Raw genomic sequence first — 113,628 nt, forward strand, 5'->3', positions numbered from 1 at the left:
AGCCTGGCCTTAAACTCAGCAATGTGCCTGTCTCAGCCTCCTGAATGCTGGGATTACAATATGAACCATCACACATGGTTTGTTAATAAAATTTAAAATTTAGAATCATGTTGCATTTGTAGAAAAGTCACACAAATAGACAGCAGCTTCATGCCCCACGTCCAGTCTCCCTATTGTTCATACCTGATGTTAATATGGCAGGTATAACCGCAAAAGTGAGTTCAGTCATTATTAATTGAAATCCATAGCTGGCTGGGATCTCCTTAGAATGCAGTCTCCTGTCTAAGATACTGCACATGTTTGTATTTCTGGAATAGTTTATGATTGACTTTTTAAATTAGAACCATCTGGCCATTGCCAGAAGCTTCATAATAATATAAAGAATATGATATTCATTATTACTTTAACATGAATATATGTAAAATGATTATTGTTTTGAAAGCACATAATACGTATTGTTCACTCCCTATGATGCAGATGTTAGTATTTAGGCAACACAGCAACAGGCGCTAACTGTGCCCGTCAGTGGTAATTAATACTAGGACTAACTAAGCAAATGATATATTTGAAAACCCTCAACGTTTTCCAAATGCACCCTTTATTTTGTAACAGCATTTCTGCTTCTGTTCTGGGTTTCCTTTGTACGTATTCTCCTATTCTCATGGAAGGCCTGGAAGCTGAGTGGCAGAAAGCTAAACTGTGGGAGGTCCATGGAGAATATTTTAAGGAGCATGCTGGCCACCTGTGGGGAACACGGATCAATAATTCAGACTGCTTCTGAGGAGGACCACTTGGGGAAACTAGAACACAGTATTTAGGGTTTTTTTTTTCTTTAAAAGGAACTTTAAAGGTGTTTATAGAAACAGTACCTCGTGGACACACTTTCGTATACTATTGCAAATGTTCTCAGAGCTATGTTCCTGCCCAAAAGCCAACCTGACTTCAGACCCTGTTGGTCTTGAAGGCACCGTGGTTCCTTCGGTCCTGCTGATAGAACCCTGAGCCTTCAGTTGTTGGCCCCCGGGAAAAGGACTCACCACTCCCAACCCCGTGGCAAGAGTAACCTTCTTCTCTTGGGCAAGGAGGCTTTTCTGGAAACTTCTAGACCTTAGATGCAGATTGAGACTGTCTTTGGGGGGGGGGGGCTCACCCCTCCCTCTGCTGCCTATAATTGTGGAAACCCGCTTAGAATTGTAGGGAACTAGGCAAGAAGAGCACCAGCAAGCCGGAGTGGCAGGGGAAAGTGGAAGAGTATGGTAGAGTAGCTCAGTCAGCCAAGCCTAGGTCTGCTCTACCTTAGGCCTCCACGCTACGGGAAGTAATGACCCGTGTTATTTTAAGTAGCTCATTATTGATTGCCAGAGTTTTCTGTTCTTCACAGCAGAAGGCAACCTAAATTACATGCCTTGTTATGCAAGATTAGGTTCAGCCCTTTGGCTTCCAGGGGGGCTGCTCCACTGGCACCCGTGTGAGCTTAAATGTTGGTCTTCCCAAGGCTCCAGGTGTGGTTCTCAGAGTCACCTGAACGCTGAAGTCACTTGACAGCGTTAAGAACGCCATCCTGGTCTTCACCCTGTACTTCTGACACAGCTGACCTAATGTGGCTCTGCAGCATAAGTTTTTTTTTGTTTGTATGTTTGTTTGTTTGAAAAGCAACTAGGCAATTTAAACCTGAGACCCATTGATCTCTAAGCCCCAAAGGACACAGAAGGTACATTTGGGGACACTGCTGTGATGTCTTGCTGTCAATTAGTAATTGAGGAAGCCTAAGAACAGCAGGATGGTGTGTACCCAGGATCCGTTCAGCTTGTCAAGGTTTTTCTGTAAGTGTTGAGGTCTCAACCGTGGAGGCTTGATTTGAGAGTAGCTGTTGGTTTGGATGAACCTCAGCTGTCTCATAGAAAGCCGTCTTTCCCAGTTACTGGGTGTCCTGACTTTTTACTGGAGTGTTTGCATTCCCGCCTAAAGGAAAGGGGATGTTCTAAAAGATTCCCCTGGGTTTGTCACCCCAGGAGTCCCAGCAATACATCCTACTGCTGCCCTCAGAACTAGGAGACTAAGCCCCTTGCAGAGCTGCTGAAGGAGGGAAGCCATTGCCAGTGCTGGAGCGACGCTCAAACCTCTGAAGGGCATCAAATGGAGGAAAGCAGCACCCAAGGGGGAGACATTCAGCTGCCTTGCCACAAGGTGATGGGTTATGGCAGCTTCTGCAGGCTTAATACGGTGCCATGCAAGCAGCCAAAGTGTGGGCAGTGGATGGAAGCTGAGCCACCTACTAGGGCCGGCCAAGATCAGAGGGATCAGTGCATCTTTGGGTGACTATAAAGTCTTGGGGGACTGCTCATTGGTCTCCAGGAAGCCGTGATGAAGAGGCCTAAATAAAATGGAAACTCCAATGTTTCCCTCATTCACTCGCTCTCTTTGGAGTTTAGATGTTTAGATGTCAGATGCTAGAAAGATCCTTCTGTTAGAGGGCAAAATTAAAGGCCCTTAGAATTGTCTAGAAACCTTGATCAGTCATTAAAGACACTTAAGTGGGAGGCTGCAGGATGGCTCAGTGGTTATGAGCATTGATTGCTCTTCCAGAAGACGGGCACCCATTTGGTGTCCCACCACTGTCTGTAACTCCAGCCCCAGAGGATCCGCTCCCTGTCCTGACATTCTCCAGCACAGTACACAGACACACCCACAGGCAAAGCATTCATACACAGAGACTTAAATGTCAGAGAACTTAGGAGTTCACATTAGGACTGGAAACTGGAGGCTCAAGTTTCTGGCTCTTATCCAGAGACAAGAGCTTTCCTGTCCCTCTAGGGAAAAAATGGGAACCAACTAGGGACTGTGTCCATCAGACCAAAGTCAAGTGGCTTAACACCATCTTCACGGTTAGAGTCTCATAATTTTGATATTAGGCCAGGGATGGGTAGGTGCTATCTAGAGCTACTTTGTGTAGCATCTGCTGGGACACTTGACTTTCAAGCTGACTAGGGGTCAGGGTCTTGATTCTTTTCCATGATAAAAATGGCTGCTTAGGCTCTGTCACAGCATGGCGAGTAGATTCTGAGGACAGAAAGAGAACTTTATGTGTGCTTTATAGCCGGGGCCTGGGAGAGGCCCGTAATTGAGGCTTTATAGCCCAGGCCCGGGAGAAGCATGCAATTGAGGCTTGTACATCACTTTATAGCGCAGGCCCAGGAGAGGCACCCAATCGAGGCTTGTGCATCACTTTATAGCCGAGGCCCGGGAGAAGCACCCAATCGAGGCTTGTGCATCACTTTATAGCCGAGGCCCGGGAGAAGCACACACATTGAGGCTTGTATATCACTTTATAGCCCAGGCCCGGGAGAGGCACCCAATCGAGGCTTGTGCATCACTTTATAGCCCAGACCCAGGAGAGGCACACACATCGAGGCTTGTCCATCACTTGTGCATCACTTTATAGCCCAGGCCTGGAAGAGGCACACACACTGAGGCTTGTATATCACTTTATAGCCCAGGCCCGGGAGAGGCACGCAATCGAGGTTTGTGCATCACTTTATAGCCCAGACCCGGGAGAGGCACACACATTGAAGCTTGTGCATCACTTTATAGCCGAGGCCCGGGAGAGGCACACACACTGAGGCTTGTATATCACTTTATAGCCCAGGCCCGGGAGAGGCACGCAATCGAGGTTTGTGCATCACTTTATAGCCCAGACCCGGGAGAGGCACACACATTGAAGCTTGTACATCACTTTCACTGTCTTCATATCAGGCCCAGACCACGTGCAGAGAGGTAGAAAAACCTGGCCTTTCGTGGAGAACATGCACTCTCTTCACTGTACCACATGGATCATGGGAGAAGTTAAAAGTAGAAGATGTGAGTGGCTCTCCTGGGCCTCAGCTATCAAACACAGAGAAACCCAGTCCTAAGAAAACAAAACAAAACAAAAGAGTAGAATATCATAATAGATGGCCACTTCAAGGCTGTTAACAAGACGGTCTCTGTCCTTTCAAGGGGGAAGGAGAAATGAACTTGCGGAGTTTGTTCCTGGTAATCCATTTCATTACCATCACTACCACAGGTCATTGTTCACCTGCTCCTACTGAGTCTGCACAGCCAGAACGACAGCAAAAGTGCATACATAGGTTTGCGTATATACGCCTACATATGTGCAAATAGAAAAGCAGATTAAAAGATTGACGTGACAATTTTAACCTGGAGAGCAGGTCTTTTGTTACATCTGAAATGGTCTAACGGAACTTAAATTAATACAAACTCATGCAAACACGCTGTTGACACGCATCATTTTGTGGGTACAAGCTTGAGTCACCCTCTTATGGTGATTAGCTTCTTATCATGTATGTCTCTTGGGTCACTAGTGGCTTAACCCCCTCAGGGAAAGATGGAAAGGAGAAAGGCTCCATCTCCTTCCTGGGAGGAGGATGTACATGCGTGATCCTATTTCTCAGACTCCCTTGGCCCAGGGTGAAGCCTCTGGTCCAGAAGACCAAAGAAAGAGTGCATAGAATTCTTGAACAGCAGATGTGTAGGCACATGATGATCTTTTTAAAGGCAGTCAAGAGCAACACTACCAACCACAGTGGCCCCAGAAACCTACGAAGACAGATGTGTTTCTTAGTCACTATCCTCCTTAATTTCTTGTTCCTGTTTCTCTTCAAGCCTGGTAGATTTTGTTTTCCCAAACCCTTCTAACAATTGCTCAAGGATAAGCAAGGTTGAGCTCCATTGGTTGAAGCACAGATGGATAAGAGTGATTGTCCAGAGTGGACGGTAGTGAGCAGTCACAGCACATGCAGGACAGGGAACTGTGTGTGTGTGTGTCCGCACACACATACACACACACACACACACACACACACACACACACACACGTATGTGCTATGTTTGTGGGTATGCAAAGGATGGCGCAACCACTTCCCGCTGAATGTCTAGCAAAGACACAGTAGAAATGTGAGGTTAGCTGAAGAGGAAGACCATCTACTGAGAACAGAAGGAAAACTAGATCCTGGCTGGACGTCTACACGTGTTTAGTTATCTGACAGTACAGTCATTTGATTTACCTGAAGCATGAAGGACCAGCACAGGGTTTGGAAGGCCTATGGCTACTACATTCTAAAGATGTTGGGGGCCAAGGTGTCTTAATCCATTTTATGCTGCTGTAGCAGAATTCCTGAGGCTGGGTAAAGAACAGATGTTTATATGGCTCACAGCTCAGAAGTGGTAAGTAGTCCAAGAACATGGTGCCAGCCTCGAGCAGGGCCTTCCTGCTGCAGGGTTTCATGGTGAGGGCATCACAGACAAAGCCTTCCTGCTGCATTGCCACTGGTGGAAAATTACAGGGTTAGAGAGGGGACCATACAAGTTCCATTTTCTATTTCTTATAGAGTCACTTGTGCTACCATGCAGGTCTCACTCTCCTGACATCTAATCCTATTTCCCAAAGGCCTGACATCTAGTTTTCCAGCACATGAAGCCTGGAGGACAGTCCCAAGTCATGTCCTGGAACAGACTTTGGACTTACTGGTGGGTCCAATGGAATAAAGGATGCTGGCATTCAGGGAGAACTATTTGGCAAGGGATGCATGCAAGGTTGTAAATCTGGTGGTCATGGGAAAAGCAGTTAGGGCCCTGCTGAAATCCTGGATAACACAGAAACATGCTGATGATAACATGGAAGCTGATGGCAGTAGAAAGGTAGACATGGGAAGAACCAATGTTCAAAATAGAAATAATTTGCAAACTGACAATTCCCTTGCTTAAAACACCCACAAAGCTGACTTTCAGCAGACATCTACACACAGTCTCTGTGTTTATAAGTACACTGTATTTACATGCAGTAGAAAGAAAGACTGTAATGCCTGCTGCTGTAAAGTAATTAAAGTAATTCTCAACTATTTGACAGGAGGACTTGCTCTATACATTAGCGAAAAACAAGGTAAACAGTCAGAAAATACACGTATGCATGTGTGTGTAAGCATGTGTGCTTGTATAAGCATATGTGTATGTTTGTGTGCATGTGGATGTATGGCATGCATCTGTGTATGTGCAAGTATGAGTATGTGTGTGCTTGTATGCATATATTTTTAATTCAGTATGTAGCAAAAATCTTAAACTTCAAAGGATTTGTCAGATCCCTCTGAGGAATCAGACCGCTTCCTGGGACTCTGTTTTTGTTGCAGTCGGAACTGGTGATGAATACAAGGGACACTGGTTCTCTGGATATGACTGTGGAAAATAATCCTGCTAGTTCCCAGGACAGTGCCATCTTGGAGACTCCTTCAGAACAAGCGAAAGCAGCCATGTGATTTGCAGCTTTCCTTCCATAAACCAGTCGGCTACTTTGAAATTTGATTTAAAACTTGAACCTCTCCACTGTCACCCACAAAACTCAACCCAGACTATCTTCTTGGTATATCCCGTCAGAGTCAGCCCCTGGTTCTCCCATGAAGAGATAGGCTGGTCATTCATTGTCTGTTTCCCAATCTCCCTTTTCTCCCTTTGCTAAATCAGCAGACAACAAACAGGCTCCGGAGTCCTGCACCAAGCACATTGAGCCATACCCAAGACTGCCAACCACATTGAGCCATACCCAAGACTGCCAACCACATTGAGCCATACCCAAGACTGCCAACCACATTGAGCCATACCCAAGACTGCCCTACACAGTTTTCTTCCGCAGGAGTTTGGAGTTAGGACTCAATGATGCCAACAAGCTGTTCCGTGTTGGGTCTGAAGATTGTGGGGAACCGGCAGCCATTTGAGGGAAGTAAATAGAGAAAGTAAACAAAGAAAGCGGAGTTAATACGCAGCAAGAGTGCAGATAAAGGATAGATGGAGGGTGCATTCACCCAGAAGGAACAAGGAGATGGAGAGGGGAGAGAGGCACCCAGAGGAGGAGGGGGAGACTCCTGGCTTAACCACCTGGTTGCTATGGTATTTCTCCTTCCAGCTCCTGGATCTGGTGAAGCCAGGGTGTTCTACCTTCCCTGGGGTCTAGCCATTTCCTGCAGCCTTGTAACATCCCTGCCTGTCTCTCAGAAGGAATTACTATTTTTTTGTACCAAACATTCCCCAATCAACGTTCTATGATATTTAATCCATGTGCTGTCTTAACACTAATCATAACACACCATAGCTGCTACTTCCAGGTCTCAGTTTCCTGGGCGGCTCTGAGCTTCCTTGAGGGTTAGAAGTTTGCCTGCTTGTCTTTCGAATCCTAGCACTTAGACAAGGGACTGACACACAGCAGACACTCAAATTATTTAGAAAGTACTTTTTGCGTTAGGAGTCAACCTTTCACATCCTGTATCGATCCTGGCTTGGTATGACTCTGTTTTCCCATTGAGCTTTGACAACATATACATCAAACACAAGCTATTGCCTCTGACCCTTCAGAGCCTCTGAGTGCTGTAACAGGAGCTGGTAAATGCCCAGCTCCTGGGGTAGAAGGAGCCATGGGAGGTCATTGATGTCTGGAACCATGACATCATTTGTCATGGAGCATTAACCATTTGCTTTTATTTAAAAATATCTAACTTCACAAGCATGAAACGTGTAGCAATACTCGTGGAGATATTAAACAAGAAAAAGATTCATCCAAAGGTCGTTCCTACAATAGAGCCTGTGTCCAAACCCCCGTTAGCCCTTGATCATGTGTATCCGTATCATTTACAGGGCGGGAGTCATCCTTCTGATAAAAATGTATTTCATGTAATAATTATAGTTTGAGTTTTTTATGTTGCTGTCTAGACTTCCTAAGTTTTAATAATAGCTAGTGGTATCTTAACTAATTGAATATACATTAATTCTTAAATTTTCCTACTATCGGCATTCAGAGTGTTTCACTTCCTCCCTCTGTCCTGCTCACTCCCCCCTCCTACTTCGCTCTCCTCCATTTCCTCTCTCCGTCTCTTCCTCCTTTCCATCCACTGTTGATGTGGTTTCTTTGGAAAATATCACATAATTTCTTTTTGTCTTTTAGTTTGATTCTTGTAGAATAATTCTGCCCAGATCCCTGTGGCTGGCATAAGGCTCAACTTTTGTTCAACAACGGACATTTACTAAGAATCTAGTACTTGGCTGTTAAATGATGTAGCCACAATGATGCAGTGTCCTGCCTCCCAAAGTGTTCTCTTCCTGTCTCCTTCCTGCCAGCATGCCAGAGGGTGTCATGCAAGCTACAGGGGAGGCTGCCGTCAAAAGTCTTACTCAGCTGTGGCCCCTGCATGTGACCCTACTGACTGGGCAGGGAAGTGTCCCTGGTACAATAGTGGCAGCTCTGTTATAGGGGACCTAACTGCTCTCTGGTCGGAACTGAGGCCTGCTCCACAGGATGGAGTCCACAGGATGGAGTCCGTGTCTGGTACTGTGAACCTGGTTAAAAGCTCATGTCTGGGAAGGGTGGGGTAAGAGAGCCTGCTGCTGCTGTTCTGCTAAATGGGTACAATGTGCCCATCACACTGTCATCAGAATAGTTATATTTGTATCCATAGATCAGTGCTACTGTTAGCTTTGTATCCATAGAGCAGTGCTACTGTTAGCTTTGTATCCATAGATCAGGGCTACTGTTAGCTTTGGTCAGAGACACTCCTTTTTGGCAGTGGACAGTAGTAACTGCAGAGACTCATAACTCATCAAAGTAATAAAAGTAAGAGACGATTGAATGCTTGGCCACGAATGGGAGCCCCATCCAAGGCTCAGAGACTGTCCTGGAAAATGGGCCAGAAAAAGAAAATACAAGAGTCAGAAGGAGTGGAGTGAAGCAGAGCACTTGTCAGAACACGGCTCGACTGCCACCCTCTGGATCATGACTGTCACCCTCTGGATCTGACAGCAGCTGGGATGACTAATACAAGATCCGTGCAAGACTGGGCCTGTCAGCATCCAGCCACAGCAGGGGTGCGGGGTCCATGAGGCTCCCAAGGAGGAACCATAGGCTGATAATGGTAGATAGTGGAGCGAGCTCACGAGGGTCCACCGCACCCTGAGTGTCTACAGGCGGTTAATGGTTGCCGCAGGAAGGAACAGTTTCTCCAGTGGTAAAACCCCCAGGCTGCTCTAAACGACCCCTCACCCAGGACTCTTGTAGGCCATCCAAAGTAATTAAATAACAAATAAATAGATAAATGGAAGTAGGGGAATTAGGAGGAGGAAGGAGACTAGAGGAAGCAAGTCTCAAACAGAGGGCCATGGGTACACATGACGAGGAGGTGTTTTATGTATGTATGAAAATGCCATCATGAAATGCGGATAATCCATGCACGCTAATAAAAATCAAATAGTAAAAAGAGTTCTCTTCCTGGCAATAGAGAGATAACAGCAGACAAATTAGAATAAGCCGTGTCAAAGTGCTGCCACAAAGGGAAAACAATTAGCAGTGAAGCCAGACTCCCTTGTCTTGGAGCTGGATTTTTAGGCTCTAAAAATCCACTTTCCTAGTGAAGTATGTCACGTTCTTTGCCCACAGCAACACATGAGCATACCCGCTTCCTCGTGGGCTGTCTGCACCCAGTGCTATTACCAAACACATTCAAAGGCAGGAACTTACGATTCATAATAATACTCGTAACAACGACCACTTGTTTACTGAATTTTGTGATGGAGCAGAACGTAACCCTCTCAGTGAACATGTGAGGTTGATACTTTTATCACCCTCCCCACTTCTCACAACAGAGGCTCAGAGATGTAAAAATAACTTGCCAGGCTCACACAAGTCAAAGAATTGATGGAGAAAGAAGCTGGACGTTGGTTCACACTTGTAACCCTGATCCTTGGGAGGCTACAGCAGGAGGATCATGAGTTCAAGAGCGGTCTGGGCTACCCAGAAGTTTTGGAAACAGGCTAGGAACTCACCCAGTTTAGCTGCATAAATGCCATCTCTCCTAGGTCACTACATGCCAATAGGATAATTCTTAGCGAACCGAACTCCCCTCTTCGGGGAAAGGGGTGCAGCTGGGTTCTGCGGTCTATAAATGCGAAGTCTTTGCTCCGATGAGGCCATGAGAGAACATTGCTTTGTTGTGGAAGCCTTTAGATCGTGTCTCAAGTCTCTTCCGTGTGTCCCCTCCTGTTTGTCAACCATCACAGTCAGGCCTAACCCTCTCTCTGTTCTCAGACAGCATTGGGCTGATCACTCAAGCCTCTTCTGATAAGGACGCTCTTCTGGGGGTGCACGTGGGAAGAAATACATTCTTTAGTCTTTATTATTCACCAAAATGATCTCCCTAGAAGGTAGGCTTTGTCCTCCATGGATATTCTGATCGCAAGTCACAACAGAAGATGTGGTTCTGCCCACCTAAATGTGTTGGTGGCCATGACCTCTGTCTCTTCCATCGCAGGGTGTGCTCACACATTTCCTCTGTGAGGAATTATTAGCGATGAACTTGAATCCAAATACAGAGACGTTGTCTTTGGCTGGGCTCCCAAGAAACAGCCCCTGAATAGGGGTCAATAGGTTTTACTGAGGAAATGCTCTCGGGGAAGCCAGGGAAGCCACACAAGGAAAGGGGAGAGTCTGCAAGGGGGTATGTGAAACTTCTGATCCTGCCTGAGCCCTGGGAGCTCAGGAGTGTTAATTATATACCAGGATTGATCTCGGCAAGTCAGGGAGCTGAACCTTGGTACTTTCCTGCCAGGCAGGCATGGGATCTCAGGATGAATCCCCCCTACCCCCCACACATCTGGCTCTCTAGTCTTGAATAAACTGAGCAGCTGCTGGGAAGTCCTCTGGAGAAGATTATAGGTGTGGACTGCTAGAGAAAAAGTCGGCAAAAATGGCATACAGAACACATGGAGGCATCCTGCTCATGTTGGCAGGCGAACTGCAGCACACTGGTTAAAAGTGCTGTCAGTGGGAGCTGATCTGTATTTGCATCCCAGCTCGGATATCCCTGATACAACCTGGCCATTTAAGACTTGGTTTCCTTAGTTAGATGAGAATAAAAGCTTCTAAGTGAGGGGGAGGCTTGAGATCAGTAGCTGGAGGGATTATTGTGATGACAGTCACAGCAGGTTTTCAATCTCTGTTAGTTAGCTCTCTCTTCTAACTCAACACAACGGTAAACTGTGAAATGTTCACAACCCAGTAGAACCACACGCCTTTATTCTGAAAGGTCTTACCACCTTTCCCCCTCTCTTTGTCTTTTTGTTTTCCGGGGGCAGAATTTCTCTGTGTAGTCCTGGCTGGCCTGGAACTAGCTCTGTAGACCAGGCTGGCCTCAAACTCAGATCTGCCTGCCTCTGCCTCCTGAGTGCTGGGATTAAAGGTGTGCACCACCACCTCTTCGATACTTCTTTTTTAAAGTTCTGTTGATGCTACTGTAGTTACAGATAATTTTTTAAAGTCCACGCTTGTAGTAAGACCTGACAAGCTTTACAGAAAAGTCATGGAATCTTCATCTCCTCTCGCTCTGTCTGTCTTGAAGCCTTGTCTTAGAGACAGCCATAGGCCCAACTCTCAGCCAGCAGCTTCTCTGAGGTTTTTGCTCACCAGTGCTTTCTATTTTTAACTTTTTAAGATGGAGATCTTTGAACAGATTTTTTTTAAGGAAGAGAACATAATGAGCCCCTGGAGAGTCATATATATATATATATATATATATATATATATATATATATATTTCATATATATATGAAATCCAAGTTTCAACAATTCTCAGTTCTCAGCCAGTCTCCTTTCATCTGTACCCCAGGCTTACCGCCCTCCTGTTATCCGAAGCAAATATTGGATACTGTTACCATTCCATCCATGAATATTTTACTATGTACTTCCAAAAGATAAGAACACTTCTGAGTTTAATTTTTAAAATTAGCATATGCTAAGACTGTTCTTGTCTTTTCTAATGCGTTGAGTTCGTGTCTGTGAATTTTCACACGTGCGTAGATTTGTGTAAGCGTCCTTAAGATCCCGGCGCAGAACAGTCACGTCACCCCACAGGAGGCTTCATTCACGGCGACAATGCCGTCCATCATCAGACCTTTCCAAAGAGCAGCAACCAGTAAGTCTTCAAGAGTAAGTGTGACTCTGTCTCTTTATGACCATGAGTGGCCCCAGCATGTCACAGTCTAATCCACACTGTCCCTCTTACAGAGGAAAGGCTCCTGTCTGGGCACTCGAGAGTGTCCTACACAGAATGTGTTCTAAGCCATCTCTGCCCTTGGTTCTGTAAGAGATCCACATGGACACAGCACACCTCTGTCCCCCAGTGCTGGGGACACAGCCCAGGTGTTTATCCACGCTAGGCCAGCTGCCTACCACGACAGTGTTTTGTTTGGTTTCACTTTGGGGAGGGCGCCTCTTGCTGTTACCCAGGCTGGTCTTGAACTCGAGATCCTCCAAATTCAGTCTCCTTAGTCGATGGGATCATAGGTCTGCGGCACTGTACCCAGCCAAAATGAACTTTCCACAGGTCGTTTACCTCTTCTGCATATAATCAACCGCCTTCCTGTCTAATGCAGCTCTCTCTTTGCTAGATGCTTTCTGATGCCCTGAGTTTTCATAGAGTACAACTAGCCATGGTAACGCGACTTTAAACATTTAGGGGGTGAGGTGTTTTAAGATGGCTTTGTTTTTTTTTTTTAGTTTTTTTTTTATGATGTAGAATTTTATCTCAACTCAATACTGGTTTTATTTCTTACGACTTTGGTGCTGAAGGGGAGGTTAAGTCTTCCGCCAGACCAAGGGTGATGGTATATACCTGTGATCTCAACATTTTGGAGTCTGAGGCCAGAGGAGCTTGAGTTCAAGACCAGTCTTGGCTACATGATGATATCCTGTCCAGAAGAAGAAGAGGAAGAGGAAGAAGAGGAGGAAGGAGAAGAAGAGAAAGAAGAGGAAGATGAAGAAGGAGAAGAGGAGGACCAGGCAAAGGAGGAGAGGAGGCACATGTGGAAGAGGGGATGGAGGAGGATGAGTTACCCACTGGGCTCACCTTACTTTGCAGATGAGAAAGTTATCAATTTTACAAAGGACATGAGCTCTCCTATCAATTGGCAGTGAGCTTTTGTCCTCAGGGTCTCAGGAAAGCTAATTCGCCTCTGTGTTCACAGACAGCCTTCTGTAGATGCTCCATGAAGCACTTCCCTTTGGTAGCTTGGTGTGTTCCTACCTGGTCCTCACGGCCTGTGGATATGCCTGCAACAAGGGAACCACCTTCCAACGACAGCGGGAACGAAGGAAAGGGCTCCTCTAAAGCCAGCTGAGTGTGCATATCTAGCGATCTCTTATAACAACATGTCCGGAAGCAGTGTGGTTTGGTTCAGCCGCTCCACAGTATTTCCACCTTCCCTCTGAAACCAGTCTCCAGTCCTGAAGGCCATCCAGACCTCACCCTCCTCCAACCTTCCACCTCTCTGCCCTCCCCTCACACAGCTCTGAAAGACTCCCAGAAGGGACAGAAAGGTGACCCCAGTGTTCTCTTTAGTGGCTCATCCAAGTGCAAGCCCCCACCGCTGGCTTCTTCTTGTTGCTCATAAAATAGAACAAAGCCATGCCCCTGTCCCCCACCCGATGCAGGAAGCACTGAGGACATCAACAGAGAGCAACAGGAGTGGCGGGGAGCGATCCAGACTTTCAGTGCTGAAGCTGGCCACATCACCTCGTGAACCAAAGCCAGGATTGTTGGCTAGAGAAAATCAGAGGAGAATTGCGGAGATGGATCTTGAGTGGGCAGCTGAGAGCATCTCCGCAGCCAGGAGACTCAGAATGTGCCAACTGTTATGAGATGTTCAGCGTTTTCATGGCATGGTGTCTACAAACATGGGTGCTGGAGAGAGCCAGCTAAGGTGTGGTGCCAGCTCTACTCTTATGCCTGAACTATCACCCCAAATTCATATGATGAACCCAATCCCAGTAGCTCAGAATGTAGCTGTTCAGAGTCAGGGGGCCCATAAACAGGTGACTGAGTTAAAATAGGGCTGCTAGGGTTGACCCTCATCAAACCTGAGCGTTCTCGTGAGACTATCAGGACAGGGGCCCACGAGCACAGAGAAAGGACTGTGCACACAGATGGGAAGGGACGAGCAAGCTGCCCACCAAGGAGGGAGGCCCTAGTTGGAACTGTTCCTGTTGCCACCCTAAACTGAAGCCTCCAAACTCTAGTGCTGTGCCAAGATTGAGTCTTTAAGGCATTGTACAGACCCCAGAATCCCAATACAACCACTTCCTCAGCCCAATCTTTGCCCTGAGGCTTCACTAACTATCCTGTGCCCCTGTTTTCCTCTCTATGAAAGGGACTAGAGTCAGGTGGTGGTAGTGCACACCTTCCATCCCAGCACTCGGGAGGCAGAGGCAGGAGGATCTCTGTGAGTTCGAGACCAGTCTGGAAAGGGTCTAAGCGACATTGTCTGCTCAGAGGGTCATGTAAGAACTAAGTGAGTTATCAATACAGAGAACTGAGCACACAGCACAGTAAGCCCTATGTGGGTGGTTGTTTAGTGTATGTGTGTAGTTACATGTAAATGTGTAGTCTTGGCATATCTATTGTTCATTGTCACTCTTTCATGAACCAACAGTGAGTAAATAGTCTGATATGAGCCAAACAGTGGATTAGATATGGAGAAAACCCTGCGCAAGCCAGACTGGTGTCTTATGATCTTACCGAGCTTGCCTTCTGGTAGGAGAAAGCAGCAATAACTAAGTAAAAGGAAATGTGTAACAGCTGCAATTCCTGCTTGTGCTTAAATACTGTGAAGGAACTACGCAGGGATGAGAGAGAACAGAAGGTAAAGGGAGTCTGCCCAGTGAAAATCCCAGGACGGAATTCCCCAGACAGTGAGAACAGCTGATGAAAATGGGGAGGAAAGAGTTTGGCCTGAGCTGGGGTGGAGCTGAAGGCCAGGGCTGCTGGACCATGGTCAGCAATGGAGCTGCAGCCAGGATAAGACTGAAGACCCGTCCAGGCACCAGACACACAGCAGCGCAGAGGTAGGGGGAGGTGTTGGAATTTAATCTTAGTGCAGAGCAGAGCCACTTAAGAAAAGTGTGTCTGTTTGGTCTGCTTGTTTTTTTAACCACCATGGCTGCTGAGTGGGGGATGTATTGGAGAGGGGGGAGAATAAACACAAGGAAACAAGATATAAATAATCACAGGTGGAAGAGAGCTGATTATAAAATAAGGGAGAACCAGGGGGAGAGCCGAGCGCATGTGTGCATGTGCATGCATGTGTGCGTGCATTCATGTGTGTTGCATCCATGTGCACAAGTGTGTGCATGTCTGTAAAGTGCCGGCCTCATGCTCCAGTATCATGTGGTTTCCGTGGAAGACTTTAAGCTGTCCTTTCTCATCGGCTTGGGCTGCCCTCTCATCTCTCTCCACTTCGGGGGTCGAGATGTACACCACACCTCTGGAGAGTGCTTTGATACGTGGCAGGGCCCAGGACTGTTGTACGGAGAGTTCACAAAGAGGTTGGGGAGAGGCAATATCCCTGACCAAGGGATGGGCTGGTGTCTGCCCGTCTTTGCCAAAAGAAGTTGAGCAGGTACTGGTTGGAGACCCATTCACGTTGGCAATGGGTGGAACTTCCTCTGGAAGAAGTGCAGTGTCTCGTAGACTGGGATGCTCCTCTACCTCGGCTTTGCCATATCGTCTCCACCCCTACACTACAGTAGAGGGAAACCTGTAATGTGGGTATTCACCTCAGGCCCCCTGATTAGGCTAGGTATAGTAAATGCATTCATGATGATACCTTATACTGTGTCAACCAAGAAGCATCTGTATTTGCAGCCATGATTTCCCTCCTTTGGTGGAGGTGGCTCTTATCCCTCTGTCAAGGGCAAGGGTAAGCCCCGAGGAGCAAATGGGGTAAGAATTTCATGAAGTAGAGATGTTCAAACATTAGCTCATACGTAAAGGATGGAAATTGGACGGCAGTGTTCTTGCGGAAGAAATTCCTCTGTGTTCACTTCTAACCTCAGAGCTGAGGGAGAGTGGGAGTGTTTCTCCATCCAGCAAGGACAGTGTGGTTAGAGCGCCACAGGCTAGCTCTGGTCAAAAGAAGGTCACAGGGAGCCTTGCCAATTATCGCTAAAAGACCTGAGCCCCTCTGCCAGCAATGGTCCAGGCTGGTTGCCTGGCAACCAGAACCCATTCTCCCTGTCCAGTGTTGGAAGCTTGAATTCATCAACCAAGCTTGATGTTCTTGATGTTATTTCCAATCAGGATTCATTTGTGCACCTCTATTGGGGAAGGATGTGGGGAAACCTGGAAAGGTAGTCTGTGAGAGTTGGAAGATTGTCTTAGGTCTCCTTCGCAGCCGAGAGCCGGAGACTGACTCACCCAAGGTGACAGTGCCAACCGACAACACAAGAGCCCTCCTGTAATCCGTGTACTGCCAGGATTACTGCTGTTAGGTAACTACATCCCCTTCCCTGGACCCCTATAGGGACCGCCTAACCCAGCACTCAAGGGTCTGGCTGGCCTATAGATCATGCAAAATGGCCCTGTGGAGCTTATGTATTTACACCCAATCTGGCCAATTCACCATAATCAGGAGTCACGCCGAACCCGTGGGAAACATCATGCAAGTCTAAGATGAAGGGGCTTCTGCTCTCACATATTGTATCCATAGTGACAAAGACTGCTGGGGTTGAGGCAGCCAAGGGGAGGCCCAGCCAGCACCCCTCAGGGAAATGGAGTCAGCCTGCCTTTGCAAAGTTAAAGGTTCTGGGTTGAAAAGGGTCACCCGAAGGAGAATGCAGGGGCACGGATCTGCGAACACTGAGTCCCAGGTTGCAGGTGGTGGTGCTCAATACCCACCTTTTAGTTAGGGCCTTCCCGAAAAAAGGCACAGGTGAGAAAGGTACTGATGAGTGTGTGTGTGTGTGTGTGTGTGTGTGTGTGTGTGTGTGTGTGTGTACAGGGCTGAGCTGCACGGCAAATTTGGCAGTCAGGGTCTGAGACTACAAGGCATAGGGGACTGGTTTTCAGGAACCTGTTCTTTAAAAGCAATCATCAATGTTTATTGTTATTTTTGTTTAGGGCATGGGGGAGACCCTAAGCGCACTTAGGATTCGGGGAGCATGGTATCGACCTTCCCAGCCACCCTCCGCAGGCCACCATGGAGCCAAAAGAGGTGTGGGCATCCTTCAAGGACAAAGGAGTTGGGAGGGGAAACAAACAGTGTGTGGTACGTGCTAAAAATCAGGCCTTGTGAGTCAGGAGGCAGCCTCAGCTTTTTGAGAGAGAGGAGGGTTTGCAGCTCAGCAAGCAGCGATTGAGTGCCTGTCTTCAGTGTAAGGAACTGGAGAAGGCAGAGACTCACTGATGGGGGCAAAGCTGAGGCTCCCTCTTCACAGCCTGCTCTCAGTCTGACTGCAGGCATCTATTTTTTTGTTTTTTGTTTTTTAAGGTTCACGTTCCTCTTCCTATGACTTGGTTCTCTGCATCTCACTTCCATTTTCAACATTTTCCCGCCTGCCGCCACCCCAAAGCAGGCACAGGGATGTGGGTTGAGTGTGGAGTACTAGCAAGTTATAGAATATTATTAAGCTAGTACAAAAATATTTAGCTTAGCTCCCTTACCGAGACCTGTATTACTCATGATACCAAGCCAAAGACATTACAAGAAAATAACTATTCAAGTACTCTAATTGGTTTGTAAAAGACCCTATTCAGTTCATGTGCTTTCTTAATTTCCCCAATCAATGGTTTATCTTTGCATCTTTAAGAGTTTAGAATCCACAATTTATTAGCAAGCCTTAGAGTCTATTGTTTAGACTTCTTCCTGGTTGCCAGGTAGCAGGCAGTGTGTGTGTCTTCGTGAGGGCACGCGGCCCATCTTATTGACACGATGTGCTCATGAACCTGAGCCCGCCCCTGGAAGCATGCTCTCTCAGGTGGCAATCATCTCAAATTCATATCTGTGTCTCTGCCACCTCGCAACGGGCAATTCCCACTGGAGGAGGCATTCAAAACCTCATAGCAAGATGCCTATAAAACTTAAATAGTGTTGACCCTTGGAGGGTGGAAAGAGAAGACTGGAAACGGGCGATGAGGTAAGTTCAGATATGTGTCCATGTGGGGGAGACACTAAGAGCGGAGCGAGACTCAGAAATGATCAGATTGTGCTGAATGGCTGCTTTGTTTTTAGTTTATTTCATCCTGTTTTTGAGACAAGATTTCATGTAGCCATGGGGCCTTGAACTCATGTATGTAAGAATGGCCCTGAGCCTCTGATTCTCCTCCCAGCACCACCCCCCCATGATAAAATTACAGATGTGTGCTGCTCTGCTGGGCTTCCATGGTGCTGAGGATGAGCCCAGCATTTGATGAGCATTAACTGAACACCCCGCTGACTGGGTCACACCCCAGACAATCCGCTAGGTCGTCAGTTTGTAGCCTATGGTAAGAATGAAGGTTTGGAGGACAATAAAGGATCATCTTCATACCCAGTTTTAGAAATAAAATTCTCATAAAGGCCAAATGTGTACCATTTACAATGACTTTTTCCTATAATAACCCAATTGTGTGTGTGTGTGTGTGTGTGTGTGTGTGTGTGTGTGTGTGTGTCTGGTGCTGGGGACTAAACCCAGGACCTCACTCATGATAGGCAAGTATGTTTCCAGTCAGCCATTCCCTCATCACATGACCTGACTTTAAATTTCAACAAAGAAAAGGATTTACCTATTTGCAAACCTAAAAACCAGAAAAATAATGTGGACTTCAAGTACAATGTCACATAGTAACATTTACCACACAAACATGAACAAACACCTATTCACCATATAGATGGTACCAAAAACAGGCCAAAAAAACTATTCCTTCCAAGTCCTGCTTGACAAACCAATGGCTTTATGGGTTCACTTTTAGGAATACCAGCAAAGGATGAGTACACAGAAACCACACTACTGAGAAGTTTCACCTCGCCACGGATCCCCCCTCCACCCCATATAGACCCTAGCAGTATAACATAATCCAGCACCACCTCAGGAGGCCGCCCAAGCAAAGGCAGGATTCCAGCTCGGGTAGAAGGCAGAAGGGAGTCTGTGACTGAAACTATAGAAGACTCTGGTGACCTTTCCCCAACTCCAGCCGGAATTTAGTAGGCCTGACTCTGTAAAGGTCACCTTCAGGTAACCACAGCGGCTCTGATGACATCATACCAGTAAGACAGCAGCTCTTAACTTTCTTTCTGAGACAAGGTCTCCCACTGTGTAGCCCAGGCTGGCCTTGAACTCATGGTCCTCCCACCTAACCATCCTAAATGCTGAAGATTCCAGGTGTGCATGGTTACATCTAGCTACAACAAAATACAAGGGTATTTAATTGCTTCTCTAACCATTAACAAAAAGTCTAAAAATTTCCCTTATTGAACCCATTTAAGTCTCATTGTCTCTCTCGTGACCGAAGTGACATAACTGGAGAGAGAGAGAGAGAGAGAGAGAGAGAGAGAGAGAGAGAGAGAGAGAGAGAGGACTGGCCGGGCAGCTGAAGTTGTTCCCATCAGCCCCACATCTAGGAGTTTGTTTCAATGTTGAAAGCACACATACTTGGGGCGGGCGGTGGTGACGCACACCTTTAATCTCAGCACTCGGGCGGCAGAGGCAGGCAAATCTCTGTGAGTTTGAGGACAGCCTGGTCTACAAGAGCTAGTTCCAGGACAGGCTTCAAAGCTACAGAGAAACCCTGTCTCAAAAGGAAAAAAAAACCACACGTACTTAAGTATATTTATCCTATACGTTGTAAATTGTGAGAAGGAAAAGGAAACAATCTAAATGTTTTACCAAAAGGTTATGGTAAAATGAAGTGTGATACATTCAAACCACGGTTCTGAATCGGGACAGCTCAGCTTGTGTATTTGGAAGTGAGAGTTGTGTCCACTTTTGTTTGGTTTATGGAAAGGCCAACTACAAAAAACCCACAGCTGATACTGTGTTCACTAGTAAAGGGCTGGATGCTTTCTCTTAAGATCAAGAGAGAAGAAAAATGTTCACTCTGGACACTTCATTCAACATTATGTTCGATGTTCAAAGTAGAATAAGAAAAAGAAACCGAAGCATTCGCGCTGGAAAGGCGGACAGGAAACTGTAACTGTCTGCAGAAGAAAATCCTAAGGAACACACACACCACACATGATGAGTTCAGCCAAGCGCGGGTTACAAGGTCAGTGTGCAAAATAAACTGTCCTTCTTCTTGGAAACAAAAGACTAACTAAAATAAGAACTAAAAAAAAAAAGAAAAACCCATGTATAATAGCACCAAAAATGTAAAATATTTTGGAATAAATTCAGCAAAAGAAGAATCTATACTTTATAAACTATAAAAGTATTGTTGAAATAAATTAAAGAAAACTTGATTAGGGCTGGAGGGATGGCACAGGGGGTGGACCACTGACTGTGCTCCCAGAAAACCCAGGTTTGATTCCTAGCACCCACATGGTGACTCACGGCTGTCTGCAGCTCCAACTCCAGGGCACCCAATTCCCTTTTCTGGCCTCCAAAGGCACCAGGCACACATGTAGTGCACAGACATACATGCAGATAAAACACCAGCCCACATAAAATAAATTAAAAATTTAAAAATATGAAACTTAAGTCAATGAGAAGGCATCACTTTTTCACATATTTGAACAATAAATAATAAGACGACAATATTCTCCTACTTGTTCTGCATATTCTATGCAACCCAAATAAAAATAGCAGCTGGCTTTGCAGAAATGAACAAGTTAATTTAATTACTCACATGCAAATGAGGGTGCCTGAGAGTAACCAAAACTGCGTCAAAAGTGGGGAATCGAGGTGGAGGCTGGCTGAGCACAGAGTAATTTGTAGTGAGCAAAAATGGATTGGCTTAGGCCTCTGTGAGCTGCAAAGTCCAAGACCAGCGGATCGGCATCTGAGAAGCCCTTTTCAGAATGCTGCAGCAACAGCCTTAATCCACTCTCGGGGTCAAATGGTTTGGAGCCTAATTATCTCTATTGTGACCTACTTCCCAAGTTTGCAACATATGGTCTTTAGAGGACACATTCGAACCAAAGCAGAAGATTCATACATCCTGATTTCAAACCCAGCCACAGTAATTAAGACAGTGTGGTACTGACATAAGGTAGACACATGGATCGATGGGCGAGAATTAAGAGGCCAGAAATAAACTCCTACATTTGCAGTCAATTGATTTTCAATAAGGGTGCGAAGACTGTTCAGTGGGAGGGAAATAGTGTTTTCAACAAATGATACTGGGCCAGCTGGATAGCCGCATGCTAAAGATGATGTTGGACCCCTTCCTTGTGCATAAAATAAGGCAAAGACATAATAAGGCATAAAATGTAGTAGCTTAACCTATAAAAGTCTTGGAAGAAAATATAGCGGTATATTTTGTAACCTTGGGTTAGGCAAAGTCATCTTAAACATGACATCAAAAGCATAAACAACAAACGAAAGTGGACAATGAGGAACTTATAAAAATTAAGGACGCTGGTTGTGTCACAGGATGCTGGGACATGGATAAAAAGACAGGTGATGGCACAGGAGGAAGCATTTGCAAAGCTCATACCTAGTTAGCGCCCAGCACAAAGAACTGTCACGACTCAATATCTAAGGGTCAAGCGTCCCTATTTTAAAAACAGGACAAGATTGGGATAGCTCCCAAGAAGATATACAAATGGCCAAAAACCACATGAAAATGTTTTCAAGGTCATGACCGTCGGGAAAGAAGCATAAAACTACAAGGAGACAACATTTGAATCGTTAGGATGGGGCTTTAATTTTTTTGATTATTTACTTATGTGTATGAATGTTTTGCTTGCATGTATGTCTGTGTACCATGTGTGTGGCTGGTGCCCAAGGAGGCCAGAAGAGGGCACTGGATCCCCTGGAGTGATAGACACTTGTGAGCCACCATGTGGGCGTGCTAGGACCCGAACCTGGGTCCTCTGGAAGAGCAGCTGGTGCCCTTAGCTGCTGATCCATCTCTCCAGCTTGGATGGACTGTGTTTTTTAATAGACAATCACAAATGTTGATGAGGATGTGGAGAAATTAAAATTCTCCTACATTCCTAGGGCTATTGTAAGATGGTATAGCCATGTTGGAAAAGACATAGGCAGTTTCTCCAGAAATTAAATGTGGAATCACTGTAGAAACAGCATGTCCCTAAAAGAAATGAATATACCTACCTACAAAAGAACATAAACATTATTACATACAATAGTATTATTCAATTCACCAAGACATGGAAACAATCCAAGGAATCATCAAAAGATGGATGGGAATGTTAGGAAGACGACTCAGTGAGTAAATGCTTGCCACACAAATGTGAGGACCCAAGCTCAGATCGCCAATGCCCATGCAAAGCTGAACAGGCTTGGTGGCCCCTTGGACACCCAGTGCTTGCGAAGAGGAGGCAGGAGGTCCTGAGACACGCTGGCTAGCTAGACTAGTCAATTCAGCAGACTCCAGCGAGAGACTGTACCCTAGTTTGCTTCCTGTTGCTGTGACTGAACTCTGATGAAACCAACTCTGGGGAGAAAAACATCTATGTGGCTTACACTTCCTTGTTGAAATTCATCACTGAGGGAAGCCAAGTCAGGAACTGAAGTGGAGACCAAAGAGAAATGCTGCTTACTGGCTTGCTACCCACAGCTTAATCAGCTTGCTTTCTTATAAAAGCCAGGACCACCTGACCAGGGGGGAGCCCTGTCCACATGAGTCTCTCACATCATCATTAACCAAGAAAATGGCCCACATCGTCTTTAAACAAGAAAATGGCTCACAAACTAACATGACGGAGGCCATTCTTCAGTTGAGGCTCCTTCTTCCCAGGTGATTCTAGATGGTGTCAAGTGGACAAAAGCTTCCCAGCTCACTCAGCCATCACAGATATGTGGATCTTGATCAAAGAAGACACTTGATGCAAACCTCTGTCTTCTATGTGCTTATACACACATGCATCAACACCAACACACATGTGCAGCCACCTCTAGACAAATCTGCATACACATGTGCACATACATACACACAGAAGATGAATAAATAAAGAAAATTGTGTTTATCCACTCCACAGACAATTATCTGTTTAAAAAAAAAGAAATAAAGTATTGGTACAAGCTACAATATGGATGATTATGTTAAACGATCCAGACACAACTGGCCACATGTATTATTTCAATTATGCAAAAATGACCAGAATGGGAAAATCCATGGCGACAAGTTTTTTAAGAGAAGTGGAGGTGGTGAAGGATGGGATTTCTTTTTGAGATAACAGAGGTGAAAATTTATCCTTATTGCAACTGCAGGGCGACAATAAATAGAACTGTACCTTTGCAAGGGATTTTGTGTGCTGTGTGAATTATATCTCAAGCTATGTTATCTTGATGGGTTGATTGGATGCCTATGGTAGAATTTTAAGTCAGAAAAGAGAATTTCATAATAATATAATGTTTGGATACGTCTACAAATATTTCTTGGAGGTCCGCACAGACTAGCACTGGAAGCAGGAAGGAACGGAAGAGCTTGGAGACCACGGAAGTTTATGGATTGTTTTCAGTATGTACATTTGGAAATTTTCAATGTTTTGACTGAAGATGTAGGACACTGTGTTTTATTTCATTTCTTTCTCTCTCTTTTCTGCTGTTTTAGTTAGTATACAAAGTAATGGGCTTCATTATGCCATTATCACATATATGCGTCATTATATTTTGGTAGAACTACCTATTTTTCAAAGTAAAATTGGCCTGGAGAGATGGTTCGATGCTTAAGACCTTTTTTTAAAAAAAATTACTTATTTAATGTCTATGACTGCTCTATCTACAATGTTATGGCAGAAGAGGGCATCAGATCCCACTACAGATGGTTGTGAGTCCCCACGTGGTTGCTGGGAATTGAACTCAGGACTTCTGGAAGAGTAGCCAGTGCTCTTAATTGCTGAGCTATCCAGCCCCAGTGGTTAAGATCTTAACTTAGCATCTGCTCCCAGCACCCACATCAGGCAGGTCATAATTGCCTGTAACTCCAGGAGTTCTATCAAAATATAATGACATATGTAGACCCAGAGGAAGACTTCAGACAACCCCCAGAACAGCACAGGAGTGAAAGAACCAGCAAGACTTTTTTTTTCTTTCTTTTTTCTTCCTTCCTTCCTTTTTCCTTCTTTTTCTTTCTTAGACAAAGGGGCACTGTGTAGCCCAGCCCAGCCTCAAACTTGTGAATATCCAGAGTTAGTCTCCCAAGCGTTAGGACTACAGACGTGAACAGCCAAGCATAACTGGCCAATGAGATTGAAGGACAGAAAGGTGAGGTACAAGGCGAGCAGCTGTCAGAAGGACCCAGTGCCTGCAAGGCCATTTCCTGGGGCTCTTCAAGGGAGTGTTTCACAGGGAGGAGATACGGAGTTCAGACTTCTAGCACTCGAAACCTACACTTTTGAGAATTTCCCATGCAGGAAAGGGAAAAGATGAGATGGGAGTGTGAGCCACACCGTGGGTATGGAAGGTGGTTTTAGAGTGGAGGAAATGGGTTTTGTAACCCGAGGGTAGAAGAATCTTGTGTTTGGATGAAGGTAGATTAGATAACCATAAGAAAGAATTGGGAGAGGAGAGTAGCAAGTGGTAGGCTTGGATGTAAAGTCGGGGCCCTCATCTTCAAAAAGTGGGAAAGGGTAGAAAGAATGATAAGGAGGGAGGAGTGCAGGGAAGAAGAAGCTATCTGGGGCAGAGAGAAGGCGAGAATATTTTCAGTGAGCCTGCATCCAGAGCTGATAAGTAAACTGTTTAGCAGCCAATGGCAGAAAGGAGAGCAGGCATCAGACTTCTGGCAGGATTCAGGAGGTCTCTACTGGATTGCTGCCGACTCTTTAGCTGCTGATGGGGCCTCAGGGCAGATAGGGACGGAGATATGGAGTACTTGGGTAGCAGAATGCAGAGTAAGAAAGCGAAACCCTACCACTGAAATATCTCCTGGCTAGAACTTCGAAAAAGTCTGAATAAGAATTCGTTAAATTCCTCAAAAGCAGTCATTTATGATGAAAAGAATACCACACCATAAAATTATTCATCTTTAGCCCTCTGCTTTAGAGTGATTTTTTTAAAAAGTAAGTCAATAATGAATGCCTCTCATAAATGAAACACACGAAGCTAAAAGGTCCAAAGAAAGCATTGATTGAAATGAAAATCCTTCACACTTTCTTGGCGTGTGTTCTTTGCAGCAACAGCAGCGGACTCTTAGTGAACAGGGCCTATGGCGCTACAGTGAATTCCACAGCCTGGAATCCATTCTTTGGCTGAGGTTCTCCCTAAGAACGCCAGTCACCAATGTTGTGCAATTCAGCCTCTCCCACCGGAGCAGAGTGGCAAGAGCAATGAGCACTCAGGGGAATATGGGATAGTGTGTGGGGATTCCCAGGTGATGCCTGGCACACAATGTGGAGACTGTCACCATGGCAATCACATCAGCCCTAGTCACATGTCTGCCTCTGAAGGAAGACACCGCTGTCCTTGTCAGAACCCCATTTTTTGGAAACGCTGAGAGAACAATTCCAGTGTGGGTGCTGAGTCTGACAGAGTAGGACCTGAAATATCAGTCCTTGATGTATGGTTTGTAACCTTCCTTGAAATATAATTTTCTGAATGATGGAGACCTTTACAATCATCTAATCTGGGCCCATCAGAGATGAAGAGACTTTTGTGGACCAGTATTTACTAGACAGTAAAATTTCCATTTAGGAGTCCGGTTCTTTTCATCCAATATCCTTACAACATTTATGCTGGAAATCCTAAATTATCATTATACATCCACCCAAAGGGATTTCATGATGCATATCGCTTCCTTAGGATTCAGGTAAAGACCCAGGGATGACCTTAGAGGCTCACAGTCTGATACGAAATGCCTTAAGCCTGGCACACTTAGCCAGCCACATGGGTACACTCATTAACAGTCAAATTCTTTCCCACTGGCCCTGTTCAGAACTGGCCTGTAAACTCTTTCCTATCTCCTGATTAGTGAAGGCATTAGGGCCTCTTCTTTTGGGGGCCACTCTCAAGAACTAAATGAGTCTGTGGTTACGTTAGTCAAAAATGCAGACATTTCAGTAATTAATATGTCTGGTACAGGCTAATAACAAAAATCACCTCCAGTGGGAAAGGGGGTAATGTAGACACCCCTACATTTCTCCCAGCCTGACACTTTCCCCCTTCCGTGGCTAGCCACCTCCTCTAGGAAGAAGTGGAGGAAGAAAGCTAAGGAAATGAAACAGTTTCCGAGGGCCTGCAGGCAAGATGCATTTGCCCACGGCCGTGTTTCCACACTCTCCTGTCATTTTCATGGGCTTGTCAGAACTTGACTTCTTGCCAGTGCCAATTAGGTGGGTGCTGACCATCCAGTTCTTCCTTTGGTACAGGAAGATCACTTTACCCTCCCACTGATGGCTTTAGCTTCCAGTCCTGGACCTGCAGAAATAAATCTCTTGCCTCTTTCTGCTGAGGTTGCTTGCCCTTTCAGGGCAGTCATTGAGTGGATCACAATCCCACCCCACGACACTCTCTCAGGCTTGACTTCTGTGGGACTACATTGCTGCTCCTCCCATTGATAGGCAGGCTTTTTTTTTTTTTTGTCAGTTTTGGTTTCTCAAACCTGAGCCACACACACCTCAGTCTGGCAGTCTGTGGTGCTCCTTAGAGTACAAGGGGCACCCACTTGACTGTGTGAGAAGTCTCTCCCACCAGAGGGAAACACCGTCTTGGTTTCTCTGCTGTGGGTGCGAAGGAGGAGACCCTCGGAACCATGTCTACAGAAACCCTCCCTAATGTTCAACCACCCTGCCAGCATCTATACGTAAGGTAATTGGAATCCTGCCTGGTGAAGGATAGCGCACTGTTTGGTTAGAGTGTTGACAACTATTATCAGCGAGGGAGCCTCGCGGAGTGAGAGGAAGCTGATGGCTTTCGCTTTAGTGTCCTCTACCAGGGCATCCCACCCTCTTCCTATCAGTTTCCTTCTCCTCCTTTTTCCTTTTCCTTTCTTCCTTTTTTTTCTTTTCCTCCTCCTCCTTCTCTTCTTCCTTCTTCTGCTTCTTCTTTCTCTTCTTCCTCCTCCTCCTTCTGTTGTCGTTTTGTTGGTTGCCATTGGTGGGACAGGGTCCTTTTTCGAGACAGAGAACCTAAACTATCTTAAATAATCCAGGCTAACCTCACAGTATAGGCAATCCTCCTGCCTCCGCTTCCCAGGTGCTAGGATTACAGGTATGTGCCATTATATCCAGCTAAGGTTTTCTTTAACAAGCAGATCAAATGGCATTCCCAGAAACTTTGTGCAGTAGCTGAGTTCCCAGCTGCTGGAGAAGAGCTGACAGTTTTGTTAAGCAGGGGTTTTTATCATAATGGAATTCATTGCAATTTCACCAACAGCCTGGATTTCCAGAGTCTCTCGGAGACTTTATGAGCTATGTGAGTCTGATGTTTCAGATAAATAAGGGGAGTAATTTAAATCATAAACAACAACAAACCGGCTGCCCTGGAGAAAGAAAATTCACAAGAATGTAGAGTTCCTTTGTAGTTCTAAGTGTTCTGCCATGATTTCTGCCAGGAGCCACTTACATCAGAAAATCCAGCACCCCTACTCAGTTGCGTGAACCACTGTGCAAGTCGCCAGAGGTCAGACGGCAGGTCTCTAGAGCAAGAGAGTGCCAAAATCACAATGTCTTGTCATGGTTCTACAGAATAATGTCCCTGAATACTGATCCCCATTGTCCCGATAAAGTCTGCAGTAAGCATGCACCAGCAAATAGGCCTAAAGCCTCCTTCCTGCCACACTTGATCTCTAACTCTGCGCTCGATCTTTTCCTCACAGCCTGAAGCGGTTTAGAATTCCATCAATAGGTTACTTGAAGGTACAAGATGAATCTTACAATAATTAAAAGATAACTGGTTCTTGGAAGGTAGCTATTTATTTATTTAATTTTGAGATAAACTCTTACTATGGAGCCCAGGCTAGCCTTGAACTTGCAATCCTCCTGTTTTCACCTTATGAATGCTGCTATTAAGTTATGGGCTACCTTGCCCTGACTTAGCCATATATGGATTTAATTTCTAAAACCACACCAAGTGCATCACAGACAACAGATTTTTAATGGGTGGGATATCAATTAAAGAAATATAAAAGCACAGGCAAGCTTGTAATTCGTCTCCAGTTCTCTTAAGCTGTAAAACATAGAACAGAAGTATTGTACATGAGTATAGAATCTGTTTTTAGTGCCGAGCTCTTCTCTGTAGCCAGCATTTTAACATGACACTCCATGTCGGTGTCACTGCCAGGACCGTGATTCCCTTCACTCTGTGGCTTGATCTGTATGGACATTTTGGAGATGAAGGTGTCAGTGGTGAAGACTGCTGATAACTGGCCCTGAGCCTACTATCTTCCCAAACTCAAGTTGGCTTCTAAAGTAAAAGTGGGCAGGGCTCTGGGTGAAATCAAAAGTAAACATGGGCCAAGCTTTGTCAACCCTTCTATCGATAACCAAGGAAGGAACTTTATCCTTCTACCAATAACCAAGGAAGGAACTTTACCCTTCTGCTGAGAAACAAGGAAGAAACTTTCACAGACTGAAGGCTTCCTCGTTACCCCCCCCCCCCCCAAAAAAGGCTGTACCCTTCACACTCATGTCAAAAACTATATCTGGTTCTTCATCAGAAACATCCTGGGGCTGGAGAAGTGGTTCCGTGGTTAGGAGCACTTGCTGCTCTTGTGGAGGACAGGTGTTTGCCTCTCAACACCCACATAATGGCTCACAATCATCCACATCTCAACTTCCAGGGGGATCCAACACCCTCTTCTGACTTTCTTGGGCACCAGGCATTAATGTGGTATACAGGCACGCATGCAGGCAAAATACTCGTATACATACAATAAAAGGAATAAATCTAAAGAAACAATTACCTGTGTCTTATCCAGTCATGGCACATTTATGACATGTGCTTATGATCCCAGATACTGGGAAAGCTGAGGCAAGCGGACTGCAAGCTGTGGCCTGCAAAACCCAGTGTGTCCCACTGGGAGAGTGATTTCCTCCTCCTGGAGGGAGAGGGACGTTCATAGTCAGACGGTAAACAAAACTTACAACCGAGAGAAAGCCCTAACTGGATTCACAAGCTGGAGGGACAGGGAAGTTCCTAAGGGTCAGAAAGTAAACACAACTTCCAACTGTGAGAAAGCTGTAGGAGGAGTCACAGGTCCTGCCCCCAAGGAATAACAATGTAATAACAAGAAATAGCAGCGGCTGGGAAGGCGGAATCCACTCTCTGTCCAGGGAGTCGCTGCAGACTTCCTTCTCCACACACTTCTTGTCTCCTGACTAATAAGAATAAGAAAGCAAAAGGAGTGAGCAGAACAAGGGTTTACTAAGCCAAAGATAAAAAGAAAGCTGCAGATGGGCCACAGTGCAGCAGCAGGGAGACTGGAAAATGTCCACCACCAAAACCAGGAACTCCATGACAGCATTAGAATGAGAAAAACAATTATATCCTCTCTCATAACCCCGGCCATTACCCGCATTTCCTCCTTGGTGGTGGATAAATGCATAAAATATATTCAATACTGAAAATGTAAATTTTAACGTGAACCTATGCAGCCTTTATTTTGAATGTCTATCCTGATCTATATAAGTTTATTAAGATGTATAGAGTTTGGTTTTGGTTAATTTTGGCGTGGTCTTTTTGGTTATTTGAAAGTTCTTTTTAAAATAATGTTCATTTAAAAAGAGAAAGTGCTTGCCATCGAAGAGGCTGTGTCTAGGGGCTTTTAGTGGGTTTAGGACGGCCCTGACTGGCTAGCTGTATGTATGAAAAATAGGTGAAAGGCAGAAACCAATCAGAGGGAAGCCCACCGAACTGAGAAGGGTTCTCAACTAAGCCCTCATCTCAGTCCCCTCCTCACTTTGAGAATGTTTCATGGCTGTGGAGGTAACCTGAGGAAGATGGGGTACAGATCGTGTTCGGCTTCTGGTCACTGGTTTCCATTGCAGCCTGGGGTCTCCTACTGCAATCAAAATGCGTGTCAGTGTTGACCACGCTGGAATGGATCTTTTGGTTATGCAACTGCCTTTGAGTCGTTCTTGCCCCTGTAAGCAGTTCCTCACCCAGTAAGGAGAACTGTAAGCAGTTCCTCACCCAGTAAGTAAGCCAAAGAAACACTCACTGTTTTACCAAACCCAACTTAGAATCCTTGCTTCAGCAGGTTAGTGAACCGTCCCCCCCACACACACACACCCTACCCCCATCTCCCAGGAACAGCCACACCACAAGGCTGTTAGTTACTTTTTTACCTTGTTGCAACAAAATAGGAGACAAAGTAGCTTAAGGAAAAGAAGGCTGACTATGTTTCAGAGTTCCAGGGTAGAGCCTATCACCCATCACCGTGAGGAGTTGTGGCACCAGGAGCAGGTACTAGACAGCTTCATTGCATCTGCGTTTGGGAAACAGAAGGAGATGAATGATAGTGCCCAGCTCACTCTTTCTTCTTCTATTCTGTTCAGGACTCCAGCCCATGGAATGGAGTTCAGTCAATCAACTTAATCCTACAGACGTACCTGGAAACTAACCTAGTCTAGGAAATCTCTCACAGGCATGCCCAGAGGTTGGTCTCATAGCTGGATTCTTTGGGATTGACAAGCAATAGTAACCATAACACAAACCCTCTCCAAAGACAAAAACAAAGCTGGTCAGAATCCTACCACTCAGGAGGTGGAGGCGGGAGTCCAAGGCCAACCTTACTACATAATACAGTGAGTCCTAGCCCAGTCTTGGCTGCGTGAGACTGTCTCAAACACCACACACTCAAATACCCCCATACACACACAGAGAAGAATAAATTAAAGGAGCTGGAGAGATGGCTCAGTAGTTAAGAGTATGTGCTGCTCTCGGGTAGGACCCAAGTTCAGTCCCCAGCACCCACATCAGGTGGCTCACGACCATCCGTAACTAGTTCCCAGAGGTTTGCCGGACACCTCCGGGCTCCAAATGCACCTGCACTCAAGTGCACACACCCAAACAGAGGCACTCTAGTATACACAAAACCAAACAGGTTTTAAAAGATTAAGTCAGAAAGAAGTCTATATAGCGTGCTGTCCAGTCAACTTAGAAAAGAGAGGGACAGAAGCACTTGAAACCTCAGCGCTTGGGAGACTGAGGCAGGAGAAAACCTCAGGGATGCTAAAACCCGCTCTCCAGGGCCAGCTTGCTCTTTTCCTCTCTTGTCTTGGTCAGGCAGTCATAAAAATGCATCCATCAGCATTTGAATAATTTCCCCCATCCCAGCCCACCATGGTCATGACCCCTAGCAACAACATGAATCAATGATTTTTTTATGCATATCCTATATACTCATGATCAAAATGCAGTCTTAATGGCCTCCCACAGAAGGCTCTCTGGTGTCAACATGCCAGCCTGGGCAACACAGGCTACCTCTGTCTTAAACAAACAAGGGGACAGGGAGTAAGGGTAGAATTTTCAGAACTGGGGTTCAAGGTGGGCCTCAAGCAATTCTTAACTTTGGGGGACTCACAGGAATCTGAAGAAACCACAGACAAGTCTTCAGAAAAACTCTAGCCCTGTTCAGCATATGCTTTCAGGGGACTCGACGCCAGAATTAACTTTTGCTTTGCTGCCTAAATAATCGCCCCATTTCTTAGTGTATGCTAAACAGACAGTCAGGCCCGAGTCCTCAAAAACCTAACAGCCCAGTAGTGAGAACAAAGCGGTGATCAGAAATCAACACGTATGTAGATAATTACATGCCAGTGGTGGAGAATTTGAACAGGTTGAACTGGGGAGGGACTTTACAAGTTTGTACTCTGTGAGGCAACGGTTTTAAATAGATGGGTGTGGCAGGTTGATCTAGGGGACCCTACCATACATAGCAGACCAGGAAAGTAAGTTAGCCGTGAATCTGAGATTAAAAGAGCACTGGGCTACGGTGCTTCCGGGTCAGTGAGAGTTACTGCAGAAGTTGGGGTCTGGGTGGGGGGCTGCCACAAAAATGCTGATGAATACAGTTTTATGACGACTAGGCCAGGATACAAGGGATTTAGATGAGCGAGCTGGCTATAGGAGAGCGGCCTTGACGTCCTCCGTTCATTGTCAGGGTCAGAAGTTGGTCCTGTGTCCCTTCAGTAAGACGAAAGAAAGCCACGGGAGGGCAGCGGGTGACCGAGAACTACACAGGGCTAGCGGCCTGAGAATGAATCCTAGCTGATGTGTGCAAAGCCCTAGGTGTGTGGACAGAAGGGAGCCAGCAGGAAGGTTACAACAGGTCAGGAATAAATAACCAGCAGGCGGAGAATCCCGGATTCCGTTCTGCCTTTTGTTGGGTGAGGAGCGCCAGGCAAACGCGTCCACCTTGGTTTTGGAAGGAAGCTGTTGGACCGTCCACCCACCCCCCTCCGGCCGCGGCCCCGAATGACTAGGAGGCACCCGGGGACTGGGGAAGGTAGAAGCCGGGACCGCGGGGCTCCGCCGTCCACCCGAGACCCCGCAGCGGGGACCCCGGAGTAAGTCGGGGACCGGCCGCGCTGCGGCGGGAGGGGGCGGGCGGGCAGATCCCACCCCTTCCTGAAGGAAGCGCCCTCCCCGCCGCGACTGCCGCCGCCGCCGCCGCCGCCGCCACCGCCACCGCCACCGCCACCGCCGCCGCAGGTCACGGCCCGCGAGCCGCTGCCGCCCGGAGCAGGTAGGCGCGGCGTCCTCTTCCGTCCCTCGGCCCCGCTGCCCGGCCCGTTCGGCTCCGGGTCCCCGCGGAGACACCACCCGGGCGGTGGCACTGTCTCCCCAGCCCCCGAGCGCGTGCTCCCGAGCCCGAGGCAGGCGGTGCGGCTCCGCGGCTCGCCCGTCCCGCTCCCCGCCGCCGCAGTGCCGCCCGCGGCCCCCGCCCGGCCCGGTGACAGGTGTCCCACCTCCGCGGCTGCTCCCGGGTGGGGACCAGGAGAAAGCGGCAGAGCCGAGCCGACCCCGGGCGCTAACTTGCGGTGCCCCGCTGGGCGCGCGTTCCTGGGAAGAATCGGGTATTTGGGACTGAGCGTGGGCAGGGGTGCCGGTCGCCGGCCGGGCACTAGGCGCTCTGGTTGTCCGTAGTCATAATAATTTTAGAAAGTCGTCAGCCTCGGGTTATGGAGAGAGTCTTCACTGAGTGAATGGTTTTCCCCTCCTGAAATGAATCAAGGGAGAATGAGGGGTTTCCCAGTTGAAACCCATGTGCCTTCGCTCCCCCCCCCCCCACCCCGTTCATCCCTCTCCATTCACCCCTACCCCCGTGACACTTTATTATACCCTAAGCACTTTGCTGGTCTTTCGGTTGCGGTTATTCCGGCCAGGTCTTTCAGGGCTGGGCCAGGGCTGTGAAGGCCAGTGTGCGAACACAGCCCAGGTGGAATGGAAGCCAGCCGATCTCCCTGGGCAATCCCACGCTGACCTCCTGTATGTGTGGTCCTGTTAAGGAACCGAAATACACCAGCATATTGAAAAAGCAGGGCGGAATAAAGCAGTTCTTAGATCTATTACAGTAACACAGCCGAAAGGGCAATATTAGTTTCTGCTTCTCCAGTTCTCTGCTTGAATCGAAGACAGGTTTTAATAATGCAGGACTGAAGCTCCATTCTGGGCTGCAGATAATAAAAAGGGAGGCAAATGTGAATGTATGAAGCCCACGGTAGCAGTTAATAAGCTGACCCACTTAAAGTTTCCCATGTTGAGGGTGAACCGTTAGGCACATACATGTAATAAATGCAGAGTGAGTAATTTTACAGTCTCAACTTTAATGCACCAGATACCTAACTTTTTCTTACACGTGTCCCAGAAAGGACCTTACTTCCAATATTAACTGTAGCTGTGTCTCCGCCCCTCCATACGTGTGTCTCGCTCTGTCTCTGTCTCTCTGTGTCTGTCTGTCTTCATCTCCTTCCCTGCTCCCCACATCTATCTTTCTCTCTCTGTCTCTGTCTCTGTCTCCTCCCCCACACACAAGGTCTCTTTTATGTAGCTCTGGATTCCTGAAACTTACTCTGTAGACCAGGTGGCCTCAAACTCACAGAGATCCACCTCTGTCTCCTGAATACTGGGATTAAAGGCGTGCGCCACCACACCTAGCAGCTGCCATCTCTGAATGAACTAGAAGTGTGAATTTAATCTTCATGGCATAAGCAGGGGGATCTTAATGATTTGTCCTTGGTGTATAAATTGCTTAAATGTTTTGCAAGTCTCCCAAGTTGGAAGCTCCGAAACTGGACGTAGTAAATTGACATTGAGCAAACATAAACTATTTGAAAAACACATGTTTGTACTCTGCAGCTAGCTGAATGACACTTGTTTGGCTTGTCTAAGTTTGCATTATAATATCTTGATAGCAATTGCTTAATCCATGTGTTTCTTGTCAGATGCTTTGTGAGGGGGGTGGTTTGCTGAGCCATCTCCCCAGCCCAAAGTGGAAATACTCAACACAGAGAGCTCAGACGGGACAATAGGAACAATATGAGATGATGGAAAATTCTGGGTGTTCGCTGGGTCATGCCAGCTCTAGTAGGTTAGGCAAGGTTTGGAGCTCTCCTACCGGGTAAGAAATTAGTACTACCCAGTATAACTTTCCACATGGATGGGAATATTCTATAAGTCTGTCTTATAACCACAAGTCACATGTAGCTGTTGAAACATGGCCAGTACAATTGTGGAACAGATTTTAAATTTTATTTAACTTTAATTAATTTAAATTGCCATGTAGGGATAGTGGCTACCATATTAGGTAGTGCAACTCTGAATTCCCACCACTCATTTCTGATAGAGATACATTTTGATGGCAATTATCCCTTAATTAGGGAGAAGTAGAAATTTGCATTATACTGCCGGGAATTAAGATTTAACTCGGAAATCCTGCCTTATGAAAAAGCACTTGGATTTGTGCTGGAGTTCATTCCTACTCTAAAAACAGTTGGCTTTTTAAATTCCTGTCTCTGACTGTTACAAAAATAAGCATCACTCCTGGGTGTTGGCACCGTGTTTGGGTGGGTGCCCACACAGGAGCATTCGGGTGGGTGCTCACACAGGAGCATTTGGGTGGGTGCTCACACAGGAGCATTTGGGTGGGTGTTCACACAAGAGGAGCTTTTGAGTGGGTGCCCACACAGGAGCATTTGGGTGGGTGCCCACACAGGAGCCTTTGGGTGGGTGCCCACACAGGATCATTTGGGTGGGTGCTCACACAAGAGGAGCTTTTGAGTGGGTGCTCATACAGGAGCATTTGGGTGGGTGCTCACACAGGAGCACTTGGGTGGGTGCTCACACAGGAGCTTTTGAGTGGGTGCCCACACAGGAGCATTTGGGCGGGTGCTCACACAGGAGCACTTGGGTGGGTGCTCACATAGGAGCACTTGGGTGGGTGTTCACACAAGAGGAGATTTTGAGTGGGTGCCCACACAGGAGCATTTGGGTGGGTGCTCACACAAGAGGAGCTTTTGAATGGGTGCACACACAAGAGGAGCATTTGGGCGGGTGCTCACACAGGAGCATCATTTGCTCTTGTGCACATTGTGGATCTCATTCATTCTCAGTGTTGGTTTCTGCATTTGATCAGTTTAAAGTCGAGGGGGAGAGGTACAGAGGAAGGAGGGCAACCGCCTGACTGTTCCTCTCCTCTCATTCCTGAGAAAAGCGACAAACGGCTTATTCCAGGGACAATTGAGGGCCGAAGTCTTCGTGTTACAGCCCTTCATATCTGGCTTCTTTCTCTGGGACTTCAATCTAGACACCTCTCCCCCACCCTTGCTCCATACCGCCTGTGGGGTTTACCAAATCCACTTAAAATACCGCCCAAAGTGGGATTTGATTCAGCTTCTATGGATGGCTTCCATTTTTAAACTAACTTGCTTTGATTAAAACTGTTATTTTGATGGTGGAGAAAGCACACTTTATAATGAGATGATTTCACAAGACCTTGCCTCTCACATTTCTAGAATGAGTGACCCTCACCCAGAGGCCTAAGAGCCCCTCTGCAGGGGAGAGCTGAGAATCATCGGGGTCTCGATCTCTGAAGGAGGGACAATCTTTCAGTCAGTTATTTAGTGATTGTTGAATGTATTAGGATGTATTAGAATTAGGCTAAAATAGCCCTGAGGTATTTTTGACTTGAAGATATTAGCAGTCTAGAAGGACAATGGTGATGGGGATGGTTAAATAAGTCTAATGAATGCTTCATATAGTTCCAATACCATGCCAAAGTTTCTGAAATAAAGTAACATGTCTTTTTAGCTTAAAAAAAATTTGTTAGTGTTTTAATACACTATAGTATTTTCAAACTGCTTACCTTGGGTCTTAAAATCAATTTCTAGATGAGAATCAGCATTTCCCTTCTGAAACAGAACCAGAAAAATGCCTGTGCATTCCTCTATGGAACCTTCTGTTTCCTCCATGTATAACCATGACCAGGCCATAAGGAAGCAGGCAGATGTGGTTTGAGCACTGGAGAAGTGAGACCTCTGGATTGAAATCTTCACTGCAGAGCCCAGTTCATCTATTCCACATGATTTAGGCATGTTCATTATCTGCAGTTATGTGTGTGTGTGTGTGTGTGTGTGTGTGTGTGTGTGTGTGTATAATGGTTCAGATGCAAAGTCCTGCTTGTGAAATTCATCTTGTGGCTCCTCTATGAGAAGACACATGTGGTCCCCAGCAATAACCAGGGCTTACCTAGTACTCTGTACTGCATGCCCTATGTGAGTTATCCTGTTTTCCTTTGATGAAGAAGTTCTGGTCCCCACATACCTACGTCTCATTTGGCAGTGAAGCAATCAGTTTGGAGACAGACCATGAGTTCAGTCACCCTACACCCTGTATGTGATAGCGTTACCTACATAGACAGGACATCTGCAGACCTGTGACACTCAGGTGCTGTGCACCATGGCTCTCGTGCAAATGTAATGATTTTCTGCATGAGACTTAGCCTGATGGGGAGCAGGAAGTCACTGCAGTTCTAGGGTGAGGAGCCCTCACTGCTGCCAGCCAGTGGTCTCGGAAGGTTAATGTCCTTCGAGAGGAGAGACGGCCTGGTACCTACAAAATCTGAGCATCCTAGAGACTGACAACCTATTACATCTCCTGCATGTGTTCTTCCCGCCTGCATCCTCTAACTTCTGCATTCTGGTTTGCAACAAGCAAATGACAAGTACTCTAAGGAAACAGGTCCGTCTCCTAAGTCCCCCACTGTGCAAAATCACCAACATTTTCTTTTCAAAAGTACTTCTTTCCTGTGAGGGCCTCTTCGCGTAGTCCTCAGGCAGTAAATGGAAAACAGCTGGGCGGTTAAGCCAGTTGTGCAGGCTTACCTGGTACTGGAGAGGTCCTGGATCTGACCCTAAGCCTCATAACTGGAAAAAGAATGTTTAATATAAATAAGCACATAAATGAAAACCAGCGTCTCAGGAGGTCTTCACACTGAGGCTGGAAATCTTCCCCACTCCTTCACTGTCATCTAGAAGCAGATTTCAGGTTTCCTTTGGACCGGTGACCAGAGACCGTGCTGGGTAGAACAGGAGAGGCCACAGCTCGCCAACATGCTTAGTTTCCCTCTGTTGAATGTCCAGAGGCTGTGGCAAACATGCTAAAAAAAAAAAATCTGCAAACGACTCGCTTCGTTCAAGGCTACAGAATTATCTGCTTCTCTGAACGGTGACATCGACTGTGCCGATGGAACAAAAAGAGCTTGACAAACTGTCTGGGAAAAACACTGCGAGTCGTGCAGACGATGCCTGAAGTAATCGTTCTCAACTGTGGCAGTAGAGGAAGTCAGTCTGCAGCTGAAATGGCATTATCTCACTCTGAAGCATTCATAATGAGTGACTCTGATAACTAACTGTAAATGCAAGCATCTCCAAACAGAGCTTAGGAACACAGCTACTTTTCATCAGACGTGTGGGGGCGAGAGCCATTTCCCCAACCCCTCATTGAATATAATTTTTTAAAACCCATTTTGTGTGTTTTTTCAGGTATAGCATCATGTAGCCCAGGCTTGCTTTGAGATTCTGTCTATATCTCTTCTCCCATACATTAGATGGAGACTTCAGTTTCCCTCGCCTCCACTCCTCCCAGTTCCACACACACCCTTCTTCCTCAGGTTCCCTCGCCCTCTGTTTCCCTTGATCTCTTTGTACATTAACATCAGAAGGTGATCCAAAATCCCAGGTCCTCTTCCCATAGGTTGAGATTAAGGCATGTGACAAAATTAAACGTTCTGATTAGGTTTATTATATTCTTTCACATTTGTGATGATTCAGCTGACAAGGAAATATTTTAAATGGCATTAATTGGTAGTTTTAAGACATGTTAAAAAGTAGCTGTCTTAAAATAGCTAAAACGGGTGTTGCAATGCTGGAAATCTACACTAGTTGGTTAGAGTCTTGCAAATTGTCAATTTGTGAGTGAGTAGAGTAGTGAGCAATGGTGACGTTGGGGCTGGGGAGATGACCGGTGGTTTAGAGTGCTTGTTCTCACGGAGGACCTTGGTTTGATCCCCGCGACTCACATGGCTGCTCACAACCATGTGTAACTCCGGTTTAGGCTATGGCATCCTCGTCTGACCTCTGTCTGCACACCAGACACACACATTGTATACACGTGGCAAAACACCTGCACATATGAAATATAAATAAAATGGTGACATCGTTGTAAAACAACACAAGCGGAAGTATTAGTTTTAAGTGAACTTGGGTGTTGGTTTATTAAAATGAGGCTCCTTCTGTGATGTAGCTCTCTTAGGGCTCCTAACAGAAGTAAAAGTTAAAGCTTCCAACCCCAGATCCACCAAGACTTGGTGCTGTGTGCCGAGACAGGAAGAGGGAGCAGTAACGGGATGTGAAGCTAGGGGTAACAGTGCTTCCTTTTATGACACTATATTCCCACTTCAAAGCTCTAACATTTTGAAATTTTTACCATTTTTATCAGTGACAGCACAGTGCCTGCAAGGACCATGTTTATATCCTTGTAACTTTAGCAACTAATGCAATTGATCTTTAGAAAGACAATTATCTTCCCTATGACATTTTGATTGGTATTTCTCCCTTTTAATTTCAGCTTATATGTGGCATAAAAATTGATTTACGTGGAGGGAAGTGGGCTGCCATTTCATACCATAATTTTGATTGTACATCCAGGCTTGTAGACCTAAAGAGAAAATTTCTCCATTAACTGAATTGCAGAACAGCTCCAGTTGTGACCAGATAGGGACACGTTGTGATCTATTAAGATCAGGCCACTTACCTTGTGTGTCTGCTTGCAAGGCCATTAACAAAGTTCAGAGATGGGCTTCTAGCTATAGTGGCACTTGTAGCATAGTCCCTGGCTCAGAGGCTCAGAATGACTGTTTGTGGGAAGGTATATGGAATGTACAGTTGTGTATGCATGCATGCATGTCGATCCCAGAGTTCAATGTCAGCTATCTCCTTCAGTTGTTCATCCTTTTGATTTTTGAGACTGTCTCTCACTGAACCCAAGACTCACCTTTAGATTAGTCTGGCTAGACAGCAGACGGCAGGAATCCATCCATCTCCACTTTCTGAGTCCTAGCATGACAGTGTGCATGCCTGGTCTTTACATAGGTGCCAAGGGTCTGAACTCAAGTCCTCAACTGCATGGCAAGCACTGTGCTGACTGAGCCATCACCCAGCCTCTCAGGATGGCTCCTTTGCTCCCTGTTACTTCCTTCTTATTAATAAACAGAGATTTTTAACTCATTCTTTCTACTTGGAGAACTAAAGTGTTCCAGATGGCGATGGTTTCCCTGTAGGGTGTCTGAAAGCGACACAAAGCCTTTGGACGCCATGTGATTTATCTCTTGGAGTCATGGCGCAAGTTCAGTCGCCACAGGAGGAGGAGGAGGCTTCTTTACTCTCTCAGACCACAACTGTTTCACAGTTCTTACATACTGTGATCCAGGCTCTCTTAACATGGCTCCTGGTCTATACCAAAGACTCACTTCCCCTTCAAATGTGCTCGCAAGTTTCTCTTCTCCTTCCAATTAATCCGTTGGCTCTCTGTGTTTAGAAGTTATAGTCGGCAATTTAGTTTTATCTTAGGACATTTGACTGTCTAATGGCAGAGGCCAGCAAAATACTATAAAGTTTTACTAGGCCTAACCACTCATCTGTCCCCACATTGCCTAGAGTTGAGTGTCTGAGTCAGTGACTGTTTGGCCCCCAAAGCTAACGATATCTACAGTCGGGCCTGTTGTGGGATAGATTTTTATGAACTTAAATTTTACCAGCCGTATGTGACTTTAGATGTAGTTAGCATGTGATCTGCCTTCTTGTGCTTTCTAAAGTGCAGCGTCCTTCCATTAAGTAGCCCAGAGAGACCCTTGCCCATTGACAGGCATAGGCATGTGCTGAACTGACAGAGTTCTTAATGAACTGCTATCTTGGACAGCACCACTGTTTGTTGGCTGACAGGCAACCCAGGGGCAGAGGTTCCTAGCCTGGTTGCATAATCTGGTTATCTGGTAAAACCATCCGAGGAGCTAACAATCAAGCTGCATCCTTGGTCAGTCAGATCAGAGTCTCAGGGTGGAGGGCTCTTCACAGGCACCACATTTTTTTTTTAAAACTCTCATATGATTCCGTCAAGTTTGGCTGGCTAGGTGGCATCAGAGGTTGTTGGCAAGACAGTCTGTGTACCACAGTGTGCCCTCGGGGCATTACAGAGTGTGCCTATGGGCCAATGGCCAGAAACAAACATATGAAGGCTAACGGGCTGATATTATCTTAATCATGAAGACTGTGACAAATCTTTGGTGTTAGAGTCTAGGCTGTTGTCCCAATAGGTTGCCATAGCAACAAGGACTCACTTACCCCCATAGTGTCAAAGTGCCAATTTGTGTATTATAGATTAGTTTCAAAGAAGGAAACATGGAACCTCTTCTGACTCTTACGTCCAGAGCTTTACATTATACCTTCAGAACACGTTTCTGCCGTGACCATATGTTTGAGATAAACAGGTGCCCAGTGCAGGAGGAGCAGACATATAACCAGACTGAGATGAGCATAGTACTGAAGGAACATGGGATATTAGGAGAGAACATTGGTATAAAAACTAGCCAACACAACTGACCCCTTGTCAACGTGACATAAGCCACAGTCATTAGGAAGAGGCACGAACTCTCAGTTGATAAAATCCCTTCCTAAAATTTCCTGCAGGAAAGTTTGTAGAGATTTTTATGATCAATGATTGATAAGGGAGGACCGCACACTGTGGGTGGGGCCACCCCTCAGCTGGTGGTCCTGAAATGTATCAGAAAGCAAGTCTGTGCAAGCCCTGAGGAGCAAACTAGTAAGCAGCATTCCACCATGATTCTGTTTGGGCTCCTTCCTCCAGGTCCCTGTCCCGATTTCCTGGCCTAAGTTCCCTCAGTGATGGGAGTAGCCTGAGAGGAAATAAACCCCTTTTCCTCCAAGCTGCTTTTGCTCATGGTGTTTTATCACAGAAACAGAAATTCCGAGACAGCCGCTCCTCCAGTCTGCTCCAGAGCCAGTGCCTCTTCATTCCTAACATCTTTGTCTCTTGTGTGACTTTGTACCTCTTCTCGCCTCTATCAGTGCCTTTCCATGGGTCACACATTTGTAGAGTCTATTCATTCATTCTTTTCTGACATTAAATAAATCAGGTGGATCCCCACAGTGGGGGCTCTAATGTCATTGAGATACCGGTAGAAGTGCATCTTTGCATGAACAATTGATCACAAAAGGAACTGAGAACAAATGTTCAGAGAGCTTCACCAAATGAATTCTTCTACAACCTAGCGTGACTCAACAACCTTAGGTACTTCTTCAAAGCAGAATCAGACCAGTGACTTTTTTGTTTTGCAAAAAAAGAGGTTAAGGGAGTGGAGCCCCTTCTGGCTTGGAACTCAAGGTCCTCCTGCCACTGCCTCCCTGGCACTGGAACTGTAAAGTGTGCACATCACACTCAGCTTGTCTCTTCGTAAATGATGGGTTCACTTAGTGTAATTTCCTAAAGCTTACTCACACTGCCGCAGATGAGAGAAGCTCCTCTTTTTAAAACTGAAATGCTGCACTGTATGAACACACCACATTTACAGCAGAGCCATCTCAAACTTGAAGAAAAAGTAATACTTGTTCGTATGTGTAAGTATATTAACACACACACACACACACACACACGGGGGGGGGGGGGGAGAGATCACCATCCACCCAAACGGATTTTTAAAACAGCAGTATATGGCAAAGGCTGTACTGTTACAGGAAACGTGTCTAGCTATATGTACTTTTAAGTCCGGGGGACTTTGCCCATTCTTGTGTATACACATTTCTTTACTGTCAACCCATAGCTAGTATCTTAGTTAGGGCTTCTATTGCTGTGACGAGATACCACCACCACAGTAACTCTTCAAAACGGAAACATTTAATTGGGGGTGGCTTGCAGTTTCAGAGGTTTAGTTCATTATCATCATGGTGGGACATGGTGGTGTGTTGGGAGACCTGGTGCTGGAGTGGAAGTGAGGGTAGAGAAGGGGCTACATCTCAGTCCCCCAGGCAACAGGAAGTGGTCTCAGTACCGTGCTGAGCAAAGCCTGGACAAAGGAGACCTCAGAGCCCACCCCACAGTGACACACTTCCTCCAACAAGGCCACAATTACTTTAACAAAGCCACGCCTCCTAATTGTGCCTCTCTGTAAGAGTTTATGGGGACCAATTACATTCAAACCACCACAGCTGGACTATAGGAATAAGAACCAGAACACTGCAGCATTTAAGTGTCTAGTGGGAATTCAGAGAGTGTAGACAGAGTGATTTGGGGTTTATTGCAGGCTTGTCATTGATTTAATCTGATTTGTGGCTGTTATTTTACCTTTCTGTACTAATTTAGCACATCCTCTCAGATACTGATTTTAGTAAATTTAAGACATAATGAATATAATTTTGCTGCTGAGCATGTATCGTTAATTGTGTGTGTCACCTTTTCTCCTTTCTCCTCCGCTCTTCTCTTATTCTTTCACGGTGGGTAACTGAAATCAGGAGTAGTTTCTATCAGGAACCACGTAGATGTGTGGGGGAAGGAAACATCGCCTCCCCTAAGAAAACACAGCTCAGCAGACAGCCACGGGGCCAGAGTAAGCTAATGTGATATGAGATTGGCTCAGATGAGGATTAAGTGAGCTACGCGGGCAAACTTTGTACAGGAAAAGAATTAGAAGTTTATCATTCATGCTTATTATGCTTTTAGCGTGTGCCACGCACTGAGCTAGGTAAATTATATGACTACACGCATATGCAAATATTTGAGGTCGATTGATTAATCTACTTAAAAGTAAATGACTTGGCATGTTCCATGATGATAGAAATCTCCTGAAGTCAGACAGAATCCGAGGCACCCTGTTCCCTATCTTGGAAGACTAAATCCATGGTGTTTACTGTTCTTCATGATACTCGAGTCGGTAACAATATGACAGACATTTGAAAATTGCTGCAGATAGGCTCCACATTTTAGGGGTGGTGCTTTTATACATTGTTACCTTTTATACATTTGTCCATTTCTGCCGTATGATTCTGAGATGTTTGGATTTATATGTTTTGTCTAACCTTCTATATAAATCTTCTTTAACTTGTGTAATATTTTAGTCTGTTCTCTGGTCTCACTGTTTTTGCTAATAATCCCATTTCCATATGTCTTTACTTCTGTCTCTTGCTAGAACAATGGTAATAAAGACAGTAGTATTAATTTACTCTACTTTTGTTTATGGGGAAAGCTCTCTTCTCATTCTAATGAATAATATTGGCTAATAGAAAGACCATAGTTTCCCTATGTATTTTCTAAGGGATGGGCAGTGTTTTATTAAATGTCATTCAATATCCATGGAGCTCACCTTTGACTCGTGAATGATTTATGCTGATAATATCAATATATTTCTCAGGATAAACTCTTTTAGGTTATGAGAGTGTTTTTGAGACTAAATCTGGCTGTATTGCCAGATCAGCCTGGAACTTCTGAGCTCAGTTGATCCTCCCGCCACAGCCTCCTGAATATGTAGGAAAAAGACATGCATAGTCTAGTGTTTTGTTGACTTCGTGTGTCGTATCCAATTTGGATTCCTCCCCATGTTGTTCATAAGAATGGTAAGCAGCTAGATTGTATGCAGTTACCTTCGGGGATTACATTGTACACATACTTTTATGTTCTGAATTTTCTATCTATATACTATAAGAATCTTTAGTTTGTTTTTTTAAGATACATTATAATGGTTGTATTATATACTATGGGTTCATTATAACTTAATTCTTTCAGTTTTAAAATGTAAATATTATGTTTTTACTTATTTATTGTGGGGGATGTGAGGACAGTTTGCAGAAGGTACCTATTTGGTGGGTCCTGGGATCGAACTCAGGTCATCAGACTTGGCAGGAAACACCTTCTCCTACTGAGACATCTTGTCAACCACTTAATCCCTGTATTTATCCTTTTATCGCTTCAAGTTTTTCCTGATTATTTACAGTTACAACACATGCAGGTTTGAGTATGAACCTCTGTTCCTACCCCTTGCCATTTTCTTAGCGTGTTCGTTTCCAGAGGCCTCAGCAAGTTGCCACAAACAAGCAGCCCTGGAAACCAGAAATCCAAAAATAAGACGCTGGCCCTTTAAAGTCTCGTGCTCCCTCTAAAGAGTCCAGGGACCAGTTTCTCTTGCCTCTGTCAGCTCTGGCCTCTCTGGTGTGTGGCACCAGCAATGCCCTCTGTGTCTGTGTCTGTGTCCTCCCCTCGCTGCACAAGGACACCAGCAGCCCCGTGAATCTCTGAGGACCTCTTAAGATTGTCAACACCCACCTCACAAAGGCCGTTTTTTCAGATAGTCTCACTCGCAGGACGTGGGGATGAAGACTTGGACACATCTTTTCCGTGGCAGCCCGGGTCAGCCTGACCACAGATTTGTGTTGGAGGACAGATTTCTTAACCCTCCCAATCCCACTGCCGCTTGTATCCTAAGGACTGTCCAGAGCCTGACGCTTTTGTCTTCAGGGTATAGATCGCCCCCATTTACCTACACTTGCCCTTGCATTAAGAATCTGTTTTTAGGTCTTTACCTCTTGGACAGAGGAAAAAAATGTAAACCTTGGTGAGTTCGGCAGAAATTCCTGTGTACAGCCGGGCATGGTCTCTTCTCCAGTAAATCTTTCTTCGCATCGTTCTCGCCCCTTTCCCCGGCGGGCGCAGTAGCTGTGCTCCTCCCACAGGGCCGCTATCTGTAAAGACCCCGCCCTTCCTCCTGCTGCTTATAAGAATTCCCACAGATTATCACTGACTTTTTAGGTTTCCCAAAAGTTTAGTCTAGGTGGTCAAAAATATCGGTATCCATTTGTGATTTCTTCCTATATTTCAAGTTGAAGAAAATACTTTCTGAGGGCTGGAGAGAAGACTTGGTGGTTAAGAGCACTTCCTGCTCTTGAGTGGGACCCAGGTTTTTTCCCAGAATCCCCAGTGGCTGACAACTCCCTGAACCTCCAGTTCCTAGGGCTCCGGTACTCTCCTGACCTCAGTGGAGGTCAGGAGACCTCCCTGTGTGCACAGGATACACATACCTACCTGCAGGCAAAACACCCACACACACAAAAAGAAAACAAGGCAATCTAAAAGAGAGGGAGGGAAGAATGAACCTCTTCACTAGCCAGCCCTGAGCTAAGGATGTCCCTGGGGTTCCTGCCTTTGCTGCGACCAAATGCCCAGCAAGAAGCAGACTGAGGGATAAGGGGTTTATTTGGCTTCAGGTCACGAACACAGTCCATCGTGGCAGGGAAGGCAGGTGGCAGGGGCTGGGAGCAGCTTGTTGCATTGTGTGGACAGTCAGGAAACCGGGAGAGATGAGCGCTCATGCACAGCCTCCTTTCCTCCTTTTATTTAGTCTGGGATTCCATCCTGTGGAGTCAGGCTGCCCTCTTACAGGTAGGTCTTCTCATCCTGCTTAACCTAATCTAGAAAATTCCCCACAGGCATGTCCAGGGTGGCTATAAATCCTATCAACTGATAATCACCTTATTCCAAGGGAAACTTTGGTTTGACTGGCACACCAAGATCTAAATGAATAGTTATCTTTTCCATTTGAAAATTTATTTTCCCAGCACATTCATTGAATGATTTGAATGATTGCTGCATTTATCCTTGGTTCCTTTAAAACACCTGTTCTCAATGAGAGATGCTTTTTGCCTCCCCTGCCCCCAGGGACATTGGACAGTATCAGCATTTCTGTTGTTAGAGCTGGGTGGGAAAGGAGCCAACAGGTAGAGGCAGGGGTGCAACTACAAACCCTTACAATGCACAGGGCAGTCCTCCTAGCAAGGGGTTAGCTGGCATAAGATGTCAGCTGCAGCTGGCCTGAGAACCCAGGCTTGTAGGGCTTCATCCCATAACATTTTTAAATATGTAAAACCCCCATTCCTCATCACTTCAGTATTTGCTGCATGTGGCCCCTTTGAGGGACAGCCAGGGTTCAGATCACTACCTGCGCTTCTGTAGGTTGAACTGAAAATCCTTACAGATACCATGCACCTTTTCATCAGTGGGACCTGAAGTTGGGTGGCCTCTGGCTTGCATCCTTCCTCGGAGATGTACTTGTGACCTCCCTACCGCACACCTAAATTGCTTCTATGCCCCATGGCCAGACCAGTCCAAGCGAACTCTCCCAATTGGTTGGGCGGAAGTGCAGCACTCTCCTGGTGATGGTATAATAGACATAAAGCATTTTGCTTCTGCAGCTGAGTGGAGGAGTTTGTCTTAGGGCTATGTTTTCTGCTCCGTTGACTTGTTGGTGTCTGTGCAGGACACCATTATTTTTAACACTGAAGTTTATGATGCACTTTATCTTTAACCTGTGTGAGAACAGTGATCTTTATGATCCTTTTGTGAAATCGGAGTGAGGGAAGTTGTGGCAGCTTAATTCCCAGGTGTGCTAGCATTGCACAGAGGTGTGTTGTTTGCTAGCACTGCACAGTAGGTGTGTCGTGTGCCAGCACTGCACAGAGGTGTGTCGTGTGCTAGCATTGCACAGAGGTGTGTCGTGTGCTAGCCTTGCACAGTAGGTATGTCGTGTGCTAGCATTGCACAGAGGTGTGTCGTGTGCTAGCCTTGCACAGTAGGTGTGTTGTGTGCCAGCACTGTACAGTAGGTGTGTCATGTGTTAGCATTGCACAGAGGTGTGTCGTGTGCCAGCAATGCACAGAGGTGTGTCGTGTGCCAGCAATGCACAGAGGTGTGTCGTGTGCTAGCAATGCACAGTAGGTGTGTCGTGTGCTAGCAATGCACAGTAGGTGTGTCGTGTGCTAGCCTTGCACAGTAGGTGTGTCGTGTGCTAGCCTTGCACAGTAGGTGTGTCGTGTGCCAGCAATGCACAGAGGTGTGTCGTGTGCCAGCAATGCACAGAGGTGTGTCGTGTGCTAGCAATGCACAGTAGGTGTGTCATGTGTTAGCATTGCACAGAGGTGTGTCGTGTGCTAGCATTGCACAGAGGTGTGTCGTGTGCCAGCATTACACAGAGGTGTGTTGTGTGCCAGCAATGCACAGAGGTGTGTCGTGTGCCAGCACTGTACAGTAGGTGTGTCGTGTGCCAGCACTGCACAGTAGGTGTGTCGTGTGCCAGCATTACACAGAGGTGTGTCGTGTGCCAGCATTACACAGAGGTGTGTCGTGTGTCAAGATATGCCCCCCTTTTCAGGGTTTGGTGGGGTTTTTGTTTGTTAGTTTGTTTTTATTCCAGCTTTGTTTGGAGAATGCATTGCTGTGTAGCCCAGGCTGACTCTAACTTATTTTTCTGCCTCAGCCACCCCACTGCAGTGGTTATAGTTATATGTTATAACACCCGGCCTAAGACACACTTTTTGAAAATGTCCTTCCCTCCCTTCTCATTATGGAAGTTGGGAGGAGGCCCAGGAATCTGCATTCTGAGAAGCACCTGCTGTGATTTTGAAGGAGCCCTCCCTCAACCCCACCTAGGGAGATGCCACTGTGAAAGCCGAGTCTAACCTAAGCAGCCTTTTACTGCTTTTCCCCTTACTTGATTATCTTCCAGCGAACTTTATCCTCCATAGTATACATCCTGTGCACAGTAAATGGATTCTTTTTTCTATTACGTCTTGTAATTGTTGTTGTTGATATACAGGGAAAGTATTGATTTTTCAAATGTTTTGTATCCAACCAATTTCCCCAGCTCTTTTGTCAAATAGTGACACCTCTGTAGGTGAGGAGACGAAGGTGCAGTTGATGGAAGTCCTTCACCTGTGAACAAGTAGTTTTTACCTTCTTTACAATGTTACATCTGTTACTGCCGTGGTATGTAAGTTAGAAGGGCCACTGCCTATTGATTTTATATCAGCCTTTGTCTAGTCCCAGTCTATTTTTAGGGGGAGGGGACAGTTCTCACTGTATAGTCCTCTGTGATCTGGAGCTCACTATGTAGAACAGTATAGACCAGGCTGACCTTGAACTCTCAGAGATCTGATGTGGGAAGTCCGTCTATATATGTGTTGCTTTCATTGGTTAATGAATAAAGAAGCTGCTTGGGCCTACAGCAGGGCAGAACAGAACTAGGTAGAAAAACTAAACTGAATGCTGGGAGAAAGTAGGCGGAGTCAGAAGAGACACTGTGTAGTTGCTGAAGAAGAAAGATACCCATGGGAGCCCACTGGAACATTGCCAGTAGGCCATGACCTCGAGGTGATGCACAGATTAATAGAGATAGGTTAATTTAAGATATAAGAGCTAGCTAGCAATACAGCTAAGTGATTGGCCAGGCAGTATTTTAATTAGTGCAGTTTCTGTGTGATTATTTTGGCAGCTGGGAACAAATGAGCAGTCTCTGCCTACAGAGATCTGTCTGCTTCTGCTTCCTAAGCACTGGAGTAGAAGGTGTGCGCCACCATGCTGGACATCCCAAGTTTTCTTAATGCTGCTTTTGTCACGGGAAGGTAGGGGTGGGTGGGCATGGGGTCCCCTTGCAGGTTTCATTAATAAAATAAATTTCAAATGGACTCAGAATGGAACTCTGGGGTAGCTTACTGGAGTCAAAGAGAAAGAGAAGCAGGGTAGGCAAGCGGGGAGGGGGTTTGGGGGAGGATGGGGAGGAAGGAGGAGGATGGAAGGAGAGAGTTATGAGAGAGTCTTGCAGGACAGGACGGACATGCTGGGGAACAGAAAAGAACCGATGTCCAGGGCCTTTGTTCCTTGTAGTTTTTATTCAAGGGGTACAGAATTGCTCTCCTCTCGGGTGGCATGGGTCTAGGGCATGAAAACAGATCAGGAAATGCTTATTTTCACGTCATCTAATTCAGCCTGAGTCCCCATAGAGTGGCTCTAGGTGCTCACTTGGAGCTCAAGGTGTGTCTTACAAAGGAAGGAATGGAAGCTAACTGTCCATACTGCCATCAGCTCCCCTTTGAGCCCTGTGGCCACTGTCAAGCCCCTGTGTCTGTCCGTCTTCTGTGTTGCCATTACCTTCACATGGCCTGTGCCTCTTTTTGCTTACAGAGAGGCCAGCACTAGCCATGGAGGCCAACACTTGAAAATGTGGTACAAGCAGCTTGGATTTTCTTGTATAGTGTTTGAAACCTGCCTCCTCAAAAAAATAAAAATAAAAAACATTTTAATTCCTTATCTGCCAGAATATTTCTGATCACACATATTTCTTTTGTCTCCAAGAATATTAACATTAATATTCATATTGGAAATAATACTTCAGAAAAAGATAGCTTTAAATATAGCCTTTCTCCCCCACCCCAATCTACCCTCTCCTCTTTTTACACAACAATTTTTTACTTTTATTTTTGTGTCCAATCTACCCTCTCCTCTTTTTAAATACACAACAACAATTTATTTTACTTTTATTTTTGTGTCTGTGTGTGGGTATGTACCTGTGAATGTGATGCCCACAGACACCAGAAGAGGGTGTCACATTCCCCTGGGGTTGGAGTTGTGTGCAGTTGTGTGATAGGGGAGTTCAGTCAATCACATTCTGTTCATGGGGCATGTCGCCCTAAGGCAAAAGTTTACCTATAAACCTGGCGGGTGAAAGCCCCCCCCCCTCGACCTGGCCTGGATCCAGCATTCCAGACGGGTGGGACTCTGTGTAAGTTTTTCCTTCTGTTTTATTAAAGCTGTGTCTTTTGTAAGATAGTCTGGGGACTTTTCATTACCGATCGCCCTGCGTCTTCATTTGGCGCCCGAATTGTGAGCTGAGCAACAACGGTGGGAGCCAGGTACCAAGCTCCAATCCTCTCAAAGGGCATTCAAAGCCCTTAACTGCTAAGCCATCTCTCCTGTCCTCCCCTCTTTTTAACTAGGGTTTTAGGGCGAAAGCCCTTACTCCGGCTGCCCCAATTGACTAGACTTGGCCACCCATTCCAATGTGTCAGCAAAAGAATAGTGCTGAAAAGCAGAGAGACAAGATTCAGTAAGTAGGCACTGGGAAGAGGAACAATGAAGGATCCAATGACCCCTCCACGTTCATTTTGAATGTACTGACAAGAGCATTAGGTTTAACCTGAGGAAAAATGGGGGGAGGGGATATATGCATAATTAAGCATCTGTTGCTGCCGCAGCTTTGGGCCTGTGAGATGGTCTGATAAATTGTTCATCTGTAATTGCTTTCATCACCTGAGGGGGCTAGTCTGGTTCCTACATGATGCTCTCTCCTGTTCCAGGGTGCAGCCTTGCTCTCCTGGGTGTGTGTGTAGATGGCAGTGGGATTGGTGGAAGGTGGGGAGCTGTCCTTCCTCTGAGGTCCTACTCTTCCTGGAATACAGAGCGACAACCAGTCTAGGACAGTGACTTCTCTTCTGTCTTGACCTTTGGAAGGGGAAAAGTAAGCTAGGCAGATAGAAGCGGACAGGATTCTGGTCCAAAGCAGAGGAGAGAGACAAACTGAAGGCAGAGCTGCCAGGCTTTCACCCCTGCCCATTGTGGTTCACGTGAGCAGTCTATGCTCTTTAGCCAAAGCAGCTTCCAGGGGCCTGTGGCTGAGGAGTGAAGGATCCAGGCAGACGCCTCCTCTAAAACAAACAGATTGGTTGGCAATGGTGGGATCTCTTGATTTACATTCTTTAACTGAACGGGTAACATCTCCATGACCCTGGCACTTTATCGAGAGACTAGTAACTCTAGGAAGCCACACACTGAGAAGATGGAGTCAGAAGAGATCTTTCTGGAACACTAGAAATACCCATCAGCCCTAAGGACAGTAATAATTGATATTTCTTTGTAAATTTTTAAAGATTATATGTATGTGTATATATACACATGTGCGCAGGTCTCTCTCCCTTTTTCTGTGTATGTGTATTTGTGTATATACACGTGTGTGCAGATCTGTGTGTTTGTGTGTGTGTGTGTGTGTGTGTGTGTGTGTGTGTAGGTCAAATGAAGATGCTGGGTGTTTCTTCTCTATCACTCTGCCTATCCTTTTGAGATGGGGTCTCATTAAATTTAGACTGGATCTGTTTGTGCTCCTCCCCCAAGCTATGCTAGCAGCTAATATGTTCAGTGATCCTCCTGCCTCTGCCTCCCCCATGATCCTCCTGCCTCTGCCTCCCCCATGATCCTCCTGCCTCTGACTCCCCGTGATCCTCCTGCCTGACTCCCCGTGATCCTCCTGCCTCTGACTCCCCGTGATCCTCCTGCTGTTTCTCCTTTCCCACTGCTGAGGGTACAGATTTGTCCTGCCATACACCCCTCCTTATGTTGGCGCTGAAGATCAGAACTCGGGGCCTCACACTTACCAGCAAGCTCTTACCCTCCGAGCCTCTCTCTAGCCCTTCTTTATACTTGTAAAATTAATTTTTAGTGAGTATAGGAAATAGTGACTTTCTTCATTACTTGTTCTTACATGTATATTATTGTATTTTGCTCATATTCACACCATCACCCCTCCTTATCTCTCCATTCCTGCCGATCCTCTGACTATTTAACAAGCATTCCCCCTGACTATGTATCAGTGAGAAATTGATGGTTTATAGCTAAAGCAGTTTCTAGATGCTGGCTTCCTTAACATAAGTTTCATGATAGGGGCCAAGGACATGGATCAGTATGTACAGTACATGCCTAGCATGTATGAAGCCCTGGGTTCAGCCCCCAGCACTGCATAAGCCAGGCATGGTGGGAGCATATTTATTTATAAGTCCAGTGCTTGGGAAGTGGAGGTATAAGAAGAGTCAGGATTTCAAGCTCATCCTTGAATACAAGTTTGAGGCTAGACTGAGATATATGCGGCTTTATCAAGAGAGAGAGGAGGAAGAGGAGGAGGAGGAGGAGGAAAAGGAGGAAGAAGGGGAGGAGGAAAAGAGGAAGAAGAAGGGGAGGAGAAAAAAGAGAAAAGAGACAGGAAGAGAAAAGGAGAGGAGAGATTGGAAGCAGGAATAATTTTTTATTTTTATTTTTTTAAAAAAGAAAAACTACCTTTTTTCCATTATACATACCAATCCAAGTTCCCACTTCCTCCCCTCCTCCCATTCCCTCCACTTACCCCTAAACCCGACCTCCCATCCACTCCTCAGAGAGGGTAAGGCACATTGCTTTGGGGAAGGTCCAAGGCCCTCCCTACGAGAGCAGGAATAATTTAAGAACATCCACAGCCATGACTGGTCCAAATTTCTTGAAAAATATCTCACAGATGTTTATCCTTTCAAGATCGATAGCTCAGGACATAATTCAGTGATATAGTACTTGCTGAACATTGATTACGACCAGAATTTAGTCTCCAGTACCACAAAATAATAGATGGTAGGTAGGTAGGTAGATAGATAGATAGATAGATAGATAGATAGATAGATAGATAGATAGATGATAGATAGATAGATAGATAGATAGATAGATAGATAGATAGATAGATAAAGAGGTATTGACAGCACACCTGAAAATGCAGAGCCATTGACTAACATGTATTTTATTTTAAGGCTGGTGTTCTGGCTTTGACTACACTCTTCTTCAAGATCAAAATTGCCTGGTAATGCCTACAGCAGTTTTGGTTCAAGAGCAGCCTAAAGGATTCAGTCGATAAAACAATTCAAACAGAAAGGGCTTGCCTATTGCTTAGACAAATACCTTTGGTTTGGGCTCAGGAGTGCAGTTCTCAGTGTAGCTGCTCAGATTCTGGAATGGTTAGATGTAAAAGTTCAGAGAGCTATACAGGAACTGATGATCCTGTGGAGACTTTTGAGACAATCATTGCTGATACAAAGACAGCCCACAGACTTGGGATGTGAGGATAAACACATCAGGGTTTCAATTTCTCACCTAGTACCCTGATAGCCATGTGCACTTTCACCTTGTGTTGGGGACCAACACTTTTGAGGTAGGCATCCAGAAAACTGGCTTATGTTCCTTCTTCTTTTTTCTTTAATGAAATTAGTTTTGAAAGTGGTCATGACAGGGGATTTTAAAACTGCACCAGTTTAAAACCATGACCATTACTTTATCATCTTTATTTGAAAATAAAACTGATCTATAGTGTTTAGTTTTTAGAAATAAACTTACTGATTTGGAGCATCAGAAATAGTCCTACTTCAAAAAATTTTGGATACCTTATCATGTTTTTCCATATTCTGGCATTTTTTACATTAAAATGAGCCCTTCTATAAATGGCTGTACTGTTAGAGAATAATTTTCAGAAAAAGTTATCTTTGTTATTCTCATGTGGATATAAAATTGGGTACCAGTTAAAGATGCAGAACTTGCTCACCATTGCAGAAGCCAGGGGAGGGGGTGTTGGAGCCAGGTGGGCGGTGTGCCGGGAAGAGTGCACTGTAGAGCAGCAGTTCTCAACCTGTGGGCCGTGGCCCCCACAGTGCTCACAGGTCAGGTATTTTACATTGCTCTTTATAACCATAGCAAAAGTACAGTTAGGAAGTGTCTTAGGGTTTCTGTTGCTGTGAAGAGACATCATGACCACAGCAACTCAATAAAGGAAAGCATTTAACTGGGGTGGCTTACTTACAGTTTCAGAGGTTTATAGACCATTGTCATCATGGTATGGAGCATGGCAGTGTGCAGGCAGACATGGTGCTAGAGAAGGAGCTGCTACATGTTGATATGCAGGCAACAAGAAGTAGACTAACACACTGAGAGTATCTTGAGCATATATGAGACATCAAAGCCCGCCCCCACAGTGACACACCTCCTCCAACAAGACCACACCCACTTCAACAAGGCCACACCTCCTAATAGTGCCACTCTCTTTGGGGGCCATTTTATTTCAAACCACCACATTCAACTCCCTGGCCCCCAAAAGCATGTAGCCATATAATAATGTAAAAATGCATTCAGTCTAACTTAGTCTAAACAGTATCAAACTTATTTAAAAGTCTAAAGTTCAAAGTCTCTTCTGAGATTCATGCAATCTCTTTACTGTAATCCCCTGTAAAATCAAAATCAAAAAGCAGATCACATACTTCCAACATAAAATGGCACAGGATATGCATTACCATTCCAAAATGCAGGGAAGGGAGCATAGTGAGGAAATTCTGAACCAAAGCAAAACCAAAAACCAGCTGGGCAAACTCCAAACTCTGCAACTCCATGTCTGATGTCAAAGTGCTCTTCAGATCTCTGGCTCCATTCAGCTTTGTTGACTGTAATACACATCTTTCTCTTGGGCTGGTTCCACTCCCTGTTAGCAGCTCTCCTCTGCAGGATCCCATAGCAGATCTGGCTTCTCCATCTCCTTGGGGTCTCCAAGACAATCCTGCTTCACTTCCACAGCTCCATGTAATGGCCTCCCTAGGCTCCCATTCAGGGACACCCATGGTACATGCCTGGCCTAAGTGACTTTTCTTAGTAGTGGAGGCATAGTCCATAGCCCCTTTCTTCTCAATTTAACTCCAGAACCAAAGCTGCCAAGCTGTGTTGCTTGCTAGGGCTGAAACATGACCCCTTGTTCAATTTCATCTTCACCATCTTTCTGTTTCCTATGGTTTCCTTCATTGTCTAAACTTGGCTGTCCTAGAACTTGCTCTGTAGACCAGGCTGGCCTCAAACTCAAAGATCTGCCAGCCTCTGCCTCTGGAGTGCTTGGATTAAAGGTGTGTGCCACCACACTGGACTTTAAACTTTTCTTTAATTCCTTTTCACAAGTTGGAAACTTAGCTGTGTGGAATCTTGCTGTGAGCTTACCACTTGCTGAATTCCTCTTTTTGATCAATTTATCTCTTTGAACAAAGAACTTTGCTCCATTCTGCTTCCTGGTTCACCTTTTCTCCTCAAATGTTTTTCCTTGCTCAGCTTGCTCCTTTTCATTCTATGTCTCCATTAGCGTTAATGTTAGTAACCACACACAGAGTCTATACTAGGCTTGTGTGAGATTTCCTCTGCCAAGGGACTTAATCCAAAACTCTTCACTTTAGCCTCAGCAAATTTTTCAGGCAAAGGCAAAAAGCAGCCGCATTCTTCACTAAAATATCACAAGAATAATTTCTAGGCAACATACTAAAATTCTTCTCCTCTGAAACATCTTGAGCCAGTCTTCCCATAGTTCAACACTCTTAGCACCACTGGCTTCCATGCTCCTACTGGTATGGCCCATTAAGCAGTGCTTAAAGCATTCCACTGTTTTCCTAACCCAAAGTGCCAAGGTTTAAATTCCTCCAAACTGTAGCTAGGCCTATCACAGAAACACCCCAGTCCCTGGTATCAACTTCTGTCTTAGTTAGGGTTTCTATTGCTATGAGGAGACACCATGACCACAGCAATTCTTATAAAGGAAAACATTTAACTGGGGTGGCTTACTTACAATTCAGAGGGTTAGTCCATTATCAGCATGACAGGAAGCAAGGCAGCATGCAAGCAGACATAGTGCTGGAGAAGGAGCTGAGAGTCCTACATCTTGACTCACAGACAACAGGAAGTGGTCTGTTTCACTGGGCATGGCTTGAGCATATATGAGACTTCAAAGCCTCCATAGAGACACACTTCCTCCAATAAGACCACACCCACACCAACAAGGCCACACCTCCTAATAGTGCCACTCCTCCCTTTGGGGGCCTTTTTCTTTTAAGCTACCACGTGAAATAACAATGAGGTAATTTTATGGTTGGGGTTACCACAGCACGAGGCATTGTATTCAGGGTCACAGCATTAGGAAGGCTGAGAATCACTGCTACAGAGCAACAAGATTGAATTACAGGTACACAGAACCATGTGAAGGTTGAGGTGGAAGCAGACGTGGTTTTTCCGTGGGAGAGTGAGAGAAGCAGGAACCAGTAGAGCTTGTACCTCACTGAACAGAATCTGCGTATCTGGAGGCAAGAATTGTTCCACATCATTCTCAGTGACCTGCAACTTAGTTTTATGTAATATATGTAGTTATTGATGTAGGTTTATGCATGCATATATACACCAATGTGCTGGTGTGTAAATACATGTTATAGACACTGATAGAGCTATTCTGTATGTCTTTATCTTCAAAGTATTTAATGTGTCAATCTTCTGTAGTAGAGGTGATGATTTAAGAACCAGCTCTCATGTTTCTTATGTCATTTTGCTCCTAGTAAGTGACTGACATGTCCAGCACTTAGAAGGCTAAGGCATGTAAACGGAGGTTACTCATTCATTGCCAGCCACCCAGACCCAAATAATCACACAGAAACTATATTAGTTACAGCACTTTTTGACCTACTAGCTCAGGCTTCTTATTAACTAACTCTTACGTCTTAAATTAGCCCATTCATATTAATCAATGTATCACCACGAGGTTGTGGCCTACTGGTAAAGTTCCAGCATCTCTCCTTCAGCAGCTACATGGCATCTCCTGACTCTGCCTACCCTATCTCCTCCAGCCTGGCTATATTCTGCCCTGCCATAGGTCAAAGCAGCTTTATTCACTAACCAATAAGAGCAATACATATACAGAAGGACATCTCACAACAAAGGCAGATGAATCTCTTAAACCCAGGAATCCAAGGCTAGACTAAGGAAGATGGGGGAAACCCTGCCCTTCCACTTTTGTTCATCTTAAAAAATCATTATTTGTTGCTTTTGCTTCATCATTTCCTTGTCTGTCTTTTTCTAGATAAATAATGTGAATGCTAAGTTTTTCTCTTCCTTCCTTTATTGTAATAAAAATACTGTGGCCACTGATTTATCTTACAAGTATCCTGGGTTGCATCATCCAGCCTGCTCAGCAAATTTAGAAAGATTTGCAAGTCTACATGTTTTCTTACCCACAGGGTCGTTTTTATTAGATGTTTGCTAACTGCTAAGCCTGTTACTTCACTGTCCTGTGCACTCTCCCTTTTCCATTCTCCACTGGCTGCTTTAGGCTAGCAAACCACCTGACTACTCAGGTGTTCAGTTCTGCTGTGGGTCTCTCAGGAAAAGCATCGTAAGACCTCTGTGATCCCGACTCGTCTCTGAACTTTCTCCATGTGTTTTCAGTTGGTTCCTCTTTCTTTTTTCAGCCCAGTTGTAACCTGCTTTCTGACCCTAGTGATCTTCAAGAGCCATTCAATTCAAGACAGTGCTACAGAAGGACATAAATTGCCAAATCTTGTGATTGCCTCTCAGTCCTAATTGAACTTTGAGGATACATTATTGCCTTGCACCGTTCTTTCCTTGGTTTTCATGTTTCTTATCATTCTCTCCTCCATTTCTTCTACTTTCAAGACCACCTATTGGCCTTTCTCTATTGCTTCCTGATGTGAAGGTTTTCCTGACTCCATCCTTTCTTCTCATCTTCTGTAGTTTATTTGGGCTATGGCACATGTACATTGGCTTGAATCAGCCCCTTAATGATGCTGACTCCCAAGCCTGTATATTTAACCTGCTCCTCTGAGCTGTATGTGTATCTGTGTCCCTCTCTCTTGAATGAGGCATTAAAATGGTGCAGCATCCCTGGTTCCTATCTGTTCTCCACGGTGCAGCATCCGTGGTCCCTATCTATTCTCCATGGTGCAGCATCTGTGGTGCCTATCTCTTCTCCATGGTGCAGCATCAGTGGTTCCTATCTGTTCTCCATGGTGCAGCATCCCTGGTTCCTATCTGTTCTCCATGGTGCAGCATCCGTGGTTCCTATCTGTTCTCCATGGTGCAGCATCCGTGGTCCCTATCTCTTCTCCATGGTGCAGCATCCGTGGTCCCTATCTCTTCTCCATGGTGCAGCATCCGTGGTTCCTATCTGTTCTCCATGGTGCAGCATCTCTGGTTCCTATCTCTTCTCCATGGTGCAGCATCAGTACCCTATCTATCCACAGAGCTCTTACTGACTCTTCCAGCCAAAACTGATGACTTCCTCCTCTGTGTCCCCACAGCATTTTATTCATACCAATTATACAGCACTTATTCTATTACAGCTAGCTCTGTAAGAGTCTTCCTTCCCTTTAGATTACGTGATCTAAGTTTGTTATCGATGTTCATATTTCCAGCACCAGGCATGGTCCTGGCACCAAACAGACAAATATCACACTATCACAGATTAGCTTTCTGCACCCAGGATCCCTTTTCTTTCCCTCCATACTCTTCCTTCTTTTCCTGAATCTGTCCTCTGAGTATGAATAATTAGACAAAGATCTTGCCTGCAGAGGGCAAAGTTTCATAGGATTCAAGCTTCTAACCCTCTTGTCTGTCTATTGCCAGTCGGGGTTCAAAGAAGCAGACCACATGAGTCTGCACTCACGTGAGATAGGTTACAGATGTCAGAACCTACAGTCTCTGCACACACGTGTGGTAGGTTACAGTGTCAGAGCCTACGTGAGTCTCTACAATCACGTGTGTTAGGGCTACAGACATCAGAACCCACAGAATCATGGAGATGCTTGTGCTAATGTGTAAATCAGTTGTCTTTTCCTCTAAGGCAGGGACTTGACACATATTTGGAAGACACGTGGGAAGAGAAACATGAATGTAAAGGAGGCACAGAAGGGTAGCACAGGAAAAGTGAACCCCACAGGCACATGCCAGAGCTCATGGGCATGAGGAGGACCCACAGGATGCTGGGACTGGGTTGCTCCTTCCTGCCTCCAACTTCGAAGCTGTGAGGGAACAGCTAGAGAGAACAGGGTGCCATCCATTATAAGGATAAGCTCATTTCTGGTGTAACTGCTAGAGAGCTGCAGAAGGTCCAGGGGAAGCAGACTAGTTGCAGATCCAACAGCTGTTCTGTGTCAAAAGAGGGATGCCAGCAGACACACGATGATGTGTTAACTACAAACCACATGCCCAACATTCCAAGCATAAAAGCCAAATGACTTACATTTAGAACTCATTTCACAGTTATTTTTTAATACTCTCCCGGCTGTGGCTGCTTCACCTTGACCTGCAGATCTCCTGTGTGGATGTTCCTTGACCTCCACCTTTACCAGAAACACACAGAAGGGAATTCTAAGGAACCTAATTCAGGTGAGGCAAGTCAAACTGACCTGGAGCCACCACAAAAGCCATGTGTCTGATTCTGAAATGCCAGACTACCAGAGGCATAGTCACTGAAGCAGAAGATCAGAGATTCGGGTGGTTTTCTGTTTTTCGTAAGTGATGCAAACGAACAAGATGCGATATGGACTAGGTACTGAGAGAAACCCTTCATGGGTTAGCTGGCAGTGAACGGTGAGTGAGAACCACACGGGAAAGACATCCCTGGGAGCCAAAACTGCTCCTCCACGGAGCCTTTAGTAACCAATGAAAGAGAAAACTGTGTTCGGTATATTGTCTTACCAGGAGGGTGGGCTGTGAAACAGTTATCAGTGAGGAATGAAAGCGAGCTTCTCATTTTAACTGATTAAAGCATCATCTAAGCATTAGAGTTAACTGAGAGCTTCTGGTAAGTGTTGCTTGTAACAAACGGTCGTAAAGTTTAGTAGAATGCACTGGTAAGAGTCCAAGAGCTTGGACCGACTCCACCACTTCCGAGCTGCACGGCCCTGAGCAAAGCCCTAAAGCTCAGGCCCTCGTGGTCCCCTGTAAAGCTGGTCTGTGCATCATAGTTAAAATATGATGAATGAGTAATGGACTCCATGTAAAGCGATTGGCAAAACCATTGCCAATAATCTCTTATCATCATGACTGTGCCTATTACTTTTGTGGCTGTTATTTTCCCAGGAAATGCTTTCCAGGAAGGTTGATTGCAAAGACTGTGTGGCTGGCAGGCCAGTTCAGTAGGTGACCTTTGTGTAATCAGAACTCTCCTTTACTTATTTTTATGGTTCATTTGGACTCAAATATAATTTCCAGAGCCCAACCCCAAAAGTGTCCCTGAGTTTTCCTGTAAAAAGTCTTTCATTTGCATTTTTGTTCAGTGACTGCTCTGCCAGGCCCTTGGATGAGCGTATAGATCAGTGGCTAAAGCCGGTACCACCCTGTCTGCTCGGGAGGTGGGTGACTGTGTTTGTGCACACACACAGGCCATTTGTGGAAAGGAGTAATCGCTTGGCCACCTTGTCACTGAGTTATTAGCCACGGAAAAGATGACCTGTGATCTCCCACATATGTAGTTGCCATTTTAAAACCGTAATCAGAAGCTGTTAGACGTAGAGCTGCCTGAGAAAATGAACTGGGCATCTCCCCGTGTTTGTTAAACAATGAAAAACAAAGAGAGGAATGTTGTCCTTTAATTAAGGGGCTGTTCTAAATCACTTTCTTCATCTTGATTACCACGGGGGTTTCATAAATCTTTATCTCCTGTGAATTTGGATCCTCATCCTCCCCTCCATCTTTAATTAGATTTTTCTGGTTTGTGGCCACTTGAATGGTGGAAATGATTGAACTGGACTTGAAAAACAATACAGTCCCTCTGGCTTTAGTACTCCATTTCTGTATTGATTAGACCTGGCTGTGCTCATTTACGAACGTATTTCAACGCAGTAATTTCTCCCTCTTTACCGAGCCTAAAGTAACCTTAGTCCAAACGCATGAATTTCCTCACAACCGATGGGAGGATTTCCAGTCCCTGGAAGGGTCGCCTTAGCCCGGCTACATCCTGGGATTAAAATGCCTCAAGCATCCTTTGCACGTTCTCCTCCTACCTCCAAACTAGTTCTCGAATTTAGACATTTCAGTGTCCAAGCTGCTGTTGCTTTGATTTGGGGCACCAGCTCTCCTCCAGGAATGCTGCAGTAGCTTCCCACGCTCCCAGCCCCACTGCTGCCCTGGGACCCACCTTCTGGGGACCCTGCCTGATTTCAACCCTGCTTTCCCATCTCCGTTCACACCACGCCACAAACCAGCAGCTCTTTCTGCCCCCCTGGCAGGGGAAGTCCTTGCCGGCCATCTTAAATGTCCCTCTGCTGGGCTTCACCTTGCCTTGCTGCAGACTTGGGGGCTTGCCTAATTTAGGGCAGGCTTTTTCCTTCTCACTGACATGTATCTGTGTCTGCCTCCTCTGGAGGCCTTGAGGACTCAGGGCTTATCTGCTTGGGAACCAACTCACCAACACCCAGTACAATTCCTAATCCAGGGAAGACCCTGGATTACTTGTCCAATGACTGAAAGTACAATCTCCTTTTAGTGTGAGGGGCTCTCTCTATAATATATATATATATATATATATATATATATATATATATATATATGTGTGTGTGTGTGTGTGTGTGTGTGTGTGTGTGTGTATACTTACATATATATATGTAAGTATAAGCACATATATAGTGGCTCTATCTATAATAAGGACTTGATTTTTTTTCTGAATAAACTGGAGATGGATGTAATTTGTTTACTATTTGAAAGACATAGGATAGTCATTCATTGCTAAAGAATAAATGCAGGGTGCCCAGAACACATCACTTTAGAAATAGATATCTACTTGAATGTTGCATGCAATGACTGTCTTGGGGAAAAGAAGGAGCTAGAGTTTTACACACACACACACACACACACACACACACACACACACACCACTCTGAACAAAATGATAGGCTGATATAATTTATATTCTACAACCTAATTTTGGATTATGACCATGTTTTTAGTTGTGCTTTAATAAAACTGGTGACCATGACCTGGACAAAGATTCCTTGCTTGACTAAACTTTAATCAGACTCCTGGGTGTTTTTCTAGGTCCATCTGTACATGTCTATAAAAATCTGGCTTAACAAGAGTCTCCCACCCTCACTGTCTAATAAGACCGTAGTCCTCTCCCCTCTCCCGCGTGATGGTTAACTTCACTGTGAACTTGGCTGGATGGAGGACCACCGGGAGACTCACCTTTGAGCATGTCTGTGAGAATGTTTCCACTGAGGTTTACAAAGGGAGAGCCACCTGAGTGGGATTGGCAGCATCCTGTGAAACGGGGTCCCAGATGGGAATAAAGGGGTGGGGGCGAAGTTCCCGGAGCCACTGCACGCGGCTCTCTCCACTTCCTGACTGCCCATACTACCCATTCCTTTGCCATGCCTTCTCCACCCGATGGGCTGTCTCCTCTTACACCAGAAGCCAAATAAACTTCCATTCCTTCGGTTGCTTTTGTGTGAGGCGTTTTGTCAGGTCTGCGACAGGAATCCTGTCAGGAGCGCTAGTGAGAACGGTGCCCCTGGCCTGGTCTTTGCCCGCGGTACTGTCCACACACTGATCTCACTCTGCTCCTTTGTGTTGATCTACGCCTGCCTGTGACGGAGAGCAGGGTCCTCTCCGCACAACGCATACCTCATTGCAGGGGCCATTGCATTATGCTGCGCCTGGCAGCTGCGTGCATCCTGCCTCTGTGGACCCTGTCCTCACTGCTCACGGACAGAAGCAGTCACTCTGGCTGTGGCATTGGCACACACAGCCGTCCCTATCAGGTTGCTTGGTGTGCGGTCCATTGTGTGTGCTCCCATTGGTCTCCCCTTCAACCAAACCCCACGCTTTCTTTCATCTTGCTTTTTATTTATTTTTTAATTTCTTTCTATTATTTTATTGTGTGTATGGGTGTTTTGGCTGCATGTATATCTGTGTACTCACGTGTGCCTGGTGCTTATGGTAGCCCAAAGAGGGAGTTGGATCCTCTGGAACGGGAGTTACAGATGGTAGTGAGCTGCCATGTGGATGTTGGGAATTGAACCCAGGTCCTCTGGAAGAGCAGCCAGTGCTCTTAACTGCTGGGCTACCTCTCTAGCCCCCATCTTGCTCTTTAGACTCTTCTGTTTCCCATACCCAGCACGGCGTCTTTCCTGTATTCTCCATCAAATGTCTATGGATGTAGCCTTTTCTGAAACTGACAGTAGCATATAGACTAAAAGACAAAAATTCCCAGCCTTGGACTTGTTGGGAATAGAAAGGCATGGGAAGTGACAGAGGATGAATGAGACTAAATCCGCTAGACTGATTCTTTCCATTCCCATCCTGATGGAGCTTCCATTTAGTGATAAAAAGAAAACTCGTGAATAGAATAAATAGGTTAAATACAGGACAGGATACTCTGGAGGAGAGGGCAGTAGAATGGCAAAGGAAATTCTGGGGTCGAGGAATGGGAGTGCTTTTAAGTGGAATGTCAGGAAAAGCATTACAAAGGAATCTTCATTTTGCAAAGTCCTGGGGCAGAGCAAGGGGGTTGGAGTAGAGAAGAGAGCTGGGACAGGCAAGGGAGGCTGGGACAGGGCAAGTGGACTGGGACAGGGCAAGTGGGCTGGGACAGGCAAGTGGGCTGGGACAGACAAGTGGGCTGGGACAGGCAAGTGGGCTGGGACAGACAAGTGGGCTGGGACAGGCAAGGGGGCTGGGACAGGGCAAGGGGGCTGAGGCAGGGCAAGGGGCTGGGACAGGGCAAGGGGGCTGAGGCAGGGCAAGGGGCTGGGACAGTGCAAGGGGCTGGGACAGGGCAAGGGGGCTGAGGCAGGGCAAGGGGCTGAGGCAGGGCAAGGGGCTGGGACAGGGCAAGGGGGCAGCCATGTTTCACATTAGGAGCAAGCACATCTTAGAAGGACAAGGCAGGGCTCACAAACCCTCACCATGCAACCAGTGTAAGGAGACCAGGGTCTGAAGCTCCCTCCCAGGATGGGGAATGGGGGCTGTAGGCAAAGACCAGAGATATGGGGATTTGAACCCTTATGCCTGACAGGAGTGAAGCCTGGAATGTTTTAAAGGTATCTTCCCGACTGCTGTGGAGAGCAGTGTTTAGACAGGGACCTTGGGATTTCCCGAATCTAGGGATGCACAAAGATTGGGGTCTCTAAGATGACCTGAGCCATTGAGGCTGAAAACCACTATCACTGCAGGAGGGGGCAAGGCCACCAGCCCTAACACATCAGATAAAGGACGTTACAGAGTTACATCTGGTGAAGGTCTAAGGGGGCACATGTGGAAATATTGATAGTTAATTATCAGGGATTTTATTTCTCATTTTCCAGTTTTTCCAGTTTTTACACTGTGTGTGTATAATCCACAAGTTCAGGTGACACTAAGACCAAAATTACGAGGGCGTGAGGTCTCTGCCCTCTGTGTACACAAGAAAGCAAAGCGGCAGAGCTGACGCCAGCAGGACCCCCACCCCCTGCCCCCAGTCCACCCAAGAAGCTGCACGCCCTGGAGCGCATAACCACAGCACACTCTGATGAACTTGTGGCCAGAATAGCGAAGCCAGCGGCGTGCTGATAAGGCAGAACTAGTTGTTGGCCTACGAAAATCCTTTCTTGGGCATTAACTCTGTGTAGAAAACCACAGCTAGGCCAGCAGGTGAAGGGTTAAAACCAAACTCAGAACAATAGCCTGGAGGGTGCTTTCATCAGGTAAGACCTAGTAGATGAGTTGCTATTTTTTTCTACTAATAAAACAAACAAATATGCAAACTGATACATGAAATCATGGAATAATGCTTTGCCACATGTGTGTGTGTGGTGTGATGTTTGAACCAGATTAAGCATGTCTCAGACAGCTGTCACTTATTTATGGTACAACTCAGAATCCTTCTGGCTTTTTGTTATTAATTAAATGTATTTATTTATTTTACATACCTACAGCAGTTTCCCCCTCCTTCCTCCCCTCTCTTTCCCTTCCCCCCACCTCCCTTCTGCCCCCCACCATCCACCCCTCCTCCATTTCTGTTCAGAAAGAGTCAGGCCTCCCAGGAAAACATGACATATCAGTCTAGGTAGAACCAAGGACCTTCCCTTGTATTAAGGGCTGGGCAAGGCAACCCAGTTTAAGGACTATGTTCCCCCAAACCAGCTAAAACATTAGAGACAGTTGTAATGATATTTCATTTGTATTTTAATAAGTAAAGCTTACCTGAAGATCAGAAAGTAAAACAGCCCCACTGATTAGCCTTACAGACCAGGCAGTGGTAACACACACCTTTAATCCCAGCAGCCACACTAGTTTGCCATAGAAACTGGGCAGTAGTGGTTCATGCCTTTAATCCCACCCCCTAGAGAAGAATTTAAGACAGGAAGAGACAACTCTCACACACAGTCTCATTCTGAGATTCCTGGAGGCAGGATCACCATTTCAGACTGAGGCAGAGGTAAGAGCCAGTGGCTGGCTGTTTTGATTTTCTGACCTTCAGGCTGAACCCCAATTTCCATCTCTGGGTTATTATTAATCATGCTACAGACAGCCCCTGTTCCCACTGCTAAGAGTCCCACAAGTAGGCCAAGCTACACAACTGTCACGTATATGTATCTAGGTCAGTCCCATGTAGGCTCCCTGGCTGTCAGTTAGACCCTATGAACCCAGGTTAGTTAATCTGTGGGTTTTCTTGTAATGTTTTTGACCCCTCTGGCTCCTACAATCCTTCCTTCTCTTCTTCCACAGGATTCCCTAGGGTCCGCCTAATGTTTGGCTGTGAATCTCTGCATCTGTTTCCATCAGTTTCTGGATGAAGCCTTTCTGATGACAGTTGGGGTGGGCACCAATCTATGAGCACAGTAGAATATGGTTAGACATCATTACATTGACGTTTTCCTCCAATTGTGTTTGGAGGAAAACTCGAGCTCCCAGCCAATTGAGCTTCATATGTCCCCATTTGAACCATCCCGTAACCTAGCTCCTCTGATTGTAACTTCCTACCTGCCCTAGCCCCCACCCCGCCTCGGGAGCCACCATTCTACTCCTTATTTCTACGCGATCAGCTGTTTTCGATTCCACGTGTGATAAGATCATGTGGTATTTGTCTTTCTGAGTCTGGCATTCCATCTATTATGATGATCTTCACAAATTACAGACTTACAATTCTGAATAGTATTCCCTGCTGGATGGACATTTTCTGCATCTTTATGTCAGATGATGGACAGGTAGGTTGTTTCCATGTCTTAGATATTGTGACTGGTTCTACAGTAGCCATGGGAATGCAGGATCGGCTAGGCATGCTTGCTTCTTTTCCTTTAGAAAAAGTTATATCTTTGGGTTGTGTGGTTTGATTTTTTTAAAGGAATTCCCAAACTATTTTTTTTCCAGAATGGCTGCTAACTAGCATCTTCACAATGCAAGGATCCTCGTTTCTCCACATGCTGGTTGGCATTTATCTTGTGCCTGCTGCACAGCAGGACTCCTCGCTGGAGTGAGGTGGAGCTGGCACTCCGCTGTAATTCTGATTTGCATTCTGTGGTGATGACTGGAGCATTTTTCATACACCTGGTAGCTATTGCTACATCATTTTGAGGCGCATCTCTTTAGATCTATTGCCCGTCTTCGTGGGACTGGTTCTGCTTTGCTAGTCTGGATATTAAGTCTATTAAGTCGTCTGGGCTATTCTAGGTTATTCTGGATCTGACCCTTCTTCAGATGTGTAATTTTCAGAGATTTTCTCCCATTCTGGACTCATGTCTTCACTCTGCTGGCTGTTTCCTTTGCTGTGTGCAAGCTCTTTAGTTTGATATGCTCTGTCTATATAACCATTTGTTTTTATTTTGGACAAGATCTCAACCGATCAAGATCTGTGATCACGGCGATCCCCCTTAACTCTGTCCCCCAAGCACCAGGTCAAGTCATTATTCTTCACTGTCATTACTTTCCAGAAAGCTAAGGCAGCTGCTCAGAACTGAAGCAACTTCCCCCTTCTACAGCACTGTCCTAACACACTAAGAGTTCTAATGGTTACATACCCATAGTCAGTGAACTCACCCTTCATTTATCCTAGACAAGGAGCAACTCCAAATATTAGGGGGAATCCAGCGTATTTGAATATACAGTTAGTGTTCTGTGAATTGTTCTAATTGAAAGGAAAACAGATTACCCAATAATTGATGAGATGTTTCACCCCCGCTCTTGTGCTGGAACTCAGGACTTGCAGATGCTACCACTGAACAAGCCCGTGATGAGTAATTCCTTTAAGTTAGTTTTAAATGTCACTTGGCATGGAGTGCATACACATGCCTGCTACCATACAGATGTCGGAAGAAAGCTTAGAGGAGCCAGTTCTTCTGCTTTGGAGGTGCTTGGTCATCAAGCTTGTGCCAAAGCCTGTTTCCTTACTGAGCCATGTTGCTGGTCCCTCATGTGTGATTCCTAAGAAATATTTAATCTCTCAGCCTGTTCTTGGTATGCACCAGATTCTGTAGCCCTGCTGTAAGGGTGAACTACACAGTCTCTGGGGAGGAGGGAAAACAGCGTAGGCAAGCAACAGGATGAGAGAAGCTCTTGAGTACCCACCACCGAGAAACCAGACAACTAAATCCCAGCGGGGATAGGGAGGAGCTTGCTGCCCACGCGTGGGTCACAGGAGGTGGTCTCCACCCACCAGCCTTTGCCTAGGAGAGGAAGAGGATGTCGATATATGTATGACCCACCTTCACAGAGAAGTCGACAAGGCGCTGAAAGAACTTACATCTGAGCCATGAAAGGACAGCTGGGTGATGACTGCCCAGGAAAATATTCTTGATCTGTGCTTGTTTGAAAGGAAATGGCCCCCAAAGGGAGTAGTTTCCTTGCTAGAGAAAGTATGTCACTGTGGAAGCAGGCTTTGAGGTCTCACGTATGTTCAAGCCATGCCCAGTGAGTCAGACCACTTCTTGTTGCCTGTGAGTTAAGATGCCGAGACTCTCAGCTCCTTCTCCAGCACCATGTCTGCCTGCATGCTGTCATGTCCTACCATGAGGATAATGGACTGAACCTCTGAAACTGTAAACTGCCACCCCAGTTAAATGTTTTCCTTTATAAGAGTTGCTGCGGTCATGGTGTCTTCACAGCAATAGAAATCCTAACTAGGACAGAAGTTGGCACCAGGGACTGGGACGTTGCTGTGATAGAACTGACCGTACTTTCGTTTGAAGGCATATGAACCCTGGGATTGTGGATTAGAAAACCAGTTGAACGCTTTAAGTCTTGCTCAATGGGCCATCCTACTAGGAACATGAAGACAGCAGTGCTGAGTGTGGTTTGAACTGTGAGGGCCTGGATCAAGAGGTTTCAGAGGAGAAGGATGTTAGCATGTAGACAAGAGACATGTCTTGTGATAGCTTGGGGATGAAGTGAGTGCCTTTTGCCCTTGTCTGAAGAGTCTGCCTGAGCCTAAAGTGAAGAATTGTGGATTGGTTCCATTGGCAGAGGAAATTTCAAAACAATCTAGTATAGACTCTGTTGTGTGGTTACTAGTGTTAACTCTGATGAAGATGTATAATGAAAAGGAGGAAGCTGAGCAAATAAAAACACAAAATATACAGATGGTGAAAGGGGGCACAAGAAAGTGGAATAGAGCTAACCATGCGTGCTAGGAGATAAACGGATTAAGAAATGGAACTCAGGGAGTGGTGACCTCGGGGCAAGATCCCACCCAGTCAAGTTTCCAACTTATTAAAAGGGATTTTAAAAAAGCTTAGAGCTGGGCATGATGGCACATGCCTTTAATTCCGGCACTCCAGAGGCAGAGGTTGCCTGAGTTTGAGGCCAGCCTGGTCTACAGAACAAGTTCCAGAACAGCTAAGCTTAGGCAGTGAAGAAAACCATGGAAAACAGAAAGTTGGTGAAGATGCAATTGAAGAAGGGGGCCATGTTCCAACCCCAGCAAGCAGCAGAGCTTGGCAGCTTTGGCCACAAGGTTCTGGCTTTAGAGTCAAGTTTGGAAGAAAGAGGTTATGGAATTTTCATCCACGACTAAGGATATCTGTTGAGGCCAAGTATGTGTCATGGGTGTCACTGAATGGAGACCCAAAGAGGCCATTGCATGAAGCTGTGAAGGTGAAGCCTGGATTGCCTTGGAGACCCCAAGATACTGGCAATGCCAGAGCAGTGAGATACCAGCCAAGGAGAGCTGCTAACAGCGAGTTGAACCAGCTCAAGAGAAAGAAGAACGTTGCAGCCAACAAAGCTGAACAGAGTTGGAGATCTGAAGAGTGTTTTGACATCAGACATGGAGATGCAGAGTCTGGAGTTTGCCCAGAGAGTTTTTGATCTTGCTTTGATCCAGTATTTCCTCATTATGCTCTGTAGTGATATTTTGCTTGTGTTTTATCAAATAAAGCTTGCCTGAAGATCAGAGTGCTGAACTAAGCCACTAGACACCAGGCGGTGGTGCCTCACACCTTTAATCCTAGTCCTCGGGAGTCCCACGCCTTTAATCCGAGCACCAGGGAGGTGGAGACAGACAGGGATATGACTGGGCGAAGAGAGGAATATAAGGAGGGAAGACACAAGAGCTCACTACAGTCTGAGGTTTGGTGGAGGCAGTTGCAGTCTGAGGATGAAGTCCGAGGATGAAGTCCGAGGATGAAGTCCGAGGATGAAGTCCGAGGATGAAGTCCAAGGATGAAGTCCGAGGATGAAGTCCGAGGATGAAGTCTGAGGATGAAGTCCGAGGACAGGATCGCCCCTTTGGTCTGAGCGTTGGTAGAGGAAAAGGTCTCTCTAGTGGCTGGCCACTCTGCTTCTTTGATCTCCCAGCTTTCACCTCCTAATATCTGACTCTAGGTTTCGTTTATTGAGAACAATTACAATTCATGCTACAATGCTCCCCTCCCTGTGTTTTGGCACATCCTGTGCCATTATGTGTTGGAAACATGTGATCTACTTTTTGATTTTGGTTTTATAGCAGATTACAGTTAAGAGATTGCATGAATCTCAGAAGAGACTTCAAACTTCAGACTTTTAAGTAAGTTTGAGTCTGTTATACTATGGGGACTTTTGAAGTTGGATTGAATGCATTTTTGCGTTATGATATGACTTCAGGCCCTTGCGGGCCAGGGAGTGGAATGTGGTAATTTGAAAGAAAATGGCCCTTAAAGGTAGTGGCTCTAATGAGAGGTGTGGTCTTGTTGCAGGAAGTGTGTCACTGTGGAAGCAGACTCTGAGGTCTCTTACATGCTCAAGCAATGCCCAGTGAGTCAGACCACTTCCTGTTGCATGTGACTCAAGATGTAGGGACTCTCAGCTACCACTCCAGCACCGTGACTGTCTGCACAACACCATATCCCACCACGTTGATAATGGACTAAACCTCTGAACCTGTAAGCCAACCCAATTAAATGTTTTTCCTCTTTAGGAGTTGTCGTGGTCAAGGTGCCTCTTCACAGCAATAGAAACCCTACCAATGACAAGATCCAAAGTCTAGTGTCTCAGCCAGGGCCAGCATATGGGCCTGGTTAAGACTTTGAGGTTAATGTTACCCAGTACTTTCTGAGCATGGTTTTTGATGGCTTCAAGGAGAGTTGGGAAGCACTCCCATCCCCTTGGCTACAAGCTTGAAAGTCCTTGTTAGGATGTGTGACAATTCTGTATGGTAATTTTAGCGCCTCAACTGTTGAGCCACTTTTGCTGATAATTGCATGAGTCAGGGCTATCCAGGGAAACAGAACCAAGAGGATATATCTATAAAGATGCAGCGTGGAGACGGCTCATGCCACTGCAGGGCTCAGAAGTACTACAGTGTACAGTCTACTAACTGGAAATCCAGGCAAGTCCATGGCAGAGCCTGCAGGCCTGAGAGCCAGGAAAGTCATTGGTGTTAAGTTTAAAGTTGCAAGGCTGGAAAACCCAGAGTCCTGCTCTTCCGAGGTAACAAAGAGGATCTCCTAGCTCAGGAAGAGAGAGTTGGCCTCCCTCCAGCTTTGTGTTCTCTCTGGGCCCTCTGCAGACTGAACAGTGAACGCAGATGAGTGGAAAGAAAAGACATTTACGTAGTGTTCTGCATTCTTTCTGCTAAAACACTCAGTAGCAACTGAGAGGAGGAAAGAATTTATTCAATCTTATACTTCCAGGTCATAGTTCATCGCTGAGAGACGTCAGACAGGAACTTAAAGGAGAAACCTAAAGGCAGGAGTCATGGAGCCAGACTGTTTGCTGACTCCCTCGCTGACTTATGCTTAGTGTTTTATATATTCTAGGACCACCTGCCCAAGGAAGACTTCCACCCACAGCGCACTGACTGGGCCCTTCCGCATCCTAATCAAGCAAATCCCTCACCTATAAACCAACCTGATCTAGGCAATTCCTTAGTTGAAACTCCTTCTCCCCCGTAACACCAGGTTGTGTCAAACTGACAAAGTTAACCAGGACACTTGGTCTTCTGAGTCTCCAGAAAGTTTCTGTCAGACATGTCCACTTGTTAGCCGAGCATCCCTCAGCCCTTACTGCACTGACAACTAGCATGTCCACCCTGGATCTGGGATGTTGCTCAATCATGGAGTGCTTGCCTAGCATGTGTGAGGCACAGGATGTGATCCCAGAACAGCAAACAAAGAAACAAAACTTAAGCCCTGCAGTGACCAAGCTGGTTTTGCTCTTTCATCTGCAAACACAAACTGCGTGGCCATCTGAGTGCTCAAGAGTAAGAAGATGACTCTCTCGGGGAAAGAGGAGAATCTGGAGAAAGTAGAATTCGTTCCAGGGTTTATTCCAGAGTGCCTCTGTGCAGGGTACTAAACGGAGGGAGAATCCACATGAAGGCAGCCTTTGCCAGCTGAGAGCAGTGATCGCTGACTTTGGAAGAGCAGACATTGGGCACTAATTACACTTCGTGAGCCCCTGCTGCCGACGATTGTTGCTCTGTTGATGGAGTGTTTCCACATGTGTTCGGGGGACTCAAGTAAAGAGTTGTTGATTACTTCTTGTGGAGGGAAGGATGTAGGATGATGAACAGCCTGCTTCGGGAACCATCTGAAACCAACAAACAACCTATGGTCTGGTGTATTTCATGTACTTTCTGTCCCTCCAGAGAAGCCATCAGCATAAAGTAATTTCCAAGAAACTGCCTAAAGATTTTCCTTTTTTAAAATAAAGTCATACCCTGTTTCTCCAAGGGAACTTTGAAAGGTTGCCATTAAGCTGGAATTTACAGTTTTGCTTTCTTTCCTTGGGTTAAAGATAGGGTGGCCATCAGTGGTTTTAAAACAGCCATTAATAATGATGGGAGTTGTTTTAGGGTTTCTATCACAGTGAAAAGACGCCACAACCATGGCAACTCTTACAGAGGAAAGACATTTAATTGGGTGGCTTATATCTTCATAGGTTCAGTCCATTATCCTCATGGTTGGCATGGTGGCATGCAGGCAGACATGGTGCTGGAGAAGGAACTGAGAGTCCAACATCTTGACCCACAGAAAGTGAACTGTGTCACTGGGTGGAGCTTAAACAAAGGAAATCTCAAACTCCACCCCCACAGTAACACACTTCCTCCCACAAGGCCACACCTACTCCAACAAGGCCATACCTCCTAATAGTGCCACTTTCTTTGGGGACTTTTTTTTCAAACCACCACAGAAGGACTAGCATGCACATTAGCATTAGATTAACTCTTAGTCTTAACTGAAACCCAAAGAAGTAGGTACTGTATGAACCCCATACTGTGATGAGAAATTTGAGGCTTAGAAAGGTTAAGCAAGATGCATCACCCATGGATCCAGGTCACACTCATGGCCTCTGCTCTGTCCTGAGTTGCGGTATAATGGAGGGTGGAAGAATGATATCTTGTACATTATCCACCAAAGCGCTGGCATCTTGATTGACAGGGAGGTCTGATGCCATTATTCAGGGCTGGTTGGTCATTGTGTTTCTCAGCTGTGGCTTTCTTTCTCTAGCCACACAAGATTCAACCTGAGTTCGCCTCTCTGATCTTCATCGCCTGGAATTCCTGGTCATTTTCTGTCCTCTGGGGCCTTGGGTGGGTCAACTCTGATTTGTTTCATGCTTGGCTGTTTTCTCTTCACCGAAGTAAGCATTGACGGCAGGGCTTAGCAAGAGCGAGCCCGGATCTTGAGGGTTCTGTGCTTGCTGAGTTGGCACGGTACACCAGAGGCTGTTGTAGGACTGTTTCACAGCTGTGGATCAGGGCGTACACGACAGCTGGTGGTCAGATTACTGGACAAGCACAAGCTTTTTGGTGTTTTGCTTTTGGGATCAGCAGATACATGAGATAATTGCATATAATGAAAAGACTAGAAGAGAGAGACTCTTCATCCTGTGCAAAGGAGTCACCTCCCAATCTACAAATTACATCACCCCATCTACAGATTACATCACCCCACTACCTACAAATTACATCACCTCCCAATCTACAAATTACATCACCTCACCATTTACAAATTACATCATCCCACCATCTACAAATTACATCACCCCATCTACAGATTACATCACCCCACTACCTACAAATTACATCATCTCCCAATTTACAAATTACATCACCTCCCAATCTACAAATTACATCACCTCACCATTTACAAATTACATCACCCTACCATCTACAGATTACATCACCCCACTACCTACAAATTACATCATCTCCCAATTTACAAATTACATCACCTCCCAATCTACAAATTACATCACCTCACCATTTACAAATTACATCACCCTACCATCTACAGATTACATCACCCCACTACCTACAAATTACGTCACCTCCCAATCTACAAATTACATCACCCCACCATCTATAAATTACGTCACCTCCCAATCTACGAATTACATCACCTTCCAATCTACAAATTACATCACTCCACCATCTACAGATTACATCACCCCACCACCTACAAAGTACATCATCCCACCATCTACAAATTATATCACCCCACCATCTACAAATAACATCACCCCACCACCTACAAATTACATTACCTCCCAATCTACAAATTACATCACCTCACCAACTACAGATTACATCACCTCACCATCTACAAATTACGTCAGTGATGAAACCCAGCCTTCCCCTTGCCTTGGAGGGGTCTTGAGTGCATCTTGATGCAGAAAATATTTGACAGTAGGGAAAGGATTTGTGTGTTTATGAGATCTTTGTGAGAATGGACCTTCCTTTAATCCCCAGCACCACATAAACCAGGTGTGGTGGTGTGTGCCCGTAATCTCAGGATTTGGGAGGTAAAGGCAGGATGATCAGGAGTTCAAGGTCACCTTGACTATGTGGCAAGTTTGAGGCTAGCCTGGGCAGCTCTCTCTGGGAAAAAAACTGAAAAAATATGTGTATAAAAGAATTAGTCATTGTTAGATCAGGAAGTCATTCCCTGGCCTCAGTTCTACCACAGACATGAGGAAACTGCCTAGTCACTCCAATCTCTTGGATGTCACCTAATCCCCAGGCAAGGCTATATTAGTCTCACCTACGAATGATAGAACTTTCCAGGTAGGTCATGAACAGGGTGACTCTGCCATTTGATGAGAGTTTGGACTTCAGCTCCAAGTGTATCTGAGTGCATTGCTACCGTAAAAGATCCTGCAACTGCAATAAGAATCTAATGACACAATGGCTTTGAAACAGGAGGACTATTTGTCTTTTTAATTTATGAGGCATAGGAGATGGAGGTTCTGAATCAATCAGAGAGGAGGGGTTGATAACAGTGAGGCCATCTGCAACATAGCATCTGTGCATTGGTGGCCGTAATCTTAGATCAGAGGGGATGGATGAGAAATCCCTCTTGTTTGTCCCCCTTTGGTAAGGAATTAATCATGCAGCCATACCACGTACAGCCGGGCAGCTGTATGCCTACCTATTCTCCTAACAGAGCAGAAGAAGCAGGAAGTTGACATCCACAGACAGCTGGCAATCTCTGCCACAGCCAACTCCCCTGCCTCCCAGCAAATCTCCGCTTCCTACACCGTTCCACCATTGTAACTGGAGTGTAAGCCCAAGTGTAGACGGTGGGTAACTTGCCATTTAGTTTACAGTTTGTTAGACTTCTAAGAATTACCTCTAGGCTCGCTGAGTAAAAGGTTTTCTGTGCAGCCTGTCAGCTTGAGTTGGATCCCCAGAACGCACATAACAGTTGGAGAGACTCCACAAATGCCACGGTGTCTGTGCATGTGCACAGACATTATACACACAATAATATATATAAAACAGTCGCATCTGCCCTGGGTGGAAAGGACATTGTGTTACCCAGAAACTGTTACTTTTGAACGGAAACGCTTACTGTATTCATGAACTACAAACACCCATTCCCTAACTCCACCTGACAGCTAGCACCTGCTTTCTCTCCGGTCCACGGTCTCTGTTGGTTGAACCACTTTGGTACCTCATAAGTGAAATCATACAACCTTGTTTTGTTCGCGGTATGGCATTTGTCGGAATTCCCTGTTTGAACTGGCCTTGCTCTTGCGACAACCCTCCTGAGTGCTGGGACTGCAGGTGTGAGCTGCCATGCTTGTTCTGTTTGTTTTGGTTTTTGTTTCATTTTTCCTTTTTAAAGCTAAACAATGTTCCATTGTATGTAAAGTGCCACTTTTTCATCCACTGATTGGCGCTTGGGTTGTTTCTGCTTTTGGCTGAATACTTTTGCTTTAAGTATTGAATTACACGCAGTGTGCCTGGTTTTACTCCTGTGGTTTGTGTCCTTGTCTCTGGCTGTGATAAAATTCTATGACCAGGAACAATTTAGAGAAGTGTTTATTTTTGGCTTACAGGTCCAGAGGCAGATATTTGTGTCAGGATCCGGGACACAACTGCATTCATGCCGGTGTGTACACAGGCCACAGGGGAGTCAGATCTAGAGCTGGAATTGTGAACTGCCTGATGTGGGTACTGGGAACTAAACTCGGGTTCTCTGGAAGAGCATCCGCAGCGCTCCTAACCACTGAGCCATCTGTCCAGCCCCAACTTCCAGCGTTTTGAAGCATATCGTTCAAAGGGGGCGACAACAGACACAGAGCCATGCGGCTATTACACCTCATTCCTAGCTTTTTCGTTTCTCTGTTGAAAAATTTTAAATCAGTTTTATTGGGTGACACTTGGTGTTTAAATACTTTGGTCTTTGTCTCTAGAAATTAGGACCCTTGCCCCACTGTTGTGGATGGCTTCGGCATGCTTTGGAGAGAGGGAATGTCCTCACAAAGCCCCACTGGCAAGAGAAGCTCCTTCTAGTACAGGTCACTTGCCCCGTTACAGCAGGAGATGGGCGGAGAGAGTTTGGTGCTGTACCAACCTGTAATGAGAACTTCTGGTTGACTTTCACTACGTTTGCAGAGCCGTAGAGTTGGAAGTTCGGTGCTTTCACAAAGGCACCTTCTATTCAGCTGTCCTCAATATGGTGGCTTTGGGTCTTCACGTATGTTGTCTCGTGGTTACATGATGGATGCCATGTCTCCAGCTGCTGTGTTTTTACTACACTGCCCCAAGTGAGCAGAAGGAATGTTAGTAGAAAGGGTTTTCTCTATTGAGGATGCAACCCCTTCCCATATGCTACCCAGAAGACTTCCTTTTGCATGTCAGTGACCAGGTTCAAGGGAGTCTGGAACAGTATCATCAAAGGAAAACGAAGTAGCTATTTGGCCTAACCAACCATGACATATATGGTATCCTTGGGCTAAGTACATTGCTGTCCCAAATAAAATGGTACTTGACTAAGAAAATCAGAAATTATCCTCCACATATGGGCAGTGTCTGTTCTTATTCTTAAACATATAACCGAATTGTGAGAGGCTGCAGCATGGAAACTCTGAGGTCGTATTCAATCCCTGTGCTGGTGGAAGGGAAGTTGGGGATTCTCCTTTGGATGGTGTTGGCACAACGAGCTGCTTCTATTGCTGAGAAAAAAAATCCTCCGGGCCATGAGTCTAGGAGGGCTCCTGTAGTCATCTGTTGGGTGAAATTAGAAATCAAGAGAATGGCGGAGAGAAACAACCACTGCTGCTTCTTTCTAAGGATTATCGTATTTGGGGAAAGGCAACATTTTATAGAAATCTTTCACTATGCACATTAGTTTTTTTGCCGCACTCTTAAAAACATTATTTTGTGGTGGGGGCTGACCTTGTGGATTTGATGATGCTGTTTATGCTGCTGGTCAATGTAAGTCATCATAGAGTCTGAAGGGGACACCAGGTCACCTAACTCTTGTGGTGTCCAAAACTTCAGATGCAGTAAAAGCAACTTTTATGCCGGGACTGGTGGTTTAACAGTTGGCTCCTTTTCCTCATGCTGATTTGCATCTCAGAGTCTATCAAAATTATGGAAAAATCAAACAAACAGCCCTTGTCATCCTCTCTTATGATTGCCAATGGATTTCAACATGATATAAGCCCTTCACATTTGCCCACGACCCGCCTGGCAGAGGCTCCCAGGAGACTCCCTGGTTCATAGACTCTGTGACAGTCCTGGCCATTAGTGGATGGCTCATTCATCTTTTTTGCGCCACACCAGCTGGCCCTGAGAGTACATGAAAAATTGCTGTGGCAAGGAGCTCATCGCCTGATAAATTGCCAAGTGAAAAAAGATAAGCAAAGACCTCAAGTGGTGTTTGCAGCAGAGTTCAGAGTCACGTGTCACTTAGCTGCAGAGACACATCCTGAGAAGGGTGTCATTTGATGATCTCATCCTCATGGGAACACGCTTACACAGACTGACTACACGGTGCCAGGTGGAACAATCTCAGGGGACTACGGCAATACACAAGTTTGTCCCGAACAGAAAGGCTAGTTCACGGCACATGACCACAGTTAGCAGTTCTGGGAGGCTGACCAGGCAGGAGGTGTGCTTTCACTGTGTTTCCAGTTGTTATAAAAATGTGGGGAAGTCGGTTCCACTAAGCTTCCCACTTTACTGATGAAGAGACAGAGGCACAGAGTAAACTTAACCAGTGTCACAAAACAACTGGTAATAGCCAAGCTGGAACTCTGAACTCAGTCCCACGCAGATTAGCCACAACAGCCTCTCCCCCATGGTTCAGGCCAGACAAACCTTCTCTCTTACAGACACTTTCCGCTGTTGGAAAGTGTTATCTTAAGTTCTGCAGCTTGTCAGTCACCAGTCAGAGTGGTCTTAAGAGCCTCAAGCAACGATGGTCCAGGGGGCTTTCCCTTTCCATCTGTAGGTGGGAGTTGTCTGTCCATCATGTGGTATGATGAGAGATTTGTCCGCAGGGATGCACTGACCACAGGGTGCCATTTTCCCAGGTTTTGATAGCCTTCTTTGTGCTGGAAGAGCTACGTGGCACTTGATAGCAAAAGTATGAATAATATTACTGTTATCATTGACTTTTTCAAATGGGGCCCCTTTATGAAGCCCTTGTTGGTCTCAGACTGCAACAACCTCCCAAGTGCTGAGCTGATTGACATGAGCCACCGTATCCAGTTGTGACTTTGACTTATAAAGTGCCTGTTTTTGGACAAGTTAAGGTGCGTGGGTCTTAGGTGACAAGCTCATGTGGGCATAGAATACATGCTTTCAGAGAGTTTAACTTTTCTCCCAGTCTGTTGAAGCCAGAAGACTTCTAGCACATCAAAAATGCAAATGATGGGAGATGCCCCCAATCCTTTAGCTGTGGTTCTTTTTTCCTCTCTGGGGAAAAGCAAGAGTTTTGGAAATGCAGAAGGAGCAAAGGGAGCAGAGGTTTTTGCCACCTCGCCCCTTGCTGTGCAGCCTGCCTCACACACAGATTGGGTAAGCGTGTACATCGCTCACACTTGCGGAATGACATTTATTGGAAGAGAACACATGGTAAGACACACAGAGCTGGCAGTGCTGACTCTGTGCGGTGTGGCCATCTGGGTAACAGCTTAGCAAGTCATTTCGATAAATAATGCCATTTGGAGGAGCATTTCAAACCAAAGCTGAGTGCCAGAATCCTTTCAAGAAGGTTTTCTTTTCTTTTTTTCTTTTTTTTTTTTTTTTTTTGCAATTTTGGCTCGTACCCTCCTTTTGTCAAAGACTCGTTAGGTCACATTCCTGTCATGCTCAGCTCTATGGGGCCAGGGGAACATTTATGCCTGGTTTTTCACTGTTAAATACCAAGGGGAAATTAATATCAGCGGAGTAAATACCACACAGAATGAAAAGAATCACAATGTATTACACAAAGATAAGGTTCTTTTTTTAGACTTATTATTTTATTTTCTGTGTATGAGTGTTTTTCCTGCATGTGTGTATGCACACCATGTATGTGCCTGGTGCCCATGGAGGCTTGAGATCCCCTGGAGCTGGAGTCACAAATGGTTGTCAGCCACCGTATTGGTGCTAGGAATTGAACCAGGGTCCTCTGCAAAAACAACAGTGCTCTAAGCCACTGAGCCATCTCTCCAGCCCTAAATAAAATTCTTAGGAATGTGGAATATCTCCTCTTTCCTTAAAGAGGCCTCTTTATTTAGCTTAGGAGAAGAATGAAACTTAACCTTTATGTCTTAGTTAGGGTTGCTATTGCTGTGATCGAACACCATGACCAAAAGTAACTTGGGGGAGAGGGCCCATTCTGCATATAATATATGTTATATAATATACGTTCCAATATATATAATATACCAGTTCATCATTAAAAGCATTAAGGGCAGGAACTCAAGCAGGGCAGGATCCTGAAGGCAGGAGCTGACGCTGAGGCCATGGAGGGTGCTGCTCACTGGTTTGCTCCTCATGACTTGCTCAACCTGAATTCTTATAGCAAACAGGACCACCAGCCCAGGGATGGCACCATCTACAATAGGCTGTGCCCTTCCCCACTGATTACTAATTGAGAAAAATGCCTTAGAGTAGGAGCTTAAGGAGGCATTTCCTCAGCTGAGGCTCCTTCCACTCTGACGACTCTAGCTTGTGTCAGGTTAACACAAAGCCAGCCAGCATAGCCTACCAGTAATGAAAACTTCGAGTGAGATTTTCTTTTCATTTAAAAATAGTTATTTACTGTTAATATGCATATGTGCCCATGCACTTAACATATATGTGGGCTGTAGCATTCATGCCATGGCTCGTTTGTGGGGGTCAGAGGACGGTTTTGTGAAGTTGATTCTCTCCTTTCTACCTTTGAGTTCCAGGGATTCAATTCAGGTTTCCAGGTTTGCACAGAAGCGCCTTTTCCAGCTGAGCCGTTTCTCCAGCCCTGGTGATGTCGTCTATGTAACTGGAGCAATGGACCAGTTTGTGTTCAGGAAATGTGGGAGGCTGCAAGACAGAGAACCACCTCTCAGTCTTTGTCTCAATTCTGAGGATACTACCATGTGTAGAAAGCTACACGCTGCCAAAATGTGTATTCTGTGTCCCCAGTAGCTTGTTACCAAAGACCCTATCTACACTAATTCACTAAAATTCAAGGGGAACTTTGTAAGGTCAAAGTCACAGCTAGACACAGTGGCCCATGTCAATAGCTCAGCACTGGGGAAGCTGAAGCAGATGTCTGAGGTCAGCAAGGGTTTCATTCTTAGACACCACTGGGGCAAAGTTGCAGGAGTTGGTTTATCAGGTCAGTTACTGCACTCCCTCTCTGAGGTTCTTAGTCAAGTTCATTTCCTGAACTGACACTTTGTCCCAAGTAGCACAGTCAGTCCGCATCATCTCCTGGGGCCCCACAGAACTCCAGCACCAAGGCCAGAGCACATCACTTGTTCATCTATGGGAATTCTCTGGTCACGTTATAAACTGAGTGTGAACCGAAAGAAGACCAGTAGATTCTCCGGGACAAGAAGAGGTGTGTGTGTAACAAGGTGTGCCAGGGAGGCCGACAGAACCGAGAGCATGGTTTGTCACGTGGGACGCTGACAGGTCCGTGAAGCAAGAAGCTGCTCTTGAGCTTTTCCTTGTAGTCTCTGGTCTCGAGATGGTCCTGACAACTAACAGGGTCTTTGTAAAGGAAAGGTAAATGGGGAGAAGGGGTAAGTAAGGGGACTTTCCCCCTCTACACAACATATACACACCATACACACACATGCACCACACACACACATACCATACACAAACAACACACACACCATATACACACATACCATACACACACACTACATACACACACATCACACACACACCACACATAACCATACACACCACACACACACACCACATACATACACACACATACCATTTACACACATACATGCACTACACACACACACATATCACATGCATACACACACACCACACACACACCCCTCTGGTCTTAAGCATACCTGTTAGCTACCAGAAGAACATAGCATGGTGGGTTCTACTGTATGTCTGATTTATGTCCTTCGGTGTAAGAATCTTTTTCTATGACTTCATCTGACTTAGCTCATCACATGTTTCTCAAGTCTTATCACAGTAATTTATAAACTGTTGAGGATCTAACCACATTCAATAAAACAGTGGAGACTCACAGTTTTAAAAGAAAAAAAATAGATCACAGATTTCAGTATAAAACCACAACCTTTAGTTAAAAAAAAAAGAAAAGAAAAGAAAAGAAAGACGGGGGAAAATCTAAGATCAAGGGATAATTGAGAAGTTCCTAGGTTTGACAGCTTAAAAAAGGGACTTATAAAAAGAGAACTGGGCCAATTAAGATTTTGTGAAAAGCAGAATTCCTTGCTTTGCAAGTGACCTTCCAAATGAACCAAGTGTATGGCACATCCCTGAGCCCCAGCTCTTGAGAGAGGCAGGAGGGGGAAGGGAGTTAAGGGCCATCCCCGGCCCTCTTGTGAGCTTGAGGCCCGCCGAGGCTATCTGTGAGCCTGCCTCAGACAAACAGGTGAGGCAGAAGATGTGTCCATGGGGAAGAGTGCTTGTCTGCTCAAGTGTGAGGGTCTAAGTTTGGTCCCCAGCACTCCTGGAGGAGCCAGATGTGGTCATGTGCACCTGTAAGCCCAGAACTAGGCATGGGATTTCTGGAGCATGATGGACTGCTAGTCTGGGGACGAGGAGGAGAGTCAGCTCCAAGTTCAGTGAGAAACCCTGTGTCAAAGGAATAAGGGTGAGAGTGATCAAGCAGGTCACCTACACACACCCCGGTCCCTTCACATGTATGCACAGATGTGGGCATTCATGTGTGTTACACACAGACAGACATGCACACCCCACATACACAAACATCTTGTGAAGTGCCATTCAGTGGTGAGAGAAAGTCTTTTAAATAGATGGTTGTGGACCTTTAATTTGCAAAAAATGGGAAATTACTTTATACTTCATAATTGTAACTCAAATTGGGCCAAAGCCCTAAACAGGAAGAGCTAAAACAAAACAAAACAAAACAAAAAGCAGTGAGAAGAAACGAGAACAGAACACCTCAAGAAGATGGGTTTGGCAAGGATTTAGGACATCTAGAAAAAAGATGAGTTGGACATCTTCAAAATTAAAAACACGTGTGTCCCAAAGGATAATATCAACAGTGAAATGGTGACCTGGGTAAATGGAGAAGTTTGGGTACATTTAGGGGATTAATATCCAGGACATGGGAGGCACAATAAGACAACTGAAAATGTGAAGAAGGGGCTGTAGATGAAGCTCAGTGGGAGTGTGCTTACCCAACATGCACAACAGTCTAGTGTCAAAAAACAAAAGGTACAAACTCATTAAGTAGACATTTCTATAAAAAATACAAATGACCAATAAGTGTGTGGCCACACAAATCTATGAAGGTGGTAAATTTACATAAAACTGACAGTAAAACTGTGAAAGGGGTCGATATGAGCTGGTGAGATCTGGATAGAGTTGAGGGGTCGTGTTAAAGTTTGTGATTAGTTGTCAATGGTAGACATTGGTATGCCAGGGATTGCCGGTGTGGAGATGGCATGATGAATGGACAGGGTTTCACTGTATCATTCCTTACAGTGAAATGAATTTGCAGTCATCTTTAAAGGGAAGGAACACATAGTCTACGTGGAATCCTTTGGAAGATGCACCAGGGTAGTTCTGCTGCAAGCTAGTAATACAGTCATGCATAGACATCCCAAGGCATCTCTTCATGCTAAGAAGGGGCAATTTTCATCTAACCTCAGGCAGGATATAGAGAATTTTTTCCATAACTTAGACATAAGTTGTCCTAGGAGAGTTAAATCAGTAAAAAATAAAAATAAAACGGCTTAGAAGCCTTGGCCACATTAGGTTTTTCTAAAGCAAAACGAACAACTGACACAGTGAAAAATAACAGAACATGCCCTGCATGGGGAGGAGACCTGAGAGCCCAGCCTTTGGGAGGTTCGGCCAGGAAGGCTGTAGTAGGCCAGCCTGCTTAAAACCAAACCAACAAAACACAAACAATAACAGTAACAATAACAAAAAACAGAGTGGAAAAGGTTAAAGAGACGGCTCAGTAGGTAAAGTGCTTGCCGTGCAACATGGGGACCTGGGTTTGGATCCACAACACCCAGGTGACAATCCAGGCCTGGGAACACTGTCCCCTGACCCCAGCACAGGAGTGGGGATGAGGGCACAGAGGCCGGCAGACCCAGAGCTGGTCAGCAGTCTAGCTGAAATAGTGACCATCGGGTTCAGGGAGAAACTTTGTCCCCAAACATAAGGTGGAGAACAACAGAGAAGACACGGATGTCAACCTGTGGCCTTTGCATGTGTGTGCACATGTTGACACTCCCCTTGTACCACATGCAGAAATCACCAAGAGCACATCTGTGGCTTAGTGGAAGAGCATACCCCATCACTAAAAAACGGATAAAGCCACGGGAAGGCAGACCTTAAACGTTAAGAGGTTAAGATTTTTTTTTTTTGGAAGTCATTTGAAGAAAAAAATATTGCCAGAAAAGCTATCTGTGCCTTTCTAGAAAACAGTGCTACTTGGAGAAGAAAGACTTGTTGTGCTCGGCAGATAGGAACCCAGTCCCAGCACATGGACTCGTCTGCTCAGTGAGTCCAGTTACGGCACTTCTAGAACAGGATTGCATGTAAGGCTCTTAGCCTGCACCGTTGACGGTCCGCAACACGATCCGCAACATGATCCTATAAAGCAGAAATTGCTCTCTGGTTAATCTAAGGTGTAAGAGGTGGGATAGCCCATCAGAGACCGTGTCGCGAGTGGCTGGCGATGTGGGTTCACATCCTGGTCTGTCTGTGGCATTTTTGTCCTACCGCATCTTCCAAGGAAATGATGGCAGCCAGCCAGCTTGTTGCCATGTTCCTAGAGGTGGCCCGTTGACTCTTTATGTACCTCCCTGCTCGCTGCCCAGCTCTGATTTCCCATAGTCCTCGCAGAGGAGCCAATGCATCGGCTCATTTGACTGTTCTGTTTCTCAGTGTGTGTTTGCAGGCTGGTATTCTGATTACATCGGCCATCTCCTGCAAGCATGGTGAATGTCTTTTGTGCTGTCTTGGTAGATTGTCTGTGCTGTTTAAGTTCACCCAGGAACTGACTGGTGAGCTAAGATGTGACCCTCTCACTTCAGACTCAAGATAATTTCTCTCAACGCGTCCTTCAGACTCTCCTGCCCTGCGTCAAGCTGCTCCTTGACTCTGGAACAGGTTGAAAATAGAACAAAACAGCTCAAAATGCAAAGTAGAAGCATTGTGCTTTTGAGAGCAACTAGAAGGCTGCTGTATCTCATAGCCTAAGACGCCTGTAGAGAATGGCTAAGGAGAATCTTCCTGACCCTGCCACCACCGTCTAACAGGGCTTCTGCAGCCGATTTCTGCTGGGTGCTGTAAACATCCATCAGAAAGTGTTTGCCTCTTCTTCTTACCTCTCTATCTGCCCCCTGGGTTCTTCCCAACCAAAGGCACAGTGATGGTAGACCTGTCTTCAGACGATGAGAACCATAAAAAGGCTTTTCATTGTCCTGTGTTTTCTAGGACTTGCTGGGAATTTAGAAAGTTTTGTAGTCTAACAGTATGCAGACAGGTAATATTAACTTATTGGATTATGCTATATGTGTAGTTGGGATTCAACTCTCTTTTAATATGATGATAAATTAATTGTTTACAATGATAAATTGTTACTGTCTCGAAGTATTAAGAAAAAAAATAAAGGGGAACAGTAAGTAAGGGGGAAGAGATGTTGGAAAGATATAAGAATTGAAATGGTTTTAATAAAGATGGGCTTGTGCTTGGAGCTTAAGGCGGCAGATGTTTTCCAGAAAATGGAAAACCTAAGCAAGTCACATAAGCTTATAAGACATTGGAAAATGCAACTCAGAGAGCAAGATTTATTTACTTAAAAGTATTTGGTAAATTTTTTATTTAACATTGTACTCAGATTTAAACATTGCACACCAGCTGGAAGTGCCACACCAGGGTAACCGACCGTCTGTCTCTTTAATAAACATACTTGGAGACTAGCCTAATGGGGAAGGAGGAATTAAAAGGGACATTCTGTCCCTTGTTCTCCAAAGTCAACTAGGTCCCAAGGACTGGAAGACTGCTCTCAAAATATCCCATGTCCCTAGTGAGTCACCTGCTCTTTTGTTTGGGGGAGCCATGGAGATGGCATTGGGAGACTCTAGCCACTCTCCGTTCTACAAAGAAGGTCAACACGGAGGAAAACTTTCCTCCATGCTTCCAGGTAAAGCCATGGCCAAGCAGAGCTTGACCTAAACCTCACAGCAACGGAAGAGCTGGCAACAGGGGAGCCAGGGACTCCCCCTAAGCAACACTGGGGACCAGACCTCCAACTAGCCCTAACAAAAAATAAATACAATGATTGATATTTAGCCTCCTGTATGGTCTTAAACACGCATAAGAAAGTACCACCAAAAGTAAGATTATTGATAATAATACAAAACAAACAAATAATAGGTCAGACCTTACCTCATCCTTTTCTTAGCTGTAACACTTTGCTGTTTTTATATTACTGGCAATTCTGCTTTTGTTTTCTTGCCTTTGCACAATCAGACTAAAACCACATCAACATCCCCACCACAATGGTCAAAAGTCTTAAGACTGGAGATCTAGGTCTGCTTTGGAGCCTGTCCTGGAACTAGGCTGGCCTCAAACTCACAGAGATCCACCAGCCTCTGCCTCCCGAGTGCTGGGATTAAAGGCGTGCACCACCACTGCCCGCGACTGTCTGGATTTTATGTACTCTTTACAGTTTGTTCACACCCAGATAGTCCTGTAACCATCTGTCTCGTCCCCTTGATCACCCTCCAGTGCCACAAAGTCAGCTGAACGGAGACACTTATTATGTGATTTTTTTTTACTCTCTTGGCTTTTTTTTTGGGGGGGGGGAGGACTCACCACCCAGCTCCCAAATAAATCACACAGAGAGGCTTATTCTTAGCTATGAATGCCCAGCCTTAGCTTGACTTGTTTCTTGCCAACTTTTCTTAATTTATTCCAACTACCTTTTGCCTCTTGGCTTTTATCTTTATTTCTGTATACCTTTCGTTACTTCTTTCTCCTTGCTGTGTGGCTGTGTGACTGGCTCCTGATCTCCTCCTCCTCCTCCTCCTCCTCGTTTCTCCCTCTATTTATCCTCTCTGCCTGCCAGCCCCGCCTATCCTTGCTTCTGCCTTGCATTGGGCCATTCATCTCTTGATTAGGACCATCAGGTGTTTTAGGCAGGCAAGTAACAGCTTCACAGAGCTAAACAAATGCAGTGTAAACCAAAGTCACGCGCCTGAAAATAATGTTTCCCAGCAGACACTGAACTGTTTTACACCCCAGTATCAGCTGGAATCAATCAGATTGATTCTGTGTCCATCTCCTAGGTGATTTTAGGGTCTTAACTCTTTAGAGGAGAGCATTAAGTAGCTAGATAATTACTAGCATTCCCTCCTTCATGGCATCTTCCTCCTCCAAAATTTACATATGTAGCTAGCTGGCAGCCTTGGAGATCATTGAAGAAGGACTCTTCGTTCAAAGCATCCTTGTCCTCCAAAATTTCTGATACCAGAGACTGCCCTAAGAACCCACAGTGAGGATGCCAACCCCATCCAGCAGGAAAGAGACGCATGGACCATGGCTGCACCTTCTGAACCCTTCTGAATCTCAGGAATATTAGCCATGGTCAACCTCATTTTGAAAAGTTCTTATGTTTTTGGTTAAATAGTAGCAATTTCCACAAACCACAGTAATGAGCATTCCGGAACTAAAGCCTAGATTCCTGACCCACACCACCCCTGAAGACCCTTGATGTTGGCTGTCCATAAGGGATGGGTTTTTTTGGTCACCTGGAATTTTTTTCCCAGACTCTGTGTAGCCCTGGATATCCTAGAACTCACTTTGTAGACCAGGCTGGCCTCTAACTTGGAGATTCTCCTGCCTCTGCCTCCAGAGTGCTGGGATTAAAGGCATGCACCACCACCGCCCAGTGGAATCTTTTATTTACTACTCGCTATTCTGTTGTTGCTCCTAGCAACAGCCAATCCTGAGCCAAAAAGGGGAGGAGCTTTCACCCTCATTCCCCACTCCCTGCTTCTGCCCTGTAACTACCCCAGTTTGTAAGTGTTTGGGAGCTCTGACTTTACAGAGACCTCCCCTTCCAGGTTCCCCATCACTGAAGAAGGTTGCTTAAAAAAAAAATCCCACACTAGCTCAGAACTGAGTATAATAGACGGTTATTTATTTAGGGGTAGACTCACAGATCACAATCCTCTGCTGGAATGGGGAACAGCAACCAAATCCTGCAGCCGGAAAAGAGGCCGGGACATGCGCTTTACATGGGCATATATAGTATAAGAGGCCATGCCCAAGTGGGTGGGTAACTTAAAGGCTACTGGCAGTAGGAATTCCTACAGCACCTCCCCCTTTTGTTTAAATAAGAAAGTTCTAAGCCTAATACAAAGTTATACACAATAAGAACAAACAAATATCAGGCATAAAAATTAAAATTACAACTAGCATAAACAATACCAAGCAAGAAACATGTAATAAATGTTTCAATAATTATCCTATGCTAACACCACCATCAATAAAGACCTGCACTGCCTTTAAAAATATGGTATCCTGTGATGGCTAGTGTGTTGCTGTTAAATTGACACAATGTAGAATCGCCTGGGGTGGGGGTATCAGTGGAGAGTTGTCTGAACTATGCTGGCCTGAGAGCAAGCCTGTGAGAGGTTCTCAGCTGGGTCTGTGGAGGTGGGAGGACCCACTGTGAATGTGGCCAGCACGTTTCATTGTGCCCTGGACGGAATGAAAGGGAGAGAGGGCAAGCGACACTAGTGTGCATGCTAGTTCATTGCTCTCTGCCCCTGATGGGAATGTGTGGGATCTGTTCTCTCTTGCTGCTGTGACTCCCCCACATGGTGAACAGTCGCCTGGAACCGTGAGCTAAAGCAAACCTTCTGTCCTCTATGGTTTTGTCAGAGCGGTTTGTCACAGTCACGGGAAGTGAAGTTAAGTCACCCAAACACAATGTCTGTCATTTCTCCACTGTGCTGGTTGGCGCTAACCGAAGCCTTGTTTTGCAGGGAGTTCATCTTGAGAATCCACTGGAACTGCTCAATAATATGCCACCAGTGAAGTTCAGACTTGCAAAGCATCTGTCATTTCCCCCGGGAATTGCTAGTTTATTTAGTAACTATTTGTTTCTAACACTCTTTTCTCTAGGCCTAGGTACCTGTCAGATCCATCAGACCATCTATATTAATAGTTGCTCTGAAAGTACTCTGAACTTCTACACTCTGCATCTCAAAATACTTTGAACATATCACTGCATGTGTGAAGCTGAACATTTTCATGAAAGCTCTCCCATTGGGTCATAGCTAAGATTAGAAATCTTTATGCGAGTACCAGACAACGGTGACCTATTTTAACCTTGGGATTTCCTGCTAGGAAGGTGGCAGTAATAACAGACTTGAATCATGGTTTTATAAAATCATGGGTTTCTTTGCTGTTGTTGTTCTCAGTTGGACTGTCCATCTGGAAAGAGTCCGGCGGATTCTTGCCTTCACTATTAACGCCTGTTCATTTGATTGCAGTGGTGCAGGCATGGATGGGAAGAAATGCAGCGTGTGGCTGTTTCTACCTCTCGTGTTTACTGTGTTTACTTCAGCTGGCTTGTGGATAGTGTGAGTACACTTTCGTTAGTAGTGTAAGAGTCAAGTGTGATAGCGAGAAAATCCAGGTTTTGGTACTAGGACATATTTATATAAATGTACTTCTAAATATCGTTTATATATATATATATATATATCAAATGGTTAGTTTTTCTAAAGTATATATATATATGTTAATTCAACCTTACTAAAGTAGTCAATTTTTCTCATCCTTTATTACTTAAAGTAAAATAACAAAATTGAAAAATAAATTATTTAAAATAGGTAATGAAGATTCCCCCCCCATCCTCCCTTAACACAAGGTTTTGCTATGTAGACTAGGTTGGCCTTGAACTTGCAACGTTCCTCCCACCCCTGCACACTGGAATTACAGGCTTGCGCCACCACACAGCCATTTGTTCTCGTGAAGCTGTTCTTTGTTTTCAGGCAGAGTCGCACTGTGTAGGCAGGTGAAGCCTGTTCTGGGATGGCTGGCTTGTACCACCGTAACCAATGTTTTCAAAGCTGGTTGTGTGACTTCGTATTTACAAACTTCTCTCATTTGACACCAGTCAATGCGCTGTGGGCTCTGCTTGCAACCAACTCGTGACAAACTCTAAGGTGTTTATAAAATAAGTATCCCTACACTGGAAGGCCTGGCTTACTACCAGAAACAAGGTCCCCTGGCTGCTGATTTCAATCAATCCCTGTCTTCAGAACACTCACAAAGAATGGTTTCACTGCCCTGTGACTGTAGGTCATGAGAGAGCGCTTGGAGAGCCATACAATAGGCCAAGGGCTCTGTCTGAGCTACTGTCTGCTCTGCTGCTTTGATGAACCGCCATAGCCAAGGCAGCTTACCAAGGAACTGTTTGATCTGGGCCTCCTGGCTTCAGAGGGTTACAGTCTGTGTGTGTGGAACAAAGGTCAGGAGTTTGGAACAGCGGGGAGCTCACATCTTGATCTGTCGGGAGGAAGTGGAGAGAACAAAATGGGTCTGAATCCTTTGACCCTCAAAGGTCACATCTCACTGGCACCTCCCTCAACAAGACCGCACCTTCTAATCCTTCCCAGACCAATCCACCAACTGGGAACCAAGTATTCATTCTCATTCAAGCCACCAAAGGCTTGGTAGCCAGGAGGGGGGAAGAAGACAGAAAAGGAAAAATGGTAGTCATATATGCCCGAGACATTTTATGAAAGCTGTGATGTTCACCCCCCGCCCCCAGTTTTCAGATTATAATTGTCACTGTTAGTTTGGGGTCCCCTTTTGAAAATGAATTCTTCTAAGGAATTTAAGGATGCATATGTCTCTGCGTGGGTGTATGCATCTAAGTGTAGATGCGTGTGCAACCTAGAGGCGTCAGATTCCCCCCGAGCTGGAGTCACAGGAGTTGTAAGTTACCTGACGTGGGTGCTGCTGAGAACCAAACTCAGGTCCTCTGGAAGAGCAGCACGTGCTCTTCCCTGCTGAGCCACATCTCCAGGGCCTGATGATGGTGGCATTTGAGCTTTAAAGCACTAGTGATCTCTGGGTAAAGAATTGCAGTTGGCATGGTTGTGCCGATGCACAGCTATAATCCCAGCACTTGGAAGGCTGAAATAAGAGAATGATAGGTTTTAGGCCAGCCTGAGCTACAGAACAAATTCCAGACCAACTAGTTCTATAATGGGATCCTGTCCCAAAAAGAAAGATAAATGTAGTTAAAGATCTTTTTCTGTTTGTTTGTTGGTTGGTTGGTTAGTTCAGTGATTTGAAAGAGAGTCTCACATAGCCCAGGCTGGTCTTCTACTCCTTGTGTAGCCATGGATGATCTTAAATTCCTGATCCTACTGTTTCCATATCCCAAATATTGGAAATACAGTTGTATGTGTTCAAACATGCCAAGCTAATGAGTATTTCTTAGTTTAGATATATATCCATGATATAAATAAATTAGATATTTAACTCAATTAAAATGAGAAATATTAATTCTTGGGGGGATTGTTTTAAATTGTGTTGTTTTGTAAACTGGTCATTCTTTCTTGCTAGGTACTTTATAGCCGTGGAAGATGACAAAATTTTGCCATTAAATTCAGCCTCAAGGTAAAGATTACATCTAGAGAAATCGCTGCTCCACCATAGAGTCAGCAGTGACTTTGTCTTAACCTGTGCCTCTGTGTTTCTTGTTATCTAGGAAATCTGGCGTGAAGCACGCTCCGTACATTAGGTAACTCTGATTCTTCCTGACCTGTTGAGTTTGAGGAAAGTGCATGTCAGATGCATGACGTTACAGATTTGAACAGCCAACCGATAAGGCTACGTCTCTCTCCAGTTTTGCAGGCGATGATCCTCCCGCCAGTTGTGTGTTCAGCCAAGTAATGAACATGGCCGCCTTCCTAGGTAAGACAGGCAGGAACGGTGCTGCATGGGCTCTGCTCCATTTCTGTGTTAAATCCTCCTGAAGCCACACCAGAACAATGGGGGACCTGGCTAACAATTTAGTATCGTGTTGTGTTAGGATGCTGAAGGCAGGTGTTTGTTCTAATGACCCTTTGCCATCATAAATCCTTGTGCATCCCCTGCCTCCTTCCCAGCCCTCTTCCCTTTGCCATCTTTATCTGGTTCTTCATACTTGGAACTTTATCTTCTGCTGTGTGAGATAATATATTTCACATGTCATGAAATCTTGTTGAGATGGTATTAGGATGCCACATGGTAGCTCTAAAGAGGACGCCTTATTTATTCCTTCCCTGGCAAAGATAGATGTAGCAGGCTTTCTCTTGAGCAACCAACCAGCCCCCAAATCATGACAGGGAGACGTATTATTAGTTATGAATGCTCAGCCTTATCTTAGGCTTGTCCCACCAGCTCTTATAACCTAATTTAACCTGTTTCCCCTCATCTACGTTTCACCTTTCTCTCATTCTGTATATCTTACTCCATGTCTGTCTGGTGGCTGCTGTCTCTTTCCCTTGTTCTCCTCTCTCCCTCTTGTTCTCTCCAGCCTAGAGTCCTCCTCCTACTTATTCTCTCTGCCTGCCTGCCCCACTTATCCCATTACTGCCTAGCTATTGGCCGTTCAGCTTTTTTACTAGACCAATCAGGTGCCTTAGGCAGGCAAGGTAAAACAGAAGCCCAATTTCTATGGTTCTGGAGATCAAATCCAGAGCTTTGGGCATGGTAGGCAAGCATTCAACCAACTGAACCCCATCCCCAGCCTTGTGTGTATTATATTATTATTGTTGTTATTGTTATTATTATTCCTCCCCTCTCCTCCTCGTTCTTCTTGAAATAGGATCTAATTTAGCCCAGGCTAGCCTTGAATTGACTATGTAATGATGACTTTAAACTCCTGATCCTCCTGCCTGCATCTCACAAGCATTGAGTTAGAGCCATGTATACTTTTTAAAATTTTATTTATTTTAGGCAGGTAGGGTGGTGCATGCCTTTAATCCCAGCACTTGGAAGGCAGAGGCAGGGGGTTTCTGTGAGTTCAAGGCCAGCCTGGTCTACAGAGTGAGTTCCAGAACAGCCAAGGATACACAGAAAAACCCTGTCTCAAAAAAAAAAAAAGAAAGAAAGAAAGAAAGAAAGAAAAAGAAGAATATTGTCATTTTATGCATATGACTTTTGCCTACATGCATGTATGTGTACCACTTGCATGCCTGGAACTTATGGAAGTCAGAAGAAGGTGTCAGACATCCTGGAACTGGCGTTTCAGACATTTGTGAGCCACAGCCTGGGTGCTGGGAATCAAACCATGTCTTCTGCGAGAACAGCAAGTGCACTTAACTGCTGTGCCATCTCCCCAGCCCCATGTGGACTTTGAGAAAATGTTTACTTTAGGGAAAGGAAGACTTAGCAAACTCACTGGAAGATTGTTAGCCCAGGATGCAACATGGGTAGAGTCTTGGTTGGTCCAAAAAGCTCAAACCACGAAAAATACAAAGAACAATCTGAGAGACTCTGAAGAGGACTTCCCTGAAGTTCACAAAGTTTTGCCCTGGAGCTAAGCATGTTTTTGTCAATGCCTTTCCTGCTGAGGTGTCTCCTAACCTGGAAGTGTCTGCCCCACAACCACCAGAAAGTCATGACGCTGGATCACTGGGTCAAAGGGCATTCCTTCCTGCCCTTGACCACCAGGGTTTTCGCGTCTCAGATGGTCACAGGGTCTAAGGACACAGCACTCAGCAGCAAGCAGAGTGTGTGGCTAGCATTCATCTTCCCAGTCTCCTACCAGCCTTACACTCCTTTACCCTTCTCTTGACACCTGCTCCTCTAACCCCCCCCCAAGCCAGGTGTGTTGGCATGCACCTTTAAACCCAGAAAACAGAAGTCAAGAGGCAGACGGATATCTGATTTCAAGGTCAGCCTGAACTGAGCTACGTGGTGAGTTTCAGGCCAGCCTGGGCTACATAGAAAGCCTCTGCCTACAAATAAGTAGGTAAATATAACCCGGTAAGTGCATTCATTTGTTAGTAGCCACCGTGGTCTAAGTGGCTACTAACGAATTCACGCAGTTAACAGAGAATAAAGCCCCAAGAGCGAACTTGAATTGCAGGGCTGGGGCCTTTCCCAGACGCTCTGCAATCACGGCATAGGGGCCTACAGGCTGATAACCTCTGCGCCGGGCATTCCCTAGGACCCAAAGCGAACATTAGCAGCAGTGATCTCCACTCCAGGGCCACAGCTGAGTGCCCTCTAAACACTGCTTCTTTTGATCACAGCACACAGGAGTCTGCCTTCACGTGAACGCCATTGCAGACTGTCCTCAATGGGGCTTTAAGGAAACCTGCGAGCGTGCTGGAAACTCCACGTTGTTTCCTTCATATTCTATGGACAAACTGCTATTTCCCAGTAGTCTTTGGTATAGGATCTAAAAACAGCCAGTTTGCACACTTCCCAACTTACATCATCACAGCCTGTGATTAACTAATTATAAAAGCGCTTGCAGACAGGCAGCGTGAGCGGAGCCCCTCTTCCAGGTGACGTTCATCATCGTCTTATTCTCTAGCGCTCCCCGCTCCACCGAGAAGCAATTAAGCCTTTACCGGCTTTTGCTGGAAGGTACCGCAGCAGCCAGTGCTCAGTCTTTATTATCTTTCATCATGTTTGATGCCATCTGGTAGACACAAAACTGATTAAGATTAGTGTTCAGTGAGAGCAAAGCAGCAATTACCTATTTATCAACTCTGGGAGTGGCAAAGAATCCATTTCTCACTAAAGATTATTGCTATATATGGCGGGCGCTTTCTTCTCCCCAGGCCGGTCCCTGGTAGACCTCAGGCTATCACTTCACACTCTCCCACTGCCTCTGAAAATAGCCTTCACTGCTTACAGGTCCCTGTTTTTGACAGTCGAATAGAGTGTAATTTATAGTCTAAAAAGGAGTCCATGTGGCGTTTATTAAAATTAGTTAGCAAAGATCTTTTATCTTTTTGACAGACTAATCAAAGATTAAATGCTCGGTTATTTTCTTCACAGAATTAGCTACATTCTTCATCCTAAATGTACCTTTCCTCTCCGCTGGGGGGAGGGACCTAAGACAATGTGCTGAAAGGAATGTTTTTCCCCTGCCCTGGAGAGGGTGTGAGGGCAAAGCTAATAGCTAAGTGCTTTCGGTCACCTGACGTGGCCGCCTCCCTCCTGCAGCCAAAACTCCCTGGCTGGCTTGCTTTACCACAGCCATGAATAGGAATCATTGATGCATATACAGTAAAACTAGCAAAACAAAACTTAGGACTGGGCTGGGGAGACGCTGCTGTCAGTTTCTGACTTGAAAACTCGAATCACATCTTAAACATTTCATTGTTAAAAGTCAGCAGTGTTCTATCTGTGTTCTTTTTAAAATAGAGAAGAAGATCAGATAGAGGACACCCAGATAAAAACAACAACAACAACAACAAAAAACTTACATAGACGAAAAATAGCAGAGGGGTAGATTTTAAAGTTTTTCTAACATGGCAGTGGTGGTGCATGCCTTTAATCCCAGCACTCAGGAGGCAGAGGCAGGCGGATCTCTGTGAGTTCGAGGCCAGCCTGGTCTATACAGTGAGTTCCAGGACTTCCAGAACTACACACAGAGAAATCTGGTCTTGAAAAAACCCAACCAACAAACAAAATAAAAACCCAAACACAAAACAAAAGTTCTTCTTCTAAAACTACTAATACAAATCTAAGTTTATTACATCTTACTGAGGAGTCTGTGTCGGGGAGGTGATATGTCACATGTGTGGCCGTCAGAGGACAACTCCTTTTTCTTTTTCTTTTTTTTTTAAGATTTATTTGTTTATCACAACATATACAGTGTTCTCCTTATATGCCTGCAGGCCAGAAGAGGGCATCCAATCTCATTACAGATGATTATGAGCCACCTACCATGTGGTTGCTGGGAATTGAACTCAGGACCTTTCCAAAGATCAACCAGTACTCTTAACCTCTGAGCCGTCTCTCCAGCCCCAGAGGAAAACATTTAAAAGTTAGTTTTCTCCTATGATGTGAGTCCTGGGGATTGAACTCAGGTCATCAGACTTGGTGGCAAGTGTCTTTACCAAGCCGTCTCACTGGCCCCAAATTGAAATTTTTTAAATCTTAGTAAGATGTAATAAATTTAGATTTGTATTAACAGTTTTAGAATAAGTTTGTGTTTGGGTTTTTGTTTTGTTTATTAGTTGTTGGTTTGTTTTTTTTTTTTTCCAAGACAGTATTTCTCTGTGTATAGCCCTGGCAGTCCTGGAACTCACTGTGTAGACCAGGCTGGTCTCAAACTCACAGAGATCTACCCAAGCGCTGGGATTAAAGGTGTGATTAGAAAAAAACTTTTTTTTAATGAAACTTAAAAGTATATCTATTAATCTAGCAGGGGCTGGAGAAAGGCTCAGATGTTAAGAGCACTGGTTGCTCTTCCTGAGGACCAGGGTTCAAGTCCCAGCAACCACATGTGACTCACAACCATACCATCCTAGGGAGTCTGACGCCCTCTTCTGACCACTGCAGGTACTACAAATGTGTGGTACACAGACATATATGCCGGCAAAACACATAAAAATAATATTTTTTTTAAAGTTTTAAGTGGATTAATTGGTCAGAAAGTGCCTGTGCTGAGAAAAGGTCAACATATATACTATGAAGATGATTTTGAAATGGTCAGATTCCTAGAAATTACTTTTACAAAGTTATAACATAAACACTATTTGGTGAAAATTTGATAATTTGCCTGGAGGTAGATTAAGGTCATAAATTCTGTTGAAGCCAAAGCCTCGTTAGTTCCAGCTTTCTAACCAGGCTCCATGTTAAAGGGAGGGTCTGTCTCTCACCTGATTAGTATAGAGTTGGTGGATGAAAAGGGCAAAGCTCGGGGTTTAGAATATCACTGTTGAAGCTGGGTGAAGTTATTATAGTCAAGCAGGCTTGTTTGTGAGAAAGCGGCTTCTCACCCGCATCCCTAATAAGGAAGATACTGCTTCCAGTAGCAAGACATGCATAGTGCCTGAAGCAACTCAAATCCTCCCTGCTGGCAGGGAGAGACAGGCTGTCAGGTGGGCCCATGTGAGGAGTCATACTGGGGCCTGGGTTTAGGGTAAAGTTTTAGAACATTATGTCCCACAAATTTAAATGCCCAACAGAGTTCCCAGGGAAGTACTTTCTGCTTGTTGTCTTTTAGAGATCAAATGCGCTATGTTTGTGTTCTGCCCTCCTGCCGGGGCATCATACAGTGTTAATTAGCAAGTGTCCCCATGGGGTCCTGTGCTGAGCCCCCTTGGTCCTCATCTCAGGCTTTCTTTATTAGCTCCCCTGTAATTGGCGCTCTCCCAACTTCCTCCTCCCCTGGCTCACGGCCTACAAACGAATACAGCATCACGCTCATCCTCGTCCCACAGGATACAGTTGTGGTTAGTAGACCTCCAGTGTGACTCCAGGGATACTGGTTGGAGAACTCTTGTCAATGTAGTTATTCTCTGATCAGTCATAGACCTTGGCTGGGACACGCATCAAAAGTTATATTAGAATGAATACTTTGCAGTTTTGTAAATCATGGTTTATTCACATTTTGATTACAAAATCCAGATATGAATCATGTTTTATTCCCATTGTGTCAGAGCGTGACACAGTGAAATCTAGTAACCAGCGAGATGCAAACGTGTGGATGGCTAGAGAGACAAAGGTCTGGCGTCAAGGTTAAACCCTTAGTAAATAATTTCCAATTTAATTGCTATATAAATGGGGGGATTTTGTCTTTTCTGCTGAAATATAGTATCAAAATAGTCATAGGTAGTCATTATTACATTCCCTTATAGGTAGATATGGTTTAAATTAATTGCCAATTATCTTTCATCATGTGTAGGCTAACTATATATATGTGTATGTGTATGCATGCCCACACATACAAAATATCTCTGCACTAAATAATAAAAGGTGAATTTTAGGCTAGTAGCTTGAGTGTGGACTGTCCCTAAGTTCTCTATTAGAAGCGGAGTATGAAATCTGACTTCCCCTATTCTGCTTTTTTATTCTCAATTTGCTGTTTTAAAGTGTACTTTTTTAAATGCCTGATTAATAATTAATGCCCAGGAGTGGCAGGCACCCACTGGATTATCCAGATGTGCTAACCTTGTCTTCTTCTCTGTGTCTTCTGCCCAGGAGTGGCAGGCACCCACTGGATTATCCAGATGTGCTAACCTTGCCCTCTTCCCCGTGTCTTCTGCCCAGGAGTGGCAGGTACCCACTGGTTTATCCAGATGTGATAACCTTGGCCTCTTCCCCGTGTCTTCTGCCCTTTCTGTCCTAACACTGCTCTAAGCCGAAGGTGACTGATCAGCAAACCACAGCCATGCTCTTTGCCCCTGTCTCCTCTGCTCGGTGCCCTGCCTCTGCAGGACTTCCCCAGTCCAGTCTGTTCTTTGCCAGCCTTGCTTTGAAAACCCTGAGGACAGCCCTGCTAGCAAGGCTGTCGTCCTCGTCCCGCTGAAGGGTCACGTGCAGCCTGGTTGTGGCATGTCCCCTCTGATTCCCCAAAAGTTAAGAATAATAAGGCATCTGAACAGTCTAAGCATTGAATGAAAAGTTTCTTTGAGCATTGTCTGTCTGTCTGTCAAGAACTGCAGGCAACTGAGGAATTCTGAGAGCCCAGGAAAAAGGACATGATTTGGTTATCGAATACCAAATGGTCAGCCGGGAAACCAAATGGTCAGCCATGCAAGTAGCATTATACAGAGCAAGCAGGTTGTATGTATGCATTTAGGACTGTACATGAGTGTACGTGTTCATACATCTATATGTCTAACAGTGATTAATGAACAAAGGAAGCCATGAGTTTGGGAGATAGTAGGTATGTGTATATGGGAGGGTTTGGGGGGAGGAAAGGGAAAGAGAAAATGACATAATTATAGTCTCAAAAAAATCGAAGAATGAAGAAAACTTTTCTGTGGTAAGATTAAAGATGATCTATGAGAGCCATACATGGTGGCTCATGTCTGTAATCCCAGCATTCAGGAGGCTAGGGGGGGAGGATCCTGAATTTGAACCTGGACTAAACACTGAGTTCCTGCCCAGCCTGGACTACATACCGAGTTTCTAGGCCAGCCTGGGCTACATAGCAAGTCCTTGTCTCAGAAAAGATTTTAAATGGGTCTTTGTTTATTTATTATTTATGTATTTGTACATTATGGTTTTAGACTTCTGCCTTAATCTAGGCGTATGACTTACATTCTTTAATTTTAAGATTTGTTTTATTCCTAGCCCTCGTGGTAGCTGTTCTGCGCTTCATCCAGCTGAAACCAAAGGTTTTAAACCCGTGGCTGAATATCAGTGGATTGGTGGCACTGTGTCTGGCTTCCTTTGGAATGACCTTGCTTGGTAACTTCCAGGTACTTCCTTTGGCTTTTCCGCCTCCCTCTCATGCTGGTAAGATTATCCACTTCTAAGTTATTGCAGCCTAAGGTACCGTCTCCGTGTGACCCGTAGAATTTGTGTGAACTCAGAAACAAACACTGGAAAGATTATCCACTTCTAAGTTATTGCAGCCTAAGGTACCGTCTCCGTGTGACCCGTAGAATTTGTGTGAACTCAGAAACAAACACTTTGCACCTTGATTCCACATCCATTACCCTCAGGGTCGCCACGCCTGTTCCCGTCAGATGCGCGAGTGCTAACTGCCAATGCAGATGGCGTGACGACCTGGGAGTTATCTTAGAGCAGCCCAGCCGTGAGCTTCCTAAAAGGATGTCTTCACAGAGTGTTTCACGCTCTTCTTCATCATAAATCATATCCCAGTATGCTCTTGCAGAAAATTACTAAGATCACTGCCTCTTGATAATTAAACACTGACTAGCCGTCTTTGATGAAAGCACGCATGTCGGAATAACACGTTTCTATGAAAGTCAAGAGGGAAAGCCCAGAACTTCTCCAGAAACCCTGGTTCATCCTCCTAGAACTCAGAAGCCCAGGAGCATACCCGGAAGAGTGGTTTGCTTTGCCAATACCTCATTTTCCCCTTGTTCTGAATGACTTCATCTTTTTCCATAGTTGGATGATTTCCCTGCCTCTGTTCACTGCACACTGTAGTCCACCCTTCCCTGCTACAAACTTCTCATGAGCAAACAAAGAGATAGGTCTGACCCTCCCCCATCTGCCGAATGAACCCCAAATGCCACAGGCACTCCAGACGCTCTGCATTCTAGTGAGTGCTTAGTTGTTCTCTTACCAAAACACGCTCATGGCTTTTCTACATCTCTCTCTCCTTTTAACCCTCGCTCTTACTGATTCATGAAACCAGGACCATCTATTCCTCAAGACTTCACCTTGGCACACGGTAGCAAACATGTTTTGCATTGTGAGTTGTTTGGCATTCCCATTCCAGATCAAGCTGGATAGCCTGAAAGCTGCGTCCTTAGAGCATACTGCCTAGGATGATCAATCAGCAAGGGCGTGTCTACTGAGATTGCTGCTGAGATCATGGTGGTGGCCTGTCCTGCGCTGCCTGCCTGGGCTGCTCATGTAGGCACAGCTGAAAATAAATCCTGTTCGCTGCACCAGGGCTCTGAGCGTCCACGAATAGGAAGTGCATGTTTCCTCCTACAGTCCTAGGAGAACCCGGAAGTGGGTAGTCTTGGAGAATGACCAAATGTAAAGCTATGAATGGTGGCACTCGATATGAAGACTGGAGTGCCTGTCGCGGGTGCGATAATCAGCCCCCTGGAGGATGGGATGAGAATCGCTTCAGTCGCTGCCCCTCTTTATTAATTTATAAAGGTTTGAACCCTATGACTACGGCATTACCTATCTTAAAAGCAGGTAAAGGACTGATGGTAAATGAAACGGGTGGCATTTGATATGAGAGACTGATTTCCTGGATGTGAAATTTAGCTTGAAAAGTCATTATTTTAAATAAAATTTGAAAATATAGCTTTTGAGTTATGAGGGAGAAAGTGTCTTCCTAGCAAAGGGCAGGGGCTACAACCAAAAACAATAGGAAAATTATAAAGAAAAGTGTATTGATTTGATACAGCACTACAGCAACATGGCCGCACAGTCCCACGGCTGATGGTAATGAAGTTCTGAGATAATATTTCACCACAGCTTAAAAGCAGGTCTCACTTTTGTGTGTGCAGTTAAAATGCAGATGATTTCAGGAGTTTTTAGCGATAGGTGCCTTTTGTAAAACGGCTAGGTAATGATTCGGGGAATATTCACAGCTCTCACAACCAACTGCAATAGCAAGAGCCTCGGTTGTCGAACTCTGCAGAAGCCTTGAGTGTGGCTCTTCAGACCCAGTTCTTCATGGCCTGGGACTCTGGCTGACACCCAGAGCTTGCCATTTTCTTTATTACTATAGGAAAACAGACCCAGGGAATTCCTGTTAACACCGAGTAGGTTGAGTTCCAAGGACAGGCCGATTGTCCCCAGGGGTATCACGATGTGCCCATCAAATCTTCCTGGGCCAGAACTGGCGATTGTCAGTAAGCACGCAGCCGCATCCCAAGCTTCATTCCCTCAGTTCGGAACGCTGCGTCTGGGGTGTGTGCCCATAGAAACTTGACATTTCCCTTTTTATGTAATCTCCTGCTTTTTCATTTCCTTTCCTTAAAAGCTTTTTCTAGCAAACAAATTCAGGAAATAGATCCCTGCCTCTCGCAGGGTTTCCTAAACAAATGTTTTTAAGTTCCGGGAAAACTGTTTCTTTGCCCCCTCTGTAGATTTTCACCATTTGAGAGTGGAGATGAAAAAGTCTAGTTTCTCTGAGCTCTCTGGCCTTGCTGTCGAGAAGTTCTTCTCCCATCTTTCCGCTATATTTTTCATCCATCTACACAATTTCAGAATGAGTCTCCTCATAGCTTCTCTGTTCCCTAGCTCACAAATGATGAACAAATCCACAATGTGGGGACATCCCTGACCTTTGGGTTTGGCACACTGACTTGCTGGATCCAGGCCGCCTTGACACTCAAGGTCAACATCAAGAATGAAGGCCGGAGAATTGGGATTCCTCGGGTTGTTCTGTCGGCTGTCATCACGCTCTGTGTAGTCCTGTGTATCCTTTGAAGGCTTGTTGCCAGGGACAGTAGGACACAGGTAAGTTTTATATGACGAAGACGAGACTATGACCCTTCCTTGGGTGTGGGAAAACTGTCAGATCAAAGAGCGTCAGACCAACATGCCATAATGAAGCCATCACTTTGAAAATGGATAGCCAGGAGCTAAAGACGTGGCTCCGTGGTCGAGAGCACTGGCTGCTCTTGCAGACGGCAGGGCTTTGATTCCCAGTACCCACATGGCGGCTCACAACTATCTGCAACTCCAAATAGAGGGGATCCAACATTCTTTTCTCTCCTCCTCAGGTACTGGGCACACTAGGGGTGCCCATACATACTTGTAAGTCTTCTAAGGATGAATAAATAAAAACTAATAGGTATGGTGGACTATAGTCATAATCCCAGAACCTGGGAGGTGAAGGCAAGAGAATTGGGAGTTTAAAATATCATCCTTGGCTACATGATGAGTTCAAGACCACATTGGACTACATCAAACCCTGCCTCAAAAATAAAAGTAAGTTAAAATTAATTTTAAAAAACAATAAGATCAGATTTTTAAGCCAAAGAGAGACAGCAAACTAAACTACTAAAGCAGATTCTGATGTCTGAGGCTTCTTTTGGCTTAGGGGGAAAGTGTCATAATTCTGTCTCCAGTCATATAATATTCCATTTATGAAAATCATGGCACAAAAAGTCCAAAAAAAGTGTTGTAGGGTTTTTTTGTCATCTTAAAAAAAATTGGTCTATGACTTTAAGTCCTATTAGAGTTAGGACATTTGTTAGCCTTAACATGAATGTCAAAGGACAAATGTTTATATCTTTCAGGATTATGAATCTTCCTAGAGAACAATTTCAGGAACTAGACTACCTACAGTGCGTAGTCTTCTTGAATAAATATGAGGGTCTTTGAACTGCTGTTCATTTTCTTTTCTTCCCTCCGAGTTTGTTTGAACCAATGGAGAACAGGCAAAGAAGAGCTGGCTGAAAACCAGTTTTTACTCCTAGTAAACTGGGAAAGAATGGTTCAGACCCCATTCACACCCTATAGTCCGTTCACCTGCACATTAACAAGCAGAAGGGAAAGGTCTTGCTCCCTTAAAGCCCAGACAAGTCCCAAAGAGCCTGCTAGCTGGCGCGGGGCTCAGTGACATCACAGGAACCTGATCCGGTAAAAGTCGCCAGTTTCCATCTGTGTTGGTCACTTCTCTGTTGCTGTGATAAAATGCCCTGACCAGGAGCAGCTTAGAAGATAACAGGGTTTGTTTTAGCTTACAGAGTCTGAGGGCTAGGGTCCATCATGGTGGGAAAAGCATGGCCACAGACGGGGAAGCATGATGGTTGGGGCAGGAAGCTGGCCACTCACATTTTCATCCATACACAAGAAACAGAGAGAGAACAGAAGCAGGCAAAGCTGTAGATCTTCAAAGCCTGCACTCAGCAACAAACTTCCTGGGGCAAGACTCCATCTTCTGAGAGCTCCGTAAGCTTCCCAGACAGAGCCATCAACTGGGGATGGAGTTCTCCAATACAGGAGCCTAGGGTTGGCATTTCTCATTCTAGCCACCACCCCACCCCACCCCACACGTCAGTTACCCAGACGGCAGATGAAAAGCAAAATCAGCAGATTCATACCTAGCAAATTAGGAAGAATGGCTCAGGCCTTGTCTACACCTGTAGTACCCGTGTTTACTCACACAGGCTCTCCTTGGAAACCGGAAGGGGCGGGGGGGTCATGATTCTTAGGTGATCAAGCACAGTTAACAGTCACACGGTTCTGTTATCGTAACCAGCAGTGTTTGTTGAGCATTTGCTGTGTCTAACCATCAGCCTAAGCACTTGAAATGTATTGTTTCTACTAATCACGGGTGGAGAGTCAGGGGTAGGTTAATTTGTCCAGGATCACAAAGATTGTAGCGACCTGATAAAATATGATCAAAGAAATCAAAGCTGCCATTTCCCCAGTGAGCTAACACGGCCCTGGTGATATTTTCCACCCTCAGTTAGAATGTGTGCTGACTTGCAGTGACTCTCGGGTGACAGCTAATAGTTCTGATCGTGTTGCAGCTGGAAGCATGAGCTAGTTATCTGGGTTTCCTGGGTCTAGGCTCGGTCAAGAGACCAAAGATGCGGACTGGAGAGATGGCTCAGAGGTTAAGAGCACTGACTGCTCTTCCAGAGGTCCTGAGTTCAATTCCCAGTAACCACATGGTGGCTCACAACCATCTGTACTGAGATCTGGTGCCCTCTTCTGGTCTGCAGCATATATGTAGGGAAAACGCTGTATACATAAATAAATAAATTAAAAAAAAGAGAGAGAGAGAGAGAGAGACCAAAGATGCCTGACGCAGCTCCACCTGTCCTTTCACTCTCTTAAAGTCCCTGGAGATTATAGGTCTGTAATTTAAAGACAGAGCACAGACATATGTTCTCAGATACGTCTAGGGACGTATCTCATTTTTCTAAATGCATGTTTTTGGTTCTCAGACTCTTCATAGCTCACTAGAATATGCTATGGACTTCCTGCTCTTTTCTCAGCTCCTAGGCTTCCACACACACACAATCACATGTGTACATGTATGTGCATGCACACTTATGTATTACATACATACATTTCTTTTCTATAGGTTTATATACTTTTAGGAATGAGACCACCCTGATTTTTATTAGACTTTGTGATTCTTTTGCTTTTTAAAAGTTTTCTATTTATTTGTTTTTAGTTGTGTGACTGTTTTGCCTGCTTCTATGTGCACCACGTTTGTGCCTGGTGTCCTCGAAGGTCAGAAGAGTCATCCCCTGGTACTAGAATTATGGATGGTTCTGAGTCATCATGTGGGTGCTGGAAACTGAATGTAATAATGAGCTTAGAGGAGCCTGGAAAGATGACTCAGTGGTAAAGGGCACTGGCTGCTCTTGCAGAAGACCTGGGTCCAGTTTCCAGAATGCACGTGGTGGCTCACAACCATTCATAATTCCAGTTCCTGGGGCTACATCACTCTCTTCTGACCATGACATGGTGTACATACATACATGTACATCATGTAAGATGTATACTTCTTCACATGTAAGATAAAATTGATCAATTTAATTTTAAAATTAAAAAAATATTAGGCTTCATTATGGCATTTCATGTATATATAATGTATTTTGATCGTATTAACCCCCTTTTTAGTCCTTTTGTCCCCTGCTGCTTTTGTGAACCTTTTCGTTTTGAGACAGGTTCTCACAGAGTGCAGGATGACCTCGAACTCACTATATAGATGTTATCCATGAGCCTTGGGTTCTCCTGCCTCCAACCCCCCCACTCCCCGACCAAGAACTGGGGTTACAGGCACACACCACTCGTGGGTGGATGAGGTGACCAAGAGCTGGGGTTACAGGCATAGACAGCTCACTAAGCCTTTTTAAGTTGCTTCTCTTCATCTGGTCACAGGTTTTAAGGTGTGACCCGGAAGAAGACTAGCCTATACAGTATTGCCTAAAAGAAGAGCGGAGGGGTCACGTTGTTAGTCTTGCGAAGAGGAGACTGTTGTATGGAATAGCTGTGATGTGAAATGCTCATCAGAGAGACAGTCTGTTTTATACTCACGTTTAGTCCGGGTGCAGAGTTCAGTGGTTGAGGCGTGGCCCAGGTGTTTGTGCATGCCCACCAATTCAAACCTGTGTGAGAATGACCTCAGGCAAGCTGCCTACTTTGCCTTGGTTTCTTGAAGGTCTCTAAAACTGTCAGTGGTGATAGGATCGCTGGGAGGGTTAGGGGGGATTTTCTGTGAAGGCATCTAGAAATAAGCCTGGCACAGCACACAGATCAATAATGTCTAATAACACATGCAAACACCAGCTCTCAGCTCGACCTGCCACCTTACTTATGAGTGTGGCTCTGGTAATGGGGAGACTGATGTCTGGTTACCTTCCTTGACGGCTGCTCCGCAGACTTCATCCTCATGGCCCAAGACATCCACATGTACGCAGCCCGGGTCCAGTGGGGCCTCGTTATGTGCTTCCTGTTGTACTTCGGCACCCTGGCCGTGGAGTTCCGACACTACCGCTACGAGATCGTGTGCTCCGAGTACCAGGAGAATTTCCTGAGCTTCTCCGAGAGCCTGTCAGAAGCTTCTGAATATCAGACCGACCAGGTGTAACCCATCAGTTTGTCCTTGGGGGTGCAGTGGGTGTGACCAGGGAGGGGCCAGGAGGATACACTCACAGGACTTTGACACATCACCTCATGACATGTTCACATCCGCAGACACATATTCGTGGCCACATTTGCCAAAAGAGCTTTTCAGGGCGGGTTATTTCATTCATGAACAAGCACAAGCTCTCATGTGTGGAAATACACGCTGTCACACTGAAAAAAAAAATATGCACGACCGAGCCGAAAGCTTGTGCATGATCGCCTCCCCGTCCCACCCTCCCAGTATGCCTTGCTCCTTTCATCTTCACTTTCCGAACCTGGCATCTTCCTCCAGCAGAGTAAGGCTGACGGGATGTACCATAAGAATGATGCCAACTCCCGGAGTCGCCTTCAGGTCCGAAGGGCCTGGAGTGAGCTCAGGGGAGTTGTGGACACCCGCGAAGCATCTGTCGGGATGCACACTGCACTGAGGCTGTGACTGTGGCCTGCGGATGGCATGGGCAGAGCTTTGCCGCCAGGTTGACTTCTCCACCGTTCAGCAGTCGGTTTTATGGATCCAGTGAAAGGAGCATGGATGCAGAGAACAGCGGGAGAGAGACCCACTATCGCCATTTGGACTTGGCTCACTCTGCCTGAGAAAGATCTCCAACTCTGAACGTTCACCGGGATAGGCTGCCAGGTATGGCACCAGGTACAGTTGAGAGGGCATGGTTTAGTTTTTGCTTCCACGCTGTGTCCTGCACAATTCTGGGTTTATAGCTCATGGCCTGCCTTTTTTCTTTCTTTCTTTCTTTTTTTAAATACAACTCTCATGGTGTCTGTAGGCCTCATGAACAAAGATGTGAACCAAAAGCAAGAACATTGTTTTGGTTTCAGATATGACAGGGGGTGATACCTACAGGCTGATTTTATGTTTGAAGAAAAAAAATGTGCAGGGGGGGGAATTCTCAAAGGAGCACAAAGAAATCAGCACAGGGGTGGAGGTGGGGAGGTATGAGGGTGCCTGTGAGCTTTAGGAAAGACAGAAGGTTGGAATTCTTGCTGCAAATCCCTGCCAGGGGGGAACTTTTACATAGATGTGTTCTCCAAATTTTATAGTTCAGTGTCTGAGGACTTTTCAAATTTGGAATTTATAGAAGCTAATTAAAACACTGCCCTCCCCGAAACCACACTGGTACAAACAGAACCATAATGCTGAACATGGGTCTCTCATCTACTACAAGTTCAGAAGTGAGATTTAAAGCAAACGAGTTCAAGGTCATCCTAGATCCCTTGTGCCAACAGTGTGCCAAGGACACAGGCGACACCACCATGTCTCCGACCAAGAGCACTGTCTCAAGAGATCCCAAAATTCACAGGGGTCTGGGATACCCCAGGATATAATGTGAAGAATTTTGTAAATTCAGTCCAAAGTATAGCTTTCCACGGAGGGGCTCAAATGTTGTTTCATCTAAATCTGCACCCCAAAGCACCGTGCCTGGCACTGTAAGTATCCACTGAATAGGTTGTTTCTGAGGGAGGTAAGGAGTATCAAAGACATTCGAAGCTGACTGACAGGGAATGGAAGTCATCTCAAGTGAGGAAGGGGAGGAAGGAGAACAGGGTGAGACTCCCTCAGCGGTGAATGTGAGCCCCCCACAGCAGAGTGTTCTTATCGAAAAGGCAGTAAGTGTTCTTACTGTAAATAGTATGGGGTGATGTCTCAGTTTAAAACTGCTTTGGGCTTTCTTTTATTTTCTTTTTTATATTTTAAAGATTTTTATTAAAGAACAAACACAGTCTTATTTTTGGAGTCTACACACTCCAAGTTAACCAGCTTTTGGTGACCCACTTGTCTGCTATCTTAGGAGTATATGTAACAGCACATCTTAGCAGGATCTAGCAAAGTCTGGTGTCACTCACTGGGATCTGGCCACTAAATAAAGTGTTTTTTTTGCAAAATTGTGACTTCCTTGTTTGTCCCACTAACAGTTCTTCATGGGTGTGTGTCTGCATAGCCATGTTGGCTGGTAACAGCGTGCAGAACACTGTCTTTCTGTCTGCTGTTTTATTATGGATATAGCTCGGGGCAGGCAAACGGAAGAGAAGCATGAGGAAAGGAGGGCCAGGGGCTCCCTGCCCTCAGAGCATTCCGCTCTCCTGGCTCCTGGCTCCCCACAGCGTTCCTCAGCCTGGAAGCTATCTGCAGTTCACGGTTCAGGAGCAGGGCTGATAAGCCTCCATTCCCCAACTGCCCCTCCCACCTCCCAGAAGTGGGTGGGCTGGAGGTCTAAGCACTTGGTAGTTGAGGTAACCAGGCCTCATCCTGAAGGTACCTCAGCAGCATGAACTCTGGAACGCTAGAAGAGGTACATTATGAATAAAACATTGCTGTTAGTATTCTGTGGATGTTAGAAATTCCATGCCAGGAATAGAGACAAAAGCTAAACATCTTATTTGAGAAAATGTTTTCATACAATAAAATTTTATATTCTTTCTGCTCCCCAACTCCTCCTAGACCTTCTCCACCTCCAAACTCATCCAGAGTCTCTCTCTCAACAAAAAGCTAAAATCGAATCGAAGCAAATGAAAAAGAAAAGCAATAACACAAAAAATACAACAAAAACCAAAAAGCTCACAAAAGAACGTGTGTGTGTGTGTGTGTGTGTGTGTGTGTGTGTGTGTGTGTGTGTTAGCCAGCTACTCCTGAGAATGGACCTGCCTTAGAGTGTGGCTGATGTGACCAGTGACTCCATTCCAGAAAACAGTGCCGATCGCAAATAACTTCTTGGTAAGGTGTGGGATTTTGTGTCCATTTTCCTTCTCAGTGCTGAGATTTGTCTGGTTTGAACCCCTGGGTTTCATGGTCTGAGTTGATGAGGATGACTGACTGGTCCCTTCCTCAAGGAACAGGTCCCATGGAGATATGAACTCGGATAGCTGGGTTCTGAGTCCAGAGCGTTAAACATTACAGCACAAGAGCTGGTGCTCAGTGGGTAAAAGTGCTTGCTGATACACCTGGCAACCTGAGTTCGATCCCCAGGACCCAAGTGGTAAGACATGGTTACCCACAATGTGCTTTCTGACCCCCACATGAATGCCAGGACACGTGCACAAGGTAAATAAAAGTTTAATAAAGTACGGCCCCTGTGGTTGGTTAAAATTATAATACATAGGGCTGGAGAGTTGGCTCAGTGGTTAAGAATGTTGGCTGCTCTTTCAGAGGACCTGGATTCAATTCCCCACACCCACATGGTGGCTCATAACTGTCTGTAACCCCACTTCCAAGGGACCCAATGCCCTCTTCGACCTCTGATGGCTCATAAAACAGTGTACAGACATGCATGCAGGCAAAACATTCCTAAGTTTAAAAAATAATTATATATGACATTGGCATGGTTTGTCATTGTCTAGCTCTTTTCTCTCCTGAACTGCAAATTCTAGGAGGGTAAAGATTTTTATTCACCATGCACTTAGCACCTAGACTACTTCCTGGCCAGAGTTAAGTGATCCATACATTTTTCTAAAATAAAACCGTATCTGTGATCCCAACACTTAGGAGCTGAGAAAGGAGGATTGTAAATTCTAAGTGATCCTGACCTACACAGCAAGACTGTCCCGTTAAAAAACAGACTGGAGAGGGGGCCCACTGGACCTACACAGCAAGACTGTCCCCTTAAAAAACAGACTAGAGAGGAGGCCACTGAGTAAGTGTGTGCAAGCATGGACAGCATGCCCTGCTAATACAGTATTGCTGTATTGAGATGGGAAGCAGAGACGGGGAGCCACAGAAACCTGCAGACCAACTAGCATGGCGTCTGCAGGAGTGAACAGTGAGAGCTCATTTGAAGCCAGGCGGAAGCCAAGGGCTGGCACCTGGGTTTGTCTTCCACCCTCTGCATGTGTGTGCATCTGTATCCACAAGAACACACACACACACACACACACACACACAGATGAAAAATAACCTAAAACAAGTGAGAGCCCACAACTTACACACACCCCTCTCCTCTCCTGTCTTCTCGGAATTTTAGTCTGCCACAAGCCACTTCATGCTCAAGGCACAGAAGAGGCCGTGTCACTGTCAGCTCTCAGAGGATGCTGTTGTCTCCTTGCTCATCCCAGCTGGCAGCTTCCTGTCTTCACAGGCAAAGGCTGGTATAAGAAGTCTTAAGTTCTATGATGTGTGCAGTTACCACTACAGGCCACATTCCTGTAGACAGGACCATGTGGTTTTCTGTGGACACTGAGGACAACTGGGTCCTGGCTGAGGAAAACAATGTATTTCACGTTTTTAAACCAAGGAGCTGATTTGACTCTTTGTGTTAGCTTTTGATTTAAGAATAAAGAAATAGTATCCCATCAGCATTTCTGCAGGAAGCAGGCTGAGGAGCTCACTGGCCAGTAAGGGGATACTATTTACCACCTCTAGACTTTTGGAAGCCAGACTTAGATTTCTAGCCAGGGAGGGTTGGAGCTGGAAATCAGGGTTCTGACTAACTGCAGATACAGCGACTCAGGGTAGCCACCACCGTGCTTCAGAACAGCCAATGATTCAATTTTTCTGTTGCCCTGGTAGCAGCTTTCTCAAAATACAGTGTGCTTCCTGTTTATAAACATCACCATTCCTTGCTCTGGGGTTGTTTGTTTGTTTTTAAAGATGGGGTCCTGTACAGTCCAGGATAGCCTCCAGCTTGAATATTGGTATTATAGGCATGGTATTATAGGCATGTACCACCATGTCCAGCTTTTGCGTCCTTTAATTAATGCAAAACCTGAATGTACACCTGTCAATGTTAGTCCTTCTGTAGGATGCTGTATTTATAACATACGGGACTGAATGAAAAGGTTCTTAGGAATAGAAAGAACAAGAGGTGCCGTGGAAAGGGCAGTGGTTGTGTCTGTACGAGAAGGGTGAAGGCAGGTCAGACCCTTCATGGTTTCAAGCCTGCGTGACTGTGGTGCCAGGGACAACTGCAACATCCCAGAAGAAGAGCGAAGCCACTGTTGGGGAGGAAAACGAGGTGTTCTTGATGCTCCTACATGCACACTGTGGCCTGCCTGGGCTGGAGAGGAAAGCCCGCCCACTGCTTGCTAACACCGATCCACTTGATGACCGTCCTAGTTACTGTGACTGCCAGACATGCTGTCACAAGACACAGCAGCATAAAACCATGTATTTGACGCCCAGATTTTATACTCGCACCTGAAGGCACAGTGGTGCGGGAGAATTATCTGTATTCTGTCAATCATATTTTAATAAAACGCTGATTGGCCAGGCAGGCAGTATGGGCAGGAAAGCCAGACAGGAAGTAGAGGTGGAGCAGAGAGACTGGGCATATTCTAGGACGCTCCCTCCGCAGTTCTGCCCAGACCACCGGAGAGGAAAGATGTAAGCTGCCCCACTGGAAAAGGTACTGAGCCGTGTGGCTAACATAGATAAGGATAATGGGGTAACATAAGTTATAAGAACTAATAAGTAGCCTGACCTAATGGGCCAATCAGTTTATAATCTTATGGAGTCCCGTCTGTGATTTTCTTTGGTGTTTGCTGGCTGTGGGGTCCCGGGCAGGACAGAAACCCCAACAAGCAGGCCCCTCATGCTACAGCACAGCTGGGACATCTCTGCTCTGCTCCGTGGTATCGGGGGTCTCAGCTGGATGACTGGGAAGTGGAGGCTGGAAGCAGTGGAGTGCTGACTTATTCTTATGTCTGGGAGCTGAGGCTGACTATCGACTTGGAGCCTCCATTCCTCGCCATGCACTCCTCTGCATGCGGTGTGAATCTGGGTTCCCACACATGATAGCTGGCTTCTGTGGAGCAAATGTGCCAACCCCAGCATTTGACAAAAGAGCTTGAGTCAACTCAACCTCAACAGTAGAGCCCTGAGGCAGGAGACTGGCTCAGTGGCTAGGGTTTTGGGTGAAGGCTTTTCTGCTTATAGGCTCTACTTTTTCACTGCGTCCTCACACGGTAGAGACAGGACTAAGATGAAACTGAGCACTCTCCTGTCTGCTCTATTGGATTAGGGCCTTATCCTGATGACATTTATTTATCTATTTGTATACTTTTCTTTCTTCAATTATTGAGACAGAATCCTACTATCCATCCCTGCTAGCCTGGAACTCATGTTCAGATCTTCCTGCCTCAATCTCTAGAGTCCTGAGATTACAGATACAGGCTCCCATCCTTAGCTCCACTAATCTAATGACCTCCTAAATACCTACCCCAAAATGTAGCCATGTTGGATTAGGACTCAACATATGAGTTTAAAAAAACAATTCTAGCGGGGTACCATAGCAACCAGTCAGATGATTCCTTAGAATGGCTGAAAGGGACTGACTTTAACCTCCCCTAACTTAGAACTCTGCCAGTTTCCAAGCAGCTGAAACAGTTAAAAATAAATGTATTAACCACGGTTATGTGACATAAGTAACAGTGGGCAAACAATAGACTTAGCCAAAAAGCTTGTTAGGAAAGATGGAAAAATGAGATGCTTCAGAATTAGGGCTTTGAGCAGTCCTGGTGTTTTCTTGGCTGATAGGGACTTCTTGTGTCCCTCTTCCCTGCCTCTCTGAGATACACTGAAGGTCTTATCCCTAGTATCTCAGAATGCAACCTTACTTAGAAAGTATGTGTCTCTCTCTGTGTGTAATTAAAATGAAGATAGACCCCCCCCCCCGCCAACTATGACTGGTGTGCTAACACGAAGACACAGGACAGTGTGTGTGTGTGTGTGTGTGTGTGTGTGTGTGTGTGTGTGTGATGAAATGCAGGGAGACCCTTGCTTGCATTACTGTCGGGACTTGTACGTACCCTCTTCTTTATCTGCTTGGCTTGCTTCCTTCCATGGCTTGAGCTCAAATGTTGGAACTTCAGGGTTCTCTGACTCTTCTCCATAGAGAGGTCTTTCCCAAACCAAACAACATGATTTAAGAGCACTTCCTTGCCAGTCAGTCTCAGCCTCGGTCTGCTCTGTGTTCAGGCCGGGGCTTCGTGCTCTGGGCTCGTATCTCACTGCTTTTGGTGATCCCTGTCTGCATCGGCTTTCCACTCCACAGTAGTCACTGTCTGTCCGTCTATCCAGCGACTCAAGCCAAGAACCTAGCAGTTGCCCTTTCAAGTCCTGTCAATCACACGTAGCTATCGACACCTCTACAACACCCCTGATGTGTCCACATTTCCACTGTTACCACTCCGAAGCTAGCCACAGCTAGCCCTTCACTGCAACAGTCTCTGATATTAAAACCAGCAAATAACATGATTAGAGGAGTTAGAAGATTAAAATATTCTCCAGACATATCCACATGTGGTTCTGGGGTGGAATTACTCAATTAAATGTGGTAGTGCAATCTTCCTATCGCTGTTGGTGTGGGCAAGCAAGGTCACTTAAACACAAGTGTCACCTGGCCAGCTTCATGGGGGAGCAGCTGTGACCACCGTGGCAAGCCTCCTGATGTCACTACAGTGGAGCTTCCTGGGGTAGTTCCCCTAGTCACACCTCTTATAAGCCTTCCATTGGTTTACATAAAAGCCTTAATTCTTGTTTCAAATTCCTTTGTGATCAACAATACCTAAGTAGGGGCTGGAGAGATGGAGCAGAGACCACTCTTGGAGAGCACCTAAGTGTAGTTCCCAGCTCCGACAGCAGAGGGCCCACAACTACCTGTAACTCCAGTTTCTGGGGCTCTGATGCCATCTTCCAGCCTCCACCCACCCACCCACACATAAATACTAAATCATTTAAGATACCGAAGTGCTTGCTGCTTCAATCTCTCCACTCGTAGGCCATACTCCAATCCATTCTCCATCAAACAGTTTCCGAATTCTCCAGCATCTAGATTATGGTCTAAATGTTTTACTAGGCTCCTAAAACCTAAGGATCAGGTTTCTGCACGCCTAATGGGATCCAGCCACTGGAGTCCTAATCCCCTGGTCCAGGCAGAGCTATGTTGAAATCTCTACATTTAATCTGCAGGCAATGTTCTCTCCTTCTGTATCTAATCTTTCTTGATTAGATTTCCAGCTCCACCTCCACACTTTATTCTGTGTTGCCTTTGTTTAGTTTTCTCACACTTCTAAGACTGTCTGCCTTCTGACTGTAGGGAGAATGTATCCATGGCAGCAAACTCAGGACTCTTACCTTGAC

At 45.5% G+C, this 113,628-nt stretch overlaps 1 protein-coding gene and 1 long non-coding RNA gene across 4 annotated transcripts; one reads left to right on the top strand and one right to left on the bottom strand.

Annotated features, from left to right (window-relative positions):
• Positions 1 to 28,031: 28,031 nt before the first annotated feature.
• On the bottom strand, positions 28,032 to 33,371 carry LOC125395302 (uncharacterized). 2 transcript variants are annotated; one of them, XR_015738530.1, is made up of 5 exons: positions 33,245 to 33,371; positions 32,872 to 33,122; positions 30,247 to 30,386; positions 28,863 to 28,997; positions 28,032 to 28,126 (listed from the first exon to the last, which is right to left on the bottom strand). It is a non-coding gene; the product is annotated as an uncharacterized LOC125395302 (long non-coding RNA). The 2 variants fall into 2 exon arrangements; XR_015002632.2 differs by having other exon boundaries at positions 28,032 to 28,271.
• On the top strand, positions 31,867 to 107,441 carry Tmem150c (transmembrane protein 150C). Of its 2 annotated transcripts, none has more exons than XM_048426596.3 (8): positions 31,867 to 32,469; positions 88,799 to 88,888; positions 90,888 to 90,941; positions 91,033 to 91,065; positions 91,171 to 91,238; positions 98,577 to 98,704; positions 101,187 to 101,364; positions 105,296 to 107,441. In XM_048426596.3, exons 1-8 carry the CDS (start codon positions 32,378 to 32,380, stop codon positions 105,502 to 105,504), a joined length of 852 nt encoding a protein of 283 aa, XP_048282553.3. In that variant the 5' UTR covers positions 31,867 to 32,377; the 3' UTR covers positions 105,505 to 107,441. The 2 variants fall into 2 exon arrangements, with proteins under 2 accessions (XP_048282553.3, XP_085547714.2); XM_085691588.2 differs by lacking the exon at positions 31,867 to 32,469 and adding an exon at positions 32,553 to 32,648.
• The last annotated feature ends 6,187 nt before the right edge of the window (positions 107,442 to 113,628 follow it).

Source organism: Myodes glareolus, chromosome 8 (genome assembly GCF_982192425.1).
Source record: "Myodes glareolus chromosome 8, mMyoGla1.1, whole genome shotgun sequence".
Lineage (NCBI taxonomy): Eukaryota > Metazoa > Chordata > Mammalia > Rodentia > Cricetidae > Myodes > Myodes glareolus.

What these genes read in the sequence shown, in the direction of transcription:
- Tmem150c (XM_048426596.3), top strand. Translation starts at nt 32,378, where the DNA reads ATGACTAGGAGGCACCCGGGGACTGGGGAAGGTAGAAGCCGGGACCGC. An exon ending in GAACATGGCCGCCTTCCTAG is followed by an intron (nt 91,239 to 98,576) that starts GTAAGACAGGCA and finishes TTTTATTCCTAG; the next exon opens with CCCTCGTGGTAGCTGTTCTG. An exon ending in CCTTGCTTGGTAACTTCCAG is followed by an intron (nt 98,705 to 101,186) that starts GTACTTCCTTTG and finishes TCTGTTCCCTAG; the next exon opens with CTCACAAATGATGAACAAAT.